Source organism: Symsagittifera roscoffensis, chromosome 8, assembly GCF_963678635.1.
Source record: "Symsagittifera roscoffensis chromosome 8, txSymRosc1.1, whole genome shotgun sequence".
Classification (NCBI taxonomy): domain Eukaryota; kingdom Metazoa; phylum Xenacoelomorpha; order Acoela; family Convolutidae; genus Symsagittifera; species Symsagittifera roscoffensis.
The window spans coordinates 6,272,072-6,416,250 of record NC_087069.1 but is presented as its reverse complement, the minus strand read 5'-3'; the positions used below and the strand labels follow the sequence as shown (position 1 = coordinate 6,416,250).

At 38.6% G+C, this 144,179-nt stretch overlaps 3 protein-coding genes across 3 annotated transcripts in view; all 3 read left to right on the top strand.

Moving 5' to 3' along the window:
- Positions 1 to 30,890, top strand: part of LOC134853438 (low-density lipoprotein receptor-related protein 1B-like) — a gene marked incomplete in the record, with an annotated part of 44,763 nt that extends 13,873 nt beyond the window's left edge. Inside the window, 13 exon segments of the mRNA XM_063869437.1 lie at positions 370 to 493; positions 1,305 to 1,433; positions 2,149 to 2,278; positions 4,403 to 4,554; positions 5,103 to 5,222; positions 6,498 to 6,626; positions 7,467 to 7,661; positions 9,211 to 9,314; positions 13,952 to 14,129; positions 21,844 to 21,967; positions 24,905 to 25,035; positions 25,483 to 25,687; positions 30,710 to 30,890. Coding sequence (XP_063725507.1) covers positions 370 to 493; positions 1,305 to 1,433; positions 2,149 to 2,278; positions 4,403 to 4,554; positions 5,103 to 5,222; positions 6,498 to 6,626; positions 7,467 to 7,661; positions 9,211 to 9,314; positions 13,952 to 14,129; positions 21,844 to 21,967; positions 24,905 to 25,035; positions 25,483 to 25,687; positions 30,710 to 30,890 — 1,902 coding nt within the window.
- Positions 30,891 to 33,993: 3,103 nt separating this feature from the next.
- Positions 33,994 to 80,587, top strand: LOC134853437 (protocadherin Fat 4-like). Its single transcript, XM_063869434.1, has 12 exons — positions 33,994 to 34,328; positions 37,210 to 37,382; positions 40,515 to 40,765; positions 43,932 to 44,082; positions 45,930 to 46,110; positions 46,854 to 46,993; positions 47,738 to 47,830; positions 51,842 to 52,002; positions 55,312 to 55,396; positions 55,788 to 55,914; positions 79,747 to 79,864; positions 80,576 to 80,587. Exons 1-12 carry the CDS (start codon positions 33,994 to 33,996, stop codon positions 80,585 to 80,587), a joined length of 1,827 nt encoding a protein of 608 aa, XP_063725504.1.
- Positions 80,588 to 81,751: 1,164 nt separating this feature from the next.
- LOC134853042 (protocadherin Fat 4-like) lies at positions 81,752 to 128,061 on the top strand. Its single transcript, XM_063868969.1, has 21 exons — positions 81,752 to 81,865; positions 92,646 to 92,816; positions 93,764 to 93,898; positions 96,533 to 98,054; positions 98,402 to 98,499; positions 99,129 to 99,315; positions 102,251 to 102,496; positions 102,955 to 103,064; positions 103,749 to 103,884; positions 104,256 to 104,439; positions 109,135 to 109,343; positions 109,965 to 115,011; positions 116,161 to 116,329; positions 116,606 to 117,731; positions 118,207 to 118,318; positions 119,866 to 120,075; positions 122,196 to 122,344; positions 124,007 to 124,214; positions 124,836 to 124,853; positions 126,847 to 126,968; positions 127,512 to 128,061. The coding sequence occupies exons 1-21, from the start codon at positions 81,752 to 81,754 to the stop codon at positions 127,658 to 127,660; spliced, it is 10,422 nt and encodes a 3,473-aa protein (XP_063725039.1). The 3' UTR covers positions 127,661 to 128,061.
- The last annotated feature ends 16,118 nt before the right edge of the window (positions 128,062 to 144,179 follow it).

The following is a 144,179-nucleotide window of genomic DNA, read 5'->3' as shown; positions in this document are numbered from 1 at the left end:
AAACATTCAATCAATCAGCACCCTTCAAACATTTGAAAACTGGCAATTTTTTTTGCTTTATCAACAAAGTTTTCGAACACTGAATTCTGATTGGCTAACTTAGTTTTCGGACGTTGGTATTTAAGCCAGCCAGCCGAATTAACAACCAGCCGAAAATACGTAAGTGTTATATAAAGGTTATGTAACAATAATATAACAATTATGAAAGTTAAGCAACTTCATTCATATGATGTAACTTTTCGGCTGGCTCATATACTCCGCGCATTTTCTGTTGGTTTATACTTCGGCTAGTTTATTTGTTTTCTTTTTGGACATTTGATTTTCCTGGCATGAAGGGTTCCGCCAAACTTGATATGTGATGAATTTCAGACGGCAGGTACGTTCAATTTCGACAAGTGTATCGATTCTTTTCACTCTGGTGCCAATACAGAGACGTGTGACGGAGTGAACAACTGCGGCAGTACTGGATTCGAGGACGAATTGGGATGTAAAGGTAAGTGAAAAGCAGAACCAGTGTTTGCAGGAATTTTTTTCGGAGCTGAAGTTTTGGTCTTTTTCTCGTTTTGTGAGGGTACTGAAAAATAAAAAAACTGAATAATTCGCCTAAAATGTATCTAAGTTGCTCTTAACGTAAGAGCCACTCAGGGTTCAACTATTTTTAAGGTTTTTAGACTAAGTCAGTTTTTGATTTTTATAGCTTTCTTATAAAAAAAGAAAAAACCATTATTTGAAGTTGGCACAAAATGGCACAAAATTTGAAGTTAATTTCTATAAAATTCCGATTTTTTTTGTAAAATACGATTTTTGCAGTCATTTTTGGCGCGCGCTTGCTTTGAAAACTTAGTTTACAAATGCATCTAAGTATGTTTTTTTTCTTTCGTCAATAATCTTTGCGCGTTGCCCGCAAACGAGGAAAAATCTCAGCACAAAAAATAGCATGTAGCTCTTAATCATAGGTGCAAAACAGCGCTGCACCTTAAAAGCTGAGCAGCTTGTATGTTTGACATTTCAATAGCGGTTAAATTGTGCTTATCTTGAATTTATATAGATAGGGCCGAATTGCTGCCATTATCTGCGACCTATAGCAAATTATTCGCAATCAAAAAATGTCGTTTTTAGATTAATTAGAATTTTTGACACGGTTTTTTACGCACTTAAATGAGTAAAAAAAGCTGCTGACGTCAAAAAGATCAACTTTGTGTTAATTGACTTCGTTAAGATTTGTTAATTGAATAGAAAATTGCTAACAATTTGGCAAGAACGATTAAAACACAGTTAATTTCTCTCAGCTGATATTTATTTAGATGCGACTATTAACTGTGACGTCGATGAGTGGCTGTGTCGAAAGGACTCTACATGTGTGGACATCACAACTCCGAATTACTTCTGCGACGGACTCAACAACTGCGGCGACTTCAGTGACGAAGACCATTGTAAGCACTCCTTTTCCATCTATATGCCAAGAATTGCGTGTAGCGTCGTCTCAAAGTCCCATCAAAACACTTGTCGTCTTAACGGCTGTCGCCTTATTTGCCGGTCACTGTTTTCAAGATGCATGTAAGGTATCTTGAAAACGATGACCGGCAAAAAGACGACAGCCGTTAATACGACAACTGTTTTTGATGGGACTTTGAGACGACGCTAGATTCTGCACATTGTATTTCTGATAAATTTGAACAGCTTAAATTCGAAATGATAAATTTACATGTAATAACGCTTATTTGTCGTCTTAATGTCCTGTCGTCTTAATGGCTGGTCGTCTTATTCACCTAGAACTCACTTATGTGCCTAGTTCTTCTCTCACTTAATTTATCTGAAAAAATTACAAACGCCTATTTTTAGTGATTTTTGACGTTCTTAAACTGAAACAAAACTAAAATGTATCGAAAGTTATTTACGCCACAGGCCAATTTTCGAGAAAAAAAAACAACTCTTTAGCAGTAATCCGCTTGATTTTTTTTTCTAAAATTGGGCTAACGAAAACCTTTTTAGAATGACTTCACCGAATTTATGTTATTTTAAACATAGCAATAAAACATAAGAGTGTGAACAAGTGAACAGATTTAACCGCCTTTCGTAGTGATCAAGTGAGCAAATTTGAAGCACGTTTTTGTAAATTGTAGTTCCCTATTGTATGAACACTTTCAGGCGACGATGGGTGTGGCGAGGGTGAATACAAGTGTCCGAATCGCAACAGGTGTGTCAAAATGATTGGAGGAGGTGGGAGAGAGGTGTGCGACGGGGACAACGACTGCGGAGACTTCGCCGACGAAATTGGGTGGGTGCAAGTGGCATTTAACGTCCTTGGATAGATTAGAACCGGGGTGTAGCGACTTGCATGTGAGATGTGTGCTGCTTAGCTTGTGTAATTAGTCCCTTTGGTGCGGCACGCCAAGTTTACTTTAATAACCGGTGTTCAAATTTCTCTAACAAAATAAATTTGCCTTCAGAATGTATTCAAACTCCATTTAAAGCTTTTTGTTCGCAAATCAGAAGCCCGACATATTTTTACTAAGTGTTTTTTTCATAAAAATTTCGCAGTTTCAGTGAACAGCAATGGATTTTTGGGTTGATGCTTTTTATACCATCTGAAAAATATATATATCCATAACCTAAGCTCAAAAAAAGTTTCACTTGTAATTGTTAGTCGTTTGGCTTTGCTTGGAGGTTTAAAAATTGCCAATTTGCTCAATTTGGTATAAATAAAACGCAATAATTTTCCTATTAAAGCGTAAACCCAGACTTAATCCTTCCCTTAAACCAAGACAAAATGAATTGAGGTCAACTACCGTGCTGATTTAAAATATTCGGACGAAACCAATAAAATTTAAAACGCATTTAATCAAATTGGGTTGACATTAGACAAAAAAATGATGACGACAAGACTTGCTTAAAATTTCAGCAAAATTAGTATAGTTCAATTTAGTTTGCAAAATTTGGGCTTAAAATTTAACCACAAAAACGTCCATTTTCGGTTTTTTAGTCGAATAAAATTTATCTCAAAACTATTGGTTCAATTGCTGACAACAAAGTATCAAAGCAGTAGTGGATTTAGGGGGGCGGGGGAGGCGAACGCTTTCTTTTCAGGGATTCGACCCTCTGCCGACCCATAGGGTCCCCCCTTTGGTACTTTTTAAGAAATCCATTTTTGGCCGACCGACCATTTTTGGCCGGGCGCCAATATATACTAATTTTAAAGGGGGAGCGCGCGCCGAAACAACGCGATTTTTTGGTCGAAATTTTCAAAAAATGCCTAAAAATGCTTTTTTTTTCAAAAATTTGCCTGCACAAAAAACAGGTCAAAAAAGCCGTTTTTAGGCACTTTTTGGAAAATTTTGCCAAAAAAGTCGCGTTTTTTGACGCGAGCTCCCTCTCAAAATAAGTATCTATGCGCGCCGAAGGCGCCTTTAGAAAAACTTTAGAGTCGGTCGGCCAAAAAAGGATTTCTTAAAAACTTAAAAAGTATCAAAGGGGGGACCCTCTGGGACAGCAGGGGGTCGAATCCCTGGAGGGCGGGGGGGGGGGCGGAGCGTCCGTTTGCTTGCCCCCCTCCCCTAAATCTGCCCCTGATAAGAAGGATATACATAATTGTCTCAGTTTGGCTTTATTGATTTTATTTTTGTTTGATAGCCAAAAATGGTCAACTTTACTGGATAAAATACCACTTTTTTTAAATTTAAAAGCAAATCTTATGTTTTGCGCCAATTTTTAGAAATTATACCTTCTTAAATTTTGCTGGGCTATATAAAAGGCTCACTTTTATTTACTTTTGTCACCAACTGAACCAAAAGTTTTGGCGTGTTTTTGATTGACAAAAAACTCAAAAATGGACATTTTTGGGGTTAGTTTTAAAAACCTAATAATCGCAAAATAAATTGCATCATATTAATTCTGTTGAAAATCCAACCACATTTTTATCATTTTTTTATTTAAAGTCAACCTAATTTGAGAAAAACGCGTTTTAAACTTCAGCTTTTATTCGATTCATTCGGATAACGAACAACACTGTATTTGTCTTGAAAAAAGTTTATTTTAAACGCCGTTTTGGTTCCAAAAAACTTGAATTATTTATTGGTAATTTTATGTCTAAGAATTCAATCTGAATCATTATACGTTATGTTCTACAAGTATATTACAATTCTACTTGTATATTAAATCTGCGAAATGTTTTACCTACCCGGGTTGACTTCCATAAATAAAAAGTTCTTTTTGTACAATTCGATAAAAAAAATTTCTTTGGAAAAATATGTAACATTCGGTTTCATTCGAATACAATGTGTTTCTGTTTCACAATAAAATTACAAATATCAATTTTTGGGGCCAAATTCAAATCTGGACTCAAAGAAAAAACTCAAAAATTTTGATTCTCATTTTTATAAGTTGATGGATGGAACTTGTTCAGATGTACCAATGGGCCGAATGGTTGTGCCCCGAATCAGTTCGACTGTGGGGCAATAGGAGGTGCCGACGATCAGAAATGCATCGCATCTGGAGACACGTGCAATGGCGACAACGACTGCTTCTATACAAACTCCTACGTTGACGAAATAGGCTGTAAGCACAAAATATAGATTTGAACTTAAAAAATTCCAACACCGACAATCATGGTTAAAAAAAATTTTACTCACTTTTACCGGTTTTTTGGTAGCAACATTGGCGACTAGAGAAAACCCTAAAAAGGGATTTAATAGCTTAAGCAAACTATCAATGCAATATGAAATCGAGAACGATCCAAATTGGTGGTTACTGATTTAACTGAAAAACAAAAAATATTCTGACCAATTTTCTCGACTCTGTGGAAAACTTTTTGAAATATACACTTTTACTACATTCAGTAAAAGTGTATATGAATTCAGTGTATACTACATTCAGTTAAGCAAAGTGTATACTACATTCAGTTAAGCAAATTTAACCTCACACCCCCCACCCCCCCCCCCCCCCCCCCCCAAAGATTCGACCGCCTGATTACCCAAAGGGTATCCTGTTTGGTACGGTTTTAAGAAGATACCCATTTTGCATGACCGATGATTTAACTTTTTTAAAGGTACCTTCGGAATTTTCAGTACCAATATATACCCCTAGAATTTAATTTATAATTGTAGGCGGTACTTGTAATGATGACGAGTTCAGATGCAAGATCTCCACCCCTCAGCAGTGTGTGAAAAACACTACTTTGTGTGATGGAATCAACGACTGCCACGACTTCTCAGACGAACAACACTGTTAGTACCTTTACTGTTCACGCCTTAAATTCGTGTGAGAATAAACCAGCCAAAATATAAGCCAACCGAAAATGCGCAGAGTATATAAGCCAGTCAAGAAGTTTTCTCTTTAACCATTGATTTATCGACTACCATTTTACGAACTATTGTCGATCATTACAGATAGAATTGATTTTTTTCACCAAAATGTATGAAGGATTATATACAGTCCCCTGTATATAATCTGTATATGATACCTAGATTATCTGTATAAAAAACAGCCTGTATATAATCTGCAGATAATCTGTTGAAAATCGATTTTGAAGGACAAAAAAATCTATTATATTGCCTAAAAAATAAGTTTTGCTCTTCTAAAAAATCGTACATTTTGAAAACAAGAAAAAAAATTTGAATTCAAATTGAGCAAAATATATCTTTGAGTGAACACAAAATTATAAAAATAAAAAAATGAACAACGGAGTCTCTTGAACTACGAGCCCAAACCCCTCTATGATACCTAGTAAAAAATCGTCACCCTATTGAGAAATGGAGCAATGTTAAGACGTATGCAGATATTGAGCTGATTAACAAATTTCCCCCTTTTGCAATGGAGTGAAATAGTTAAGGAGATCCAAAAACAATTTAAAAAATTGTACTCTGAATATTTTTCTGAACAATTTTTTTTCACGCTGAAACTTCTTCGGCTGAAGTGAAGAAGCAGTCCGACAAACCAGCAGCTGCGCATCAAGGAAGACTCCAACTGCGACAGTGACCAAAACAGCATAACAAATTTTAATTGAATTTCATCAATAAATCAAACAACACAAGACAAGACAAACTATGCGCGACTAAATGCACAGTTTGCCCACGCGCTCAGCTAAAATTATGCCTAATGAGCGCAGTAAAAGGATCTTATTTAACCTTAGTGATTATATATCGAAGATGTACTGTATAAATTCTTTACAAAACAAAATGAATGCTATTCGATTATCTAACGGTCATAATCGAAGTATTACTGTAAAAAAAACTTGAATTACAATTTCTAAAATCTGTATATTTTTCATTGGATAATCAATTTTTTTTTCTATTTTTGTCACTTCGCAATCATATGAATGAAATTGCATAATTTTTGTGGCTGTCACATACTTATTACACAACTACTACATAATACCTAAGTGTTTTTGACTGGTTGATGCAGCGTCTGGTGTATACTTCGGCTGGTTTATACTTCGGCTGATCTATACTTTCTGTGGGTTTACGTACCACCAGTTGTAAATACAACACTTTCTCTTGCAGGTGCTTTCGGTACATGTGGGGCTAACAAGGACCATTTCCACTGCAACAATGGCTCTAATGTATGTGTCCCGGAGGGTGCAGAGTGCGACGGGTACAAAGACTGCGACCTCGGAGAGGACGAACACGGATGTAAGTGTCAGAGAACTTAGTACTCGCATTTGAAGTCATTTGACGTCAGGTAATAGACATAAAAAAGTATAAGGAATATATTGTTATGAGATCACTTTCCATTTTTCTCGAGAACAGTTAAATTTTTGGTCAAAAATTGTTTTTTTTTTCTCAAAATTGTTCTAAGTTTTCACAAAAACTGTTTTTTGAACATTCGCCATTTCAGAAACATACGTAGGCACTGAAAACTCTTTTTAAATTTAATGCAAAACAAATTGAGTATTATAAAATACTGAATCAGTAAAGCAAAAAGTTTTAGTGCTTGATAGTTCTGCTGCACGAAAAATTTTTGATCAATTTTTTTTATTGGCAGTATATCATTACGAGCTCGAATTGCGCTCAGACTTGTGTATCTGTCCACGGTGTTCATTTTTAAATCGATCATGATCGAACTTTCTTGCGCTTTGTTGCACAGCAGCCGGCTGTCCTTGTGTATGTTGCCCGGGTCGAGGTGCTCGACTTATGTTTCGACTTTGAAAGTCGAGCAAGTGCAGTTTTGCGACTGAAATTCCGCTGTCGAGAAGCTATTTAAGTCGAGCACTAAGTCAACATTCTTGATTTCGGTCGAGAGAGTCGAAACACAAGTCGAGCTCCTCGACCTGGCTATTGTCAATTTTCAAGCACTATAACTTTTAGCTTTCCGGATTCAGTATTTTATAAAACTGAATTTATTTAACATTAAATTTACGAAGAGCTTTCAGTAACTACATATGTTTCTGCGAACTCAAAAAAAAGTGGAGAATGAAAAAAAAAACCGTTTTTTTTTGTGAAAAGTTAGAACAATTTGGGTCACTTTTTCAGGCTTCATTGGTACGTCGACCACGCAGTCCTGTGACTCGTCCTCATTCTACTGTGGACTGGGTGCGACTAATGTCCTTCCAGCAGACAACACAGCTGGATGTGTGGCCACTAGCAAACTGTGCGATGGCTACAACGACTGCGACAACTTCGGAGACGAGATCAACTGCGATGACAAACTGGCAAACACCTGCGGAGGTAGGACACGTTGCGTAATATATATGACAGCCGCAAAAAAGATAACTCGGAAAATTTAAGAAGCTCACAGCAATCATTCAGAAATACCTTGTACCATAATTGATGAACCAATCGGCATGAGAAAAATAAGTTGAAAAGTATAATTAAAATGTTTGTTTGATTCATGGGAAAAAAGTGAGTTTTAAGCCTAAAAACTCCTGAAATTTTTAAAAAAATTTTAAAAAGCGCGAGAAAAAAAAAACATTTTCGTCTCATAACCACATAGTCCAACATTTTTGCTAAAAATTTTTGAACGGCATTTATAATGTAAGATTGCAATCTGTGTGGTGTTGTGGCGCATCGGTAGTGATGCTGCCCAGCAACCATATTTTTGCGGGTTCAAATCGCACGCTCGCCGCAATTTACAAGGTGACATCTTGTAAGGTTGCCATAGCTTAGTTAACCTTAAATAGTTAACCTTCGGCTTAGGCCTCTGGCTGGTTAATTAAAAAAAAAGCGAAAACATAAAAAATTCATGCTCTTCAAAAATAGGGCCCTAGGGCAGGGCACACGACAGCCCTTTTTCAGCCCCTTTTTAAGTTTTTTCTAAAAACAAAAATGAAAAACTATTTAAAATTACTTTTTCATTTTTACACTAGCCAAGCGAGTATATTAGTACGAAATTTCTTTTTTTTCTTCACCTATTCCAATTTTTGCTAACACTTATGGGGCACCTCTACAGTATTTTCATAGCATGTGCTCTGATATTCAAACAGTAATAAGTAAACACTGTTGATGCATTTTTAATTCATCAAATGAACCGAAAAAAATGATTTGTTTCAAACAACATAACAATAATGAAAACTCGATTTCAAAAATTTTCTAACTTATTATGTCTGGCAATTTTTTGAAATGCATGATTTATACATATTGTGGTTTTATGCTTTGCGACTTGTTACATGCAAAGTTAGCGTGGATGCCTTCAGTTTGTTCTATTCCAAATTATTACTGGCGAAATTGAGTCTAATTGTATTTGGTGCCAATTTTGCTGAATGGCATTGGAAATTGATTAGCATATGTAGCTGTTTTATTCATGACTAGTATTTTTCGGTTGTTAAGCTTGCGTCGCTGAGTGGCTATTGCGTGAGACTCAAAGTATCTTGATTGCAGTAGGTCGCAGATTCGACTCTTACACATAGCCAAGTTTTTCCTAATTCGAGGCTTATTTCTACTTTTCTTATTTTACTTGATAGAGCTGCTTTTTGCTCGTGTTCTCGTAAGTTTTTGCGCAGTGAAGCTTCGCCTCAATGTATAAATTGCTTTAAAACATGCCAGCGTGAACAAGTGAACAAGTTTTCACAACATTTCTTATATGCAAAAAACCGCGTGAACAATTCTTGAACGCCTTATTTCGTAGTTTTACAAGGGGATGGAAAACTGGAAAAGAGCCCATATGTCTTCTGTGGAACCATTTATGATTCCATGACAACGATAAATTATTGCCAACCGTTGTGTAAAAACAGCGCTTTTCCCTAAATAGATTTTTTACTTATGTTTTTGTTTGTTTCAGAGAAGCAATACGAGTGTTTCGAGACAGCCAACAGGTGTGTGGATGCTGACCCAGGGGGGACGAACCTGGTCTGCAACGGGGAGAACGACTGCGGATCATTTGAGGTAAACATTTCTCAATTTACAACTTGAGGGTGGATTCAAAAAGTTTGGCTCAACAAATCAAGCCTTTCTATCATCAAGAAAAGTCAGAAATATCAAGTTTTTTTTTTGAAAAAATAGGTCCTATCTGATGAAGTTTAAATGACAAAAGACAGTCACGTGAAATTAAAGAAATTCGTGCTTGAATCAAAAACAGTCATTTTATGACAACCGTTAGAAAAACAGCCAATTTAGTCAAATCAAATTATGAGTTTCCTTGTATTTACAAAACAACTAACAAGTATCTACGCAAGATGCGCTGACTATCTGAAAAAAAAACGTTGAAAAAGACTAAATGTTGTTGCAATTGCATTTCTCGCTTTTTAAGGCCATTTTTTGTTCATTCAGAAAAAATTGCTTCACGATTTTGCAAGCTCTAATTTTTCAAATTTCATAGAACGAACAATCAAATTGGTTGACAGCGCTGGGAGCCAATTCAGTTCCGATGCTGTTAAGAATCGATAATCATAGTGAACACTTTTATATAGGTCGTTTGACATAATAAAGAAGAAGTTTCTTCTTTTTTACGTGAAAACTCTAAAATTTATTCAGGCTCAAATTTTTCGCGGTTTGAATTTTGATTTCTTTTTCATTTACATTGTTTTTTTTTGTTGAATGGAAATCAGACTCCACTTTTAATCAGCAAAATTGTGAATTTCACGAAGAACGTGATTGAACTCTAGTATCAAAATAGGATTTAATTTTCAGATTTGCCAGCTCAAAAAAATACCAATCAATCAAGTCATCTCAAATAGAGTTAATTTTACTTTGAAAAAATCGCTAATAAACTGTTCCAGTAATTTATTAGAGTTTCAAGGAATGATATATTCTTGTTGAAGTCAAAAATTTGAGACTTTTTTAAAATAAAACACTTTTCCAGTTAGTTTGCATTAATTGATTCTTTTCCAACTCCCATGTATACTATGGTCTAATTGAAAATTACGAAATTTGAATAAAGCTCCAAAAATATTGAAATAAATTATTTATCAAAAAGCTGCTAACAAAAATCATTCACTAAGATCGAAAGTTCATTGTTGAGTCAACTAAACAACAAAGAAAAGCAAAAGTTCTAAATTAAAATTTCAAAAGCATCCTTTCAGTGGAATCTCGTAGGTGCTCATAATATCTTGTTTTTTTCTTTTAATTAAAGAAAACTTGATGTACCAAAACGCAGTAATAGTGTCAAATTGTTAGGAATTGACTTTAAATGCTCGAGTAATTGTCGTGGGACTAGGTACTGTACCAGACCGACCTTTTACCAGACCGACCTTTTACCAAACCAACGTTTCACCAGACCACAATGCAAAAATTCAATTAAGATAAGTTTAAGTTAGAGGAAGATTAGAATGGAAGCGGTTTAGAACAAACAAAAATTCGCTGAGAAACCGTGAAATCATTGTCTTTAACCAGACTAAACGGCGACATTATTTCTATCAATCAACTTTGTTTATCGAGTCAGGTAAAAAGTCTATGTAATAACTATTTTGGTAAAAGGTCGGTCTGGTAAAAGGTCGGTTCCCGATTGTCGTGTTGATCATTAATATGAAAATAGTTGTGCTATGCCACTCAAAACTGTTTCTTTAGGTAGTCAAATTTGGTGGAATCCCTCACACGCGAAGGACCGAATGCGCAAAACTAAAAATCAGCCATTCAGATTTCAGTAATCTAAAACTTGGAAAGAAAGTTAACCTTTCCAGGGACTGAATATTGATATTGGCTGAATAAAAAAACGGCAGAAATTTTTCAATTTGTCACTGACTGCCACCGAATTGAACAAATTTTATATTTCAAGGGCCATTTCTTTATGAAAGAAGCAAAATATTGTTTCTTTTAATTCATTTTAATTGAAAGGCAATTGCTTCTTTTTAAAAATTGACATTCGACTACTTTTGTTTTCTGTCCTTCGCTCACGAGTTTTTTTCGCCCATTCGTTCCTTTGCGCATGAGAATAGCCCCTGTCAGATTTCTATAACGGACGCAAAATCGATTGGGGTTTTGACTGGAAAATTGAAATAATTCTTCTTCCAGTAAATTACTTTTTCGGCGCTAAATTGAACAAATCTGCATATTGCTGCGCTTAAACCAAGACTACGACAAAATCATAAGTCTTGAAATTTTGTTTTTTTTTCACAAAAACCGTCATTATCATAATCACATTTTCTTGCTATATAAAAAAATCATTAAATTGTCGAGCTACAGGGTTGGAAAAAATCAAATTTTTATTCATGAATTGGCTTAGTTGTATTTATGAATGCATTTATGAATGCACTTAGTTTTATCTGCACTTTCAGAGGTCAGTTGGAATTAATTCGCTAAAAATCGATTTGTATTCTCAAATTAAGAATTCGGAAATGGTGCAAAAACTTGATCAATTTCCGCAAAAACTTGATGAGTTTTCTCAAAAACTTGACAAATTTCCACTTTAACCTGATACATTTCTCTCTCGAAAGCTCAATTTTTTTCAGTTATTTTTTTTTGTTGGCTAGCTTTAATTTGAGTCAATTCAAGTCTAATGTAATTTTAATGTGCAGGTCAGTATTTTGGGCAGACTTTCCGTTATATTCAAATTAGTGAAATTCATAATAAACCTATTTTTGTGTGTGTTTAAATATCTGATTAAATTAACTGACATGAAAACTGGGAAAAATAAATTGGGTTTTTTGGAATTAGATTTTTTGGTTGTAAATAGGAATCATCTTTCATCCCTCTAAAACGATATGCTGTTCTCAAAACCCGGTTTTATTATAAGAATACTAAGAGGAGTTGCTTACAGATTCTGTTTAACTGATCCAATCGGCATCAAAAAAAAATAGTAACACCAAATTGACATGGTACCAATAGGCTTATTTCAGCCTGTCTACTAGCAATGCCTCAGAAAAAAGAAAAATTAACAACTTGTTGCTCCGACTTGAAAAATGGGAAGGAATTTTGTATTCGGCTGTCTTTTATTTTTGTCTTTTTTTGTTTTTCTGTGCAAAGTCAGGCATGACGAATAATCATCGGAATGAATTGAATTGCATATCATGTTGAAGCCCATTCAGCTGTGATTCAAGAGACAATGAAAATTTTCGAAAAAGTGTCACAGTATTGAGAACAACACTTAACATTTTTGATTTTTAGGTCCTAATTCGAGCAACCAAAGCGAGCGCGCTGGCTTACAAAAGTTGATTTTAATAGCTAAACAGCTCAAAATGATTTAATTTAAACCTTAAAAGTTTAGTTTTACTGGAGCAAAACGAATTTTTGCTGCCAAGTTCAAAAAACTGCCAACAAAATTGAATATATATTTGATTTTTTTTACAAAAATTTTGTTCAACTTTGCTTATTTCACTATGAATGTCGAATATGTCAAGTCCTTACTTTTTGTTCAGATTTTTTTATCACATTATCTAGGGAAACTTAGAAAAAAAATTGAAAAAAAAAATATTTTTGTTGTATTTTCTAAGATATTGGTCGGAACACTATTTGCTATTTGCATAGAAACCGACTATCCTTATTTTATTTGTTTTGGCAGTTTATTAATATATTTCAGAATGCATCACTCTTAGGGTTGCTAAAACTGTTTGATGTTCTTGCAATTTGGTGCTACTTTTATGGCAGTCGGTCACAATTATGACTTGTGTCTACAGTGCTGATTTAAATTAACCGGACAAAACGCGTTAAACTTGAAATTTAAAACGCATTTTTCTCAAATTCAGTTGAGTTAGGTGAAAACTTATGAAGACAAAAATTGCTTAAAATTTTGCTTAGAATTAATATGGTGTAATTTGTTTTGCGAAATTCCATTCCGAAATTTTACCCCACAAATGGGTCATTTTGGCTTTTCTTAGTAAATCAAAAATTACGCCGAAAATACCCAATCGATCACAGACATATTTATATCAAAGTGAGCCCCTTACGTAGTCCGTCCAACAAACTTTAAACAGGGTATAATCTCCAAATAATTGTATAAAATAATTTATTTTTGTTTGATAGACAAAAAAGGTCATTTTTACTATATAAAATACCAATTTTTAAACAATTTGCAATTTTTTTTTGGAAAAAATACCCTTCATGAAGTTTGTTGGAATACGTAAGGGGCTCACTTTGAAATAATTATGTCTGTGATCGATTGGGTATTTTCGGCGTAATTTTTGATTAACTAAGAAAAGCCAAAATGACCCATTTTTGAGGTAAAATTTTGGACCCGAATTTCGCAAAACAAATTATTATATTAATTCTGCTAAAATTTTAAGCAAGTTTTGTCTTCATAAGTTTTCACCTAAACTCAACCCATTTTGAGAAAAACGGATTTTAAATTTCAAGTTTAGCGCGTTTTGTCCGGTTAATTTAAATCTGCACTTTATATGTATCAAAATGAAAATTATCAAAATGAAAATTTATCATAACATTTTAATTTCCCCCTCTAATCCCAGGAAGAATTGTCTGTGTATCAAATTTAAAATTAATTTAATATTTTTATTTTATTTTATAAAAAATTAACATTTTATTTTTCCCCTCTCATCCCAGGAAGAATTGTCTGTGTATCTAATTTAAAATTAATTTACTATGTTTTTTATCTTATAAAAAATTAACATTTTATTTTTCCCCTCTCCTCCCAGGATGAGTTGGGGTGTGGCACTACATGTGGGATCTATGAGATGACGTGTGCCAATGGCAACTGCATCACCACTGCCCTGGATGGCTCAGCTGAGCAGAGGTGTGACACATTCAACGACTGCGGAGACTACAGCGACGAGTTCCTCTGTGACGACATGATTAACCTCACACCCGATACTTGTACGTTTACGTAATAATCTTTTTTTTTCTTGTTGTATAAAAAAATATTATAAGGCGTATAATTGAACCTCGCAAGCGATATTTGTACGTTTACGTAATAATCTTTTTTTTCTTGTTGTATAAAAAAGTATTATAAGGCGTATAATTGAACCTCGCAAGCGATATTTGTACGTTTACGTACTAATCTTTTTTTTCTTGTTGTATAAAAAAGTATTATAAGGCGTATAATTGAACCTCGCAAGCGATATTTGTACGTTTACGTAATAATCTTTTTTTTTCTTGTTGTATAAAAAATTATTATAAGGCGTATAATTGAACACCTCGCAAGCGATACTTGTACGTTTACGATGTGATCATTGATTTTTATTATCATAATTATATTAAAAAATAAGTTATAAGGCTTATAATATAATTGACCCTCGCATCACATAGTTGTACGATAATAATCAAAATTTTTCATTCGAATGTCGGAACAAAAAGGTCAACAGAATCGTGGATCTGTGCCTTCATACGTACGTCAAAACCAGGATATAAATGTGAAAAAAATATACTTATATTTACTTGCGAGCAAATCATTTTATGCTCCGCAAGTAAATTAAACTATATTTTAAACTCCCCTTTCAACGCTGCTTGCACGTTGAAAAATTGTTTTTTCGAGTAATATACACATAAAATCATTCTTATCATTGCAATTGAAATAACAATGCAACCAAGGTGGCCATTGATCATGACTCATAGTCCTTCAATTTGACCTGTGAGTTCTTGGCAACATCTTCGAGCTTAAATGCTTTAATGGGTCAATAAACAGTGCAATTGGATATTTTGTCCCATATTTTTACATTAAGAAATGAGTGAAAAATTGATTTCCGACTTTAAAATGAGAAGTCATAGGGTTTAATGGTTGAGATTTCCCTCAGTTTGAGTAGGGAAAAAGATGTTATAAAATTCAGATATTGAATTAGATAAGATAGATATATAGATAGAATAAAGTAACGAATAAATGATTATCGAATCCAGAATTGAATGTATAGTTTTAAGGTATAATGTTTATGACTTGAATTCACACTTAAGGCTTTCGCAAATGACCGCTTCCGAATCTCAAGTGACAAACGAATTGGCTGGTGAGATTTGTCCTTGAATCCATTTACTGCACTATAAGTAAATAAATAAGATATAGTTAGATAAGACAATACATAAGTAAATAGAATATAATGAGGTACCGAAGGTCGCCTCATGACACTTCCCCCTCTAGAAAAAAATTTTATCTTAGTATAAATTTTGAATCAGGCCGGATAATGAGAGAGAAAATAAGCACCGGAATGGGTAAGTGATAACCTAATCAATAGGCTAGTATGGCAGAGTTTACAAAGTTTTAAAGTTTATCATGCTCTTCGGTTCTCGTTTTCTTAAACGGAGTAGTTTGCTCCTTAGTCCTAGGAAACGGCACTTTCCGAACAATGGGGGTGAATGGCGTAGTAACTTGGTTGGCGAGTGGCGTAGTAGTTTGATCAGCGTTGTGTCGAAGGCTCCGCAGGGTCAGATTCAGTTACACTCTTAACTGAATGGCGAAGAGGATCTCCGTAAAACCTCGTTGGTTTCTTAGACCGATTAGATGACCGAAACTCGCTTGAAGATTGAGAGGTAGGATTGTCAACCTCCATATTGCCAGTATTTGCTGAATCCTCTGTCGCAGTCTGAGGGACCTTGTCTGAAGTCTGTGGCAGATCCTGGGGTGGTGTTACCGCCCCTGAAGTAGATGTTAAGTCAGGGTGAGTTGAAGGATCGACAATCGGAGTGGTTGAAGTAGCGATCACAGGAGCCAATCCTTGAGGCGTTGAAACCGGTGCCTCCACTAATTCGAGCTGGGGGCCAGTGATCAATGAGTCCTCGCTCAATGAGTCTCCCACTGTGCCAGGCGTAGCTGAAATCTTAGGGAGATTAAAATTATGTCTTAGGCTTATGTGATTTTTCCGATAAACTTTTCCTTTGTCGGTAATGTAAGTATGATCCGTAACACGAGTAATCTTGATTTTTGCTAATTTGAACAGAGGCTTTCCCGAATTTTGATCAAGGACTTTCCGAAAGATTTTGACTCTTAGAGGATCTTGTAAAACTAATTTTTCTATACGGTTGACTATCCGCGATACGCTCACCCACGCCAAAGAGTGGCTTGAACTTAAAGGGGATTTCTGGGCTGTGTGACGAGCCTCTGGGTACCACTTTAGCCCTATCGCGGCTGTAATCCTGGCTTGACCGTTGCTCCGGAGTTAGGAGGTTCCTTTCAAGTCCTTGCGCTGAAGTAGGAGAATGAACAACATTATCACGTGCTAATGAAAACTCAGTATTAGGTTTCCTCCCAAAGTGTAACTGAAACGGAGATACTTTTAACGTAGAATGCTTAGTTTTTCGAATATCGTCGATAATTTGTTGTAAAGTTGACTTCAGATTAGTAAAATTAGGATCTCAATTTTCTGTTCCTAACTTCCGTTTTATGGTCTGGATCGATCTCTCCACCAGCCCACAACTCCGATGATCCCCCACCGCTGTGAGGATGTGTTTAATACCTCTCATTTTGCAAAATTCTTTAACGACGTCAGAATGAAAACCAGATCCGTGATCCGTCCTAATGCTTTCTGGTATGCCATGATTACGAATATATGATCGCAAAAATTTGACTATTTTTTTCGCACTGGTTGATTTAGTTAACATCACCGAGGGAAATTTAGAAAAACGATCTATAGCGACTAAAATGTAGATTTTCCCCTTCTTATCATCTACTAACGGACCCGCGAAATCAAGTTGCAATTCTTGATTTGGAGCTGACAAAGTTGGTAACGGCTTAGCTGAGTTATAGGTCGCAGAAGTTTTGATGTTCTTACCAAATAGAGTTTACTCCGGGCATTTTTCGCAAACGTTGACAGTTTGGCGGTTAAGAAATGGCCACCAAATATACTCCGAGGCGTCCATCATGGCTGATTGGCCTGGGTGCGAGCGATGAAGTCGGATTAGGATAGCACTTCGTAACTGTTCGGGTATGGCTAGTTTGTTGTCTATCAGTACACAGTTGTTTACTACCGCCGCTTTTGTCCAGAATTGGGCCATGTAGGTCCCCAGTTTGTTAAAGGATTGTACATCCTTATTACTGATTGCAGTCCTCATCGGTCCGAGGAACGGGTCTTCTACTGTCAGCTCTCCCAGCAGATCCACATCAAATAGTCCTGGCAGTCCGACCACCTTCTTCTTGTCCTGAGTAACTAGCGGTTTGTGGTTGTTGATAGCATTAACCCCCATTCGAAGTACATCTCCTCTTCTGGCCCGTCTTGTCAACCGCTGCCTCCGGCACTTATCAAGAAAATGAGTGAGGGCCTTTTGCGTAGTCTGTCCTCTAGTGACCACGAAACGTTCTCGAGAATGTCTCTGTCGGGCAATGTTTCGGGAACGTATTTGATCAATACGGCTCGGGCGATCCAGAGGGCGAATTGTAGACATCTTGGGTCTTATTTGACTGGAGGTGCGAAAATTAGGGGAACTTGTAGAAAAGTTTTCGACAAAATTAAGGAGATTTGTTTGTTCGATCGTAGTATTTGCAAAGTCAATAGTATTAGTAGAGTTAGTTAGAGTAGAGTTAAGAGTAGTATTTTGAGAGAGATTATTTGAAGTATCCATATCGTAACTGATTTCTAAGTTGTAAGGTCGGGGACAATGAGTTTGAGCCAAAACTTTTGGTTTAGCGTATCTCATTTGCATACTGTGCTGTGATTGGTCGAGAGTACCAGAGCATGAAACGTCGACCTCTCGCGGCGATGATAAATACTCACGTTTTTGCATACGAGCATATGATTGGCTGGTTGACTGAGAGCATGAACTGACGCCCTCTAGTGGCGAGAAGTAACGATGATTAATTTGCATATCCTTTTGGGATTGGTTAACAGATTGAGTACTGTTTGCGACGCCCTCGTGCGGCGACGAACTGAACTGTTTGCAACAGTATGATTGGTCAGATGATTCGAACGTTGATTGGTCTGTTGTATGAGTTAAGAGGTAGCTAATGTTGCCTCCAATTTCACCAAGCGATCTGATTGGTCGGAACTCGTTATACTGTGAAATATGCCCCACCGGCACTATTTGAGGTTTAGACTGAGTACTAATCGAATTTAAAGCATTATGAAAAGCTTGAATAGATTTAATGACAAATAATTTGTCATGCGACGATGGCAACGGTGCATCAAAAGTCGGATATCTAGACAAATAATCGACGATGCCTAGAGAGGAACCGGGTATATGTTCAATTTGATAATCGAACGGAATGAGGCGGTCCGCCCAGCGAGAGAGTCGTGACTGATAAGATTTTTTACCATACGTTTCATTAAGGGCGGAAATGATGGCCTTATGATCGGTTAGAATAACAAATCGTGTACCAAGTAAATAGGTACGGAAATGTTCGCACGACCATACAATAGCCAGAAGCTCTAACTCATTCGTACTATACTTGATTTCCGCGGAGTTTAGAAATCTAGAAGCAAACGCAATCGGAGCCCAAACATTTGGCTCGACTTCTTGTTCCAAACAGGCCCCCAGCCCGCTATGACTGGCATCGCATTTAACACGCGAAGCTTTCGAAGCATCGTAGTGAAACAAATTAGGGATGTTTGCGATGAGGTTTAAGATCTTTTGAAACGCAATAGTTTGCTCTTCCCCCCACAGAAAGGATTTCTTATTCTCCGCTTTTAGCGAAGCTCTAAATGCGACTGTGTATATGTGCAAATCCGGTATGAAGCGTTGGAGATGATTGAGTGTACCCATAAACGATCTTAACTGTTTAAGAGTTTTGAGTGGCAACAGGGATTTGATTGCCTCTATTTTTGATAATTTCGGAGCGTAACCGTTTTCATCGATTTCGTACCCTAACCAGACTAGTTTATTAACTGAAAACTCACATTTACTAAGTTTCAACGCCCATCCTTCTTCATCCAATCGACTCATGACTCTTTCGACTAGTACATTATGGTCTTCAACTCTTCCTTTAGTGACAACCAGTATATCATCGAGGTAACATATGACACCCTCCAATCCTTGTAACGTACAGTCCATCGCTTTCTGAAATTCCGTAGGCATGTCCGTCAGTCCGTAGAAACCAGTCTTGAATCGATATGTGCCTGTTGCCTCTCCGCACAAAATACTAAAGTTACAATGACTACTGGTTAGTTCCGATAAAGGTAATTGACTGAAAGCGTATTTAAGGTCAAGAGAAGTAAACCACACCTCCCCAGGTGTGTCTTTAGTTATAATTTGAGCCACCGAGTCAATCAATTCATGCATATTAGGCATTTGATATTTGTTTTGCCAGATTTGGGCATTCATAGGTTTAGCATTCAGTGCGAGTTTTATAGACCCATCTTTCTTTGCTGTTAGGACTATGGGTGCAATGAAATGATCCGTTGTACACTTTTCTATCTTTTCAATGTGCTTGTCTTTAATCAACTTTTTGATCTCAGCCGTGACCCGATCTTGCAAATGTATAGGGACTTTTCGGCCTTTAACTTGTCTGGGCACCAACGGGTCTTTAAAAATTTGTGAATACTTTATGGTTTTTGGACCTCCCCAGTCTGCTGAATACATTAAGGTACCTGTTGACAAAGTGGTTCCTCCAGAATTTTGAGGTCGGATCCGATTCCTCATCTTCCTCGGCGTAGCTAACTTCTGCCGGTCTGCGTTGCACCGTTTCAATTCCTAACTTCTCATGGAGGTTCAAACCAAGTAAGTTTCGAGTACGATTTTCGGAAACCAAGAAACACGCCTTATCGATTTTCCATCCCTTCGATGTAATAGGGATTTCCAGAGAACCAAACAGTTTAATTGGTTTCTTGTTATAATCGACATAAGTAACGTCTAAAGGATGTCTCGCGATGTCCTTAAATTTAATGTTGGGAATCCGCTTCATGAGTATATCCGCCGTTTTCTTGTTTAAAAAGGATACGGGACTTCCAGTGTCCACCGTGGAATAGAAAAAAGAGTTACCGGATCGTAACTGAATGCTGAGGCTCCTTGGTTGTCCTCCCGCTGTCTTTAGAAGCTCCACATTGTTAATCTGCACAACATCTATTGCCATGACCCCATATTCCGCCTCGCTGTCACCGTTTACGTCAATTAGATTACATTCTTGATCTGCAGACATCTCGTCATTTTGTATCATGTTAACGCGTCGTCTCGTAGTGTTACACACCTTAGCAAAATGACCCTTCTTTTTGCAAGCATTACAAGTAGCTTCTCGAGCCGGGCATGACCGGCGATGTTCCAAAGAGAACGGGTTGCCACAAAAATAGCATGGTTTATTTTGATTTTGTCGTTGGTTAGGACGAGATACACCACCTCCCCGGCTGCTATTTCCTTGATTCTTAAATTGTTGTACTGACGAAGTTGGTTCCTGTTTGACTCGAATAGAGTTTGTAGAATTGAAAGTAGCGTTGTTATGCGGGAGCAATTTCTGAAATTGTTCTGATGTTTTAGCCCCTTTCTCGTTTTCCAAAGCCAGTTGTAGAGTATCATCAAGATTAGCTTTTGCTCTGATTAGTTGCCTCTGAACTTCCACATCGCGAATGCGGCCAATGAACAAATCTTTCAGTGTTGCTCTTTCCTGATCGATCGGCCAGTTACATAACGCAGTTTGAGCGCTAAGTCGGGCGTAGAATGACGAGTATGAGTCATTATCCTGCATGAATATAGTATTGTATAGCTTAATCCTTTCGACTGTGTAATCACGCTCTGCCTTGAAGACATCCTCATAACACTTATGAAAATCTATGAACGAGCTAGTATTGAGTTCCAAATGAGGGTAGGAATCCAAAAACCGTTTTTTTCCCTCGTTTCCCAGAGCGAAGAAAAGTCGCGATTTCAACCGCGCCTCTGCCTCATGGTAACACCAGTTATTTCCAATGCGAGGTCCTTTTCGTCTCCTCTCTTGATTGTACTCATCCATTCTTCTACTAGCTGCTGCAATTCGGAGGTTCCTATTGGCCAACTCTGCGGCATTTTCATCAGCACTCGGTGCTTCGGGCTTTGGGTAAGGTTCATCCACTAACTCTGCTGGGGCAAACTAGTAACTCCCCCGGTGAGATGTTGTCTTTGAGACTCACCGCCAAAAAAATTGTCCCACCCACGTCTCCCAAGTGAAAGGTGGGTTAACCGATGTTCTTGCCCAAAATGGTGGTATTCCGAGTAGGTCAGTCCTGTCTTCATTCACAGGAACTGCTGGCTGCGCCATGAGATTTCCCTCAGTTTGAGTAGGGAAAAAGATGTTATAAAATTCAGATATTGAATTAGATAAGATAGATATATAGATAGAATAAAGTAACGAATAAATGATTATCGAATCCAGAATTGAATGTATAGTTTTAAGGTATAATGTTTATGACTTGAATTCACACTTAAGGTTTTCGCAAATGACCGCTTCCGAATCTCAAGTGACAAACGAATTGGCTGGTGAGATTTGTCCTTGAATCCATTTACTGCACTATAAGTAAATAAATAAGATATAGTTAGATAAGACAATACATAAGTAAATAGAATATAATGAGGTACCGAAGGTCGCCTCCTGACAATGGTTTCGTTCGGATTCGTTGGCTGAAAATGATTTCCAAACATTTGACTTTTTTCAATTTTATGCACAATCTTATAATATAAGTTAAAATTTCATAAATTGAATCTTTGTATTTAGATACTTGCACTGGGAATGACAATGAGTTCCAATGTTGGGACGGTTCTTGCATCAAAGACAGCGAGACTTGCGATGGGAAAACGGACTGTCCCTCCTATGACGACGAGCTCAACTGTCTCGGCAGGTAAGGGCATGTATGATGTACATTTGATTGACACATTTGACGGACAGATATGATCATATAATATGATGGACAATGAATACTATAATACTATAAATGAATACTATAATACATTTGATGGGTGGGACAGGGTTGAATCATGTGTTGAAAGATGTCGAATCATGGGGAGCGGTGGTGAAGTGGTTACGTCTCCACTTTTCAATCGAAAGGTCGGATGTTCGAGGCCCACCATGATCCGTACTAGTTGCTTGAGGGCTCAGAAATACCCAGCCCAGAAAAATAACCAAAAAAAATACATGTAGTTATTAAGAAGGGGGACAACAGCGGTTCTCCGTGATGAGCTGTACAGCTCAGCTCGTATATTGGTCCTTTCCCTCGCGCATAAAGGGTCTTAACTCAACTTAATGGGTCGAACCGAATTGAATCATGGGTCGAACGGAGTTGAATCATGGGCAAATTGAACTTTTGTCGTACTTTTTTTGCTCGTAATACAGATGCAAGTAGCATAATAATCCAGTATATGTGTTTTTAATGTGCAACTTGCTAAACCAACAAACATTCCGATCATCTACAGGACCTCCACAAAATTACCAACGCAGATCGAATATCACGGATTATTGTCGAACAAAGTCGAATGTTTTCTTCTTTAGTCCAAAAAAGTCAAAAAAGTCCGGCGAACTCGAAAAAATTAGCTCAAAGAAAGTCAATCAAGGTCGACACCAAAACCTCAAAAAAGTCGAACAAGATCAAAAAATCTCTGGTAAAGTCTAACTAAGTCAAACAAAATCAAACATCGCCCGGTAAAATCAAACAAAGTCGAATAAAGTCTTCAGTAAAATTAAGCAAAGTCGAAAACGAACACAGTTTGACTCAAAAAGTCAAAAACGAACGTCGTTCGATCTCTCCGTCGAATCATGAGTCAAGATCATTTCTTTAACGCCTGGTAGAGTCTTCTTTTCGAGTGGCTTCTACACTCTGTATATGTTTTCATTCTTTTCGTTAATATCAAATAACGGATCTTTCTCAATATCAAAATGTTGGTATCAAAAAAAATCAAAATTAAGCTATGTTTCATGATCTAATTTTTGCAATTTGGTGTTTAAACTGAACGTGCTAACCTGTTCACCAAAATTATTTGAAAAAAAAATTTGTGCATGCGCCATAATAACAAATCTGACGAGTAATTAACAAAAATCAAGGAAAATTTTTTGGATTAAAAAAGTGTCTACAAATTTAACACATTCTAAAGAAGTTTGAAGTGATGCTGCAAAAATTGGACTGAAAAAAAGGCGAAGTTATCTTTTTAAATCATGTCTTCGAATTTATTCTTTCTGATCTTTTGTTTTTTTCCAATCTTTTCATTCTAAATCTACCATTCGACCTTTATTTTTATTTTGCAACAGCAAATATTTTTGATGTATCAAAAGAAATGAGAAAAAATGATCGAAAACGTATTGTTTTGATTTTTTTGGTTAACATAACAAGTCTGTTCACAAGTTAACAAGTTAACACAACAACATATGTTCTTTTGAGAAAGTTTCCAATCTTAACCTTTGATAAGAAATACAAGCTACTCACAGTGATTTCTACTGTGCTTTTAATGGCCATTGGTTTTATGATATATTCAGTTTCTTCACTCAATTGTCATTTTAAAGGATGATTCTGACCTGTATGATAAATTAGGAACAAATGACTCATGAAAAAATCCTTAAAATTGTTAGAACACAGCGCCGTGCATTTTTTAATCTCAAGAAAGACCGCATGAATGAATCGTAAAATGAAATGAACTTTTTGCTCTTTCAAGTAGACTCTCAACTGAACGCAATTTAGTTTGGACACAAAAAAACGTGTTAAAGTAATACAGACTAGACTACATGTTGCATTAGTCACTTGTCGAAGAATGAAGTTAAGTTGGTGCAGTGCTGATTTAAATTAAACGGACAAAACGAACAAAAGATGAAATTTCAAACGCGTTTGTCTAAGTTGGGTTACGATCAAACAAAAAGTGAAGAGAACAAAAGTTGCTTAGAGTTTCACCCGAATTAATATGGTTCATTTTTTCTCCGAAATTATCAACCAAAGTTTCAACCCAAAAAGGGGTCATTTTGGCTTTTTTAACTAATAGAGAGTTACGCTGAAACCACTATGCTAATGGAAAACTTTATCACAAGAAGCCTTTTACACATCCCAACAAAATTCCAGAAATTTTTTAAATCTACAAAATTTTCGCAAATTTTTTAGAGTTTGTTTTTCAGCAAAGATTTTGGGTTTTGTATGGTAAAGTCACATTTCTTGACTATCAAGCAGAAATATTTTGGCTTATACAGATTTTTGTGCTTTAACCCTTCTAAAGAATTGTTGGACTGTATAAGATGCTTCTTGAGAAGTAATTTTCTGATTTATTAACAAAGTAGTTTCAGCGTAACTCTTGATTATTTAAAAAAAGCCAAAATGACCCATTTTAGGGTGACATTTTGGTTGAGAGTTTTGGAGGAAAAATTGCGCCATGAAAATTCTGATGAAATTCTAAGGAAATTTTTTCTGTTCATTTTTGTCTAATCTTAACCCAATTTGAGAAAAACGCGTTTGAAAATTTAAGTTTTGTTCGTTTCTTCCGGATCATTTAAATCAGCACTGTATATGCGTACAGCTCCTCTGGAATGTTTGTAAAAAGGGCATTTTTTAAAAAACCACCATTTTTGGACACGCGTGGCATTATTTTTGCCAGGGTTTTCAAATGATAACAAAGAAAATTATCAAAACCAATGGTTCTTTTGACAATGTATGTCATCAAAATCCGGTAAAACTTTTTTTCTGGGGGCTCTGACGCTCAGTAAACTTTTCCCTTTTTTATTCGATTTTAAATGTCGGTAATTATTCAATTATTATTATGATTTTTTTTATGGTTTACAAATTATCGTTTTTAATTTTCCCTCACAGGGTAGCCGGGTGTGGATCCAAGACTGACTTCGCCTGCTATGATGACTCAAAATGTGTCACTTATGATAAATTGTGTGATGGAACTGATGATTGTGGCGACAATTCTGATGAAGCTGACTGCAATAACCCAGGTAAATGGAGATGACAGCTTGATAATTTGCTAGTTCTATTTTTTCAGTACAGGGTAAAACTAATTTTCACAAATTTTGCATTTAAAAAAATCGCAGGGGTGAGGAAAAACTTGAAATGTTTGTAAATTTTGATTTTTTAGCTACCCGTTTTGATGTTGTTTTAGTTATCGGACGTCTTTCTCATAATGTGAACTTGAAATTTTGGTTTTTTTTTTGCATTTTTTAGACCTTTTTAGTTGTTGTTTTCCATAATCGAGACATTTTATTACTTTTCATTTTCTTTTTGAGAAAGTTGGTATTTTTTTTGCTTCATGTTTAAGACATTGTGTTATTATTTGGTCTAACTTTTGAAACATTTTTTTATTTTATGCTTCAATTGCGAACATTTTTCAATTTTGCTCAATTATTGCGACACTTTCAGTACTTTTGTACTTTTCTTTCGTGCAGCTGGTCTGGCAGACTGTCCAGTGAAGACTCTCTACGACGGAGCAGCCGAGTCAACCTTCAAATACACAGTGAACATTGGCCCAACAGACCCTGGATACGGGGCGTGGCTTAATTGCGATCTCACTTTTTCATTCACAAACAACGTCTGCATCTCCTTCACAACTTTCGACCTCCAAATCAACGACACTAAAACGGGATTGTGCAGGTGGGGGAAAAAATAAAGTATGTAAACTAAAATCCCCATGTAGACAACAAACGGTGTAGATTGGTCACTCTATTGGTTTCTATATTAGACGATAATTTTTACTCTTTCTAGAATTTGAAAGTTCAAATTTTGGCTCTTTCCAGTTCCCCCTATGATATTTTCTGAAATTCAATAGATCAAAGTCTATTTGAAATGACTTTTCATATTATAATCTGCAATATAACGTGGCAGCGTGAACTGGTGAACAATTTTTGACAACATTTCTGACATGCAAAATGCCGTGTGAACAATTTTTCATCAGCTTTTTTGGTAATTTTACGAGGAAGGAGGGAAGCTGGAAAAGAGCCCAAACTATTTGGCTGCACGTGGATTTCAATGCTTTGTTAGTTTTCTTTTTTGAGTTTGTCGGATTTCAAGTAATTAGGCGGATTTTCCGATTTTTTCATGTAAACAGCTTATGGTTCGAAGTCAATTGTTGCTGGAGTCAATTGTTGAAGTCAATTGTTGCGATTGATGGATCAAGATACGCTGTAGGTATGCTTTGGGCAGAAGAATCTATCATGTTACCAGACAATTACTATTCCTCTTTGGTTCAGTTAAAATCGTTTGAAAAACGTTTAGCGAAAGATCCTCACTTAAGGAATCAATACTCAAAAACTATCGAAGATGATTTGAGTAAAGGATACGTGATTCAAATTCCTCCCCATAATTTTTCGAACCGCAGCATACGCGAGTGGTATCTTCCTCACCATTCCGTGGTGAACCCAAACAAACCTGGTAAAGTGAGGCGTGTCCTTAACGAAGCGTCTAAATTCCACGGTACGTCATTGAACAAATCGTTGCTAGTAGGACCCGACCTACTGAAAAACCTTGTGTTCGTTCTCCTCCGTTTTCGTCAACATCATTTTGCCGTATCGGCTGACATTGAAGGGATGTTCCTACAAGTCGGCGTCCTTCCAGAGGACCAACCATCTCTTCGTTTTCTGTGGCGGGAAGACCCCACAGCCGATGTGGTTGTACACCAGTACACGAGACATATCTTTGGAGCGAGAGATTCGCCAACGTGTGCAACTTATGCATTGCAACGGACTGCAATGGATAATCAGGCAATGTTCCCTGACGCAGCGTCCGCAGTTCTAGAGAAATTTTATATGGACGACTACCTAGACTCCTTTGAGGACCCTGATGTTGCATTTAAAACGAGTCAAGAGTTGATTACTCTGTTAGCTCTAGGTGGTTTTAAATTAACTAATTTCATAAGTAACGTAACTAAAATTAATAAAGAGTTAAACCCACCCCAAAGCGCGCCGCAACAGGAAAGTAAAAATATTGTAACTTGTGGGGATAATTCTTCTCATGTTCTTGGTCTGAAGTGGGACCATATCGACGACACTTTGGTCGTAAGCCGTGGTGTCAACCGTGAACTTAAAAATTCGATAACACAGCGAACAGTGTTAAGTTCTGTTTCTTCCGTTTTCGACCCCATAGGTCTCGTAGCGCCCTATACCGTAAGAGCGCGATTATTGTGGAAAGAAATCTGGCGCATTCATGGCCAACAATGGGATGATGAGCTACCCTTTGATATCAAGACAAAATTTCTTGCCTGGCACTCTGGTTTGCCATCTCTAGGGAAAATGAGTATAAAGCGCAGCTACTTCTCCGCACCAGTCGATTGGGTTGAGTTACACATGTTCGGTGACAGCTCAGAAGAAGTTTTTTTGTGCTGTAGCTTTTCTTCGCGCCCGTGTGAAAACTTCACTCGAAACACAAGTTGCCTTCGTCTTTGGAAAAGCAAGAGTCGCGCCCATGAAAGCGCTTTCCATCCCAAAGCTTGAACTGCAGGCCGCATTACTCGCTACCCGCTTGAAGGAAGATGTCCTCAAAGTTCTAACCATTCCTGTGTCAAACACGTTCATGTGGACTGACAGCACCACTGTGCTCCAGTGGTTAAACTCAGGTAGTAAGCAACCCACGTTCGTGGCAAACCGGATTGGAGAGATTCTGGAAAGTACGACCGTAGACCAGTGGTTTCACGTCTTAAGTGGAGACAACCCTGCTGATACGGGAACCAGAGGAATCTCAGCGGAGTCCTTAAAAACAAGCAGATGGGTGAACGGGCCAAGTCTGCTAAAAAGTGGCGAGTGGCCTTTGAAGCCGAGCGTAGAAATACTTCAGAAAATCCGCCTGGCTGGTCCCGCTTGTGACCCTAATGAAGGTTTACAGCAGGCCTCTAATTTTTTAAACGTTACACAAAAACAAAAACAACCCTGTTTATTTGCATGGGAAGAATTCAGCTCGTTTCGTAAACTCCAGCGAGTGGTTGCCTTCATGCTCAGACTTAGTCCGAAACACCGGCACTACCGCACTAAAGTCAAGGAAGTAACCGATCCGGTTGAATTAGAAACCGCCAAACAACGACTTTTGTTGATTTCCCAAAAAGAATCTTTTGAAGCGGAATATTTACTCCTGTCCTGCGACAAAACCGTCAAAAAGTCTAGTCGTATCGCACAATATGCACCGTTTATGGGTCCTGCATTCCTAATTCGTTCAACTGGGCAAATTCGCCGCCTAGTTGAAACTGATTATGACACAAAACACCCCATAATACTTGATGGAAGGCATTCTCTGGTGAAATTGTTCGTAAGTGATATTCATTATCGCTATCAGCACCAGTTCTTAGACTACCTGCGAGCTGTAATTCACTTAGAGTTCGCAATCTTGAACCTTAGCTCTTTATTAAAGTCCATTGAAGTCCACTGCCTCATATGTAGGAAGCGCAAAGCCAAAACTGTCACACCTATGATGGCAGAGCTTCCAGTTGAAAGGCTTGGTTACCGCCAGCCTCCCTTCACAAACTGTGGTGTTGATTATTTTGGACCCTTTTACTTCTCAATCAGGAGGAGTTCTGAAAAGCGATGGTGCTTCCTTTTTACATGTATGACCACCAGAGCTGTACATATTGAGATTGTCTCATCCATGGACACGAGTTCGTGTGTACTGGGAATCGAAAGATTCATTGCCCGTCGCGGCACTCCATCAGTCATTTGGTCTGATAACGGCACCAATTTTGTGGAAGCCGAGAAAGAACTCTTAAATTGTATTCAGTCGTGGAACGGACAAGCACCCCCAGAGCTGGCGAAAAAGGGTATTAAGTGGAAATTTAACCCCCGGCAGCCCCGCATCACGGTGTTTCTTGGGAACGTCTCGTTCGGTGTTGTAAAAGGGTATTCTACGCAATAATAGGAAGTAGAAAGCTCACTCCCGAAGTCCTTGAAACAACTTTCTGTCTTGTAGCACAATCACTGAACGCTCGACCTATAACATCAGTAAGTGCAAGTCCGGATGGTTTCGAGGTGTTAACTCCTAATCATTTTTTGTTAGGCCGAAATGGTACTAGCTTCCCTTCTCTCTCTTTCTAGGAGCACTTCGACCATCGAAAGCAATATATCCGAGCGCAAAGCTACGCCAACGCAATTTGGAGTCGTTGGCTGCGAGATTATGTGCCAGCGCTGATTAAACGCAGTAAGTGGCACTCCGATAGTGACGTTATTTTAAAAAAAAGGGGATTTAGTGTGGATTGTTGACGAACGCAGCCCAAAGGGACACTACCCTCTGGCTCGTATAAAAACCCTTAATAACGGAAAAGACAACATAGCCCAATCCGCCGTAGTTACCACCCGCTCCGGGGAGCTAACTCGACCGGCCGTAAAACTCGCACCCGTTTTCCTTCCTTTGGGCGCGGAAGATGTTCGCGCTTAAATCAATCTTAAATTAATGACGTCATTATAGCGCGAAAATGAAAAAGCTAAAATTAGATTTGCTTAGACAAAAGGCTTTGAAAATTACTAGTTTGTCCGATTAAGGTCAGTTTGCCATCAAAATGTTTATAGATTTTTGAGATTGTTGAAAACCGTATTGCAAAAAATGTTAACCGAAAAATGTTTAACCGATATTACTTATTCTTTATATTATCTGTTGAATTGCCGATAATTTACAGATATTGAAGCAGGTTTATGTAGGTCTTACAGGATACACGAGAGTGCGGCACAATAGGCAGCAAATGGCTGAACAGCTTTTTGTATGCCCTTGGTGTCATTGAAATGTAAATTAAGTTGTATATTTTTTTAAACAAATTTTCATATATCCACCTAAATGAATTCAAGTTCAAGTTCACGTTGCACCCCACCCTGATTGTATCTATTTGGGAGGCGAAGGTGAAATTGCTTTAGTTCAGTTTGATACATCCACGCTCCATCCCTTTCGAAGCCCATTTTACAAATAAAATAATTGATTTTTTTAATAATTAATGGACAAAAGCTGTTCGACAACCTGAGCTGAACTGCCCATATGTTGGTACCTTAACTTTTGGTACATGTTGGTACCAACTCAGTTAATGTATGATTATTTTTTATGGATCCACATTTGGATGAAGTGAATCCATAATGAAAATAGGGCGAAGATTTTTGTAGCCAGAACACAAAAACTATATTACACAATGGTCTTGATATTTAATGTGTAATCGCCTATCAACTTATCTCTTCACACAAAAAGACATAAAATACGACGATGCAAGGTTTTCAGAAACTTTTTGAAATTGAGTTTGAAACGAAAGGTTAGAATCAGTTTGCACAACCAAATACCAAGCCAAGCCCATTAATTGTAGAACCAGTGTATACTTCTTAGTACTATCAAGTCAAGTCAACTTAAAAATTTATATATATATGTTTTTTGCGAGATGATTTTAAAATATATGATTCGCTGAATAAGCAAAAAAAAATTAATATTGATTTAAATCGATTTTATTGTTACTTAAATCCGTAGGGAAAAAAAACCAAAAAAAATCGCAAAAAAAGGATTTAAATCGATTTTAGCATGGGTTTAAACTGATATTTAGGCCACATTTTTGTATGAAGCTAAATCAATTTTAAATAAATTCAAATCAATTTTTTAGTTCTCTGTCACATTATCTGTATAAAATTGACTGTCCATTTCTTGTCAGTACGGGTGTCCATTTGTGTGTAGAGATTACGTGGAAATAGAGGTTGGAGGAGTTACCAATGGGCCTTACTGTGGCGCTACCAACCCCTTCCCCGCCGGAGCCGGATTCAATGGGGGGCCGGGAGCAGCCGTGGTCAGGTTCAGATCAGACCTCAATGCCTACGCCGATGGTATCACTATAGTTGCCGAAGATTGCGGTAAGTAGCTCTGGATCTACGTAACAATCACCCCCATTTTGGTATCTACTAAGGAATTGCTCACCCTGTGAAAAAAAGCAGTTAATTAGCACTTCAGCGTTCTAAGCAACTTTTTTTTGTTCATTTTTTGTCTAATCCCAACCCAATTTGAGAAAAACGCTTTTGAAAATTCAAGTTTTGTTCGTTTCTTCCGGATCATTTAAATAAGCACTGTATATGCGTACAGCTCCTCTGGAATGCTTGTAAAAAGGACATTTTTAAAAAAAACCATCCTTTTTCATTTTTGGACACGCGTGGCATCATTTTTGCCAGGGTTTTCAAATGATACCAAAGAAAATTATCAAAACCAATGGTTCTTTTGACAATGTATGTCATCAAAATCCGGTAAAACTTTTTTTCTGGGGGCTCTGACGCTCTGTAAATTTTTCCCTTTTTTTATTCGATTTTAAATGCCGGTAATTATTACAATTATTTTTATGATTTTTGTCATGGTTTACAAATTATTGTTTTTAATTTTCCCTCACAGGGTAGCCGGGTGTGGATCCAAGACTGACTTCGCCTGCTATGATGACTCAAAATGTGTCACTTATGATAAATTGTGTGATGAAACTGATGATTGTGGCGACAATTCTGATGAAGCTGACTGCAATAACCCAGGTAAATGGAGATGACAGTTTGACCATTTGCTACTTCTATTTTTTCAGTACAGGGCAAAACTAATTTTCACAATTTTTGCATTTAAAAAATCGCAGGGGTGAGGAAAAATTTGAACTGTTTGTAAATTTTGATTTTTTAGCTACCCGTTTTGATGTTGTTTTAGTTATCGGACGTCTTTCTCATAATGTGAACTAGAAATTTTGTTATTTTTTTTGCATTTTTTAGACATTTTTACTTGTTGTTTTCCATAAATGAGACATTTTATTACTTTTCCTTTTCTTTTTGAGAAAGTTGGCATTTTTTTTGCTTCATGTTCAAGACATTGTGTTATTATTTGGCCAAACTTTTGAGACATTTCGTTATTTTATGCTTCATTTCTGAGAGGTTTTTTAAAAATTTTTGCTGCTTTATTGAGACACTTTCAGAACTTTTCTTTCGTTTAGCTGGTCTGGCAGACTGTCCAGTGAAGACTCTCTACGACGGAGCAGCCGAGTCAACCTTCAAATACACAGTGAACATTGGCCCAACAGACCCTGGATACGGGGCGTGGCTTAATTGCGATCTCACTTTTTCATTCACAAACAACGTCTGCATCTCCTTCACAACTTTCGACCTCCAAATCAACGACACTAAAACGGGATTGTGCAGTTGGGGGAAAAAATAAAGTATGTAAACTAAAATCCCCATGTAGACAACATACGGTGTAGATTGGTCACTCTATTGGTTTCTATATTAGACGATAATTTTTACTCTTTCTAGAATTTGAAAGTTCAAATTTTGGCTCTTTCCGGTTCCCCCTATGATATTTTCTGAAATTCAATAGATCAAAGTCTATTTGAAATGACTTTTCATATTATAATCTGCAATATAACGTGTCAGCGTGAACTGGTGAACAATTTTTGACAACATTTCTGACATGCAAAATGCCGTGTGAACAATTTTTCATCAGCTTTTTTGGTAATTTTACGAGGGAGGAGGGAAGCTGGAAAAAAGCCCAAAATATTTGGCTGCACGTGGATTTCAATGCTTTGTTAGTTTTCGTTTTTGAATTTGTCGGATTTCAAGCAATTAGGCGGATTTTCCGATTTTTTCATGTAAACAGCTTATGGTTCGAAGTCAATTGTTGCTGGAGTCAATTGTTGAAGTCAATTGTTGCGATTGATGGATCAAGATACGCTGTAGGTATGCTTTGGGCAGAAGAATCTATCATGTTACCAGACAATTACTATTCCTCTTTGGTTCAGTTAAAATCGTTCGAAAAACGTTTAGCGAAAGATCCTCACTTAAGGAATCAATACTCAAAAACTATCGAAGATGATTTGAGTAAAGGATACGTGATTCAAATTCCTCCCCATAATTTTTCGAACCGCAGCATACGCGAGTGGTATCTTCCTCACCATTCCGTGGTGAACCCAAACAAACCTGGTAAAGTGAGGCGTGTCCTTAACGAAGCGTCTAAATTCCACGGTACGTCATTGAACAAATCGTTGCTAGTAGGACCCGACCTACTGAAAAACCTTGTGTTCGTTCTCCTCCGTTTTCGTCAACATCATTTTGCCGTATCGGCTGACATTGAAGGGATGTTCCTACAAGTCGGCGTCCTTCCAGAGGACCAACCATCTCTTCGTTTTCTGTGGCGGGAAGACCCCACAGCCGATGTGGTTGTACACCAGTACACGAGACATATCTTTGGAGCGAGAGATTCGCCAACGTGTGCAACTTATGCATTGCAACGGACTGCAATGGATAATCAGGCAATGTTCCCTGACGCAGCGTCCGCAGTTCTAGAGAAATTTTATATGGACGACTACCTAGACTCCTTTGAGGACCCTGATGTTGCATTTAAAACGAGTCAAGAGTTGATTACTCTGTTAGCTCTAGGTGGTTTTAAATTAACTAATTTCATAAGTAACGTAACTAAAATTAATAAAGAGTTAAACCCACCCCAAAGCGCGCCGCAACAGGAAAGTAAAAATATTGTAACTTGTGGGGATAATTCTTCTCATGTTCTTGGTCTGAAGTGGGACCATATCGACGACACTTTGGTCGTAAGCCGTGGTGTCAACCGTGAACTTAAAAATTCGATAACACAGCGAACAGTGTTAAGTTCTGTTTCTTCCGTTTTCGACCCCATAGGTCTCGTAGCGCCCTATACCGTAAGAGCGCGATTATTGTTGAAAGAAATCTGGCGCATTCATGGCCAACAATGGGATGATGAGCTACCCTTTGATATCAAGACAAAATTTCTTGCCTGGCACTCTGGTTTGCCATCTCTAGGGAAAATGAGTATAAAGCGCAGCTACTTCTCCGCACCAGTCGATTGGGTTGAGTTACACATGTTCGGTGACAGCTCAGAAGAAGTTTTTTTGTGCTGTAGCTTTTCTTCGCGCCCGTGTGAAAACTTCACTCGAAACACAAGTTGCCTTCGTCTTTGGAAAAGCAAGAGTCGCGCCCATGAAAGCGCTTTCCATCCCAAAGCTTGAACTGCAGGCCGCATTACTCGCTACCCGCTTGAAGGAAGATGTCCTCAAAGTTCTAACCATTCCTGTGTCAAGCACGTTCATGTGGACTGACAGCACCACTGTGCTCCAGTGGTTAAACTCAGGTAGTAAGCAACCCACGTTCGTGGCAAACCGGATTGGAGAGATTCTGGAAAAAACTACCGTAGACCAGTGGTTTCACGTCTTAAGTGGAGACAACCCTGCTGATACGGGAACCAGAGGAATCTCAGCGGAGTCCTTAAAAACAAGCAGCTGGGTGAACGGGCCAAGTCTGCTAAAAAGTGGCGAGTGGCCTTTCAAGCCGAGCGTAGAAATACTTCAGAAAGTCCGCCTGGCTGGTCCCGCTTGTGACCCTAATGAAGGTTTACAGCAGGCCTCTAATTTTTTAAACGTTACACAAAAACAAAAACAACCCTGTTTATTTGCATGGGAAGAATTCAGCTCGTTTCGTAAACTCCAGCGAGTGGTTGCCTTCATGCTCAGACTTAGTCCGAAACACCGGCACTACCGCACTAAAGTCAAGGAAGTAACCGATTCGGTTGAATTAGAAACCGCCAAACAACGACTTTTGTTGATTTCCCAAAAAGAATCTTTTGAAGCGGAATATTTACTCCTGTCCTGCGACAAAACCGTCAAAAAGTCTAGTCGTATCGCACAATATGCACCGTTTATAGGTCCTGCATTCCTAATTCGTTCAACTGGGCAAATTCGCCGCCTAGTTGAAACTGAATATGACACAAAACACCCCATAATACTTGATGGAAGGCATTCTCTGGTGAAATTGTTCGTAAGTGATATTCATTATCGCTATCAGCACCAGTTCTTAGACTACCTGCGAGCTGTAATTCACTTAGAGTTTGCAATCTTGAACCTTAGCTCTTTATTAAAGTCCATTGAAGTCCACTGCCTCATATGTAGGAAGCGCAAAGCCAAAACTGTCACACCTATGATGGCAGAGCTTCCAGTTGAAAAGCTTGGTTACCGCCAGCCTCCCTTCACAAACTGAGGTGTTGATTATTTTGGACCCTTTTACTTCTCAATCAGGAGGAGTTCTGAAAAGCGATGGTGCTTCCTTTTTACATGTATGACCACCAGAGCTGTACATATTGAGATTGTCTCATCCATGGACACGAGTTCGTGTGTACTGGGAATCGAAAGATTCATTGCCCGTCGCGGCACTCCATCAGTCATTTGGTCTGATAACGGCACCAATTTTGTGGAAGCCGAGAAAGAACTCTTAAATTGTATTCAGTCGTGGAACGGACAAGCACCCCCAGAGCTGGCGAAAAAGGGTATTAAGTGGAAATTTAACCCCCGGCAGCCCCGCATCACGGTGTTTCTTGGGAACGTCCCGTTCGGTGTTGTAAAAGGGTATTCTACGCAATAATAGGAAGTAGAAAGCTCACTCCCGAAGTCCTTGAAACAACTTTCTGTCTTGTAGCACAATCACTGAACGCTCGACCTATAACATCAGTAAGTGCAAGTCCGGATGGTTTCGAGGTGTTAACTCCTAATCATTTTTTGTTAGGCCGAAATGGTACTAGCTTCCCTTCTCTCTCTTTCTAGGAGCACTTCGACCATCGAAAGCAATATATCCGAGCGCAAAGCTACGCCAACGCAATTTGGAGTCGTTGGCTGCGAGATTATGTGCCAGCGCTGAATAAACGCAGTAAGTGGCACTCCGATAGTGACGTTATTTTAAAAAAAGGGGATTTAGTGTGGATTGTTGACGAACGCAGCCCAAAGGGACATTACCCTCTGGCTCGTATAAAAACCCTTAATTACGGAAAAGACAACATAGCCCGATCCGCCGTAGTTACCACCCGCTCCGGGGAGCTAACTCGACCGGCCGTAAAACTCGCACCCGTTTTCGCTCCTTTGGGCGCGGAAGATGTTCGCGCTTAAATCAATCTTAAATTAATGACGTCATTATAGCGCGAAAGTGAAAAAGCTAAAATTAGATTTGCTTAGACAAAAGGCTTTGAAAATTACTAGTTTGTCTGATTAAGGTCAGTTTGCCATCAAAATGTTTTTAGATTTTTGAGATTGTTGAAAACCGTATTGCAAAAAATGTTAACCGAAAAATGTTTAACCGATATTACTTATTCTTTATATTATCTGTTGAATTGCCGATAATTTACAGATATTGAAGCAGGTTTTTGTAGGTCTTACAGGATACACGAGAGTGCGGCACAATAGGCAGCAAATGGCTGAACAGCTTTTTGTATGCCCTTGGTGTCATTGAAATGTAAATTAAGTTGTATATTTTTTTAAACAAATTTTCATATATCCACCTAAATGAATTCAAGTTCAAGTTCACGTTGCACCCCACCCTGATTGTATCTATTTGGGAGGCGAAGGTGAAATTGCTTTAGTTCAGTTTGATACATCCACGCTCCATCCCTTTCGAAGCCCATTTTACAAATAAAATAATTGATTTTTTTTATAATTAATGGACAAAAGCTGTTCGACAACCTGAGCTGAACTGCCCATATGTTGGTACCTTAACTTTTGGTACATGTTGGTACCAACTCAGTTAATGTATGATTATTTTTTATGGATCCACATTTGGATGAAGTGAATCCATAATGAAAATAGGGCGAAGATTTTTGTAGCCAGAACACAAAAACTATATTACACAATGGTCTTGATATTTAATGTGTAATCGCCTATCAACTTATCTCTTCACACAAAAAGACATAAAATACGACGATGCAAGGTTTTCAGAAACTTTTTGAAATTGAGTTTGAAACGAAAGGTTAGAATCAGTTTGCACAACCAAATACCAAGCCAAGCCCATTAATTGTAGAACCAGTGTATACTTCTTAGTACTATCAAGTCAAGTCAACTTAAAAATTTATATATATATGTTTTTTGCGAGATGATTTTAAAAATATATGATTCGCTGAATAAGCAAAAAAAAATTAATATTGATTTAAATCGATTTTATTGTTACTTAAATCCGTAGGGAAAAAAAACCAAAAAAAATCGCAAAAAAAGGATTTAAATCGATTTTAGCATGGGTTTAAACTGATATTTAGGCCACATTTTTGTATGAAGCTAAATCAATTTTAAATAAATTCAAATCAATTTTTTAGTTCTCTGTCACATTATCTGTATAAAATTGACTGTCCATTTCTTGTCAGTACGGGTGTCCATTTGTGTGTAGAGATTACGTGGAAATAGAGGTTGGAGGCGTTACCAATGGGCCTTACTGTGGCGCTACCAACCCCTTCCCCGCCGGAGCCGGATTCAATGGGGGGCCAGGAGCAGCCGTGGTCAGGTTCAGATCAGACCTCAATGCCTACGCCGATGGTATCACTATAGTTGCCGAAGATTGCGGTTAGTAGTTCTGGATCTACTTAACAATCACCCCCCTTTTGGTATCTACTAAGGAATTGCTACCCCTGTGAATAAAAGCAGTAAATTAGCACTTCAGCGTTCTATTTATTTGGCACATTCTGATCGGTCAAAAATTTGCAATTTTTATGCAGAAAAAAATTTTAAAACGATTTATGAGATTTGGAAAAAATAAAACCATCAAAACTATAAGACATTGAGTCTCGCATTTGAATTTTGAAGTCTTGAGAAAACTTAATTTACTTTTTGCGAGCTTAAATGCGGGCCTCATTGGTTTATACATTTTTTGATGGTTTTTAATTTTTCTTTCAAATGTTAAGTGTTTATTTTTTTTCTGCATTTAATTTGCGATCCTATTTATGCATGGACAAAGACTCAAAGAGCCCGGGTTGACGTCCATAGAAGAAAAATGCTTATCATACTGTTTCATATATGAAGTCTATGGAAAAAATGCTTGTCATAGGAAATTCATACAAAATTTAAAATGTGTTTTAAAGTTTTTAATGAACACTTTTGGTCTAATTGCCTCTTTTGAAGCTTTCCGATCATTAAAAAAATGATTAAAATTTTTAATAAAAAATGCTTATCACACAATTTTCATGTATGAAAATTTAAAAACAGTCATTTTGTCTTAGAAAAAAAAACATTTTCAAAAATCACCAAAAAACGTGTCTGGGTAACTTTAAATAGATTTTAAAAAGTATATCTATGATAGAGGGCATTTTCACAATCAAAAACATAATTTTAACTTCGGTCAGAAAAGTGCTTATTATAAAGTTTTCATGATAATTCAAAGTTTTGTATGATATGCCTTTTTTTCATAAACAAAAAAAATTTTAGGTAAAAAATTTTTAATCCTTTTTTTGGCTGCAAACTTGCTTTTGAGCTAAAATATAAATTTTACGAAAAAAAAATTTTTCCTGCAAAATTTGACTTTTTTGTGTTTATAACGTAATCCAGGATGAGTTTCTCACCCAAAAAATCCAAAAATCACAAGAAAATTTTGCAAACATGATTATTATCTTTTGTTCCATTTGCTAAAATAAAAATAAATTTATAAAAAAACAGGCCTTATTTCTCAACCATCAAAATTTTCAAACTGAAAAATATTTAGCCATATTCGAAAAGTTACTTTATTGGTATATATTTCCATGTGAAATTGTTAAAATTAACTTTTATGACTAAAAGCACCAAATGCAGTTTAGCTGCGTGATAACTGTCAGTTACAATCTGGGTTTTCTTATGACAAAAAACCTTAGTTAGTGTTTTGGTTGAAAGACAAAATTTCGAAACAAAAATGTTTTGTATTTTCGTTTATGGAAAAAATGCTTGTCATACAGTTTCACAGTATGAAAAAAACGCTTGTCATACATTTTTATTTATAGAAAAAGTGCTTATTTTGCTATTTTTATACATATACTTTTCCCCTATGAAATTGTATGAAAGAGTATGAAAAGCATTTTTTTCATATATGAAAAATGTATGATAAGCATTTTTAGTCAACCCGGGACTTCAGTGACTAGGTCAATGGGTCTAGGACAACAAGCCGACGGGACTTCAAGCCGACGGGACTTCAAGCCGAAGGGACTTCAGGGCGAATTTTAAACTTTGCATACACCTCAAATCACTATTTTTTATCTGTAAAACGTTGCTTTTCAAAATTTTTTGGGCAAGCTCAGACCAGAAGAAGCGCTATTCATGTCAATAAATTACTTAGGATTGGCATCCATTAATAATATCAGCCGGTTTTTGAAATGCATAAATTATAAAAAAGATAATTGCCTTCAACCGTGTTTTATTTTTCAACATTCGTTAACATCATTTGGAGGCTTAAATTTCATGAAAACGTCAATAACTACTGAAGAAAGATCATGAAATTGAATAATTTTTCAAAAATTTTTTCAAATTAATCATATTTCATGACTTGATGAGAAAAATTTTGGCTTGAAATCCCTAATTTTACAATTCGGCCTGAAGTCCCGTCGGCTTGATGTCCGGCACCCTACGTCAATACCTTACCTTGTTCTTTTGATGAAGTTTTTTTTTGAAAAGCAGATAAATGCCAAAAAAGTCTTGTTGCTGTATTTTATCTCTGTTCATATTTGTACGATTCCAACAGAGAATGTGATAGATATGAATGATATCGGTCAACTAATATCATAAAACTACTTTTTTACACTCTTACATTCAAACTTGATTAGCCTTAACATCTTTTCCGACGCATATAATTGTCTCAGTTTCATGTTTTTGATTTTTTTATTGTTTTGAACGTCAGCAAGATATTGATGAAAGTGTTTTTGAAAACTTGATGTGAAAACGTGTTGTTTTAAATTCCATTTTCTCGATTGGTACAACTAACAAACACAAACATAAGTAACGTTGTGAAAATTTGATTTGACTTTGGCTAAAAATATATTAACATGTTATCACAATTATTTACAGTCAGTAGATCTACACACGTTTTTTCTGTTTCATAATTTATTAAGTATTATTTAAATTTTTGAAACTACAATAGAGATTTTAATTGTATTTCATAATTGATAAAGTATTAATTTATAATTTTGAAGCTCCAATGGAGATTTTACTACTATTATTTATAACTATTTATTCTTTGCTACGGATTCCTTTTGCGTCAAGTAAGCGAACACTTTTATTTTTGTCTAAAACATCCCAAGATTTAGGCAAGGAAGGCAATTTTTGCATTAATCGGTTCTTGATAGTTATTTACGAATTTCTGAAGAAAAAAAATCACTGCGGGAAAATGAAATTGATCTGAAAGTGGCTTCGGGCTAATATAAATCTTATTTGAGGGTAAAGAGCGTTGTCGAAAACAAATGTTAAAATGATTTTGAAAATGTTTTTATTTTGCGTTTTTTTTTCAAACATTTGTCCCAGCGAAGCAGAAAAGTAGTGTCTTATGGGAACTAATGGTAAATGAAATTGGCTGAGCTAAAGAAAAAATATCGGCCGCAAATTTTACCTATGATTTATTATTGTAAAAATTTTCCTCATGGTATAATCTTGGCAATACTAAATGTTGATGCTGAATTCAGTCTGTTGTTGGTTTTCTGAGCTGGATTTAATTTCAAAGTTTGACTTATGATTTTTTTTCAGCAATTGCCGAAGTGCAGCTGTCAGGCGGCTCGTACCGAGTGCCCGAGAACTCAGTCGCTGGCACAGACTTAACAACTACCCAGGGTCTGACAATCCTCAACACTGGCGCCTCTTTCGCCTCCCCCAAGTGGGCAATAGTATCCCCTACGGGGGGACACCCGTTCGCCATGGACAATGTGGACGCTGCGATTGGCACTCTGGAAGTGGCGGCTCCGGCTGCGTCCATTGCACTTTTGGACTACGAATTGCAGGTTGGAAATCATAAATGTTATAAAAAAAAATTTTAATTGAGAAAAATTAAATTAATTGTTTGAAAAACATAATTTATTGAATACGCAGAAATCATGTTTCGGATCTAACCGCAAAAATTTGTCTTTTTAGTTAAAGTTCTTAGCATTTTTTTAAAGTCTTAGGTGCAATTAGTTTTAAAAATTGACTTTAAGTGGGCGTCGTTGCTACTGTCAAAACTTCAAAAAGTTGAGACTTCAAAAATGATTAGTTTCGAAAGCTTTTAGTCATACTATGAACAAGTTATCAGTCGAATTTCTGACGTTCAGTGTAATTGAGACAATCAACAATTTTTTCGTTTTAGTGTAGTAAGAGGCATAAAAAAAGTTTTCCGTTTTTTTGCCCAAACTTCTTGTCTTCAACAGTCTCGAGCAGTTATGATACTGAAATTTTTTCAATAGTTTTTTTTCTTTCATTTCGAACAAAAAAATCCAACATCTAGCTTTGCTTTGCGTATATTTGATAATCGCTGATTAGTCTTTTCATACACTTTTCTATAATACTGTTTTGAAGTTTAGCAATTTATGATCATCACATTTTGGGTGGAAGGCTTTGATAATTTTTAAAAATAATAATATTCTAATCTCTATGAAGTATAATTCTCTCATTTGTTTGAGTTGTTGTGAGTGTGTCTGTTGGTGAACGTGCAAATATGTTGATTTATGAGTTTATAAGACAAAAATTGAAGCTCTCTGTACTTAGTGTTTTTTGCTCGGTGATGAGTTTTCCAGAAAATCGATATTTAAATGATTGGTTTTTGATTCTTTATAAAGTAGAACCCTCGGGTGATACTGTTGCCTGTAGAATATTATTTCACATGGCATAAAACTTTGAAGAATACGGGGCAAAAGTTGAGATACATCGAGAAACCTATCATACATCTGCGAATTGCAGAAACCACAACTTTTTTTCTTTGTAGAAATTAACTTTATTATTAACAAGTATTTATTGACGGAATTTTGAAAATATTATTCGAAATGTATCGTTGTCTCGAGCTCGAAATTAAAATTATATTTCACCTGTGATCATTTTTGTTAAAATTATGAGGTTACAAAAAATTACGCATGTGACCAATTTATATCGTGCTAATATCACGTCAGCGGAGATTTAGCCCGTTTAAGAAATCGTTCTAAATAAAACTGAAACACCTTACCTGGTCAGTTTCAAAATTTGCTATTTGCGCATTATATTACTTTGTACTCAACATAGCGTGTGCGGGGATGATTTTTTAAAGAAATCTCAAAGTTTATTTAACACTTTTTCAATCGTTTTTTGATAATTTTATCTAGTTTTTCTACTATACTCCATGGACCATAAAACTTATTCGGAACGTTCAAAACTTTGGCTTGATACGCCCGGGTTGACAAAAAAATCTTATCATACTTCTTCAAATTCTGAAAAAAATGCTTATCATATTATTTCATACATCAAAAAATACTAAAAAAATAGCAAGACAAGCATTTTTTCCATACGATGAAATTTTTTTCCACATTCTGAAAATAAACAACAAGCGTTTTGCCATACTTTTTAAGACAAAAGTTTATGAAATTAGCAAAAGCAATTTTTTTCTTTGAAATTGTATGACAATCATTTTTCCCTTTTATGAAATTGTATGATTAGCATTTTTTCATTCAAAATTTTTTATGATTTATTTCATGACCAGAAAGCTTCAAATGAGCCAAATAGAATACAAAAATATTAAAAATCTACAAAACTTTTTGAAATTTTTATGAAATTTGCATGATAAGCATTTTTTGCTTAGACGCCATATATGAAATTGTATGATAAGCGTTTTCCTTCTATAGACGTCAACCCGGGCGGTCAATATTAGTGAAATTGCGGCGATTATTGAATTCCGTTTTGGTTGTAAATTTTTTTAAGCACTGAAACTGCCTACGCAGTTTTTTTTATTTAGCTAATTGAATATAGACGAATAATAATTAAAAAAAAACAGTAATTGTTTATGTGTTCTGTACAATTGTCACAGCAGGGAATGCTTCTTTTCTGTTTTTTTTTTCAGTAATATGTCTTAGAAGTTGTTTATGTTTGATGTCATAAATGGAAATCAAAAAGTTCAGCGCGATATATTTTTTCGAATTTTGAAACTTTCAGTTTTTTATCAATTTTTTTCTTCATTTTCCCTTATTTGTTGGCCATATTTGATTATATGTCGATGTTTGATTCGACTGGTTCCAGCGAAAATTCTACTCTTTTCGCACTAAATAATTCAATTTAATGCAATGAGTATGGTTTTAACTGGTTACTATTGAAAGTACCACTGACACTTACTTTTGATTTATGTTTTGATGCTCAAGATAATTTTTGTGTTTTGTTTTTAAGTGTCATTGAACATAGTGAATGGTTTTTTTTGTTTTATTAAAATCTTATAATGCTTTAATTAATACAGACCATTATTACATACCTTTTAATGCGATTATGAATGAATTTATGTTTATATACACTTTTTTAGTTCAAATTAAGTTAACATACTAAGAGTTGTGTAAATTGCGTTCACAAGCTCTGTGGCGCAAAAAAACGTGAATCAATTATGATTTCATTAGTGGTTTTGAATTTTTAGGTCCCAGCGGAATAAAAAATACCTATTGATCCAGTTGTCTCAATTCGGGCCAGTTTCAAGTTTTTATCATAGACCAACCCTAAAATTTTTCTGAAGGCGCCTTTGGCGCCAATATATACTAATTTTGAGGGGGAGCGCGCGCCGAAAAAACGCGATTTTTTGGTCAAAAATTTTCAAAAATTGCCTAAAAATGCCTTTTAGGACTGTTTTTTCAAAATTTTGCCTGCGGCGCAGAAAATTTTGGCCAAAGCAAGGTTTAAACCGAGCTTAGGGAGAGCTCCAAAAATCAATTCGGTCGACCTAAAAAAAATGGTCGACGAAATTAAACCCCCCCCCCCCCCTCTCGAGAAAATCCTAGATCCGCCCCTGATAGAATATTCTTCAATTTTTGAGAGCTGCAACATGATATTTCTATTTTTTCTTTTTTGATAGCTCCGCCATGCAACATTTTTTTTTCTGTTGTATTTGAGTTCATTGGCGCAATTCCAACTGCTTGTTGGCTATGTTTCTAAAAATATAACTTCAATGGTAATGATAATTGAATATTTCAGAGTGTGTGGTACTTGACAGTGGGAGTGTTCACCACCTACACCCCCTACAATGCATATGCTCTGGTGACAGTGTATGTGGCAGATGTGGATGAGCCCCCCTCATTCTTTCCCATGCCCACCGCCATCACAATCGACGAAAACTTACCCATTGGTAAAAAGATGACCCATAATAACCGCCCATAACTTTATAAAAGCTCTCCATAACTCTCCCCGTAATTAAATTTAAGCCTTCCACCCCCCTCCCCCAAAGTCAAGTACAAGTTACTTTTCTAGCTTAAACAATTTGCCTCAAATCCTTGTGGGTTGTTTCTGAGTTGGATAATTCACCGCTATGTGCTACGCGAGAATTGAACGCGACTTCTCGTAGTAGTGTAAGCGACTGCCCAAAATATTGGTCTCAAATAGTTTTTGGTTAATGGTATATCGACAAACGACGAACTTTAGGCTGATAATATCAATTTTGTTCCGACTTTCGATACGAAAGTAACGGAATATTTGTGCTCGGGTGGGTTTTTTTTCTTCAGACAAATTTCGACTTTTTTTATATCATTCAAAAGGTATTGTTGTCCTGAGCTTAAATTTTATAAGATATTTCACCTGTGATCATTTTTTGTAAAGTTATGAAGGTTTAAAGATTGCCATTTTTGCCATTTTGACCGATTTGGGACAATTAATGCGCGATATAATTCGCGCTACTAACGCGTAAGCGGAGATTTAATCCGTCTTATAAATCGTTCCAAATTGGTTTAACGAAGCTTATTTGCCATAATTGATATGTTACAAGGAACGAAATCTATCTTTTTGTGTTTTATATGGCTTTCATAAAAAAATGTGGGGTGATGGTTTTCATAAAAAAAAATTCAAAAAAAAATTTACGTTTTTATTTTATTTCATTGAATTTTTTAAAGTTTTTACTGCTGCTCCATAAACCTTAAAAGGCAGTCGGAACATTCAGGGCTTCGGCCTGATACGAGCAGTCTTGTAAAGGGTTAAAATTTGAGTCGTATATGGATTTTAAAAGACCAATTAGCTTGCCTCAATTCAATTTGGAACGATTATGAGTACGGATAATTTTGACTGAAACTTTCAAATTCAACATAGATCGCGAGATTTTTGAAATGGATAATTAATACACAAACAAGATTGCTCGTACCAGGCTAAAACACTGAATGTTCTGTCTGCCTTTAAAGGTCAACTAAGTAAGGTTTGCTTTCAAAAGGTGGATAAAGTTTTCTGAAACAAATTTTCTTAAAATCATCGCTGCACACGCTATATAATTACAAAGTGGTAGCTTTCGCTCCCATTAACGCAGCAATCATGGCAATTAGCCTGCTTCAACCAGTTTGGAAGAAATTTGGAGACGGATTAAACCTCCGCTTACACGTTATTAGCGCCACACATATCGCGCCTTAAGTGTCCCAAATTGGCCAGATTGGCAATCTTTAAACCCATATAACTTTACGAAAAATGATCACTGGTATAACATCTTTTTGAAAGTGAGTTCAGGACAGCAGTAAGTTTCGGGTTATATAAGAAGATTTCGTCAAAAATGGCTAGTTAGAAAATCGAAATTTGTCTGGAGAAAACACCACCCGGAGCACAATTATTCTGTCTCTTTCTTCGATAGTTGGAGCACAAACTCGAATTAAGCGTGGGTTAAAAAAAACTTAGGCAAGTTTGAATTTTCAAACTGTTTTTGAATTGAAACCACCTCCAGCAGGAAAAATTTCGAAAATGTTAATTAAAGTTCAAATAGGGATGGATTACTCTTGGGTTACGACAGCGTCCCAGATTGAAGTTGCAGAGCTTATCATTACTGTACCAGTATTAGAGTGTGAATAAACCAGCTGACGTATAAACCGGCCGAAAATGCGCAGAGTGTATAATCCATCATCTACCGGAACCAAAATTAGGCTAAAATGAAGAGCTTCAGCGGTAGGGGTTGTTTCAAAGCCGGCCCATCGAGTGGTGTGATAATAACTTTTTGCACATCCCTAGGCTCAACCATCTTCGCCCTGCGAGCCAGTGACCCGGATGTGGCAGACCAAGGCCAGACAAACCTGCAGTTCTCATTCACAGCTGCCAACGCCAACTTCGGAGTCACAGAGGACGGATATGTCTACACTAAGACCGCACTGGACTACGAAACAACCACTGCTTATCCAGCTATCACTTGCAAGTAAGTATATCCCCCCCGTCCTAAGTGAAGAGACCTACCGTAGAATGCCCTCCCCAAGCATGTATTAATTATGAAAAAAATCAGTTCTCATACAAACGGGGGGGGGGGGGGGGTTGTACGGTTTGTCCTACCTTTCTATCGAAAATTAAATGGCTTGGACTATAAAATTCATTCTCCTGGTCGCCCAAAGGTGCACTTAATTTATTCATGGCATCCATTGTGTGCGAATAACTAAATTGAACACTAATCGGCTCGGATGAGAAAAGTTGATATCCTGGCTACTCAAAGAGTCCCCGTTTGCTACTACTTTCTGACATCCGTTTTTGGCACAGCACCCATAAAATTTTTCAGAAAATAGCAGAAAATTGTGTCAAATTAGGTAATTTTTCAGTGGTCTGTGAATTCAGATTATCACTTTAGTCAACCTAGAGAAAGCATTTGGAAAAATATTTTATTGACAGAATCCTAAATCTTCGGTTCCTTTTACAACTCAACGCGCAACAAAAGACATTTCGCAGTGAGAAAATTCTGGTCACATTTGTTTTTTGTGACAAAAAAAATTATTTTTCCCTAATTTTTTTTCAATTTGACTGGCATTTTGCGCGTGGATTAAACAGGGGAAGTTCAAGCTTCCTAAAGTCTCCCCCTATTGCACGAGTCTAGTAACGAATCCCCCCCTCCTTTTGCACAAGGGGGGGGGGGGTAGTCAATGAGATCCATTATGTCTGTTGTTTCTGTTTCAGAGTGTGCGACTTAGATGACACTACTAATCTGTGTGACGCATCCTTCTCGCTGACTATCAATGTGGCCAATGTTAATGACAACCCCCCTGTGCTGGGGGCCACAGCCTACACCTCGACAGTCGGGATCAACGCAAATCCAGGTACGCATACAAACAGATACATGGGTCTGTTAAGTCCCCCCCCCCTCCCCAAACTTAGAGTACCCCATTTAAGTCTTCCTCCCAAAGCCTAGTGACAAAAACAAATCATAGCACCATTAATCTGTGATTTAATTATAATGGGGGGCTGTATAAAAATTAGGGAAGGGGTGGCAACAAGCAAGTATCTTTTCAGCAATTTTCAGTCGGATGTTTCAAGAAAACGGATAAAGCAGCAATATAACTTCAGGGGGAGCTGAGCGGGATCTACTTAACAATCTCCCCCCCCCCCCCCCCCCCTATGGTACCTACTTAAGAATCTCCACCCCTATAAATAAATACAGTAAATTAGCACTGAGCTTTCTATTGAGAATTTTTGTTTTGCTGCATTCTGATTGGTTGAAAAATCGACCATTTGACCTACTTAACAATCTCCCCCCTTTCTTGAAAGGGGTGGAGATTGTTAAGTAGATCCGCTGAGCGCATAAGTTCATTGTAGGGTTTCGGCAGCTAAAAAAAAGCTGACCCAACCCCCCCCCCCCCCCCCCCCGCCCTCCTGCCAAAAAAATACCCGCTGATGCCACTAAAGAAAACAATTCAATTTTATTGATCTTAACCTTCAATTCTATTTCTCAGCCTCACTTTAGATGTTTAAGTGAAGTTTGAAAAAAAGTGAAGTTTGAAAAAAAGTTTAAGTGAAGTTCACTGGTTTAATTAAGTTTGAAATATTAATTGATTCGTTTGTAGGCGCCATGTTGACTCTGACGCCGGCGCTGGTTGCCACAGACCAGGACACGGACGGCACAATCACAGACACTACTCTCTTCCGAATTGTTGGAGGTACGTCTGATCTGGTTTATACCCTACATGGGCATACTCGCATACTACTGAATTTGGATCTCCTTAACTAGCTAATAATTTTGGGCCGTATAACTGTATAGCAGAAAAAATAAGGAGCATTTGTATATATGAACTTTTAATCTCAATTAACTGAAAGTATGTCCTAGTATCAACGAACTCCTCCGCGACTGGCATATTAGCAAGTTGAAATGTTTTATTCAATTTGTCGGCTCAACGCATGTCGTCTTAATGGTCTGTGCAAGTATTCAATCTTATTTTGCGCATTGGTCTAAATTTCGGATTAAGACCTGCTATGAACAATATAAAATATTCTTTTCAAGCTTGAGACAATTTTCCCTCTTCAAGTAAACAACTACTCTTTTGAACTAACATTCAGTTTACTGACAACAATTGAGGAAAGCAAACTTGTAGCTTATTTTTTTTGAATAATGAAAAAATGAATTTAGTATAAGAACCTTGATGTTATTTGTCTGTACAAGGTTTTCAAGTGAACAGACATGAAATAGAAGATTCGTACTATAACACTACGCTTTTTTAAAGCAACTTTTGGAAGGCTGTTCATTTTTCGAACAGTCCAAAATTCAGACTGAAGTAATAGAATGATCTAATTAACCCCCAATGCATTAATTAATAGAGGGGGTTTCCTGCGTCTCAGTCGAACTAGAACAGATTGTATGTTTCGCAAGGGTTTCGTTATAAAAGAAGCTAAATATAGCTTCATTTAATTCCTTTTTATTGAACCGCAATTGATTCATTTTAATAAGTGACTCACGACTGTTTTTGATTTCGGCCCACCGCCCGTGTGTCCTTCGCCCATGAGAAAAGCCCGATCGTTGATTTACGTGCACTTTACATCAACTTAAAATAAACTCAATCTGCGTAAATTTTATTCATTTCATTTGTAGTATTGACGATTCTAGTAGTTATTTTACCTATTTGCCCAAAAGAATCAATATGTTTGTGTTTTCCTGCTCTAGACCCTCTCTGCATTCAGACTATTCTGCTCATTGCTCCGCCTCGTTTGGACTCAGTTATATTTGAATGAAATATAACATATGCTTTTCAAATTTGCTTCGTTCTTATTAAATGAATACACAAACGGTAAATTCCCGTCGTATAAATTTGACCGACTACGTTTATTGAAGAGTTTAATAATGAAAGCAAACAGCGGGGAAAATGTCATGTGTAGAATTATTCAAAAGGGGCAATGTATTTGAATTCGGGCTCGTAATGAAAAAACCCTTTTAAAGGGTAAAGGGTAACTTTTGGAAGATTGTTCTAATTCGAGCGGTCTTTTCTGAATCTAAGACAAGAAGTAATTGGGAATCTTACACTTGACATCCGGGATCTCTGTAACTAGTTCTTCCATTTTGCTGCGATTTGTTACTAAGTACTATATTCACATATGCAATTGGAAATTGGACGAAGACTTCGGAAGGACTAACTACGGATGTCGGATCTATTTAACTAACCCCCAACTTTTTGTTCCTATAACGAATTCCCACCCGTATAATGAGCTAATTCAACAGTTAAGCATATGATATGCTTAACCGTTGAATTAGTTCATAGGGGTGGGAATTCGTTACTCGGTACCATCAAAAGGGGGATAGTTAAGAGGGTACTACTATGATAGAGTGTTCCCCCGGAAAAGCAACTATGATAGACAGGCCCCGCATACTTTTCGCATGTTATAATTTTGACTTTTTTTTGCATTTTCCACCGTAAAATGGTGAGGGGGAGGTTTTGAGTAGTAAAACATAGAAAACATTTGTTTCAAAATATACTGCGACATCTTTCTGAATGGCGAAATCATAAATTGTAAACAATTTAAGAGCTCTAGGTGTCTGATTATCAGGAACACCCTATCATAGAAGTACCGTTAAGAGATCCTACATCCGTTAGTTGTCCTTCCAAAGTTTCTGTCCAAATGGGCATAAGACCTACCGAACAACACAGAAAGACCATTGCCTCTCATGTATCGATACTGCTCTGATAGAGCTCTCAGATCGTTTAAAAATTATAAGTCAATCATTCAGAATGATGCCGCGGTATATTTTCAAACAATTTTTTTTTTCGTGAAACTCCCCCCTCACTTTTTTGGAAAAGTCGAAAAAATTGCCAAAATTTAACTTAGTTTCAAATAAGTTAACCAAATTATGGGTTTCTTTTTGTTCCGAATTTCAAAAAATAAAGGAATATTTGTAATCGGGATGTTTTTGTTTTTTTTTCCAGACACGCTTCGACTTTGTAGCAAGCAGTTTTTGAAGAAATTTGTAAAATAATTTGAAAGGTTGTTCTGAGCTCAATTTAAACAGATATCTCTTCTGTGATCATTTTTCGTAAAGCTAGGGGGTTAATTCCGTCTTAGAAATCGCTCCTATTTGAATTGAAGCATGCTATTTGGTCTATTTAATTTTTCGGTAGATGCGAAATGAATCACTTTGTACTTAACATAGCGCGTAAGGGCTGATTTAAAAAAAATTAAAATAGATATTTTTTCAATTTTTTTTAAAATTATCTTCAATTTATTTTTAATGTGAACACTACTTCATAGACCTTAAAAGGCAGTCGGAGCATGCCGTGCTTCATCCTGATGAGAATAGTCTTATTTCAAATAAATTTGAAACATTTACCCAACATTTAATATTTATGTCCAGTTCGGATTATTTTTTAAGCCGACATGAAATTGCGAAAAAAAAAATTGAAATGGTGCTGATACTTGATTGACTAATTGTTGTTAATCAGATTGAAGCAAAATAGTTTCTGTTCAAGATGTTGAAATATTGACTTTTGGTTGGAATTAGTAAAAACACATGTATGTTTGTTTGTCATAAGGTTGCAGCTATACTTGAAGATAGAGATAGTGGTCGAGTGCCATCACTCTTGCAATTAGCAAGCATATTGCAACCAGGTACTAAATTTTTCACGTAAACAATTTTTTGTCAGAACTTATCTTGACTCATCATCTTGGTTCCAAATCAATTCAAATGTTTAGCCTCTCCCGCGCAGTTAGCCTGGAGTTAACGAAAACGCCTGGGACGGCAAGGTCCTGGGTTTGAGTCTTACCAGAACTTTTTTCTCTCAAACGGAAATGATCGTGTTTCAAATAAAATTGTCAGCTTCAAATTTGTCTGCATATGTTTTGTAACAATTTTAGAATAGTTTTTCTTCTACTCCAAGCAGTTTTCCTTGTAGTGCCGTTTATTGTTTTGATTTACTCCTGTATTTTGTAATTTTTACTTAGACTGACTTTGCATTATTTTGTTTCTTTTAAAATCCTATTTGTCCAAGTTTTTTGGTTCATTTTTCATTGTTTAGTGACCTTATTTTGGGTCGTTTCAAAGGAAACAAATTTTAAATGCTCCCCTGTATTGCACAAAATACTAAGTCTTAGAATAGAATTTATACTTCAAAGTTTTTTATGACAACAGTTTTTTTTTGTTTCCGGATCTACTGAAACTTACCGTAGTTTTGTTGGCTCAGTTGCCACTCGATAATTATTTTTGAGTTTTCATTAAACACTATCAATTGTGTTTCTGAACGTGTTTTCCGCAAAAAGAAAATCATTCCAGACAACATTTTGAATTTCTTAATTGTTATTTTTTGAAACTTTTGGATGGATCAAGTTAACATCCTCCCCCCCCCCCCCCCCAAATAGACCAAGGTAAGATCCTCCACCCCAGCGCTTAATTTAAATTAAATTTGCTAAGCGCTGCAAATTTGTAAAATGCTCGATTCTGATTGGCTGAAAATTCCCAACTTAGAACCAAGTTAATATCCTCCCCCCTAAACGTGTTTAGGGGGGAGGATGTTAAAAAGGTCCAAACTTTTTCATTGTTTGGACGTAGTGGCTTTCGTTTTCTGGTCAAAATTACGTTAAAACTTCATAACAACAGTTAAAATCTGCTGCCATGTTGCATAACAATTTTAACTTTTGGCTTTTTGGCCCTTCGGCTTGTTGACCCACCCATTTTGTTTTGTATACTGCAGGGTCGGACCTGTTCGCCATTGACCCGGACGGCACTGTGCGGACGACACGGAAGATCAAAGATGTAGAGGAATCGACGACAGTTGTGGTGGAGATCATAGCCAGTGATTCCTGGCTCAATTTCCCAGACACGGCTGACGATTTCGCAACACTAACAATATCCGTAAGCATAGCTTTATTTGTTCGGCTAGCCGAGTATTCGGCTTTGATACACGCAAACGCTTTTATTTGAACTTGATCGAATATTATGAAGCAAAAGCAAAATTCAATTTTGTCCACTTTGACGAAAAAAACAATACTCAAATAGATTATTAATTTGAACGTGAATATAATATTTAGATTTTCGACAGCTAGTGTCTTGTAATCGGGAACTAGACTTTTTTCCTTCCCATAAACAACTTTTACACATTTCTGCTTCTGCTGACATGCTCAATTTCTTTAAAACTTAAAAAAACTACTTTTCGATGCATTATTTTTTTCAATTATATGAGTTGAAAATATGTTAATTTTTTTTTTCGGATTTGTTGGTTTCGTCCTTACTTTTGTCGGATGATTTTCGTTTTTTGTCAAATGAAATTTATTCTATCTGATACGCTTTTCCAGCAATTTTTTTTGAAAGCTGGGTTTTTTTAATTTTTGATTCGAACAGTTCATGATTGATAAAACAGGTAGTATGAAAATGCATGGGATTTGCTTTTTTAGCTTTTTTTGAATCTATTTGGAAATTTTACGCGTTTTTCTCAAAAATTTCAGTTTTACTCGAAAATTGGTGCCAATGAAAAGTGCGCCCATTCCTCCGTCTTACTGCATTATCCCTTAGTTTTTTCTACCTTATAAAACTTTCTACAGCCTTCCAAAAATTGTTCTGGAGGAATTTTTGACGCATTTTTTTTGGAATTTTTCATTTTCTTGATAACTACCAACCAAAATTACAGAAAGTGACCCAATCGAAATGACAGAAAGTGGGAAATTCACATGCATACGCGGTTACGTCCAAAATTTTGTCTCTAAAAGCTATGGAACTCAGAAAAATCAATTTGTTGATTTTTTGACCGTCCTAATTTCTGTCGGCTGATTTTCAGTTTTTTTTTTCATATAAAATTTATTTTATCTGGTCCGCTTTTCCGACAATTTCTTTCAAAGACTGGGTGGTTTCAATTTTAGATTCGAAAAGTTGCTGCTTGATAAACACACAGGTATTATGAAAACATGGGATTTTTTTGGAATTTTTCGTTTTCGTTTTTCTCAAAAAAGTTTAGTTTTTCCTAAATACTTCTGAAACGAATTTCAAAAAGTTGGTTTCAACAAAAACTCCTCCCTCTCTTCTGTTTGCTTGCATAATTTTTAAAAGTTTTTCTACCTATCCAACTTTTCTACCTATCCAAGTTATGGCTTTGATAGGTCATTTTTTGATTGTCTGACCGTTTTTTGAAACTTTGGCTTGTCTCAAAAAGTACTCTCCAAAATCAGAGGTGGGGGCTTAATCGAAAGAAAAGGTTTTAAAAAAATTTAACGCGCATAAGCGGCTACATCCAAAAAGTCACCCAAAAAGTTATGACCCTCAGAAAATTCAAGCTTTTGATGTTTTGACCTTTTTTGGAAACCTTTTGTTTTTTTAAAAATTACACTACCAATTATGTGACATCATAGTTTAAATCAAATTAAGTGTTGGCAAAAAATTGACCCTTTTATTTGTGTGAAAAAAATGAATTGATCTTATTCTGACATTTTTGTCATTTGCAAATTTTTCACATTTTTTCCACTTCTCAAAAACTATCCCCGACATATCTGAGATTGCAAGTTCGATCAAAAAGACAGTTTATTGTCATATTCCCGACAAAACTGTCTCCGCAGACACAAATTCGTTCAAATGAACAGAATGCGGGAAAAGTCCAACACCCTGCCTAATTTCATTTTGAGTTCATTTATAAGAACGGGTAATAGGTATCTCACCTACACTCGCGAAATGAACTATCATTCATTCTAGCAGAAAAACAATTATGGTTGTAGGCTTTAAAAATAATCCATTTCATCTTTTAAAACATCAAACAGATACATCCACAGTTAGCTGGGCCCATAGTTATAACTAGAATCGAAGTTCGTTTTGTAGTTTAAATTACCAACTCTAATTAAAAAAAAAATTTACTGATTTTTTTAAATCGATTTGGCTAATGTTTCATTGAGTCATTTGATGTTGCGTAGTTTCAAGGGGGATTTTTCTAAGTCGTTTGCTTTTTTGGATCTTGACCACTTTGCTTTCAAAAATTTTGTAACTTGAAACTTTTGTGACTTAAGAGGGGCCTACCTCAATTTTTGTTTTGCCTTAATTGACGCTTGTTCGTTAATTTTAAAGTTGTTTCAAGACTGTTCATGAACATCATACAAGCCAAAGCTATGAAACATGTGATAGATATAGTTTTTTGGTTAATTTTTTTGGTTAAGATTTCAAAAAAATGACTTGCAATGCATTGTTTTTCTTGTGATGCAAGTGTTGCAAAGCTCCGCTTCGCCTCTGTGTAACACTTGCGACAGCATGGGTCTTGTATTCGGGAACTAGGCTTTTCCCGTAAACAACTTTTTTATATAAACCTTACTTGCTTTTCTTGCTTACTATTTTATTGTTCCGGTTTTCGAAGAAAACGGAATATTTATGCTCGGTGTAGTTTTTTATTCAGTCAATTTTCACCAGTCGAAATAATAATTTTCACCAAAATTTTTTTATAACCCATTGAAGGTATTAACTTCTTGAGTTCAAATGTAAGATATTTCACCTCCGATTATTTTTTGTAAAGTTCTGTGGGTTCGAAAATTGCCAAACTTTCCATGTTGTGGACTAAATTATGCGCGCTTTGAAGAGTTTATTCATAATGCTGAGAGCGTAACACGAATTTTTTATGCGTGGCAAATTGTCCCCCACAACAAAATCGTTCCAAGTTGAATTGAGGCTAGCTCAGTGGTCGTATTAATTTTACACTTTGATATTGTCCAAAATGTATAGATTTTCAATATTTTCTTTTCCCAAAAACTATTCGATGTGAACTAAGGGACAGTCGTAACATTCAGGGCTTTGCCCTGATATACGAGCAGTATTGTTGATTTAGTGGTAACTTTGCACCCTAGGGTCTTCGGATCGAATCCCGGCCAGGACTTGTTTTTTTTTTCAGTATGTATGAAATTGAAAGATTTCGCTGTAAAAATTGAATTGTTGGATTTCAGTTTGTCTGCTTAAGTTTTTTCGGCTTAGTTGCTACAACACGCAATTTTCTGGTGCTGTAAGCCGTTTTCGCGATAAATGCAAGTTTTGCTCATTATAGTTTCAGAGCGGTCTTGAACTTTTTTTTTACAAAATTATTTGTATCGGCTCAACTGGGGAAAATGACATTTTGAGCAATAATATCAAAAAGAATCTCCTATTTTGAATTACTATGTCTACAAAAATGCATTGTATTATGTCTTCAATAATGTATTGTAGATCGGAGCTGGGTCGTTCTACTCGCCCGTGTGCACCCATTCTTCGCGCTCTCTCGTCTTCGAAGAGTACAGTCTGATAGCCCAAGGTAAGCACTACACCACACAAAACGCATTTCAGTCCACACACTTTTCCAAGAAGACCATATGTTCCATATCAATCAATGCGCTGCATCTAACTAGACAATTTATAATCAGTTATCCCATTTGCAAAAGGGTTGAATTCTCATTGATAATTCTGACTGTTTCAGAGAAAAATCAGTCTTATTTGGCATCAGGGGAGGGGGCTGTCTTTTTACTTAAACAGCCCATATTTTCAGATAATCAAAATATGAGAATTTATAAAATGAATAGGTTCGCACTTTCTTTTTTTCATATTTTGTGCTAACTTGTTCTAAAAAATCGCAAATTAGTTCACTATTGAGTCACAAAGTTCGCAAATTTAAAAGCCTCAATTCTCACTTCTGTTCTTTTTTGTAGGCCACATTGCAGATATCATTGCTCTGTTCGGCTGCTTCGACCTAGATGACGACGCTCTCACTGTCACGCTGACCTCATCAGACTTCGGCATGTTCGGAATACAACACGGCCAGGACCTACAGTTCAAGTAAGTGGTCGAAGAACTGGACTATAAGTGAATAATCTCCCCCCTAAATCAAATTAAGTGGGAGAGGGTTCCCTTGGTTAAAAGTAACATTTTTCTGCCGATCAGATTTGAGCATAGTACATGCAGGCCTTACTGCTTAAATTTGCCATTTAATGATTGGGGTAGATTGTTCACTTGGTCTATTCAAAGAACAGAATTAAAATAATAAACATGAATATAGAATTAAAAAATTTCAACTTTTAAAGCATTTGTAAAATTTGTCGGAAATATATTGAAATCGAGCTTTTGGTATGGTATCTTTTGTCCTGACACCGAAACTACTTATCAGACCGGAACTCACGCTATTTAGTAAGAGTCGATGAACATTTATTTTTAAAATTTCACAACGGAGTAAAAAATCACTCATTCTTCGGTTTGGGATAAATTGGGGTAATTTAATTTAAAACGTGTCAATCAAAATTGTTGTTAAAAATGAAAAGGTTTCAAGAGCATAGTTTGTTATTTGAAACTCGAAAAGTTGAATATTTTCAAAGCCAGTATTTTTTTTATGTTTCATTGCGTTCCTTGACTCTTGTCCGAAAGTGTGTTGGTTATGTTTTTACGCTACTTATTGGGTTCGAGTAGCGTGTAGGTGTAGACTTCCTAAGTTTGTAACCTTTCCAGTGCCATTGTCAACTTTTCGTAATTTAACTCCACTGAGTTCCATTTTTTCAAAGTGAGATGGAAACTGTTTTTTTTTTGAAGAAGCAAAAAAAATGATTATCAGTTATCAATTGTTTAGTAAGATGTTTGTTTCTATAATTGGGGGTCGGCTACCTCAATGCATTTCCAACGGTTTTCTTTTTATTAGTAAGACATTGATATAAATTAAGTAATGAAATTCAAATCATTTCTGTTTCAACTCCAATGAAGGACCTGTTTTGGTGCGGTGAAGGAATTTAGCTTGGATCCAAAACAAGTCACTAGTAAATTCCAGTTCAAATCATTTTCATCGACTTCTCAATAGTGTTTTTTATATAAAAAAAATTGCTACATAACCTAAATGAGATAAAACTAAACAGCAAAGCAAGGCAACCAAAAATCTTGCTGTCAGTTGTTGTTCAATTGCATCGCAAGTAATTCTCAGCAAAAAAAAGCGAGCTATGAAAAGATTTTTCTATCAATCTACGAGCTTCAGTTGAAGTTAGAGATGACGCATAAATCATGCTGTTGACTGAATATCGTTGAAAATCATTTTTTAGTCAATCAACTCTGTACTACTTAGTCATAGTTGATCCTATCACACATAGATTACAAGCAATTTGTGCTTTTTTTGCTAAGTATTGTCTGGAGGACATTCATCTTGCTTCAAAACACCAGAAAAATTTAAAATTGTAAACCTAATCAAGTGAGGTCTAGTGTGATATAAGCTATGCTGCGGATTTCAATGACTACATCGAAAACAAATAACATCAAAATTATCTTTACCGCTTTCTTCACAATCGTCAACTACCATACTTTAGTCCTCAATTCTTCCAAATGTTCAGTAACCATCTTGAGTTAGGACCGATGGGTATAACTCATAGAGTAATTTCGGATAGGGTACACCGTCTGCTCGTCACGCTATCTTATTTTCGGCCGGATAGATTCGTGCAACTTCTTAGTCTAATACCGATCCTAATCTTACTCTTATACTATCTAGTCTCAGGTTGTTTAACTAGTCTCTGCTAGGCTCAATAGATCTAGGGTATACTGGTTTATTGCGGCTGCTGAAGTACTCGGGAGAGTTCAACTAATTTCTAAGTTAAATTCAAATCTCTCTGGTGCTGAAATTACAAGTAATTTCAGCACTTACAAATAAGTGGATTGTTAGTTAGATGGATCATGATTGGTTAATATTAAATACTTTACATTGGTAAAATATCTAATTTATCCAATCATAAAATGTAGTTTAGATCAGGTTCCACCCATCCGGGTTTTACAGAGTTTTTTAGAATAGTCTTTCTGCAATTCAAAAGATGGATGATGGACGTTGGTATTTGGCGAACATCCTATTTCTTCTGCGTTTTCTTATTAGAGAAGTCCCAGATTCAATCGTTGTGTCTTCTCAAGACAACGACTGGGTTTTCGCAACAAACTCAAATCTGATTTCAGAATGGTTGGCTATGTCAGGTTTTTCTGTTTCATTGGTGAGAACTTCTTTGTGTTTGACCTTGTCTGGGAATGGCGTGGAGATTGTGCGTGGAGGGGATGCCTGGTTACTCGGATCTGTACGTATACTTGAACATCGAGGTGGTCATTGGTCTAGTTCAATGAATTCCTTTTCTGCGAAGTCAAGTCGTACTCTAAATCCTTTGAGTTGTGATTGTGGGCGGCATATTGATTGTAGTTGGCCATTCTTTCTCGAGTGTAGTAGGGTCGTTTTGTCTTTGGATGTTCGTCCTTGGTGTTGTATTCTGATCTATGTATTGCATAATGTAATTTACATTTTATAAAACTTTTATTAGTTTAATATTTTTTTAATTATGATTTTAGTTAGTTGTTTTCACAAAAGCTTTTTGTTTTAGTTCAGTTATTTTGAAGAGTTACTCACCCTTGAGTAACTCTTATTAAAAATAGGAGTGTGGTCACAAAGCGTGGATGTAGCACGGTGGGTTAGGCCGGCTATAGAGCATGCTCAGGACGTCCTTCCTGGTGGGTTAGGCCAGGAGTGGGAGTATGATTGCATGCGGTTTTTGTGAGAGCACCTATTATGTGACAACGTTTTATGTTGGGTTTGTTGTGGTTTTTCTTATGTTTTGTTGGTTGTGTCCTTTTTTCAAAAATCAAATTGTTTGTGGTATGGGTTTGTCTTTCGACTTTTTTGTGTTTTATTATTTCTTTTTTAGACTTTATAATAGTCTTCAAAAGAATAAATTATCCAGTTTTAATCTGGGTTAATCCGGTTTGGGTACCGTTGGTTTCCTTTTCTTAGTCATGCTGTTATGCTATGTGTTGTGGTGTTTAGTAAGCTGCATTGGTTAGTTTTGTTTAGTATATAATTCCTTTCCAACCGGGTTAAAGGAAAGTTTGAAACGTGTTATCTTGTGTTAGAGTTATCGAGTGTGAAAGCTTGAAACTGAAATTCATTATTTTAAACAATTCTTCGTGGGCGAGCTGTGCGAGTTTGGATAGAATTCTTGTGCGAGTGAATGAAAATAGCAAAAGGTTAGTACTGTTTTTGCTTCTTATTAATTTACTACATAGAATTTTAATTTTACTGCTAGTTGTTGGGGGAAATTAAGTTACAAATTTTCATCATTATTAGATTTACTGCTTGTGGGGGAAAAATTTATAAATTAATTTACTGCATTGGTATTATATTTATTTAATTGTTGGTGCAAAAATTTAATAGGGTTTTAAACAGTTTTGAAGAAGTTTCCTATTTTTAATTTTCTCTTGTGAATTTTTCAGATGATCTAGGATGAAGGCTAAAATTCTAAAGAAAACATGGATAAAGAATGGTGAGTTTCTAATATTTAAATTAGTTAGTAATATGTATAATTCATACTTACCTGTTAGTCGTCGGGGAAGAAACCGTGGGGGAAAATGTCGTGGATGAGATCTGAAGTTGTTAGTAATTTGGCTACGATGCGGATGATATTTTTAGTTTGAAGCAGTGGCCAAAGCAATTGAAGTGCCTTAATGGTGGTTAGTTCTTCAGTGCCAACTGCAAATTCATAAGGTGTGTTTTGGATTAGATTATATAATTTGTAGTTGAATTTAGTGTTATGGATGAATTCTAAAATGGGGATTTCTATAGGTTGTACAAACTCGTGTGGGATGAGGAAGGGTCGGGATTCTTCTGCGTTGAAGGTCTTGGTGATGGGACAAAAGATATACATTTGGGTTATGGGATCATAATTTCGAAGAATACCATGAAGGTTAATATCTTTAATGCAATATGTGAAGTTAAGAAAGAATGGTGAGGTGTATTTGGAATTGATGAATTGAAAACGATGGTGTGGTTGTCTGGAGGGAGTGTGTAGGTCAAAGTGATTTTGGATGAAACGATAATAAGTATATGTGTGTGTTTGTTTAGTGCGCAACATAATATCGTGTGAGCAGTGCAAATCTCTTTCATGTGGTGCAAGGAAATGAAAGGTTAGTGAAAATATTTGGAAGCGTTCTTTAAAACTTTCGTAGGCTTGCGTGTCTGTTAGTGCTTCTGAAATAATGTGGTCAAACTTGCGATCGAAGATATTTAGTGTAAATACATATGGTGTTTTAATGAAAAATTTCTCGGTGATTTGTGGGTTAGCGAAGCGATCGTCGTCTAAGAATTGATCTTGGTTAGTTCTGATGATGTTATGATCGTAATATTCTAGTGTATATTCATTAGCTCGGGGTGCAGTGTGTGTTTTTAGTGATTTTTTATATCCAATGTAAGTAAATTGTCTAGGTGTTAGTGGTGTAGTGAGTCGATATAGCATGTCCTTATTTCGTTCTATATCGATATGAGTGTTAGATAAAGGTAAGCAAAGGGGATTTGTAAATTGATAATATGAGGTCCAAGGAAGGGTAGGCATTAAAACGTATTCGTCTACAAAGTTACGTGTTTCGTTAGTGTCATGAGGGGTGTTTAAGGTGTATTGTGGAAATGAGGGTAAGGTGATAGCTAAAAATTCTTTTGTGTTAGTGTGTTGTGGATGGTTGATATATTCACGGGCTGTTCCTGGTTTCGCTGGGAAAGGATGGTTGGGGAACTTCCTTTTAAAAGTGCGGTAAGCTCTATTAGTGCTGAGTGAAGATTCAGTAGTTGTGGATGATGGTGCTAATGATTCAGTATAAATTGAAGAGGGTGTAGGGGTAGGAGGGTTGGATGAATCTATTGTGGGTGAGATTTGGTTTATGGTTGGGGTGTCAAGGTGATAGGGTTGTTGTTGTAGGGTAATGAAATTATCTAGTTCTGGGGAGATTCGGGGGGTGTCTGGAGAATGAGATGATTGGTCTGAGTGAAGTGAGGAGTAGGTTGGAGTGACTTGGGAAGCATAAGAGGGTGTAGAATTGGTTGGGTCAGGGTTATTTGGTAGTATGGGTTGAAAAGGGGGTTGGGAAAAATTTAAGGAATTGGTGTGAAAATTATTTGATGGAGATGGTTCAGAGTCGGCAAATTCATCGGGGGTTTCAATATTCGGGTTATTGAGTTGTGAGATGGAGTATAAAACTGAGATGTGTGAATTAGTATCGGAATTCATGCCGGATGTTATATTACTGGATGGGAAATCGGGTGGCGGAAAAGCAAAAAGTGGTATTATTGGGATTGGAGTGGTGAGGTTGGTTGGGTGGGAATTTGATCGGTGTAGGGATCCAAGTTGTCGGCTCATCGTGGGCTAAAAAAATTATTATTTTGAGACTGAAAAGCGGTGGTATGGGGTTGTTCTATAATTTGTTCATAAGTATTTTCATCTTGTGAGTGGTGTGGCATTATATGTTGGATGGGACTTTGTGATATGGTTGGTCTAAAATTATTATGTGTTATGGCTAAATTTCGAAAATTACGTGGGACTAGGGATAATGGATGGTTATGTGGTAGGGGTGGTAACTGTGGTGCTGTTGGTGTTGTGTCTGCATTGTTATGTTCTTCGTCGTATGTGTTCTGTCTTGTTGCTATTTTTGTGTTATATTCTTTTATTTGTTCGTCTAAAAGAATTTTGTTTATAGATGTAGAAAATATTCCAAAAAATCCTGCAAATAGTATGCGTGCTACACTTGCTTGTCTATTGACTTGTGTGTGTATAGCACATGTGTTATAGATTCCTTTTAAGAGTGAAAAAAGAAATCCAATAAAGTTAAACATTGCGTATAAAATAGTCAGTTTTTCTAAGATGTAGTAGGGCCATCCTATAAAATCAAGAATTTCATTCTTGAGTGTAACAAAGCTAAAAATATTGATAGGTGATATATCTTGGGGACGGTATTTTTCACCGTTTAGATATATATAATCTTTAATGTCTTTAAAATATCCGCTATAGTCTTGCGTATAGATGTCTGCAAATCCTGCGGTTTCGGCAAGTTTGCGTAAGTTTTGGTCAATTGATTGTCTTTGTATTGTGTCCATTTGTGTTAATAATTCCTGGAATTGTTGTGTTCTAATGTGATGTTGAATATCTGATTTTGAGTATATTCCTATTGATTGTAAGTCTATATTTGGGTTTCGAGCGATAGCGCGAATGCTTTCTGGTGAAAATTTTTTGAGTGATTGCATTAATGTGGGATATGGGGTGAGAAGGTAATATTTATCTTCATCAGGGTTTAGTTGTACTACGTTGTGGCTATTTTCTGATCCACATGGAACTGCGGTATCCCAGAAATAGGTTCTTCGTGAAAGTGTGTCAACGAAATGTACTTTATTCTTATAAAAGATAGGGATTCTTTTATAGCATCGTTTATCTTCAAAAACGTATAGTGGTGATACTTTTTTAGTACAAGTATAAAACCATAAGATGTTTCCTTCATAGTCTAAAAAATTTGATCTATTTCCTGATAGTAAATATCCTGCGTAGGGTATTTTTAATACTGCTAGTGCAAGTGATTGTAATATTTGTGTTCTTTCTAATTCGCATAGTTGGTGTAATGTTTCTAATTCGGAGAGTGACATTTCTTGAAAAATTCGGCTAATCGTGTAAACTAGTTTCATATCTAAGTGAATATCATAGTGGATATTACCAAAATATGTACTATTCATTAGTGATAGTTCTTGTAAACGTGTGCTTTGATCGTTTTGGGGCTTTAAATGTCCACCAGGTTGACCTGTATTCTTTTGAAAATTAACTGATATATATGATGTTCCTTCGTTTAGGGGATGACTTGTGGCGTATGGGTCGACTTTTATTTTTCCAGTGGTCATGTCGAATCCATTTTCGTATTCAACTAATATTTCAGAGTATTGTGTTTTGTGAAGTGGGATTCTGTATTTACATGCAAGTTCTGTTTCTTGATATATTTGAAAACGTGTTAATTTATTTTCTATATTATGAATGTTTCGAAAATTAGAACTTATTTTTCGTAATGGATTTACTTGTTCATATGGTATTGATTGTATAAAATATTTTTCGTGAAATTTTATCATACGAGCGTGTATTTTTGCTACTTGAAATGTTGTACATGTGTCTTCGGGGAACCAAACAATTGTTGCTTGTGTTCTGGTTGTAGGGTCGCAATAACCTTGGTCGTTTTTACAAGGTAATCTAATTCCTTGATAAATCATTGTGTTGTCTGATAAATCTCGTGTGAGTTGTATTTTTTCGAGTTGTATTTTCCAATCGAAAAACATTATTTCTTGGTATCCTTTATTTTTTGTGTCTGCTTTGCAGTTTGATGGGTCATTTATACCAATGTGTGGTATCCAGTGTTTATCGTGCATGTCATAGGTTAATCGTCCGTGTGCGCCGTTGTATGGGTATTTTTCATCTAATTTTATATGTCCTTGATATCTTTCAAGTTCTGCTTGATGTACAGAATCTGAAAAAACTTGGAAATATACTAAATTTCTATCTGTGTTTTTATTTTTTTTGATGTTTAGTCGGAGTAACTCGTTTTTACAATCTTCGGGATTGAGATGTAAAAGTCGTTCTATATTACTCTGGTAGAATGATTCATGGTCAAGTCGGTTTTTATTTCCGTTTGAGACTTGTGAACAATGTACTTTCTTTTCAGAAAATGTTGCTGTGAATTTATATCCTATAACTGTAGTTGCTCGGGCTTTTGAATAAAGTGTTGCTATTACATTTGTAGTTTCTATGGCTTGGGGTTCTGTTTCGCACTGTGATACTTGATTTATTGCATACTTGTGTAGTGTTTTTTGTTCGTTTTCTTCACAATCGTAATGTGTTACTAATAAATCTTGGGGTCCTGTGCGGGGAGAAGGGTTTATGTTTTGATTTGAGATTACTAGAAAAAGGAGTTGGAGAAAAATTAAAAATTTTAGAATATACATGTGTATGATAATCCTGAGTATGGGTTATAAAATGTGATGTAACCAATTGTCTTTTTGGTATATCTGTCGTATTTATATATTACTTCAGTGGTTATAAATGGTGGTGGTAGTGATTGAGCTGTTATGTTTGGTGGGTTTAATGGGTAGGGATGTTGAGTAATGTTGTTTAATTTAACTGTGATTTCAAACTTTAATTGTAAACTGTTTTGTTGGAGTATTTGGATATTGTGATCACGGATATCGTCGTGAATGTCTTGTCGGTATTGTAATCTATTAAGTGCCCAGTTGTGAAGGCGATTACTTTCTAGATGTTGTCCAAATAATGGTGGAGGGGCTGTAAATGTATTCCAATCTAGTCTTAAAGGGATATTTGTTGATGATTGTTCTCGATATCTGGCGTCGAGATTATTTGGAAAATTTAAGTTAAAAGGTGGTGGTGAAATCTGGCTTATTGATGGTGTTGATGGTAGTGATAATGTTTCTGGTAGTGATGAGGATGTTGTTGTATCCGTAGAAATATCTATTGGATCATTGACTAAATTTAATTCACCTTGTGTAAATGAATGTGTTGTCCAATATGGTAGTCGTGAGGCCTGGTTTGGGGGGTTAAAGGGATTTTCACGTATTTGTTCAGATGTTGGTGTTGAACCTAAGTAATCTGATGGTAGGCTTGAGGTGCTACGTTGTGAAAGAAGCGTAGGGGTTTCCGGTAATATACCAATGGGGTTTTCTGGAGTGTTTTGTGATGGGGATTGGGGTATGTCAAAATGAACTCGGGGAGTTTGAAAATTTCTGTTTCGTCGAGGATGTATAATTTGTCTATTTATTTCGACTGTATTTTGGTTTTGACTAGGATTTCTTATTCTACTTAATTCTTGTGGTAGTGTTGGGTATAAGTTATATGTTGGTTCGCTTAGAGGTGCTTGTCGTTGAACTGGTTCTAGTGGTTCTGATAAACGAGCGTGTCGTTCTTCAAAAGTGTATGGGTTATCTTGAAAGGAAATTCGTGTAGATGTTTGAGGATTATGGGTAATTGAAGGTGTTGTTGGGTTGTCTTGGGATGATGTCGGTGAAGACTGACTTTGTGACTTTTGGGTAGCAATTTTTGATAGCTTTTTGGTCTATTCTTTTAGTGAAAAAGTTAATGTTTATTATAGTATTCTTCTAAGAAAAGAATTAGGAGGATTGTTGCTAGAGCGAATGTGATGATTGCTTTCTTTATACATTTGCATATGGTCAAAATGAGGGATGATAGAAATGTTATGAAATTTACAAATAGTAGAAAAATATCAGTTCTACTGAAAATAGTTCGTATCATTTAGACAAGTTTTATAAATCGTACCTGTGGATATAATCAAGGGTTTTTGAAAGTTGGAGAAATAGTTCGAATATAGTGTAGAAAATTAAAAAAATATTACAAAAAATGATTAAGAGTATTAGAAAAGATTCAAGGATATCAAAAAGAAATATTATGAAAGTTTCAAGTATCGTAAAAAATTGTTTGAGGTTTGTGATAATTTTAGTGACTGTTTGATAGAAGAGCATTTAAGAAATGGCTTCGTGATCGAATATTTTTTGTTGTTTGGGGCAATTTTCAAGTGTGGTCGGATTATTTATTAGCGTTTTGACAAGTGGGTTGAGTTTTGTAAAAAATTGTTGGGGGCAATTTTTATGGTGATCGGGAGGTCTTCTTTGTCTTTATTTTCATTTGTCAAATGATCTGGGGTATTTTTGAGATTTTTATACTTTAGGCTAAATAAAATGGTCGTTCTTTTAGTGAAAAAGTTAATGTTTATTATAGTATTCTTCTAAGAAAAGAATTAGGAGGATTGTTGCTAGAGCGAATGTGATGATTGCTTTCTTTATACATTTGCATATGGTCAAAATGAGGGATGATAGAAATGTTATGAAATTTACAAATAGTAGAAAAATATCAGTTCTACTGAAAATAGTTCGTATCATTTAGACAAGTTTTATAAATCGTACCTGTGGATATAATCAAGGGTTTTTGAAAGTTGGAGAAATAGTTCGAATATAGTGTAGAAAATTAAAAAAATATTACAAAAAATGATTAAGAGTATTAGAAAAGATTCAAGGATATCAAAAAGAAATATTATGAAAGTTTCAAGTATCGTAAAAAATTGTTTGAGGTTTGTGATAATTTTAGTGACTGTTTGATAGAAGAGCATTTAAGAAATGGCTTCGTGATCGAATATTTTTTGTTGTTTGGGGCAATTTTCAAGTGTGGTCGGATTATTTATTAGCTTTTTGACAAGTGGGTTGAGTTTTGTAAAAAATTGTTGGGGGCAATTTTTATGGTGATCGGGAGGTCTTCTTTGTCTTTATTTTCATTTGTCAAATGATCTGGGGTATTTTTGAGATTTTTATACTTTAGGCTAAATAAAATGGTCGTTCTTTTACTTTAGGCTAATTTAACATATTTGTTTTGGGGGGTATTTGAGGGCTGAGTTGGGGAAATATTGTTGATCTTTGGTTTATTAGATAAGGGAGGGTTATGATATTATGGTGATATTTATTTTAGTTGTCAAGTTGGAGTGGTTTGCTTATTTTTGACCTGGAGGTCGTAGAGTTATAGTTATAGATATGCCTGGAGTTTAATATTTTTCGTCTAGTTGGTTTGTGTTAAAGTTATAGAAGGTGACGGATTGGATGAATCCTATTGGCTAATTTTGAACTAGAATCGCTGCGTGTTTGTCAGCATGTTATCTTGAAAAATGCAAGTGTAAAATGTCTCAGAGGTGCAAAGATTATTAAATGTAGAATTAAAGTTGTTTTTGAAATTCAACTTTCTTTAATATTTTAGATTGTGGGATGAATACTTTATAATTTTTACGTGGTTGATTTCTAAGTCGTGAAGACTCTCTATGTTCCGATTTGTCGGTTTGTTCTTGGGGTATTATTTGTTCTGTCATTTTTCTATTTTTTCTTTCTTTTTGAGATGTATTTTGATCGAGATTTTTTGTATTGTTTTTTGTGGTGTTTGATTTTGTATTTTGATTTCCGAGGTGAATATCATTTTGTTCCTTTGTTATGTTGTCCGTATGTGGGTCATTTTGAATAACTTTTAAACCTGTAAAAGAATATAATTGAGTTAGTTCGCGGAGTGCGTATTCTTTTGGATAATAAGGTAATAGGTTATTTCGGTGTTGAACGATTTCTTTTTTATCTGAGTCGGTGATTTTATATGTGACATCAGTGGGTTTTGCAATTATTTGGTATGGTCCTTTACGAAGGGGTTGTAACTTTTTTGAAATTCCTTTTTGAGTATTAAAATTGGGTATTAAAACAAATGTTCCCATTTTTAAATCGGAGGCTGGTGTAAAGCGTGAATTTATTTGTTCATTAATATTTTGCCTTTGTAACAACTTTTTTGTTACCTTTTGGTAAATTTCATTGTGTTTTTTATCTCTGTTTAAAATCCATTCGGTGTGTGTACCGGAGGCTAATTTAAGAATTTGTGGGTGATGAAAATGATCTTCATCGTGTGTATGTAATGGTAGGTTATAACAAATTGAGTCTTTATTTGGTTGACAATAACCTTGTGCGTTTTTATGAGAGTTTGCCGTAAACATTATTGGTTTGCGTGGCTTTTGGTTAAAAACCATTTCATATGGTGACATTCCTAAAGTTGTCGTGATTTGTGAATTATATGCTAAGGGAAATAGTTTTACATCTGCTGACCATTCGGTATATCTTGTATCATTTCCATTGATGATACATCTGAGATATTCTTGTAATGAACGGTTCATACCTTCGACTAAGCCGTTTGTCCAAGGTGCGTGAGATGTACGTGGTTTGTGTTTAATGTTATATAAATGACATAGTGTGATGATTTCATTATTTATGAATTCTGTACCGTTGTCTGTAACTAAAATTTCTGGTAGTCCGAATTTTGCTATCCAGTGTTCATAGAGTGTTGTGTAAGCGTAATAAGCGTTACAATGTGGTACTGGGTTAAGTGCTACATAATGTGTAAATGCGTCAACAATTACCATAATGTAGGAGTTTCCTTCGGATGAGGGTGAAATTGGTCCTTTGGTATCAAATGAGATACGATGATTAAAGTACAAACTTTGTCCTTTAAAATCTTGTTTTTGTGCTATTTATTTTTGATTTGGGTAAGGTTTATTTAGTTGACATACTATGCAGTCATTGCATAGTACTTTTATCCAAATTGGTGCGTTTGGGAAATAAAAGTTTTGTACAAAATTTGAATATGTTTTTTCTGATCCAGAGTGTCCTTTAATATTTTGTGTATGTGAAATATTAAAAGCTATAAGAATCATACTTAAAGGGAGACAGGGAACTGTAGATTCATTTAGTTTGTATTCTAGAAGGTCTGTGTTTTCGTTAATTGTTGTATTATTGAATTTTCGAAAATATCGGAGGAGTGTTTTGTTTCCTAGAATAGTTGAATCTGCTTTGATAGGTTTAGTTTTATATTTGTGCCATGATTTCAGTTGTCGAATTACTGGGTCAAGGTTTTGATATTGTTTCAGTGTTGAAATTGTAATTGTTTCTGTTGGGGGGAGAAAAATGTTTTCAATTTCTAATTTAGATAAGGGTATTGTGTCAAGTGGGTCATGGAGGTCAAAAACTTGATTTATTGTGTATTTTGAATCGTTTGTTTGTGGTCCTGATAAGTTTATTTTATCAGTTAAATTTTCTTTTTCAATTAGTGGAAAATGGTCTTTTTTAGGCGGGTGTTGTTTTATTCTTTTTTGTTGGGTGTTATTTTTTATCCATTGTGAATATGGGATTGGTTTAAAAGTTGATGTTCCAAGTAGATCAACTTCATAGTGATTATTTTGACAATCTAAATAAAGTGGGAAATGTTGTAAATTATTTATTTGTGATTGTTCAACGTCAGTTTTTACTGCATATTTGAATTCCAATCGGGGTGATGTTTCATTTTCTGCAAGGTAGAATTTTATGTTTTTGGGTATTTCAACTGTGGTTTTACGTGTAAGTAATTCAGGTGGCGTATTTCGACTTAAGGTGTCTGGTAATGCAAGATTTTTTCCTGCGGTCCAAACTATATGTAAGTTTGGGAATTTCATTAAAATGAGTTGAAATCTATAAACTCGGTGGTTTGGATTAGACTTTTGTGTAAAAAGAAAGATGATTGGTTTATGGTCTGTGAATAGAACTTTGGGATGTTTTGATCCAAGTATCAGAAATTCATATTCTGTTAGTGTATATATTATGGCTGTACATTCTCTCATTAGAGTTGAGAGTCGTAGCTCTGCTTGAGTGAATAATCGAGAATTTGCTGATATGAGGTTCATTTTATTTGTGCTATTATGTGATTGTAATAATGCTGCGCCGATGCCAAAGTTCGAAGCATCGCACATTGCATAAAATGGTTGATTTGAATCTGGAATTGTGTTTGAAATTTGTTCAGTTAGAAGTTTTTTAATTTCTTCAAATCGTGCTTGATGTTCTGTATTCCAATCAAAATTATTTGGTTGTCTAAGTATATTATAGAATGGTCGTAGATATAATTGCATTTTATAAACATATTTGCTTAAAAAGTTTAACATTCCAAGGAATTCTTGGATTTTCTTTTTATTTGTTGGTGGTTAGAGTTTTTGAATAGCGTCTATACGTGATTTCAATGGAGTGATTGTTTTTCTTTCTATATTATGTCCTAAGAATTTAACTTTTGTCAAAAAGAAGTGTGATTTATCGGGGGCGGCCTTCAGATTTTCGTTCTGAAGTATTTGGTGATATTGTTCTAAAACATTGAACATTTCCTCTTTTGTCTGTGATTGCATAAAAACATCGTCTAAATAGGTGATTGCATTTTTCTTGAGTATTAGTGGTCGAAAAATTTTGCTCATAAAAGCTGAAAATGCTGCTGGTCCTATGGATATTCCATAGAATAAGCGGTTGAATTCGTATTGTTGGTTTCCAATAACAAATTGTGTTAAGCGTCGTGATTGTTCATCTAATGGCATTTGATCATATGCACTATTCATATCGGCGGTGGTAAAGTATTTTCCGTTTATTTTTGTTAAAATAACTTGTATTGGTTCAATGGGCCAATTACACTTTGATTCATCTATGAGTGAGTTGAGGTATCTAGCATCGAGAACAATTTTTAATGATTCTCCTTTGGCTAGAATGATAACAGGGTTGATAAATGTGTTGCCTTTTGGTTGTTCCTCTTTGTTTACTGGTGATATAATGTTGTATTGTTCTAAAATGTCGAGTAATCTGTTCACTTTATCGTGTAAGTGAATTGGTACTTTACTTGCTCTTTGTTTTTTGAAAACTGCGTCTGGTTTTAATGGGAGATGTAGTGATGAGCTGATTTTGCCAACATAGAATTTGGATGTTGCATAGACTGATGAATATTTAATTAGCTGTTTTGCTAGTTTTTCAAATTCGTCTTGTGTTATTTGTGAATGTTGGAAATTAAACATTGTTAAAAATTTCTGTTGATTCTCTGTGTAGTTACTTATGTTGAATGTAGGTTTGAAATATGGGGTTTTTGTGAAATAATCCGTATTTCTGTTTTCGTTACTTATTATATTATTTATAGATAATTCTTCATTAAGGATTGTGGATTGGCAAATATCTAGTAATTGGAGTATATTATTTACACGATATGCTTTTTCGTGTATTGGTGATATTGTAGCGTTGGTTTCGCAATAGCCTAAAAGTCCTAAAGGTAATGTTACTTGGTAAGGTGTATTGTTGTATACATGTAAGGAAATAATATCTGAATTCGAGTTTTTCAAATATTTTATTGATGAGATTGTGATTTTGAAAAACTTATGAATAGGTTTGAATTCAAAATCTGACATATAAAATTTTTGTTTGTTTTGTTTTTTATCATATTGGTGAACTTGTTTGATTGAAAAATTATAGATGTTTCCTGATAGTGGTTTCAAGTGTTTTCTTTGTTGGTTATATATTGGGTAAAATTTTGAAAAAAATGGTGGTTGTTTATTTAATCTTTGAAAAAATGTTAGGGATGTGTCTTTTGTTTTTGTATATTTATCTTTGATTAATATTTTACTATTCAAGATGTTGATTGTTGGTATATATTTAGAGATAAATGGTATTCCAACGATATTGTGTTTAATATCAGTGATATGGAATATTTGTTTAAATGGTTTGGTTAAAATTTTGTTTTGCTCCATTGTTCTTGTGGGGAGAAGAAATAATTGAATTTTTCCGTAGTTTATTAATGTTGATCCTTGTGCTGTTGCTAGTTTGCTGGAGGTTTCAAGAGGTGTTAGCTTTGGGTGTAAGGTTTTTATTTCATTCCATGTGGGAATGTTTATTATATTTGATTCTGCTCCTGAATCAATTAAAAAATCAATTTCAAGATCTGGTGGTTGAAATTCTTTGCTTCTTGGACTTTCTAAAAGAAATGGTATTGTCCAAATTTTTTCTTTGGGTTGTTCTTTTTGTATGTTTTGATAGATGTGATTTGTATTCAAGCATTTTGTTTTTTCGTTCTCATTGGGTTGATTTGTAGTGTTTATTTCATTAATTTTTTGTGCCGTCGGTGTGGAATGGACGGGTTCAATATAATAATTGTGAAGGAGTTCTGATTGATTCTCATATATGTGTGATGAAAAAGGTTCTTCATATATAACAGGTTCATAGTCATTTTCGACTTTTATCATGTTGATGGAGAGAGTGTTTTCTGCATCGCTTTCTGAATCTGATGATCCACAGTTTATTTGATTGAGTTGTAACGTATCAGTTACTGTGTCATCAATACCTGGGGGGTCTGATGTTGTTTCTGGATTAGATTGTACTTGATTAATATGTCTTTGATGTTTAGGTGTACTACTTCTGTGGCGATTATTAGAATTATTATAGTTATTATTATTCCGGTGTGGTGATTGGGAATAATTTCTATAACGATTATTATAACTTGAGTGTCGATTTTGTGAATTATTTCGCGATCTGTTTTGGTAATTATTGTTTGGTCTGTTATAGTTTGATCTATTATATGAGTTATTCCTTGATTGATTGTTCGGGTAATTCTGGTTTCGGTTGTTTGAATAACTTCTATTCCGATTATTGGAGTAGTTTCTATTCCTATTGTATGATGAATTTCGTGATTGATTGTTTGGATAATAATTATTTCTTGATTGGGAATTAGATCTAGAAACAAATCGTTGTGTATTTGAATTTGATCTGGAGTAGTTATTTCGACTATTTGGTCTATTGTGGTGATTTTGTGATGAATTTTGCGTGTTTCTTCGTTCTGGTGATCTTCCTCTATAACTTGAGTTATATGGTGATTGATTTCTTGTATAATTTGTATTGTTCGGGAGTGGTTTCCCTGAACTGTTGTTGCTGTAGACTGTTTTGTTCGGTAGATTTTGGTCTTTTTTCATGTATTGATAGAATGATTTATTTGGTTCTTTATATTTTTGAGGTTTATTTTGATTGTCTTGCTGTTTTTGTCTACATTCAGAAATACTGTGTCCGTATCGTCGGCAATAATTACACCATTTTTTGAAGGATGGTTTGCCTTTAAAGTTTGGGTGTTTTTCGTAAATGTTGAGTATTTCAGTGATTTTTTCAACGAGATCTGTATCTGATTCTTGTATATTGTTTATATTTGTGGAAGCTCTTTCAATTCTGTTAACGTATTGTAATTTCAGATTTTCCGTTTCTTCGAGTTTCATTGTGATTTCTGCTTGTTCTAGTTTGTCTACTAGTTTTCGAAAATCTAAATCGGGTTCTCGAATTGACGAAGGATGGGATGCTCTCTTTTTTATTGCTATTTTCCTTAATTGTGGTGTTAAGGTCATCATTAAGATTTCTGTCATCTTTGTGTTTTTATAGTCATGTGTATTTAATGAATATGCTTTTCGAACTAGTGTTTCGATTCGTACTGCTAATTGCTTGATGGTTTCGTTTGGTAATCTGCGAATTTCATTACATAAAACTCTTTGTTGTTGTTTATTTCTTTCGGAGTCAAACATTTTTGAAAATTCTTGTGTAAACCTTTTCCAATTTGATTTTATTTCTATAGGCAATACTGAAAACCATTTTTGGGCTGCGCCATCTAGAGTTGTTTGTATTAACGCTGTGCGTCGATGTATCCAGTTTTGATGTAGTGGCGTATTAATTGGTTCAGGTCCTATATTTAAAATCAAATTTGCTGTGACTGCATTTAAATAGTCTTCTACAGAATATTCAGGGTCTTTTCCTGTGAATACCATTAAAGGTTTATTTGATGTTATTGATGATCCACCCATAAGGTATGGATTCATCGTCATTTGTAATGTTTCTGCTGCATTTGGCATTTGAGAAAAATTTGAAAGTTGATTTCTTGTTATTTCGTGTTGTTGAAGATAATATGGGAGTGGTATTTCATTTTGCATTTGTGCTGGTTGGTACGAGTTTGCAATCATTGGGTTTTGTTGCTGAATTGGTTGAAAAGATTGTGTATTAATTGGGTTTTGTTGTTGAATTTGTTGTTGGTTTTGTGTATCTATTGGTTGTGAAGAAAAAATTCTATTATATGTATGTGGTTTCTGTATTCCTTGTCCACGATATTCTTGATTATAGGGTGTAAATATATCTGGTTGTAAGAAATCATCATCTGAGGATAAGTAATCCATTTGATAAGATGTTTGTTTTTTATTTTTATTTTGTTGAAAAAATGGATAGTTTTCAGTACGATCCTGTGGAGGATGTAAATTTGTTTGGAAATTTACTGAATTAGGTGGTGCCATTGGGTTATCCCAGTTTCGAGATCTTGTATAACTACTAAAATTTTTTCGTGGTTGATAATTTGTTTTTGATGGATGTGTGTAATTATAATTATGGTCTGCAAAGTTGTTTCTAGTGAACGTTTTGCGTGTTTTTGGCGGTATTGTCATGGGTCTGTATGTTTGGTAATCCATGTGTGAATATTTTGGGGCAACCGAAGGTTTAACGGTTGATTGTAATGTTACCTGTGTTTGTGAAGGATTTGTATTTCTTGGTGTTGTTAAGTTTGGACGTATTGGTGAAATACTTTGTTGTGTAGTTGTTGTGTGTACGATTTCTTCATTTATTAAGTGTGATGGTGTCTGGATATCTTGTTGAGTAAGATTCCTAGTTCCATTGAGGTTTTCATTGTGTATAACTGTAGAGTTTAAACTATTATTTTGCATATCGGGTAAAAATGTATTATAGTTTAATGGTGTTGCATCAATGGTTAATGGTATTACTCGTACATAATCTCTTACATAAGATATCGTACGTATTGCTTGACTTGAGATTGATTGTGGGAAGTTTATGGATGCGGGATGAGACCATTCGGGGTCCCAAACATAGTCTGATTGTTCTGTGATGGCAGTATCATCGTTTGAGTTTTGGGGTCTAAAATTTTTTCTTGCTTGTGAAATTAAATCAATATTATGTGTGAAATAATCTATTATGAACCATGCCAAAATTTTTTGTAAGTCGTGTTTTGTATGTTGTGAAACTTCATCTTTCGTGAAATTTTCTTTAATTATATTTAGAAAACTAGAGAGTAGTGTGATTTCATGTCGTACTCTTATATGTTTAGATGTTTCTGTCGGTGAGACATTTGGTATCTGGATTTCGTTTTCTAATATCGAGATATAACTATATATTATCGCAAAAACTTCATTGGTGAATATGGAGTTTGCTCTTTGTGAGTTATGATATTGGATGCTTTTTATATATTCTGAGAATACTTTTGAGAATTCTAAATCAAGGTCGTCTGCTTGAATTATATATTTACTGTGATTCTGGTTTGGTGAGCTGAATTCTATGGAGTAGATTCCGTATTGTTGTGTTAGGTTACATATATCTTTTAGATAGTGATCGATAATTTGTCTTTTGATTTTTACATCTGGGAACTCTGTTTTACATGGACTGATTCCGGGTTCAAACAAATTTAAGAGTAAATTTTTGCAAAATATATGCTGTCCTCTATCAGTGGTTGCATCTACGATAAAGGGGAAGATATCATCATCATGTGGACTTTCTTCACCTGGGGTGTGCGTTGAGCTCATTTTTTCGTTCGATGACTGTTAATATGTAATTATCAATGTGTCTAATTGGTTGATTCCAATTGTATAAATGTACTGGTTTGTGTTTATACTGCTTTTTTATTCTTCTTTTTCCTCTTTTTGATGAATTTGAAGTTGTTTCTGAGTCAGAGAAATATAATTGATCGTGAATTGGGCAATTTTTATCTATTGATTCTTTTAGTTTATAAAGTTCATCTAAACTGTTGGTTTCTGATTCTGAAAATGCGTTTCGATTTTTTGCAAATCTTTTTCGTGTTATTTGTCTTTGTTTAGTTATTATTTTTCTCTTTAATGTTTGTCGTTTTGTTCTAATGTATCCAACTGTTTGTGTATGAGGTGTGATTACAAGGTCGTATTTTTTGTTATCTATTTCACAATTGTGTAAAACGATTGTTTGTTTATTTTCTAGGTTTTTAAATGACATAAGGTTTAGGATGACGGATGCAAAAGGTTGTTAAATGATTTCTATTTGCTTAAACTGTTAGTCCTTACGATTTTTTTGTTAGCCTAACCTGGGTCTATTTGTTCAGGGTTGGGGAGAAAAGTATATCGATTCCGAGGAATGATTTTATACTTTCTCGTGGATAGTATAAGCTAAGGTGTTAACTTACTTAATCTTACTTAAGGGTAGTGATTGTGTTCAGGGTTGGAGAATAGTAAATCGATCCACAAGGTTCAGGTATAATTAGAACGCGAGTAGTTCGTTAGATACTATTTTAAACTTACTAAGTTTAAGATTTATCCTGGGTCTGGTAAGAGGGGGGATCAAGTGAAGGATGAATAACCGAAGTTCTTCACTGTTTATCCTAATTTGAATGATTAGTTTTGTTCAAAAATTTCTATTAGTCCTGGGTTTTTAGAAAGGGTTGGATAGTGAATCGACGTTTGAGGTCGTTAGACACTAGTGGAGTGGGTGGGGGAGAACAAAGTTGTTCTTTTTGATCCAAGGATAGGCCTTGATGATCAAGTTTTAAATTTAATTAAATAGAAAATGATTTAAGATCCAAGGATAAGCCTTGATGATCTGATTTTAAAATTAAGTGAATTTAAGTTTAAAATGATTTAAATTTGTGTAAAGAATAGATTTAGTATTTTTATGATATTAGTGAGCTTATGAATGCTGTTATGTTTAGGTGATGAAGCTGGAACAACAGGATGATTTATAATTACTAACCGTTTATTGTCATGCTACTAATTTTTATTTTGATTTTTCAATAAATATTTTTCAAACATAATTTGTATATTACTGCAGAATTTAGGAAAACGATCTGAGATCTTTTTATCAATCGTTATTGTATATTAATAATTTTGTTTAGCGCCTGAAATGATTTTGAAGATTGACTTCAAAATTTTATGTTTGCAAATGAAAATCTAAATTCATTGCTAGTAGTATTCTAAATACAAAAGTTTGTTCTGGCTTTTGCCGAACTATCATATAATTATATGGTAAGTTTCTGCTTTGTCGTATGTCGTCTCTGGTTCGAGGTCTTCTTCCAATTCCGGGTAGTTCTGTTATCGTTCGGAATATTGGCTCTGATCTATTGAGTCGTAGAGACATTTCGATTAAATTATTGTCGTATAACATTTTGTAAATGTTTTGTCTAAATTCTAATCTATTATTGGTTAATTCTAAGCTATTAAGGTCTTGTTCGAGACTTATGGTCGCACCAGATGTGTTAGGACCGATGGGTATAACTCATAGAGTAATTTCGGATAGGGTACACCGTCTGCTCGTCACGCTATCTTATTTTCGGCCGGATAGATTCGTGCAACTTCTTAGTCTAATACCGATCCTAATCTTACTCTTATACTATCTAGTCTCAGGTTGTTTAACTAGTCTCTGCTAGGCTCAATAGATCTAGGGTATACTGGTTTATTGCGGCTGCTGAAGTACTCGGGAGAGTTCAACTAATTTCTAAGTTAAATTCAAATCTCTCTGGTGCTGAAATTACAAGTAATTTCAGCACTTACAAATAAGTGGATTGTTAGTTAGATGGATCATGATTGGTTAATATTAAATACTTTACATTGGTAAAATATCTAATTTATCCAATCATAAAATGTAGTTTAGATCAGGTTCCAATCTTCTGCGCGACGCAAAGACTACAAAATCGGTCTTAAACCACGGTTGTGAACACTCTTCAATCGTTGGAACAGAAGCTCTAGGCCTCATCTTGGAGTCATTCGTAGTGTTGCCATGCTGTTGGTACTGTTAGATTATGAAACATAAAAACAACTGTAAAGCAGCTGAATAAAGAGCGAAACTCTGTGCTGACGACTCTCGTTCTCACCAACTGAGCCAAAGGAAAGAAACGTTCGTAATTACGTCCAAAAGAGAAACTAGACTTGTTTTCCTATACTCCGTTTCATTGTGATCGAATGCTGCTAGCCTTACTACAAATTACAAATTGCCCTAAAAGTGTTCCACTACTCCACGTGTAACCCAAAATCAATTGACAAAAATAAAGCACCTGCATACCCAATGCCTTTCTGTTCATAGAAAACTGTATGAATCTACATACCAATCATTAGCCAGTTGTCACTTGACCAGTCATACCGCATCAATGATATTTGGAACATCGTTGAGGGAACCAATAGTCACCCAACTAATCTTTCGATCAGTCAAAAAGCCTTATCCAGCATCGCAGAATAAAGCTTCGGCTACATTCTTTTACCCAGAACTTATTTGAACTGACTTGGTCCAAGGGGCCTTATCCAATGTACCATATGCTTTAACAACCCAAGACACTAATCAGCTTCTTAAGTATCCTGAAATTGTATTACATTCACCACTGTCTGACTGTAGTTTAATCCAGTCAAGATTGCCCGCATTCTCATGTTTGACCGACTCTCACATCAGTTTAGACTGTTTCTGATAGCCAGTGTCGGCTTAACACTGGCTCAAAGTTCTAATTATGAACTCAAATCTGTTCATTGGGGCGGTTTAACACAGGTACCGAGAATACGCTAATCAGTCACCGTCCTCATAGCTCTGCTATGTTTTCTTTCCTTTTGGCGGATTACTAAGACCGGTTTCTATAAGCTTTTCATCTACCCGTTAAAAGTTATTCTAAATTCCCATCTAAAAGCTATTGAGTTGTCAGTTTTGCTAGGCCAAAACGATGACTTGATTGAAACTCATCATTGAAATATGTTTGTGCTGATCACGAATCGAACTTTGTGTGAAAGGTATTTTTTTTGAGAACATTTTTCTAGTAAATTCGTGTACTTAAATGATTCATCGTATGAGATTGCCTACAGTCTTGATTCAGTCGCTGTTTGAAAATTTGTCAATGGATGAAAATTTGTCAATCTAGATGATTTTGTCAATTTTGATGAAATTTGTTTGAAAAATTTGCTTATGCTTAACTAAGCTATCATTGCTGGCTGATTGCTTAGTAATTTAGCCTAAGTTATAAGTCTCACCTAAGATTGTCAAATTTCTTGATAGTAATTAAAGTATAAAAATTTAGTTATAAAAGAGTATGAATTTATATAATGGATAGTTAAATATAAATGATTTAAACAATTAATGAACAACTGTCTTTAGTACCAATAGGGATGGAGTCAATACCTAGTTTTTAACATTTAAACTAACATTTCATTTGCCTGTAGTCCGCGTTAGGTTGCTGATTGATTTGTCCACCTAATTCTTCTCAGTGTATTGGGTCATATAAAATAAACAGAAACAAAAATGAAAATAAACAAAAGAAAGAAAGAAATTCTCGCAGAAAATGTTAACTCGGCTGAGCGAGTGGAAATGAGAGGTCAGCTTGTATGGCGACACACTTTTTCTTTGATATCCGACAAAATAGTCTGAAAAAATATTGAATATTTAAAAAAAAATTCAACCTTGAAAGCATAAAAAAAATCGGACTAGTATTTAAAGGGTTGACAAGTTAAAAGTGGAAGGGAGTCCACTCTAATCTGATGTAAACAAATAAAACAATAGTCTTTTGTTTCCGTGTAGTATTTGCAATACTACATAGCCAACAATTTAAAAGTCGTAAATTTGAAACGATTTAATCCGCCGCTTACGCATGTTATAGGACTACAATATATTGCGCGTTAACTATCCCAAATAAGTGTATTTATCATTTTACAAGCCCTCACAATTATTGAAAAAATTGATCACAGCTGAAAAAAATGAATTGAAACTCCGGACAGCAAAATTTTTCTGATATATGAACATTGTGTCAAAACTTTCTGATATAAAAAGTTGAATTTTGACTTTAAAAAGTCCACCTCAAGCATAAATATTCTGTAGATACTTCCAAAGTCGTAATTTAAAAAAGGTGAAAAGTTTGACAGGTGGTTTGGAAGCGTTTTCGTTGTTCCGACTTCCAAAGAGAGGGCAGAAAATTTGTAGGTGGGTTGTATTTTCTGTCGAAAAATTTTTTGGTATTCAATTTGCCAGTTTCGACGGAAATTTTCTATCTGACACTCATCGATGAGCTCAGGTGTAAAGAAATGTTGTCTATGATCATGTTTTGAGTTGTTATGTCTATAAATTTTTCGCAAGTTATTGAGTCTAAGAATTGTCAATTTTGAGCAATAAAAATTTCCAAAACCTGGTGTTAAGTTCGCCATTTTGGCGAATTTGGTCTAATTATTTCGCTCTATATATCAGACTTCGTAATCAAATTCTAAATTGATTGGAGGCAAGTTATTGATCCTAATATCTTGTTAATAACTTACTTCAAAAATGCGTGCAGGGAAAAACGAGCAGTAAAAAAACAAAAGTTTAAAAATGTTTGTACTTTGTTTTGAACTTAATCAGGCTTGGTATTGACGAGCAGTCTTGTTGATGTTGTTAATTATGTTTAGGAACATGAGCATATTTTGGAACTTTGAGGCGACCAAGAGTGCTCTGTTGACATTCGACGTCTCAGACGGGACATGCACAGTAGGAACTGACTGTCCTCAACTGTCACTATGGGTCATCGTAAGTGGCCATTTAGTTTTCTACTTGTTTTGGCGTTTCATTTAATTAACTGTTCCGACCATTTTAAAAATGGGGAGGAACTTGGTACTCCATACAAAATCAGGTGCCACAAAAAATCATCGGATAGAGTTGAGTGCAGGGGTGGATTTAGAAGGGGGCGGAGCCCCCTCCCCCCCAGGGATTCGACTAACTGCCGACCCAAAGGGTCCCCCCTTTGTACCATTTTGAGGTATCCATTTTTGGCCGTTTTTTCAAAGTTTTGCTTGCGGCGCAGAATTTCTGACCAAAACAGGGTCTTTCAGGGTCCTTGTAGCGCTTTAGGAGAGGTCGAAAAATCAATTTGGTCTGTAGAATTGGTAATTCTAGCAAATTTTCGACTTAGCGTATTTTCTGTGCATTTTATCCTAACATGATAGTGAAAATATTAGTAAATTTGGTTCAAAATCGGGTTATGGTTAGTTTATTGGGGTCGTATGACTTTGTTGCTTGGGTCAAGATTTGACACCGAAGTCAGATGTTATTTAAGTAAGTAGCGAAGGGGGGATTTAATTGATAAGAATCATACGACATTAACAAAAACGGAGCACAAATAGAGATAAGAAGAAGTGGAGGTTAGAGAGCGGATTAAAAAGAGAACGAGTTAACGAGCGTAAGATTCAGTAGGTCCCAGTTGTGGTCGCTATCTGAACTCATCAGTTAATTGTTTCACAGCGAGTGAAGTAAGAACGCAAGTCGAAGTGCCTTGTGGAAAATTAGTTAGAGCAGAAGTTAGTATAAGTCAGAGAGCTTAGTCGACACGTGTACTGACCGAGTACGCAGAGAAGAAATTGTTAAGTGTGTACAGATCGCAAACCATTCTGTTGTATATTACTAAATTATATGCTGGCCGAACTAGTAGGCCCTTTGTATTCATTCAGACTTATATATATTGAATTCATTTGAGAGAAAGGAATTCGTTATACGCGACTTCAAGCGAGATATAGCAAGCAAGAGCATCACTGACTAAGGGGGAGCAATAGAATACAGTAGAGGACAACTCACCACTAAAAATAACCCTTTCGGGATTGTCGTTAATACCGAGCCTTAGTGCCCCCCTGCTTTAGCACGGTAAAAGGGATAGCTTCGCAAGACTGTGTGTGAAAATCCTCCTAAAGACGACATTGGCGCTCCTGGGTGGGCTTTGTCCTAGATTGAAGTTGCAAACGAACGAACAATCATCCCGTGAGCAAACACGATGATGAACAACGACGATAGAGCTGCATTGGCAGAGGCTGCTGTGGCGGCAGCGAATGCTTTGGACAGGCAGCAAGGAGTCTTTGGTTTTGGCACCATTCGCCCCAATCGGTTTCCCTCCAGTAGCTATCAAAACTGGGCCGACTGGAGGAAGCATTTCGCCTGGGTTGCGGATGCTAACAGATGGGAAGATGAACAGGCTCGGATGGTGTTGCCTACGTGTCTGACAGGATGGGCTCTGGATGAATTTACCAGCATGCCAGCCCACTTCAGAGGGGAGGAAGACGGTTTCCCAGCGCCAACACTTGCACGGATGCTGGCCGAACTAGACCAGCGTATGATGCCCTTCCAAACTCAAGCAGCGGCTAGGGCGGAGTTCAAAAGTCTGATGCAAGGAGACAAGGAGGGTTTGAGGGAATTCTCTCGGCGAATCCGATCACTTGGAGATGTTGCTAATAGAAATGTGGGAGCTCAAGCTCGAGACGATATGAACCGAGAACAGTTCATAGACGGGCTATTTGACGTGGACCTTCAAGACCTACTTCTGCGAGAAGATCTTGGAAGCCTAGCGCAAGCAGTTGCCCGTGCCCAAGCCTTGGATCTTGTGAATAAAACGTCCAGGGCCAGGAACCGGAGAAAGTTGCACCTTGGAACATGAGCATATTTTGGAACTTTGAGGCGACCAAGAGTGCTCTGTTGACATTCGACGTCTCAGACGGGACATGCACAGTAGGAACTGACTGTCCTCAACTGTCACTATGGGTCATCGTAAGTGGCCATTTAGTTTTCTACTTGTTTTGGCGTTTCATTTAATTAACTGTTCCGACCATTTTAAAAATGGGGAGGAACTTGGTACTCCATACAAAATCAGGTGCCACAAAAAATCATCGGATAGAGTTGAGTGCAGGGGTGGATTTAGAAGGGGGCGGAGCCCCCTCCCCCCCAGGGATTCGACTAACTGCCGACCCAAAGGGTCCCCCCTTTGTACCATTTTGAGGTATCCATTTTTGGCCGTTTTTTCAAAGTTTTGCTTGCGGCGCAGAATTTCTGACCAAAACAGGGTCTTGGAGATGTTGCTAATAGAAATGTGGGAGCTCAAGCTCGAGACGATATGAACCGAGAACAGTTCATAGACGGGCTATTTGACGTGGACCTTCAAGACCTACTTCTGCGAGAAGATCTTGGAAGCCTAGCGCAAGCAGTTGCCCGTGCCCAAGCCTTGGATCTTGTGAATAAAACGTCCAGGGCCAGGAACCGGAGAAACTTGCACCTTGCGAGGGTTGCCGAAAATGTCCCAGAGCCGGGTGCTGAGGCTGGTCGGAATGTAGGCGGACAGATCCCTCGAAGCCAACCAGTGGGAGCTGGTCAGGGACGTCAGCAGGCGAGCAATGACCCCCGCATCGACCAACTGGTGAGTGTCCAGAATGATCTGATAGCTCAGATGCAGAACATGACGGCCATGATGGGTAGGTTTGTTAATTCTATCATCCCCGTTCCCCACCCGGAAAACTTACCGCGGTCGGAACCTTCCCAACGACCCCGACAACTATACGAACCCCAACCCGGCGAGAATAGATCGAACTTATCTCCTGGCCTTGGAGGTCGTTACGGAATGAAAAACCAGATACCCCGTGGGAACTGTTTTGGCTGCGGCCAGCCGGGTCATTTTGCGAAGGAGTGCCCCCAGAAGAATTCGGATCATTTAAACTACCAAGGGCCGGGGCATTGAATATGCATCAGGGAGGTTTTGTCCCGGCCGAGATAAAGAATCAACAGCGAGTAAATTACCCATCCGCCACTTCCAACCGCTCTATGTACCGCTTGGACCCCACGACGAGCCCTCAGGTGCAAATGAGAGGCGAAGGCTTTCGAGGAACAGAGCAGGTTCAGACTTTATTCCACCAAACGACCCCCAGTCGACCGGAAGAACCTAAACAACTCACGAGTATCCAGTGTCAGACAGAGAGTTCCTTGGAATTCGTGAGTGTTTGCCGAGTGCCCGAAGCGCCATTCGGGCTAATAGCGGAAGCGATTTTGGGCGGGCTACCGGTAAAAGCACTAGTGGATACGGGAGCTACGATCAACCTAATACGAAGCGAGGTGTACCATAATTTGACTACAGCCCCACCGTTACGGCCCTACAAAGGGACACTAGAAACAGCGGATGGAAGGCAAGTGGGAGTCGAGGGATGGGTGACGGCTAATTTGGAGCTAGGGTCAATCGACGATGAGGTCGAGGCCCTGGTGGTGCCTGAGCTGAAAGCGGAGATGATCATAGGACTTCGGTCTTTGAAGGAGCATGAATGCTCGTTAGATTTCCAGTGTGACAACCTCTGGACGGGACGGAAGGAGGGATCTATAGTTCCCCTGCAATATGAAATATTGAAGGTGACCTCATACCCTAAACACTCGCCAGAGGACGATAATTACTGGGATGTAAACTCGTCGCATAGTAGCCCCTTAACCGAACCACACACTCCTCTTGGTGGGTCAAACGTCGAGTCATCATATGCAATGGGGGATGTTGTAGAAGGTTTGCCCCCCGTCAGTCAGGACCACGAGGTGCAGGGAATGCAAGAGGAAGGGTCGATGGACTTTCAGGTACAGGCTAAACGACATCTAGATGAAGATATAGAGAAGATTCTGGAACTGGCCGCTCCCGAAGTGACAGGAACGGAGAGGGACCGGCTGAAACAGTTGATCAGTACTTATAGAGATGTGTTCGCTTTGACAGATGCCGAACTTGGCCAAACTAAATTGGTGACACATCGGATTGATACTGGAGACTCGGCCCTTATCAAGATCTCCCCCCATCGAACATCTCCCGCAAAAATGCCGATCATCAGGGACGAAGTTAAGAGCATGCTGGAGAAAGTGGTGATTCAACCCTCAAAAAGCCCTTATAGTGCACCAATTGTCTTGCAAACGAAGAAAGACGGGAGTTGGTGGTTCTGTGTGGATTATCGGAAGCTGAATGATGTAACGGTCAAGGACGCATTTCCGATTCCGAAGATACATCAAACGTTCGATGCTCTTAACGGGCAGAAGTACTTCTCTTCCCTCGACCTGGCGAGTGGGTATTGGCAAGTGCCTGTAGCCGAGGAAGACCGACACAAGACAGCCTTTGTGACACCGGATGGAGGATTCTATGAGTACGTTATGATGCTCTTTGGGCTGTCCAATGCTCCAGGAACGTTCCAGCGACTCTTGAATGAATTTTTTCGGGACCACCTGTGGAAGGGGGCCCTAGTATTCCTCGATGATGTGCTGGTGTATAGTAAGTGCGAAGACGACCATTTTGCACACCTGAAGGCTACCTTCCAGCTACTACGGGAGGCAAATTTGAAACTGAAGCCGAAGAAATGCAGGTTGGTACAGAAGGAGGTGACTTATTTGAGCCACATAATTGGAAATGAAGGTATCCAAGTGGATCCCAAGAAAGTTGAAGTGGTTGAGAACTGGCCAGTGCCCAAAACAGTTAAGGGGGTGAGGTCTTTTCTCGGATTCTGCAATTACTACCGTCGATTTGTGAAGGACTTTGCCGGGATTGCGAGTCCCCTGTCCTCTTTGACGAAAAAGAAGGTGCCCTTTATCTGGAACGACGAATGTCAGATAGCCTTCGATAGACTACGGAAAGAACTTATTACGGCCCCAGTTCTGGAATTTCCTGACTATACGGGAACCTTCATATTGGACACGGATGCGAGCAATACCAGCTTGGGCGCTGTACTCTCGAACGTCATCAACGGGGAGGAGAGACCACTTGTGTACGCTAGCAGGGTACTATCAAAAACAGAAACGAATTACTCAACGACAAAAAGAGAAGCCTTGGCTGTGGTGCAAGCGGTGAAATGGTTCAAACCCTACATCTGGGGGATAAAATGTGTCCTTCGCACCGACCACTCCAGCCTTCAATGGCTCTTGAGGCAGAAGGAACCCGATGGAATGACCTTCCGAATGCAACAGCAACTTCAAGAGTTTGACTTCAATGTAGTCCACAGAGCTGGGGCTAAACATGGAAATGCGGATGGCCTTTCCAGGATGCTAGAAGAAGGGCCCGACTGGATGCCAGGGGAGAAGGAGAAGGCATTCGGGTCTTGCCCAGAGCCCATGTCTCTCGAATTGGCCTTACAGAAAGCAAGTGTGCAGCACCAAGTCGAAACTGTCACAATGATCAGCGAGACCCAGGAAGAGGACGAGGAAGAAACGATTACCTGGGAACGGACGCCCTCTGAAATATCGACTCTGCAAAGAGAGGATGACGCGATGTCTCAGGTGTTCTATTGGGCGGAGTCGGGAGGCGACGCGGGTGATATGCCATCTCTGGGGACAAACCTCATTCCCAAAGAGCAGGCGATACAGTACGGACCGGAGGCCCTAGCTTACTGGTCTAGATGGAACGAACTAAGTATCCGAGGGGGGGGGGGTGCTTTATAAAAAATGGTTCCCAAGGGATGACTTGCGTCCGGTATTGCAGACGATTGTTCCTGCAACCGGGCGGAAGGAGATCCTCAACCAGCTGCACTCCTCGCAGATTAGCGGCGGACACTTTGCAGTTGAAAAGACCCTCGCTCGAATTCGTCAACGGTTCTGGTGGCCCACTATGAGGACAGACGTGGAGAAGAAGATACAATGGTGCCTCACTTGTGCAGCGCGGAGCACAGGAGGAAAAAAGAGGGTCGCTGGGCTTGTCCCGTTTAAAGTGGGGATCCGATTCAATACATTGGCGGCGGACATCCTAGGGCCCGTGACGTTGGCAGCAAAGTCTCGTGCGAAGCACATCTTAGTGATGACGGACTTGTTCACGAAGTATGCAATTGCCGTCCCACTTGTATCCACGGATTCGGCAGAGGTGGCCCGGGAGATAGTCGAGAACTGGGTACTCAAGTTTGGGGCACCGAACATCCTGCATACCGATCAAGGGAAGAACTTTGGGAGTAATCTCATCCTCGAAATGTGCCGAAATAGGGTAATCGCGGATGTCATTTCAAAGTACTGCGCGGACAACCCCCGGACATGGGATACAGTATTGCCCTACTTGAATTTCGTCTATAATACTACCATCCACCGAACAACCGGTGCGACCCCTTTCAATCTAGTACATGGACAGGAATGCCAGTACCCAATCGACCTGTTCTACCCAAAACCCTACGACGAAGTTCCGACACAGTATGGGTTTGTAGAATGGCTCGACGAGCAATTCCGAGACGCCCATAGCAGCGCTCGAGAGCTACTGGGAACTAATCAGCGACGCCAGAAGGATCAATATCGGAAAAGAGTTCATGGAGAACCGTACGCGACGGGAGACAAATTGTGGGTTTGGGCGAAGGAGAAGATAAAGTCGAAGAAGTTCTTCCTACCATGGGATGGGCCCTATGCGGTCTTGGCCAAAATTTCTGAAGTGAATTACAAGGTGGCCAAACACTCCACCCCCGCAAAGACCCGGTATTTGCATTTTAACATGTTGAAGCCGTATGTAGAGGAGAACACGCAATCCAACGAGGCTTCCCACCCTAAGCGTCCGACCCCTTCACGGTCGGTCGGATTCTTTGACGACCCTGAAATTAGAGACGACGAGTTGGAAATGGCTATTGGAGAGACCCACGAGTTAAGACCATTGAGGTTACCTGCCTCACGACTACCTCCGAATGACCGGTTGAACGACAAAGCCCTAGAGAGCCCTAACCCAATAGAGGATCCGAACCAAATCGAAGCCGAAGTAGTGGAGACTTACGACGCAGCCGAACTAGAGACCAGAAGGGAAGACGACCATCCGAACGCGCCAGCGGACCAGGAACTCGCTCCGCCAGAACCTAACGAGTCCTTGGAGTTGAGGGGAGAGCACGGGGCAGAGGGCCAGGGCCGACCTAGTCGTAGACGGCGACCTCCTGTTCGCTTTGGGATTGACGAGTTCGAGCGGGGCTAACTCCAACACCAATCAGACAAACACTATTAAAACTTTCTTTCCCCGTTATACTTATTAGCTAGTTAAATTAGGTTGTAGAAAAAATTTTTTGCTATAACTTCATAAGGGGGGAGACCAAAACTTAAAACTTTAGGGACATCTTTAATCAAATTAATGGTTATACTTTAATGGTTATAGGCTTTCCAAATTCCAGGGGAAAATAGATACTTAGGGATGCGATGGTCTTATTCATTTAGTCTTTCTTTTTTTTTATTATTATTGCTGTTTAGATCGTAAATTGTAATCTACATATGAACTCATGGCTGGTCGGGCTGGCAATCCTCTTGCTACTTGGAGTATGGCCCTCATCGGCAGTGACGATCAACCATACCGCCGGAGCAGTGTTCATGGCGGAGACTCCCCTCATCATTGCGAGCGCAATGGAAACTTCTTGGGTTTCGGTACCATTCCCCGTGGTCCCTGCGATTAATCGGACACTCCTCGATATAGCCTTCCAGGAACATCAGTATATGTTGGCGGATCGCTGGAAAGAATGGGATGGCAAGATCTGCGGTGACAACATCACTACGGAAGCATTTGTTAATCTAACCTACCTGGCATTCAAAGGCATTGAGTACGAAATTAGTGAAATAGAGGCCGTGCTCTACGAGATGAAGAACCGAGCTACGACGTTCGTCGACAAGCACGAAAGGAGCTCCACGAGAGTAAAAAGGTGGATCAAGCCAGCGCTGGGAGGAGTTGCGGCGGCCATAGTGTTAGCTCCGATACTCAAGGAAGGGTTTTGTCACTACTTCTCCTTCTTTGGTCTTTGTGACGGAGACTCGAACTTGGATGAGCTGGGCAAGGAAGCTTCGTTCTTGGATGGGGCTGTCCGGACCATCGTACTCGAGACTGGGGAGAGGTTGCATCTTTTGGGCCACTCTCTTAACAAGACGCAGACCCAGCTGAAAATGATATCGCACGACTCGAATGCAAACTTCGAACTGTTCAGGGGATTATTGAGGCATGTTCTAGGTGGGACTGACGACCAACGAAAGGAGGAAAGTGCCTGTAAGATGTATAGGTGGAACTCCCTCTATGGACAAACATTGAAGTATTCCACAGTGATTGCGAACCACTCAGCGACTTTTGACACCATCAGAGCCGAACTGATAGCGTTCAAAATGGCGGTACACAATTACGGGTATATCTTGGACGATGCGTTGAGTTCCTTGACGCGAGGATATATTCCCGCTACTCTTGTTCCCCCGGAAGTACTGACGAGTATCTTAGATGGAATTCAGTTGGATAAGATGCAAGAGGCTATACCCAGGAACGAACTGATGACGTACTATGGATTCCAGTTGGTGCAGTCGACGGTGATCACGGAAACGGGGATCAACGTTTTGATTAACATTCCTGTACACCACACGATGGGCCTGCACGACGTCTATCGGACGACTCCTCTTCCCCAGCCGGCGAATGGGGGATCGACAGCGACTCAGTATAAGTTTGTAAATACGCACTTGCTGGTGTCGGAGAGACGGGACAACTTTGCAGAAGTATCTGGAGAAGTGATCTCAGCTGTCTGCAGTGGAAGCAGCCGGTTGAAGCTTTGCTTCCGACCTTTCGCGATGTCCCGAAGTAGTGAATCATCTTGTCTAGCAAGTCTCTTCTTCGACTTGCCTACAAATGCGTTGAAGTTGTGCCCTCAGGAGGTGATTGTTCTGCCAGAAATCCCCACGGCTGTGTACCTGGACGACTCAACTTATTTGGTAACCTCAAGGGACGATGATTATACGCTTTTCAACTACAGCAGAGGAGCTAAGGAGAGGGGTGAACCCATATCCGGTTGCAGAAGTTGCCTTCTACGACCTAGTTGCGATGGTAGGATCGAAACGCCAGATGGTGCTTTGGTTCTAGTGCCAGATCCACGCACCTGCCAGTACGAGACTGGATTAACGGTGACGATCAGACAACACCCGTTGATCCGGACCTTGTTTGCGACTTTGGAGGAAGCTGAAAAGAACCTCCCAGGAGTCATGATACCGGAGATCTTACGAGAGCAGGCGAGGAGCGAGATGGTCGAAGCACTCCGACTCAATCTGATCAAGTTGCCAGAGGGGTCGGTGGACGAAGAAGCCCTATCGGAGATTGCCAAGCCCTTTGCTGATGAAATTTTACGCAAACACACCCCTTTTCATTGGCAGATGATGCGCAGTGGACCTGTGCAACTAGGACTGGTGATCTGGCTGTTGGTCGCAGTCTTTTTAATATTGGGCTGCGCGTACTGGCGTTGTTTTTCAGGGAGGGCGCGTTTACTGGGAATTGATAGGCGTCGCCAACGAGGCGCGGACTTCGAGGACTCCTACTGTTGTGCGCCACCAGGACGACATCGAGGGGTGCCGCCACCTAGATACGATCCCAACTACGAGGGTGGATCACAGAGACCCAACAGTTATCCCCAGGGACCCTCCAGAGATGATTCGTTCTCTGGGCAGATATACATACCCCCCAGAGTACCCGCTAGGTCATCATTCGATGAAGTGAACCTTACCAGGACCACAGAGGGAAGTGGGGCGTCGAGCACACCGCTGATGGGACGAGGCTTTAACTATATGCGAGGCAAGTGGAAGGGGGTTTCTGGACGTGGACCCCGGATCGGTACAAGCGCGCTGATGGACACCAGTCTGTGAGGAGGGGAGGATGAGGCGACCAGGAGGGTGAGAACCAGTCCGACCGGTTGTGAGTCTAAAACATTTTATATATTCATGAACTCAATATAATGCTCATCGTATTCGGTGCTACTATACTAGGGTGTGACCCCACCTCATGGATATCATTATTTCGTTTCAAACATTCATATCTATCTAAATGGATGAGGTTGGATCACACCGTGAGGAGTAACTTGATAGCAGTCATGTCCCCGAGTCAGATCAGCTGACCCCTCATTCATGATATAATCATACGTGCTTTTATTTGACGGGGACTGACTAGAGGTTTGCGATCACACGATACAATTTAGTGAGGGTCATTAAACACTTAATCAGGTTAATTTAGCGCAAGCTCAGGCTAATTCTTAGCATACAAGACTTTCGTGACCAGGCTTGCAGGTTAACCGACGAACATGACAGATTACAATCTTAAGTAAAGGCAACCGATTGATTGACGGGCCGTCGTGTCACCTCGATACGAACATCTGAACAGGTGAAGATAAGGGAAAAAGAGAACCACGAAGGCTGAAACCGTGCATTGTTACTACCAAGATTCAGTCGTTAAGAAACCTTCGAATTTTAATAAATTCTCTAAATTACAAAAGAAAAAAAAAGTCGCTAAAATGACAATTGTGTGGAGATCCTTCATCCTCCGAGCCTTCTTCACCATCCTAGACTACCAGGAAGAAGATGAGTATATAACTCTTTCACTGAAGAGTGGTGCCTCCCTGCACCTATTGGCATACACCGCCTCCTGGCATGAGTTCCGGTTGTTTCTGCGAAGGCAGGGTGCCCCACGGCCTTTCCGACACTACCCTAGAGTCGAAGAGACGGTGCCGGATGTGAGCACAGCTCTCTGGAAGTTCAATCTGGGGGAGCCCGATCTGGAGAGTTGCTCAACTGCGGGCCAATTTCATGTATATGAGCCAGCGCGGGACACGGCAACTGACACTTGCTCGACCGAGGGTCAACCGCCTTCGGAGAAGTCTGGGCGGGAGAGATTTCTCAGTTGGGAGAGTGATGAGGACTCTGCAAGCACCCACTCAATTTCCCTCTCCGACATAGCAAGGGCTAGGAGGAGGAGGCCGAGTGATAGGCCCAAAATTAGGGACCTCTTTGACGAAATCAGACATACCATTGGCGAGGAAGAATATCGGGCGCTCCAGGCCCAATGGGGAGAGGGGAATTGGTCAGACGAATATGACGAATCCTCAACCAATTCGGGGGCCGAAAGTTAGGAGGGGACAGTTTATAAACTCTCGCTAATAACCAAGGAATTTATAAAGGAAGGAACTGATTAAACTTATATCTCAAACTTAAACTTAACTATAGCTTATACCTAAATAAAGTATAGATTGTATATAGTCAGTAATTCAGTATTTAGTGAAGAAAAAAAAGGGGAAAAGAAAAACCTAACATTATTCGGGAGAATAATAGACTAGAAGGGAAGACTGTAGAATTGGTAATTCTAGCAAATTTTCGACTTAGCGTATTTTCTGCGCATTTTATCCTAACATGATAGTGAAAATATTAGTAAATTTGGTTCAAAATCGGGTTATGGTTAGTTTATTGGGGTCATATGACTTTGTTGCTTGGGTCAAGATTTGACACCGAAGTCAGATGTTATTTAAGTAAGTAGCGAAGGGGGGATTTAATTGATAAGAATCATACGACTTCGGTACTTACCCGATTTACGATGCCAACCGCATGGGGATGTATTTACAAAAGGTGAACAAGTCGATAAAAACCCCGGACTTGGGACCCGTCAGCTTTGACAGGGGGAGTAGGTAAAAGGGAAAAACCATAGGGGGCAGTTGTGATTAAGGGGATGACAGCACCGATATGAAGTGGCGTGACATTAACAAAAACGGAGCACAAATAGAGATAAGAAGAAGTGGAGGTTAGAGAGCGGATTAAAAAGAGAACGAGTTAACGAGCGTAAGATTCAGTAGGTCCCAGTTGTGGTCGCTATCTGAACTCATCAGTTAATTGTTTCACAGCGAGTGAAGTAAGAACGCAAGTCGAAGTGCCTTGTGGAAAATTAGTTAGAGCAGAAGTTAGTATAAGTCAGAGAGCTTAGTCGACACGTGTACTGACCGAGTACGCAGAGAAGAAATTGTTAAGTGTGTACAGATCGCAAACCATTCTGTTGTATATTACTAAATTATATGCTGGCCGAACTAGTAGGCCCTTTGTATTCATTCAGACTTATATATATTGAATTCATTTGAGAGAAAGGAATTCGTTATACGCGACTTCAAGCGAGATATAGCAAGCAAGAGCATCACTGACTAAGGGAGAGCAATAGAATACAGTAGAGGACAACTCACCACTAAAAATAACCCTTTCGGGATTGTCGTTAATACCGAGCCTTAGTGCCCCCCTGCTTTAGCACGGTAAAAGGGATAGCTTCGCAAGACTGTGTGTGAAAATCCTAAAGACGACATGGTCTATCTAAAAAAAATTTGTCAAATTTTTCGAAATTTTTATGATAAACCGCCCCCCTCCCTCGAGAAAATCCTGGATCCGCCCCTGGTTGAGTGATAAATTATATTACAACCCCTTCAGTCTTGATTCGAGCATTTAAAAAAATTGAAAAAGTTCTGTTGAGAAAAATGATTTGATAGTTTTTGTGAAATTTCGGGAGAATATAGCTAGCGAGCAGGCTTATTTATGCTTAATTTGGGCCTAATTTTGTTTTTATTCCAGTAAAATTTCTTTTTTGAGTTTTCTTAATCAATTTTGGTAATCAAAAACTTCAAAAATTTTAGCAAAAAATTGTGAAAACTTTTTGAAACATTCTGTGCTACTAGCACAGTAACCGGCTATCCTTGTTTTTTTCTAATTGTTGCACCATTTCGTTTAATTAATTTTTCGAATTTTTGCATCTTTCCGTTTAATTATTTCTTGAATTGTTGCACCTGTTTAGGTGTCGCCCGTGAACGATGCACGGCTTCCATTCGACTACGCCTCGGACACCATATCAATTTCGGAGTCGGATGCCATCGGCACTGTCCTGTTCGACAACTCAGTCACCACCTGCTTAGACACTGATGAGGGGGTGGCAGACCACGCTGTTTGCTACTACGAGCTGGTCGAGGTGTGTATTAAAATGAACATATGTCATCATACGTGTTAACTTAGTTTGTTAGTACAATAATAGTAATATAATAGTTAGTAATAATAGTTAGGGGTCTTATGCACTAAACGGCCCAAATTGATTATTTCTACATCTCTCTAGCTAAAATTATTGTGGATGAATTTGATTGACTAATTAGCCAATCAAATTCCATCGACATTTTCTGCCATTTCAATTAAAATTTCAAGCAGATAAAATTATTAGCCAAAATGATAAAGAAAATTAAATTTTGTTTTGTCAAGCCATTTTACTGAATTTTTCTTGTCTGGGCAAGGTTTCACAAGTGACTCAAAATTAATTTGATAATTTGACTCAAAGTTTCACCTTTTCGGCAATTTCGGCTAATATTTTTATCTGCTTACAAAGTTGATCGGAATGCCTGACCATGTAACTTGAAATTGATTGGCTAAAATTACCCAATCAAATTTGATCGCATAATTTCCAGCTTACGATGTAGAAAAATTGTTTTTGGGCCGTTTAGTGCATAAGACCCATAGCAAGTACTAACGTAGTTTGCAGTAATACAGTGTAGTAAAGGCAAACAACTTTAAATTGTTTCTTCACACTTATCAAAAAAATTAACACTTAATATTAAAAAATGCAATAAAAATAAAATTTGGCAACAGCATGAACAAAAAAGGTGTTTGCAGGAGTTTTCTTCCAACTGTCTGCTGGCTAAGTTTTTCAACATCAAGCCGCGATGTTTTTATGCATTAAACAAAGCAAATTAAAAATTTTTTATTGCTCTAAATTTATTGCGTTGCTTAGATCTTGAGTAACCTGAAATGTAGTTTCGAATCAAAGTGTTTTCTACCTTTTTTATATAGTATTGTTACGTTTAATGAGTATTGTTTCGCTTTGTGAAAAAAAGAGCTAACAGACGGTAAATATCGTTTTTTTTTCTCTAGGTGGATCCCAGTTCTAGCTTCGACTCCTTCGCCGTGAACCCCCTCACTGGTGACGTCACCCTGGCCCAGACTCTGGACAGAGAGGGCGACTATGGCTCCGGCACTCACGAACTCATAGTGGCCGTCAGAAGCTACGTGAGTGCATTTCCTAACTCTGTATTTTAACTTTAAAAGAAGAAGAGTAATTAATTTATCAATGTTATTCAAATATTATTCTCAAACATTTCCAATAAGAATTATTGCACTTAACTTTGAAAGGATCAGCCGATGTAATGAGATCAGCTGATCTGCTTCAAACGGTATTCACACATTTCGCACCTCTTAAATCTAGTGGCACATTTTGCCCCTAAAATGTATATTAAGAAAGCGGCGTTAATTAACTGTGTAATAAGTTAGGGGCGAAACGTGCGAGGACGAAATGTGTGCATATATTAGGGGCAAAATGTGCCACTAGATTTAAGAGAGGCGAAATCTACGATGGGCGAATTGTGCCACTAGATTTAAGAGGGGCAAAATGTGTGTGGGGCGAAATACGCCACTAGATTTAAGAGGGGCGAAATGTGTGAGGGGTGAATTGTGCCACTAGATTTAAAAGGGGCAAAATGTGTGTGGGGCGAAATGTGCCACTAGATTTAAGAGGGGCGAATTGTGCCACTTGATTTAAGAGGGGCAAAATGTGTGTGGGGCGAAATGTGCCACTAGATTTAAGAGGGGCAAAATGTGTGTGGGGCGAATTGTGCCACTAGATTTAAGAGGGGCGAAATGTGTGAGGGGCGAATTGTGCCACTAGATTTAAGAGGGGCAAAATGTATGTGGGGCGAAATGTGCCAATAGATTTAAGAGGACGAAATGTGTGAGGGGCGAATTGTGCCACTAGATTTAAGAGGGGCAAAATGTATGTGGGGCGAATTGTGCCACTAGATTTAAGAGGGGCGAAATGTGTGAGGGGCGAATTGTGCCACTAATCTTAAGAGGGGCAAAATATATGTGGGGCGAAATGTGCCACTAGATTTAAGAGGGGCAAAATGTGTGTGGGGCGAATTGTGCCACTAGATTTAAGAGGGGAAAAATGTGTGTGGGGCGAATTGTGCCACTAGATTTAAGAGGGGCGAAATGTGTGAGGGGCGAATTGTGCCACTAGATTTAAGAGGGGCAAAATGTGTGTGGGGCGAATTGTGCCACTAGATTTAAGAGGGGAAAAATGTGTGTGGGGCGAATTGTGCCACTAGATTTAAGAGGGGCGAAATGTGTGTGGGGCGAAATGTGCCACTAGATTTAAGAGGGGCAAAATGTGTGTGGGGCGAATTGTGCCACTAGATTTAAGAGGGGCGAAATGTGTGAGGGGCGAATCGAATTGTGCCACTAGATTTAAGAGGGGCAAAATGTATGTGGGGCGAAATGTGCCAATAGATTTAAGAGGACGAAATGTGTGAGGGGCGAATTGTGCCACTAGATTTAAGAGGGGCAAAATGTATGTGGGGCGAATTGTGCCACTAGATTTAAGAGGGGCGAAATGTGTGAGGGGCGAATTGTGCCACTAATCTTAAGAGGGGCAAAATATATGTGGGGCGAAATGTGCCACTAGATTTAAGAGGGGCAAAATGTGTGTGGGGCGAAATGTGCCACTAGATTTAAGAGGGGCAAAATGTGTGTGGGGCGAATTGTGCCACTAGATTTAAGAGGGGCGAAATGTGTGAGGGGCGAATTGTGCCACTAGATTTAAGAGGGGCAAAATGTATGTGGGGCGAAATGTGCCAATAGATTTAAGAGGACGAAATGTGTGAGGGGCGAATTGTGCCACTAGATTTAAGAGGGGCAAAATGTATGTGGGGCGAATTGTGCCACTAGATTTAAGAGGGGCGAAATGTGTGAGGGGCGAATTGTGCCACTAATCTTAAGAGGGGCAAAATATATGTGGGGCGAATTGTGCCACTAGATTTAAGAGGGGCAAAATGTGTGTGGGGCGAATTGTGCCACTAGATTTAAGAGGGGAAAAATGTGTGTGGGGCGAATTGTGCCACTAGATTTAAGAGGGGCGAAATGTGTGAGGGGCGAATTGTGCCACTAGATTTAAGAGGGGCAAAATGTATGTGGGGCGAAATGTGCCAATAGATTTAAGAGGACGAAATGTGTGAGAGGCGAATTGTGCCACTAGATTTAAGAGGGGCAAAATGTGTGTGGGGCGAAACGTGGGACATTCGCTTCAAACCTACCCTGACCATTTAAACACAATAAAATGAATATGTTTTTTAAAAGAAACATGAAACATGAAAAAGGTTCCAAAAAGCAATCGAACGTATGAATCCGGCTTTAACTAAAGATATTTATCTTGTGAACAAGTAAAATTTTTACTTTTTATAGATCAGGTAAATCTTAACATTTGAAATGAATAAATAAGGCCTGCATTAAAAAAATATTAGTGAAATCTTAATTTCAAGTCAAACTCTTAATTTTTTATAAATGAAGAAAATCTTAGCTTTTATCATATTTAGCTGAGCAAAAAAATGATCTACTTTTATATCTGAATAGTTAGTGAACAACATTTTTTGGTCGAAAGTTTTAATGTTTCGAAAATAAACCGTGCCCAAATTTGACTCATAGTTGACAATTATCTTTAGAATTTTAGCTGCGAGGGAGCGGGTCAAAAATTAGCATGAAGCTCAAAACTATATCGATAAGAACTACGCAAAGAATGCAATTTATTCGTAGGCAAGTTGATATCTATCTTAAGTATTTTAAGATTTTTGAGTTTTTAATGAACTCTTTCAGGGTGACGATTCTAAAGTGGTCACCAACTCGTTTCACACCCTGACCTTAACACTGACCGGGGTTAACGACAACGAACCCTACAGCTTGTACCCTATACACTACACGACTGTCAAGGAATCCGACGCGAACGTTGAAGTTTACGACTTCGGAGCGCAAGATAACGACGTCGGATCTACTCCTGTATACTCGACAACATCCACCGATTACACTGTGAACGCGGGAAACGGAAAAGTGACTGTCGTTAATAAAAACGCGATGGCTAAAGACGCAGCGAACTGTCCAACCGACGATGAGGTTCCTATAGTTGGAACATCGGGAGGCACTGCACTAGCTATGACACTATATGTCCAGGCGATTCCCGAAGACATGACAGCTCCGGTGTTTAATCCGGCAGTACCAGATGTCGGACCTTTCGCTGAGGGCGCGAATGCTATAGGCAGTGTAATTAACTCGGTTACTGTGGATGACCCAGATTGCAAACTTTTCGGAGCGGAGGGAATTCGGTTTAGACTCACTCCCAGTACTGTTGACTGTTGCATAATATCGCCAGGAGTTGCAGCTTCTGGATCCATTTCGGCAGACATCGTCTTGAAGAAACTCCTCGATTACGATAAAATGGGAGCATCATTTACTTTGGAAGTTGAGGCTTACAATATCTTGGACCCGAATACCGTTATTATCACCGATACTTTCACAGTTACAATAACCGATACCACAGATGCTTATCCTGAATGTCCAAATACTGTTGTCGCATTTGTTGACGAGACACCCGCGACAGCTGCAACGTTTGTTGCGTCAGTCGCATGCTCGGCGGGTCCGACTTACACCTACGCTTTGACAGATGCGGTCTTTGAACTGGACGGAAGCGACGTTGAAATCAAAACGACAGGATCCTTGGACTATGAAACCACCACAGAGTACTCATTGATAGTTACTGCTGAAATCACAGGCGAAACAGATCCGGTCAATATTCACGTTAAGGTTTTTGTCCAGCCGACAAACGAGGACGACCCGGCTTGGACCGGCTCAGCGACCCTGACCAAGAGTGAAAATCTACCAGTCGGAACCGGCTTGGACACTTTCACAGTGGCCGATCCGGATAAAGGCGGTCACGGGATCCTAAAAGACACCATTGCTCTGGTCGACAATTTCGGAGGCACATTCCAATTGTACATCGAAGATAACGCCGGTTCTACGAGTTATGACGTGCAGTTGATTTTGGCTAAGCCCTTAAATTTCGAAGTTAAAAACTCTTACAGCCTCGTGTTGACAGCTAAGGATCCCGACACGGCGGCTACCCACGCAGTGACGCTGACAGTTTCGGACGAGGGCGAGTTCCCACCTTCGTGTGCCGAGTCGTCAGTTCGGATCGCCATTTACGAAACAGTGACACCGACAACTGTCTTGCACGAGAAGTTTACTTGCAACGCGAACGACGCGGGAGAAACCATTTCGTTCGCGAAGGCCTCGGGCGACGGGAGATTCGCAGTTGATGCGACGACAGGGAAAATTTCACTCGTCGGTGGGTGTATATTTGTATATTATTAGTGCTCATCATTTATATTACAATAACCGATAAATATAACACTTAATTAACATTATCGGTAAAATGTTAGCATTGTTATTGCAAAACGCAATGCTTTCATTTTGAGGAGTAGCTTTTGCGACGAAAGATCAAATTTTCAGTGTTAAAATTGAAAACTGTCAGAAGTTTTAAATCTAAGTGCCAGTAAACTTGCTAAATGTTTCAAATTACCGAAAAGCTGCCGACACTAAGGATAGCTGCTGCTGGAAAATTTGTTGCATAATAAACGAAAACTATTTTAATGAGCTTTCAGGGAAAATTTCATAACATTCAAATGATTTCAGCCAATGACCTTGACTTTGAAGACACAAACACGTGGGATATTGTGATAGATGTGAAAGACGGGGGAGCCACGGACCGGAAAATTTACGTAACTGTAGAGGTATGCAAATTTTTCCATACTTAAAACCTAATTCTAAAATTGTGGCGCATCGGTAGTTATGGTGCTCTGCAATAATATAATTAAATTACCTTAAATAGTTAACCTTCGCGTTAGACCTCTGGCTGGTTAGCTAAAAAAAGATGGAATTTCTTAAATTAATTATTAAATTTTAAAAAATTACGGCAGATATATTCAATGAGAATTACAGCTTTTTGTTTTGATTATCAACAAATTTTGTCCGCCTAGGATCCACGCTAAGCACAAGGCCCTGAAAATGTTTGCCCTAGAACATGTTTTCATCTGTTCAAAAAGATTACTAACCGTTCTCAGATTATGAAAGTTTTACTAGTTAATAAGTCAAAGAGTAGCAATTTGTTTAAACTAAAACCATTTTCGTTCTTGATACATTCTGGCGGTTCAACATTCAAATCTCGCATGTTTGTCTACAGAAAGCTGATATCAGTTTTTTTTCTAATAATATATCATAACATGAACATTAATACGGTTATGGACATCTTTGTCCTAGTCGACTTCAAATCATCTGCTCAAAAAACTATTAACTTTCTGTAGATTTGATGTCAAATTAGGTGATAACGGCTGTTTTTCTGATCAAGTTTTGAATTTTCTAGGTGCAACCTGTGAACGACAACTCGCCGGCGTTCGCAGTGGCCAATCTTCCCGCAATCAGCAAATCAGAGACGACTGCAGTCGGCACTCTCCTTGCGACTGTCGCGGCAACAGACGGCGACTCCGACAACACGCTAACTGATCACTCTGTGTTGATTTATCAGATCTGCAACAGCCTCGAAGCCGAAGGTATAGTTAAAAGATTCATCAAAATAAAAAAATTCATCAAAATAAAAAAATTCATCAAAAAAATTCATATTTCATTAAAAAATTCCATTTTTGATCAACGAATCTGAACGAAGTTAAATAAATCCTAAACTGTCCATTCCGACGTCAAATTTTAGTTGTTCGCCAATTCTTACACGTGAAAATGGCTTACAACAAATGCTATTGTTTTTGACCGATTAAATTGCGCAAGGGCACGAATATTGGCAACAATTTGGCATTAGCGATATAAATAGTATCCAGGGGCGGATTTAGGGGGGGCGGACGCCCCCTCTCAGGGATTCGACCCCCTGCCGACCCAACGGGTCCCCCTTTGGTACTTTTTAAGAAATCCATTTTTGGCCAACCGACCCTAAAATTTTTCTAAAGGCGCCTTTGGCGCCAATATATTCTAGTTTTAAGGGGGGAGCGCGCGCCGAAAAAACGCAATTTTTTGGTCAAAATTTTCCAAAAAGTGCCTAAACACGCCTTTTTTGGACTGTTTTTTTTTTTCAAATTTTTGCCTGCGGCGCAGAAAATGTTACCAAAAAAGGGACTAAACCATGCTTAGGGAGGGCTCAAAAATCAATTCGGTCGACCTAAAAAAAAGGTCGACCTAAAATTTTTTTTTTAAATCCGCCCCCCCTCGAGAAAATCCTAGATCCGCCCCTGTTAGTATCAAGAAGTTCGAGTCGGCAAAATTTAAAAAAAGGCGAATAATTTATTTCAGACAGCTTTTGCATGCATACAAAATTTTCAGACAGAAAGTATCTTCATGACACAAAATTCAAGTTTGCATGCAAAAATTGCTCAAAATTGAAAGATTGTTTCTCTCCGTTCAAATGTTTTGCAACTCGCTATCACAATTTTATTAAATGTAAATAAAAGCCAAGTACCTAGCTCGTCTAAACATTATAATTAAAGCACTTTCACAGATTACAATTACGGAGCTTCAGATTTTAAATTTCTATTTGCACTAACAACATTCAGTACTTTTGAAAAATTTTTGTTTTGAAGCTAAAAAGTATCTTAACGATTCGTATATAAATCATATAATGTTTTTGTTCTTGCGGATTTCAAGTGTTAATTGGAAGTACCGCTCTTTCGGTCATTTGTCTTTCAAGCTGTTACTTAACATCTTGTATTTGGATTATGCTCAAAGATTGACGATCAAGATTTTCATTAAACAGCAGCTGTGCGATTAGAACAAAAAATGACTAGTCAAAGTATTTCTGGTTTATTTTCTTTCCACTTTTATGAAGTTGGAAGAACTATGAGCACTATATATCATTTTTTTTTCAATTTGACTACCACAAAGAAAGCGTGTGTAGAGGGTCAAGTGTGATATTGAAAGAAAACTTTAGAGGGTTATTTGTGGTATCATATTAAAGCCTCATTGGTGATGATTGAGATTTAAAAAAATTATCTCAGTATCGCAAAAACTTGGTCTCAATTTCGTTGCTGTTCAGACTAATGATTTTTTTTCAGTTTGGAATTTTTAGAATGAATTTCTTACTTAATGCTGCTGTAATTTATTTACTTTTCTGTCATCCACTTGTATTTTTGGTTGATTCTACTCTCGCTGGCTGAAAAATCAACAACAACAAAAACTTTATAAAAAGAAGTAAAATTATGAAAATTTATATATATGTTTTCGTGATTGATTTTTCCCCCTTTTTATCAAGTTGTAATGAATGTAGTGTTGTTGATTTTTTTTTCGTTTTTTTTTAGGAAATAAAGCCAGATTATGCTCGCCAGTTAAAAAGGCGGGAAAATTCGAATGCTTTTTAAGTTTGAAAATAGCTTTTAATTTTTAGGTTTTCCAGAGGATTCAAAAATACGGTTTTGAGCAGTTTCTCTCATCAGATAGTTTTTATGGAAAACTTTTATTTAAAAAAGATTCTTAAAATTAAGAACTTTTCAGCTTTAATTTTTTTTTCGTAAATCAATATAACTAAATATAAATATTCTTTTAGTCTCCTTTAGTTCCATGAAACTTCTCCAACATAATGTTGGCTGTTGTTTTTTTTTATAAAATCGAATTTAGATTTAGATATATATTCTTAGTATCTTAAAAAGCGAACTGTATTGGAATCTCGAAATTTAAATTTGATTTAAAGAGGATCATTTTGTTGCAATTTCAATATTTCTTGAAATTGCGACGAAATGACCCTCTTTAAATCAACATTGAAATTACGAGATTACAAAATAGTTTGCTTTTTAAGATAGGAATACTACATATCTAAATTTAAATCGAATCTAAATGAGGTCAGTAAACCCTAAAACTTCTCATTTTGACCTCGGAAATTAATTTTTCATTCATTTCAGCATGTAAAAACCTGGTAAAATATTGTAATCAGCCTAAAAAGCACCATTTTTGTTCCGACTTTTGAAGAAAATGGATTTTTATGATCGGTGTGGTTTTTTTATTCAGTCATTGTCGTCGATCGAAATAATAGTTTTCGACAAAATTTTTTTAACCCATTGAAGATCTCGACTTCTTGAGTTCAAATATCAAAAGATTTTTTCCTCCAATCATTTTTTGTAAAGTTCTGGGGGTTTAAAAATTGCAAAATTGGCCATGTTCTGGACTAAATTCTGTTCTGGACTAAATGTGCGTTTTGAAGAATTTGTTCATAATGCTGAGAGCGTAACGCGAATTATTTATGCGTGGTCAATTATCCAGTAGAACAAAATTGTTCCAAATTGAATTCCAATTGGTCTTATTGATTTCTTTCGACTCAAAATTTTACACTTTGATATTGTCGAAAATTTATAGGTTTTCAATATTTTCTTTTCGCAAAAACTATTCGATATTCCTTAAGGGGCAGTCGGAATATTCAGAACTTTGCCCCGATATACGAGCAGTCTTGTTTTCTATTGAGGCGGTCAAGGTCACCGATTTTGCGAAATTTTTCAGACATGTTCAGCATAGTGTCCAGGGGCACAGATGCGGGTGACCTCTACCTCACAAACGAGTTAGACTACGAAGTGAAGACAGAGTACATATTCGAAGTGTGTGCGTCCAATCCTACTGACCCGACTAGTGCTAGTCCAACTGCCACCCAGACTCTAACAGTGTCTGTCACTGATGAGAATGACAACAGTCCAGATTGTGTGGTGTGTCCGTTCGCAGTGGCGGTTGATGAAAACGCAGCAGCACCTGGTAAGTCAATTATACCTTAAAAACGCTCTTGATTTCGTGTTTCGAATTTTTTTAGATTCAAAATTAATCATGTGGAAAGTCGATGAAAATCAAGAAATTCGAACTTTGTTTGCTGATCCAAAAAAACTTTGGAAGGGTCAGCCTTTTTTTGAAATCACTAAGAGGGATATTGTTTATATGGGGGAGTGTTTAGAAGTTGAGTTTAAAAAGTATTTACACTCGGGAAAGGTTTTTTTTCTACCAAACTGTGACAAAATCCATCACCAAAACCCAAGGACGAATATATATATATATAATATATATTTTTTAAAAACAGTTTGACTGACCTTTAAAAATGACAAATATAACATATTATTATCCATCGAACTCCGGCGCGGGCGAGCACAACAATTGTATTGCCAGTGTTTACGTATTGCCTGACCAGTGGCTTGCTATGATGATGTGTTGTGTGTTTGCAGTGACCTCGGTTGACCTCAAGTGTTCGGATGGAGATGGAGACACTCTAACCTTCACTCTAAGTGATGCCACCAACTTCGCTGTAACTGCTGGAAAATTCGTCATCAATCCAGTAAGTCAATTGAGTTGTTCTGAAGAGATAGTGAAACTCATTAGCTGCCCCCACCCCCCCCCCCCTCTAGCTTTCGCAAACATCTTTTTTTGTAATAGCCCAATTTTTCCGCATGCGAAATTGTTCGCAGCGTGCGATTGTTATGTAATGTCTGCATGCAAAATTACATAACAATCAGACACTGCGAACAAAGGTTCCATGAGTAAAAAAAAACGAAGGTAGAAGAAATGCGAAAAAAGCTATCTCTTTTCATGGGAAAAATGTCGGTGTAACTTTTGCTCCCGTATGTTAAACATAATAAAATGATATTTTGGAATGGCAATCTCGAAAATAAAGGCTCAAAATAATTTCCTATTCAGTTTTTTTGTCTTCATGCTTTTTGTCTTTCCACTTTGCTGAGCTAAATTCTGTTCATGTTTGTTTCAGCTGGCCTTCTTAGATCTAAATTAAAAGCTTTCCCTGGTCTTTTGGACCTTTTTGGGGATAACTTACTAAAGTTGTAGTGGTCTTACACTCGATTCAACAAATGTTTTTTTTCGTGAGGCGACTACTTTTAACAGGTCACAATTTGTAGCAAGCGACTATTTCTAACTTTTAAAAAACCCAACAGTTTGCAAAAACCGACAGTTTTTTCTCTTCGCTCACTTTTTTATATAACTTCATTGATGAATTCTGTGATTCTAGCTGGACTACGAGGCTGCCGCTCTACACAGTGTGTCCATAACAGTCTCTGACGGGGACACTACTCATGACTTCATCTGCTTCGCTACTGTCACTGTCAACCCAGTTGATGAAGCCAGTCCTACCTGCGACTCAGCGCGTAAGAATACCTGCCCCCCCCCCTCTGTCATTCAGTTTAGTTTTGACGAAATTTTAGTAGAAGATGTAACGAGTAATTTTATGCAAAGAACGATGTGAATTATCATTTTCCTTATTCGAGTGTTTTTTGTTTGTTTGTTTTTTAAAGGAAAACTGATCTTAACTAGTTTTATTGACTTCTATTCATTTTTTCTTGGACGAGTTGGCCACTATTTACCCATTACTAGCACATTCATTTAATTTAGAGAATTGTAAAAAATAAGTAAGAATATAGAAAATCAATTAAGAAGAGGAAAAGATTCAAATTCAGACAATTTTTGCATGCAAAAGTTATATTTTTAGTTATAAACTATGTTTTGCTACTGATTATAGCCTTCACCGGATCGATAGACGAGAACACTCTGGACCAGTCGACTATAGCCACAGTGTCAGCCACAGATGCAGCGGATGGCACAAATGCAGATGGAATCACAGGCCAGAATAGCTACAGTCTAGTCCAGGCAACTGATCTGTTTCATCTAGATCCAGACACTGGAGTCGTCACCAATTTAGTCAGGTTAGCCTATGTTTATATATAATCATGTTCACAACATTTTTCTGACACGAGCATTTCGATTTGTATAAATTTACAATATTAGCAACCGACGGTAGATATGTAGATTCCTTAAATACAGATAGGTCTCTGAAAAAACTCAATTGATTTTAAACTCTATTGGTCTGAGTCACTTATCATAATTGCAAACTTTCGCTTCAAGAAATAAACAAGGATAGCCGGTTACCCTGCAAGTAGCGCAGAATGTTCCGACCATAGTCTTAAAAACACGAAACAAGTTTTTTCAAGTTAGTGTCTATTTTTCTGCGTAGTGTGATAAAAGGATCTGAACAAAAAACTAAAACCTAGGCATATTCGACAGTCAGAGAAAAAAGGCAAATTGGAAAACAGTTTTTATTCAAACATAACTAGAAAAACGAAAAAACTTTAAAAATTTTTTTTTTTAATTTTCAAATAATTTTTTACAAAATTTTTCAAATTGTTTTCAGAAAGTTTGCAGTTTTTTTATTCTTAAGTATTTGATTCTTAAGATGGCACTAAAAATTTACTGAAATAAAACTAAATTTTCAAGGCTTAAAATAAGCATAAGTAAACTAAGGTAAGTTTGCTCACTTGCTCGAAATTAAACGAAAAATCAAAACTTTGAAACCAATTTTTCTCGACACCGGGAAAATTTTAAAACAAATTTTGCAAATCACACTTTTATTTGATATATCACTCGACCCAGTCCGATGCCCGTTTGGGGTACCCGATTGTGCTTGGAAAACAAAAGGTTGAAAAAAAGAAGAAAAAACTTATAAAAAATCTTGAAAAACACCCGAATACAAGTTCCTCCCCATTTTCAATGGTCGGAACAACAAAGGTAGCCAGTTGATGTGCACGTAACAAAGATAGTTCAAACCATAATTTTAAAAAATTGCAAAAAAGATCATTTTAAGAGTCGATGAACGTAGTTCAGACTCTGTTATAGGTCTCGAATTTTTTGTTTTTTTTTTCAGGAAAAAATTGTTCAGGCTCAAATTTGAAGTTCCGTGGTTCGATTTTTGATTTAATTTTGAGTTCAGTTCATTTCTTTTGTAGAAAGGAAGGCCCAAGTGTAAAAGTCACATAAAACGTGATAGACTTCTAGTTTCGAAAGTGGATTTAATTTTCAGATTTCTTAGCAAATTGAAAATTTACTTATAATCCAGTTTTCTCAAATTGAGTTAATTTCATCAAAGAAGGTCAATGATAAATTGTTATAGAATTTCAAATATCTTTAAAGCATCTTTTTTTAAAAAAAATTCATAAGTTTTTTTTTTTAAAAAGTCGGTATTTTTTTCTGTTCAATTGAGTTCCTTGACTCTTTTCCAACTGTCTGTTGGCTGTTTCTTTTACAAAGTATTGTCGTTTTTGTGATTAGAGAACTATACAAACGCCTAGATAAATTGAATTAGGCATAATCGACTGCAGTTGTTTTCAGAAAGAGAATAGCAAACAAAAAATTGGCACAAACAATTTTCTAAAATCTGTTTCTATTTTTTGCACAATCATTTTGCCATTTGAAGAAAATTCTTCCAAAGAAACTGTAGATGAAGCTTCCGAAAGTAGTTATTTTTAAAATAATTCCTAGTTTTTTCAGCCTATTGACCAATTTTCATATGTATAGCGAACGTTACACGATAACTTTACTCGCTAGAAACTAGACTAAAACTCAAATTTTCAATCCGGTTTCTCTCAAATCTGAAACAATTTTTGGAAACTTTTTAATGTGGTTCGAATCACTGCTCAAATGGCTTTAATACAATAAAACACTCGACTCATTTCGATGGCTAATTATGGTACCTGATTTTGCGTGAAAAAAAAAGAAAAAACTAAAGCACACCCGAAGAACCAAGTTTCTCTCCATTTTCAATGGTCTGAAGAACAAGTTAGCTGGCAGCTGCGCATGTTGTTCAGATTATTCCTAGAATATGCCGAGAAAAAGAGTTTAAATAAGTGCGTTTTTTGTGCATAGTATGATGAGCTAATTATACGAACGAGTGTAAATGAGGCATAATCGACAAAAATTAGAAAAACAAATGAAAAAAATTTGCAGAATGATTTCTTGAATTTTAAAAGCTTTTTATTGCCAAAAAGTCGTTATCGAAGCTTTTAAAACTAGTTTTGCTGGAGTAAATTACGTTCTTCATTACCTAAATGAATTGTTTTCTAAGGATTTTCCGCTCGATTTAAGCGCTCGAAATTAGACAGAAACTCAAAATTATTAGATCAATTTTTCTGTGAAGTTTTTCTTAGTGCTGCGAAGTTTTCAAATTTTGTTCGAAAGACGACTAAATTGGCTTTAATTTCTGATATCATTCCGGTGATTATTGACGGTGATTATTTCATGATATGTGGATAAATAGTACCTTGAAAATTTTCAAAAGATTCCCAGTTTTGTAAAAAAAAACATATGGAAACTTTTGAGATTTAGTCTTATTTTAAGAAAGTAAAGCAAGCGAAGCTTTTTTTTTGCTCAACTTCTGTCATGGATTTTTTTCGAAGACCTGCTCAATTGCTTTACTCGCGCGAAATTGGATTATCACTCAAAAATTTCGCACATTTTTTTTTCAATGAGGGGAAAAAAGTTTTTTTTTTAAATGTTGTTTGTATCACGACTTAAAGGGCTTAGTATGTTTTATAACTAAAGTGATTCCAATAATTACACTAGCGTCAGCTTTGTGTATTTTTAAGAACCTTCTTTTTTTCTAACCTATTCGCAATTATTGGTGCCACTTTTGGGGCACCTTTTCAGCTTATTGATAGCATGTGCTTTGACATTCGAATAGTAATACGTTAACACAGTTGATGCATTTTTAATTTATCAAATGAACCGAAAAAAGTTATTTGTTTCAAACAACTTAAAAATCATAAAACTCGATTTCAGAAGTTTTCTAACTCAATGTTTATCGCAATTTTTTGAAATGCATAACTTATGCATAATGTGGCTTTGCGATTTGTTACATGCAATATTAGTGTGGATGCCTTGAGTTTGTTATATTCCAAAAATTTGTGTCTATTTGTATTTGTTGCCATTTTTGCTGAATGGAATTGGCAATTTATTAGCATATGTAGCTGCTTTATTCGTGACTACTGTTTGTCGGTGGTTAAGCGTACGTGACTGAGTGGTTAGAGCGTGAGACTCTTTTTCTTTTGATTGCGGTTGGTCGCAGATCGAATCCTAGACACAGCCGAGTTTTTGCTGATTCGACGCTTATTTCTTTTTCTTATTGCTTTTTCAAGGGTTGCTTTTTGTTGTGTTCTCGTTAGTGTTTGCGAAGCGAAGCTTCACCTCTGTGTTATTTGTGACATCTGGTGTTTTCATGGAACTGAAACACACCCAAAGACAAGGTTTCTCCCCTTTTTTTGTATGGTCAGAGCAGTTATTGGATTGTGGGATAGCTCCTCTGTGAATTGCAAAACGAAACAAAATTTTCAGGAACATCAAGTTTAAATATTTTTTTTCAGTTGTTTCTTAACGTTTCACAAAATGACCGGACCCATCTTTCGTTTTTATAGGGACCCAATTATCAAATTTGTAGAGCAACATTTTGTGACAAAACTATAAATTGTAACTCCATAATTTCACTTCTTCCTGTTTACACTGATTGATATTTACTTGTTTTGGAGAAAATGTAAGGATTGACATTTCCTTGTAATTTAATTATTTCGAATAGTAAAATGGCATTTTGAGAAGAGAGAGTATGAAGATTTAGGTCTGTCAAAATTGCGTTGGAAAACTTTAGGTTCTCAATTCTAAAAAGTGTGTACCAAGTTTAAAAAAATCAATAAGTTACAAATAGATTTTCCTCAAAATAAACAAAATGGTACCGAAAAATTTTACAATAAATTACAAATAATAATTTTTTCAGAAGAAAAAACTGGTGGCAAAAAAATTTGCTTTAGTTTACAATTGTTTACAAATGTCTTTTTTTCACGAAAACAAAAAAAATTGTACCAAAAAATAAATATACATAATATACAAATGTTTTTTTCTCTCAAAACGAAAAAAAATTTTCTTAACAAATATACATTGTTTTACTTATATTTTTTTGCTCAAAACAAAAAACTTTGAACCGAAAAAATTTAAAACAGGCGAAGCTGAGCGCTTCTCACCATTTTGGATACAAAAATGAATGACTATGGTTAAATTCAAATGAAAATAATCTAGAATAGCGGCCGAAAATTTCCTGATTGCAAAAGAACAGGTCCCGACTAAAATTGAACTCCCGAGCTTTGTAGTCTCGATCATGGGTTATACAGCAACTTCCAACAAAGCTGAACTTTCAAAAATAATCGGCTACGTGAAACAATTCGACAAAATTAAACAGATGTACGATAGTCGCTTAAATTAAACGATGTTCGACAAAATTAAACGATGTACGAAAACGCACAGAAAATCTAGTTTGCACAAAAATAGGTCCCTGTCTGATTCGAAGCACTATCCTTTGCCGTCTCAAGCAATTGTGTTACCTCTACGCCAGGTGCGCCAAATGTTTGAATTACCTTGAGTTTATAATGAAACAAGTAGACGAATGAGTCCATAAATCAGGAGATGAGTCCTGTAAACAGTTATTTACGCAGGAAAAGTCTAGTACCCAATTGCAATACGCTTGCTCATCCCAATGGTAATGAATTACAAATATTACAAATTTAATAAATTACAAATGTTTTTAGATTGGACCGTGAACAGGCGGACAACTACGAAATCGAAGTGGTGGCATCAGACGGGGCAGGCAATGACGTCACGTGCACAGTGTCAATGACAGTTGATGACTTGAATGACAACTACCCCCAGTTCAGCCAGGACAGCTACACGGTTGTGGCCACAGACAGCCTGGCAGCTGCTCCTTTGATCACTATCCAGGCCTCTGATAAAGATGATGGTGAGTGCGGTTCTGCTGTTCGGAAAATAAGACGACTGCCTTTTAAGACGACACCAGTTTTGATTGACTTTAAGAGGACACTACATACATTATTCAACTGCATTTCTGAAAAACATTAACCGCTTAAATTGGAACAATTCGTTTTTAATGATTTAACGATGATACTCATCTTAATGTCAGGTCATCTAATTTACCTTGCACCTGTGAGTGACAAAAAATCAGAAGAAATTTTTGTTTTTGAAAGTGTCTGGAAGATCTTTTTTTTGAAAACTAGATTTTGAAGAAAAAAGATTTTTTCAATATTTGTTAAGATTGTGAATCCCGTGGAGTGGAATTTTTTCACTTTTTGGAGCAATTTGACCTCCGTTGAGTATCCGTATTTAAGTATCGACAGTGTTCAAAAAAACTAACAAGCTTGATAGGATCTGAGAACAGTGTAATAGTGTGGGTTATTCAATATAGATACTTAAATGAGGTCAAACTGCTCTAGAAAAAGAAAAATCCAATCACTGATTTAAAAGCTTTGAACATACATGGAAAATCTATTTTTGTTGATTTTCAAAATGCGCCTTTGACTATTTCTTTACTTCAAACAGTTTTATCTTAGCTTTTTTGATTCAGGTGTGAATGGAAACATACAATACACACTTGTAAGCGACTTCACCTCAACATTCTCGATTGACGCCACGACAGGAGCACTCGACATTGTCGCACTAGATTTCGACGACGCTACTGTCACTCGGATTTTCGACGTCCAAGTTGTCGCCACAGATCAAGGTGCAGCACCTTTGGCTACAACTGTAAATGTAGCGGTGACACTCCAGCCGATTAATGAATTCACGCCGGCGTTCACTGGGACACCTTACACCGAGACGCTTGCCGAGGACACGGCTTTGGGAACTGTTTTGACGACTGTGGTTGGGGCAACTGATGATGATTCCACGACAACTGGCGACGGAAAAATAGCATTTTACATCGACCCGCCCAGCGACAAATTTGAAATATCGTCTAACGGAGAAGTTACACTAGTCGGCGAACTTAATTACGAAGAACTTGTTTCGCCTTATGAGATCACTCTAACTGTATATGCATACGACTTTGGCGAGAATCCCGCTCGCAAGTCAGCTTCCACCAGTTACGTAATAACTGTGACGAATGTAAATGATGTGTACTCGGTGTGTGATTTCACGACTAAAATTGTGAAAGTTCTAGAAGATCCGAGCTTGAATTCAGGAAACTTGGCGACGCTGACTTGTTCGGATACCGAGGATGATACGACAATGGGCTACGCAGTTGCAGCTGTCAATGACGATCCGAGCTACGCAGGAACTCCGGCATTCACAATGAGTTCAAACGTCCTCCAATACTCGGGCGGTGCTTTCGACTATGACACTACAAATTTCTTCAAAGTGACAATCGATGTAACAGACCACGCGACGACGCCTTTAACAACGACAGTCGAAGTGGATGTTTTTGTGGTGCAATCAATCACAGCGGATCCCACGTTCAGTCCTGCGTCGTACTCGCTAAGTGTGGACGAAAACCAAAACGCTGGAACCCTAGTCGGTAACATTGACACGACTACTGAAGGAAATGACATCGTTTACTCTCTCAGCGGTACCAGTTTGTTTTCGATCGACCCGATGACTGGTGAGATTTATACGGCTAAGGAACTGGACACAGAAGCGGCTACATCCCACACATTTACAGTTCAAGCAACATCAACTGAATCCGACCTTTTGTCATCTGGTCTGACAGGTTATACAGACTTATCAATCACAGTTACAATCGACGATGTGAACGACAACGCTCCCGCATTCGCCAACGATGTCTACATTGTAACGGTCACCGAAGGGTCGACAGCGACTATAGCTTTAACGACTTCGGACGGTGATGACGCGGCTCCAAATAACGTCATCGCAAGTGTGGCGATTGACCCGAGCTACAACGGTGGAACCGAGTCGGCAAGCTTTGTCTACGGTGCTGGAACTTTGACTATAAATGGAGACAGTGGACTTGACTTTGATAGTGGAACTGTTGACTATGAGATACGACTTGAAGTAATTGACACCGGCGCGACACCTCTCACAGGAACCTGTACTGTCTTCGTGAAAGTTTTGAACGACAACGAGGCGACACCAGCTTGGGCATCTGCGACAACTTTCAATGTCGACGAAGCGCAACCAGTTGGAACTGTTGTGACGACAGTCGCGGGAACCGATGGTGATTCGACTGCAACAGGAGACGGTGTTCTACGCTACGAATTCACAGCTGCGAATAACGAGTTCTCAATTGGATACACGACAGGGGAGATTAAAACGAAAAAAGTCTTCGATTACGAGGCAACTACGACTTACTCGATGACCGTCCGAGTTTCGGATCTCGGAGGCACACCTCTAAGCGTCGACCAGTTGATAGCTATCGACATAAATGACATTAATGATGAGCAACTTGAATGCGGAACACCAAATGAAGCTTTCAACTACCGAGTAACAGAAACTACGACAACTACCGCTCCTATTGGAACCATAACGTGTAATGGAAACGACGCGACAGCTGGGCTGAACACTCTAAGTCTGGGAACCATAGTCATTTCTCCGAACGTCGCATGGCTAACGGCCACAGCTGCAGGCACTACAGTTACAATTTCCCATTCGGCTGCAATTGATTACGAGAGCTTGACAGAGCACCATTACACTATGACTATTCCAGTTATGGACAACGCTGGAACGGCGCCATCATCAACTGTAATTTTGGAAATCGACATTGAGATTGAAAATGATAACGAAGATACACCAGCCTTCGCTGTTCTCCCGGCAACTGTAAGTATCGACGAGACGGTACCCGTCGGGTTCTCGGTTTTCAATGCGAGTGGAATCGACGGCGACTCGGGAGACTTTGGAAGTCTCCGGTTCGAAATCACAAGTGGAAACGTCAAAGGAGTGTTTAGAATCGAAGAATTCACTGGGAAAATAACGACTACAACTTTACTCGACCGTGAAACTTTGGCCGGCTATAGCCTTGGAGTTTCTGTTTACGACGGAGGAGCTTTGACGTCTACTGCAATATTGACAGTAAATCTGAATGACATAAATGACAACCCTCCAAACTGTCCTCCCGCAATCGAAGCTGTGAATGTTCAGGAGAATCTCACAAATGCAGATGGAAGTTTCCTAACGATAACATGCACTGACGATGATGTAATAGTCGACACGGCGGCTGTACTTACGTATACTATTGCGTCATCGCTCCCTTCGGCCCCATTCAAGTTTGACGCGACGAATAAAGATGAACTTCTACTAAAACCATCTGACAATCTTGATTACGAAACAGCTCAAAATTTCACACTGATAGTTGAAGTAAAAGACTCAGCAAGTACTCACACTGCAACAACAACGGTCTTCATAACAATTGACCCTGTAAACGAATTCGACCCAACTTTCACTGCACCAAGCTACGAGTGCAACATTACCGAAAGTTATGTAATAGGCGATTTTGCGTGCGCAGTATCTGCTTCGGATCTCGACGATGGAGATGACGGAAGAATCCTGTTCGACATTGAAGCTGCAGGCAACGAGCTAGGAAAGTTCAAGATCGACTCGGAAAATGGAGAAATCACGCTTCTAAACACTATAGATGTTGACAGTTTTCCAGGGCTCAACAACCCAGTTGTATTCACGTTGTCGATAAGTGCGGAGGATCAGTCTCTAACTTCACACAGAAGCGCAACTCCAGCTACTGTCGTGATCAATGTCTATGACGTAATCGACGCAAGTCCTGTCTGTGATTCATTTGAGGAACTTTCCATTCCTGAAGATCGAGCCACACCTTCGATTCTTTTTGACATTGATACTCTCTGTACTGACACGGACCAAGGAGAACCTCCTTTCACTGTTTACCAAATTCTATCCGGAAACTCTGAGGGCAAATTTGACATATCTGGATCTGATTTCAGACTAGTCCAAAGCCTGGACCACGAAGCCTCTGAGTATTACAACATAACAATCCGGGTATGCGACGCTGCATTCCCCACACAGTTTTGCGTGACAACTGAGGTTTTGATCAAAGTCGACCCGGTGAACGAGTGCGACCCGGTGTTTACTCCCCCCGCGTCGGGAGTCTTCGATGTCGCGATTTCAGAAGACATTCCGATCGGTACGACAATTATGACAATAACCGCGTCTGATTGTGACAATCCGACAACCGACTTCGGGCAGTTTTTCTTTAAAATGGTCAACGCTACAGCTGATAATTCTGATGTATTCACAATTGATAAAAGCTCAGGGGAACTGATAACAGGAAAGCGACTCGATTACGACACTGCTCCTAATTCCTACATCTTTGAAGTGTCAGTCTGCGATTCTCTGACAAATGCGACTCTTGCAAGATCATCGGTCATTAACGTGACTGTCAACCTCTTGGACATCAACGACAACCGACCTCTGTTTAATCCTGCCACTTACACTTCAAGTGTGATTGATGACATCGCTGCTGGAACTCCGATCAAGGTTCTGATAGCGACTGACGCTGATTCCGGGAACAACGCGGTAATTACAATGAAAGTCACAGGAGGCGACCCGGGTGAGCAGTTTTACATGGACGGAAACATCTTGACTCTCGACGGAGCTCTTGACGCTGAGGTAGTTGACACTTACAAACTAGTTGTCGAAGCGAAAGACAACGCCGAAAGTGGTCAAGAAATGTCATCAACAGCTTTGGTCAATGTTTTTGTGTCGAAGCGCAACAACGAGCCACCGACTATTGTCCAACTAAACGACACGCAATTGAGCTTCCCTGAAAATACCCCAATTGGAACCTTGCTCTTTAAAGTCGAAGCGACTGATGATGATACAGCTTCAGCAGTGTTGAGTTACACAATTGCAAGTGTGACGACGGATCGAACCTCGCTCCCTGCGCCCCAGTACCAAATTGATTCGACAAACGGCAACGTATATCTAGGAGTGGAGTACGATTATGAGGATGGAAAACATGACGTCATAATTGTGTCGGTATCCGACGGAACCAACGTGCGAAGTGTCAAGATTGAGGTTAACATTACAAACGTGAACGAACATGCGCCCACTTGTGATTCGGCTTTGTTGACTATCGGCTATGATGAAAACTCGCCTAAATCTGTCGTGTCGTTGCTCGAAACAGACGGACTTGTTTATGATATGGACTACCAAGCTGCAGGAATTACCAACGCAATGAAATTCAAACTGCTCTACGCTTCAGCAGCGGATGTTTTTGCGATTGACCCGTTCACAGATGCTACAGGAAACACGGCGCTGAACGGACGTCTCGAACTCATGACGCCGATTCTTGACTTCGAAAGCGACACTAACCAGTACAGTATAATATTCGAAGTCTCCGACGAGGATTACAACCCGACATCCTTGACATCCACATGTAACTTGAAAGTTCTAGTCCAGGATATAAATGACAACGCGCCTCATTTCACTCCGAAGTCGCTTTTCCTGGAAGCAACTGAGCTGATCGCATTTTCCCAGAAACTGGACGTCGCAGACAACGATGCAGGGTCAACTATTACAGCATGCACGACGAATGCTTCGGATTTTTCGGTAGCATTGGCACCAAAGACGCTGAATTTTGACCTCGTGGCGACAACTTTCACGAGAGAGTATTTGGGAGTGCTTTCTAATTCGCTGTAAGTGTGTTTTGTTACAGATACTTAAATATACTGCGATACTCACTTGAAAAAAAAATGGAAAAAAAGCAGAAAAAGACTGCTCCTATCAGGGCGAAGCCCTGAATGTTCCGACTGCCTTTTTAGGTCTATGGAGCTGCAATAGCATGAAAAAATTAAATGTAATAAAATTTGAGATTTTTTGTGAAATTCATCCCCCCACACGCCATATTTAGCACAAAGTGATAGATTTTGCTCCTAGTAACAAATAAATTATGGCAAATACGCTTCCTTGAACCAATTTGAAACGATTTCTAAGACGGATTAAATCTCCGCTTACGCGCTAATAGCGCAAAATATATCGCACGTTAATTCTCCCTAAATGGCAATATTTAAACCCCCATAACTTTACGAAAAACGATCACAGCTAAAATATCTTTTTCAAATTTAAGCTCAAGACAACAATAGCTTTCGAATGATATAAAAAATTCCGTCAAAATGGCTAGTTAAAAAGTCGAAGTTTGTCTGAAGAAAAAAACCACCCGAGCACAAATTTCCATTACTTTTGTTACAAAAGTCGGAACCGGAACAATAATTAGGCTAAGAAATTGGATTGACACAAATTTTTTTCATAGAATAGATAGTTAAATTGAAAAATTTGCTCTCAGCTTATTTCTGAAGTCACTGAATTAAAAATATCGGGAACGTCGAGAATAAATTATGCCGTAATAAGATCAAAATCAGAAAGACAAAATTTGTTGATGGACGAAATCTTCTAGCTACAAAATTTTGTGCAAATTAAGAAAAACTTCCAATTACTTCTTTATTGTCAGGTACGTTTTGCAGATCTTTTGCGAGAAAAAAGAGTACTTTTTCTGAAATATGAGCAGCATTGCCGTTGGAAATGCCAAAAAATACGCTTAAAACTTTAGATTATCAGAAAGATTTGCCATAGCTATACTCACACTTCTGCCAAATTTTTGTCAGTAGTGTAAGACCATTTATGCACGAGGGAAAGAACCAACATACTAGCTGTACAGCTCATCACGGCGAACCGCTGCTGTGCCCCTGCTTAAGAACTACATGCAATTTTTTTTGGTTATTCATTCTTTCCGCTGCTAGCGTCATCTTTTTAATTAGTGTATTAATAAATTTTTCCCCCAATTCCAGGTACGTTCTGGAAGTTTACTGTTCGGACAATGGAGTTCCGGTGCTGAATGGGACACAGACTGTGTTTATCCACATGCAGGACGTGGACAACAACCCCCCTCTCTTCTCCGCCGCCGCCATCAATGTATCCACGCCAGAGTGCTCCCCACTTGCAATGTCCGCATTCCAGGTCAGTCTAACAATACTTTGTCAATCAAATAAACGCCTCCTTTTCCGCCTCCTCCCCTCCCCACCTGCAAAATTTTGCTAGTTTCCAAAGTTTTAACCAAACAATCACATAAAAAAACGTTAAAAATACTGTTTTTTTTTGCGAATTTTAACGAAGATTAGTGAGTATGCTTATAACGCTTTTTGATGTTATGAAAAACGGAAGCAACATTCTGTGAAACATAACAAATAATTAACTAATCCGGAAGCTCCAAATTTTGAATATTTGTTTTTTCAGGTCATTGCTTCCGATCTTGATTTGGGTGACAACGCTGAAGTGTCCTACACCATTCTTCCAGCAAGTACCGACTACGCAAGGCGATCTGATTGGTCAATCAGCTCCAGTGGAGATTGGTCGCCTGTTGTCCAATTAGATTACGACAACCTCGCTACACGAACTTACAGCTTCGAAGTGCTGGCCGAGGGTGTTTTGAATTCGACTAAAAACGACAGAACCAATCTTTTGATCAATCTTGAGAATTGCAACGATGAGACACCTTACTTCACGACTGGAAACATCCTATATTTCTCTATTGCAGAAGAAGAATATAACGTGGCAACACGTGTAACCCCGGTGATGCCTACAGGCGGACTTGCAAACGTAACTGATCTCGACAGTTCGGCCTTCAAATACGAGGTAATCGCGGGCGAAAACGCGAACTACTTCACAGTTGACCTTGACACTGGTGAAATTCTAACCGCAGTTGCTGAAATTGACGCCGAAACAGTCAGTCAATTTAACTTGACTGTTCGAGTCAATGACACGGATTCACCCTCACTTTACGTGGATGTTCAATGCATCATAGATGTCGTTGACCTCAATGAGTTTTCCCCAGTTTGTGGGTCTAATCAGTACGTCGAAACAGTTTCGGAGGATGCTAACATCAATACTGAAGTCATTACTGTCACAGCTACGGACGCAGATCAGGGTCAAACAGTCGCGTACTCAATTAAGAAGCAAGTTTACTTAGACGAAACGGACAATTCGGAGACTAATACCAGTTCGTTCACGATCGACGCGACGTCGGGATCTATCAAGGTCGGCACGTCCCTGGACTACGAACTGGGAACCAAGATACTCCTGGACGTTTGTGTCACTGATTCAGGATCCCCGACTCAGAAGTCTTCGACATGTTCTGTGACCTTAGTAGTCATTGACGTGAATGATAACTCGCCTATTTGGGTAAATACAAGGAATACTGATTTTTACACTGCCGGATACCCTTGCGACGGAAGTGCTTCGACAATCAACTCGATTCTGACCATCGAAGCGATTGACAACGATGCAAGTGGAACTGACTTCGGAACCATAAGTTACGATTTCGTCGAGGAGTACGATCAGTTTGAACTCGACCAAGTCACTGGTTAGAAATATTATCTACTTTACCAAGTCAGATTTATTGTATTAACAGAAAATTTTCAACAATTATTTTCAATTAATTTTAATCATAAGAAAGAGAAAGATTAGATATAATGATGCATTGCAACGTGTTTATACTAGTTCTTGGGTGTGTAAATGGTGGTTATTTGATGGTTAAATTTATCCCTGAAGTTTAAATTTAACTTTCACTTTAATCGAGATGCAATTTTGAACAAAAATACCCATTGAATTGATGTTTTTCTTTATGCTGGTTTCATTCTTATGTTCTCTGAACTAAGTTTATAAATAATCGTGAAGTATGTTCGATCATACAAGCAGTCCAGCTAATTAAGGCATATTGCTGTTGAATGTGCCGAGATTAATTTTTAAAGCGTCAATCATAAAATGTTGAAATTTAAAGAGTTCTAGGCGTAAAAATTTTTTATTTGAAACTCAAAGCCAAGGCCAAGTTTTTCTAGGCGACATCTACCTGAAATTGGGTCAAACTGTGGAGTGTTACCGCACTTATGTTTTGGACGTGAGAGCCTACGACGCTGGAACCCCTGTAAACGAGGCCTTTGCGAAAGTCAGGTCAGTTGTCAGAGCCACCTCAACCCAATCCTGAAATTTAAGTCAGTTTTTTTTGTTGACCAATAACCAAAAAAAAATTGCACGTAGTTTTTAAGCAGGGGCACAACAGCGGTTCGTCGTGATGAGATGTACAGCTCTTGTGTTGGTCCTTTCCCTCGTGGATAAATGGTCTTAATTTCAAATGTTGAAAGTATAAGATATATTAGGTTTACTTAGCCTTATCATCCTATTACCATAAGTTACATGGTACATTATCCGTTTCGTAGTATCCATCCTAATACTGTTCGGACTTTTGAAGAAAGTGACGGAATATTTGTACTCGGTTTGGTTTTTTTCTCCAGACAAATTTCAACTTTTCAACTAGCAATTTTTGATGGATTTTTTTTATATCATTCAAAAATATTGTTGTTCTGAGCTTAAATTTGAAAAAATATTTCACCTGTTACCATTTGTTGTAACATTATGGGGGTTTAAATATTGCCAATTTGGGACAATTTACGCGCAATGTATTTCGCGCTACTAAAGCGTGAGCGGAGATTTAATCCGTCTTAGAAATCGTTCCAAATTGGTTGAAGAAAGCTTATTTGCCATAATTGATTTGTTACTAGGAGCGAACTCTATCACTTTGTACTTTGTGGCGTGTGGGGATGATTTTCACAAAAATTCTGAAATAGAAAACAAAGAATTTTTCTTTTTTTTCTATTACATTTAATTTTTTCACGTTTTTACTGCTCCATAGACCTTAAACGGCAGTCGGAACGCTCAGGGCTTCGCCCTGATACGAGCAGTCTTGTTAGTTTTAGTACCAGAAGGGAAATGCTCACAGAGTTTGGTTCATTGTTTTCAACTGGAAAATATGGGCTGAAAGCGTTTGTGTGGCGAAGTTATGTTTTTTTTCTTGTAAAGAAATTTATTTTTTGTTACAGCGAACAAACATACTTATGCATTTTTCTAGTAATATTTAAAAATCGACATCCAAATGTATTTCCAGCCATGAAAGATTGAAAAAGAGTAGTAATTGTGGCTCTCTAAATTTGAGGGTAAAACTGTGCCTTTTAACACACTCATCATTACATCATTACTTCGAAATTATGCAATAAGTGAGCAATTTTTTTGCTATACTTTTCGAACCATGTCAACAATTGCTCAACCACGATGAACCTCAATGAATAAAAAATAATTGAGTCAATCAAGGAAAGGATCTATTTTAGTTTCCCACCCCCCTTGTAAAATTACAAAATAAGGCCGTTCAAAAATTGTTCACGCGACATTTTGCATAAAAGAAACGTTGTAAAATTTGTTCATTTGTTCGCGCTGACACGTTTTAAAGCAATTTATGAAATAAAAAATAAATAGATTTTTGTCATTTTATGTTATTTTAAATAGATTTTCATTATTGAATTCAGGAAAAATAATAGGGAGGGACTGGAAAAGAGTCAATCAAGGAAAGGATATTCAACCCAATTTGATTTTGGGGAGATTTTTGGGGAAAAGAAGTTACGAGGGAGATTTTTTGCTTAGTCTAACTTCTTTTTTCGTCTGTCTAGGATCGACACTTTCCCCCCGTGGCAACACACAGTGCGGGTTGGACTGAACATGGCCTTCGAGAGATTCGATGCTGACTCTGTTGGATTCTTGGCCAGCTGCACTGCCTATATCCAGAGCAAGGGATACCCAGATGCATACTGTGGATATCATGACCCCACCCGGTTCAACTCACCAACTCCGGCTGCGAGACAGAAGCGATCTTTAATAAGGTAACAAAACACACAAAAAATATTATCCTGTTTTTTTTTTAAATTACACGATCTATAATTAGAGATACGTTTATTATGGCTCTTCTTCTTTTATTCTTTCAAATTGTTTAAATTCAGTTTTTAATTAGGAGTATAAACATGTGCGCGAGCTGAAAGTCATTTTGCTTACAGTTTTGCGTGGGAAACTCAAATTCACAAATCAGAGTTACAAACCAAATTAAGTAGCACAGAATAATTCGACCATAGTCTTAAAAAATACAACAATCGAATTATTGTCGTTTTTTCGTCTTTGTGTGATAACGGAAGCTTAACGAAAAACTGTAAATTAGTTATTTTCGACAGCCATAGAAAAGTAGGCAAATTGAAAAATTTTTTTGAAGATATATTACTTAAAAAACGAAAAAAAAATTCGAAATTTTTTTCAAGTTTTGCGGTTTTTTGTATTTTTGAAAATTTTTATGCCAAAAAAGCGCTCAAATGCTTAAAGCAAAGTTACGTTGCGGAGGTAAAATTAAGTTTTTACACTACACTTGCGAAGCGAAGTGTATATGTACGAACTTTTTTTGTCCAACCTAAGTCGCAAATATAAGTGCTACTTTTGGTGGCACTTTTGAATCGGTAGGCTGCGGTAGCAGTATTTTATCATATGGGCTTTGACATCTCATTAGTAAAAAATTAACATTGCTGATGCATTTTTAATTCATCAAATGAACCGCATGAAGAAGTTATTTGTTTCAAACAGCAGTACAATGATAAAAAGCTCGTTTTCAGAAATTTTCCAATTCAATGTATCTCGCACTTTTTTTTGAAATGTATATGGTTTAATCTTTACATTTTATTACATGCAAAAATTTTTTTCTATTTGGTGCTAATGATGTTGCTGCATCAAATTGGCAATTTATTAGCATATTTAGCTGTGTTATTGGAGGCTAGTTTTTGGGGTTCTTAAGCATTCGTGGCAAAACAATTATTGCGTGAGTCTCGAATTTGGTAGGTCGCAGATTCAAATCCGAAACGATTCGGCGCTGTGTAAATTTTGCTATTGTAGGCCTTAAAGCAATTAAAAAACTGCTCGCTAGCTTTATTCGCTCAAAATAAAAAAAAATCACAAATTTCAAACCGATTTTCTCGACACTGGGAATTTTTTTTTGAAAATTTTAAATGTGATTCGACTAACAACTGCAACGGCTTTAATATGATATATCACTCAACTCAGTCCGATGATTATTTGTGGTTCGTGATTTTGCGTGGAAAAAATTTAAACACATCATACTAATTTCATCCTCATTTTCCATGGTCGGAAAAATAAGTTCATCAGAAAGTAATCAAAATTAAAATTCATGAGAAGTCAAGAACAACGTTATGGTCACCATGAAAATTTACCATCAAAACGATTTGAATCAACAGAAAAAAATGAGATCTAACGTAGTCTCACAAAGTTTCGTATTTTGGATATCTTCATCTTTTTCGAATTTTGGAATGATTGTTATTGTTGAGATGGGGATATTTAGCATTGCAACTATATGTTTAAGAGTCGATGAAGGTAGTTCAAACTCTTCTATAGGTTGCGATGATTTTTCTGTTTTATTTTAGGGAACAGTCTTCAAACTAAGTTCAGAGTCAATTTTGATTTTTTTTCGCGGTTTGACTTGTGATTTTTATAAGTTGAGTTCATTTTTGTTAAAATGAAGGCAAACTCCACTATGGCACAGCAAAAGTTAAAAGGTCACAAAAAACGTGATTGACGTCTAGTTTCGAAACTGGAATTTAATTTTCAGATTTCCTAGCGAATTTTAATTATAATCCAGTTTTCTCAAAATGGGGTGATTTTATCAAAAAGAGATTATCATAATTTTTTATAGAATTTCAAAGAGCTTTAAGGGCATTTTTTTTTTGTTGAAACTCGAAAGTTGAAATTTTTTCAAAATACGATCAGCCTTTAATTGCGTTCATTGACTCTTTTCCAACTGTCTGTTTACTCAAGTGTCAGTTTTTGTGAACTTTTGTATATTTTCTGCCTGAAAACATATTGTTTGTTTATTATTCATTGGTTATTTTGTACTGAATTGATATCTAGAAAAAAAATCAGATTAATGAAGAATCAAATTGTGTTGTTCCAGTGACACTGAAGTGGGTTTGTACGTGGTGATGGGCGACGGCGCCAGTTCAGCCCAGAATCTGGACAGTGTCATGGAATTCATGCCACAAGACCAGCTGTTTGACCTTCTGGCGGTAAACGAGAACGGAGATCCCGAACCCGACTACATCAGTAAGTTAATTGATTTCCGTCAAAAAATCCACACACTTATTGAGTAAAATCCAAAATATTCCTGCAAAGATTTCGCAAACTCATCGAACTCCATTCAAGTTTATACACGTAAAAGAAGTCTGCGGATCCCGCGAGTTCAGCTATTAATTAAAATGTTACTCTCTGGAATTTACTCCAAGAAAGTTAGAAGGAAAGAAGGCTCGGTTTGGGAATCCGCAACAAAGCGTTCCATTTTCTGTTCTGGATATCACTTACTAAGTTTTGCAAAACAAAACACCAGTTTTTCACGTTCTAATTTTTCGAGTTATATTAGTTAGTATCACAAACTCGGTTATTTGAGTTAATTATATCTAAAAGGCCATTTTAAACTCATACCTTCACGAAAAATAATCACAGGTAAATTATTTGATGAATTTGAGCTCATGACATCAGCATCCTTGAAGGATATAAAAAAGTTTTTCTAAGCTGTTATTTAAAAAAGTCCAAATAAAAATTAATTCAAGCATGAATTTCGTCAGGGGCGGATTAAGGGGGGGGGGGGGGGGGGTTGCGGACGTTCCCTCCCCTCAGGGATTCGACCCCCTGCCGACCCAAAGGGTCCCCCCTTTGATACTTTTCAGAAATCCATTTTTGGCCGACCGACCCTAAAATTTTTCTAAAGGCGTCTTCGGCGCCAATATATACTAACTTTGAGGGGGAGCGCGCGCCAAAAAAATGCGATTTTTTTGTCAAAATTTTTCAAAAAGTGCCCAAAAACGGCTTTTTTGACAGTTTTTTTCAAAAATTTGCCTGCGGCGCAGAAAATTTAGCCAAAATAGGGGCAAAACAGTGCTTTGGGAGAGCTCGAAAAATCAATTTGGTCGACCTAAAAAAAAAAAAGGTCGTTTAAGTTTTGGAAATTTTTTTTTTGAAAATCCGCCCCCCTCGAGAAAATCCTAGATCCGCCCCCTGAATTGCGTGTCTCTTTCCGCGAAAGTTGCAATAAAACAGTGTGTACAATAAATGATTTAATTTGTCTAATTTAGATATCCAAAAAAATAAACAAAGTGTTTACTAACTCACTTTCTAATAAGATCGCAAAAACAACTCCAGAAAACGCAACAACAAGACTGCTCGTATAACACTGTTGCACCTTAAGGCCAATTTATAAGTTTTTTGATTGAATAGTTGACGAAATAATTGAAAAGAAAAAAGGTTTTTGTGATGAGTTTTTTTTTTTCAAGTTCTGTCAAAAACTCATACTTAAAAATCCGAAAATTGACTGAATAAAAAAAGCACCCCAAGCATAAATATTCCACCATTTTCTTCAGAAGCCGGAACAAAAAGGTGAATTTTAACCGGTAGAGACTTTGATTGTACATTGAGACTGACTTGTGACTGAAGTTCACTTAGATTCTTAACCAATCAAATGAGGGCCCAAGTCCATCAATCTTTGATATATTTAAAAAATCTTGAAGAATCTTGGTTAAATCTTAAAGAAAGTTTTGGCTGTCTTGGCAAGTTCTTACCAAAGAATCTCGGAAGAGATCAAAGATTCTTCAAGAAAATGCAAAGAATCTTGAAGAAAAAACAATGATAACAACGATTTTTTAAAAAAAGATTTTTTGCCGATTTGCGAACTAACGAGACTAACGAAAAAATGTATATGAAAAATGTATTTAGATTCGTACACCTACACGAACCCCTTGGGTGAGACCAGCAACCCAGTGTACTACATAGCAAGGGATGACTCCATCCCCTCCACCGGTGGTGGTCCGTGGGCGGAGACAGCGGGGGGCATAGCAGTCATTGTTCTCTGCTCTATTCTCGCACTCTGCCTTCTTGCTGCTCTATTCGCAGTCGGATTCTACGCCATAAGGAAGCTATTCATGTGAGTAATTGGTGTACATAATTAGAAGCAAAAAATTCCATCAGACAAAATTGAAAAAAAAGAGCAAGTCTGAAAAAAAAATTGAAAAAAAAAAAAAGAACTGAAATTTCTGACAGAAATTTATGCCTCAAGCTCACCTAAAAATTTAATTTTTGCATGCAGAAATAGCTCAAAAACTGGAAGATTGCTCATTTAAATTAATTTTGTCTTTCCAACTTTAAGCTACTTTTTATAATAACAAATTTTTGATATCAATTTAGGCCAACGAATTTAAAAGTAGTTAATTCGCCCTAAAACTGCTCATTTTGACGCGTGAAACCAATTTTTCACTCATTTCAAGACGTAAACATTGTGTCAAATAATCTAATCATCCGACAAAGCATTGTTTTTTGACCGATTAAGACGCTCAAAATCGTAAATATTGCCAGCAGTTTGGCATTAACTGTATAAAAAGGTCATTTTGAAATACATTAAGACATATTCATCAATTTTAAGTTAGTTTTTTCAATGTTGCTATAACTAAATAATTTTTAAACTGATTTCAAGGATCGATGTGATATTTCCAGAAATTAAATGTCAATCAGTTGATAAAATTGTAAATTAGTTTTACTCTAAACTTAGACCGAAAACCTACAATTGGTAAATATAACACCGTTTCACCGCACAAATTATCACTGCTTTTCACGGGGTGCTTTTAAGGCTGCTCCTGCCAATCCATTCACCTTTCACACTAACCCTTGTATTTGAGGAGAACTTTTGAATAAATGGTTTTTGACCCACGCAGTGCCCAACGAGTCTGCTTGAGCCCACACAGCCGAAAATTTGGATAGCCGAAAATTATCCATAACCGGATAGCCGAAATATTAGCTTAATTATAGCGCCGAGTATAAGCGCAGCGAGGCAAGTGGCTGCAATTTATCAACAGTGGCGTGCTACAAATCTGAGTTTCCGGAGAAACGGAAATTTATCGAAAAGCAGCTAAAACACTACAAGTTTATCGAGTACATTGGGCATGGACAAGTAGCGAATGCTTCCCACGCTGCGCTTAAATTCGGCAGGAAAGCCATGTGCACGCGTGAATTAATTTTTGCCAGTTTTTCTCTCACAATTATCAAAGTTTTTGTACTAAATTACGATATTGATTTTGGTCATCCAACCTCACACCTTACCAAAACACTTTTTTGCTCAGAGCAAAAGGTGCACAAAATATATTTTTTGCTCTTTTCCTTCCCACCTCACATAAGTTTTACAAGGTTAAGTATGAAGACCGACTATGTATGCCATAGCCTAATTAGTCCGCATTCCAACTTTTTTTAAAAACAAAATAGCATGTGAAACTGAAAAATTACTTGTGAAAACTCGCAGGATTAGCAAAAGGAAAGAGTCCAATTTTTCATATGCATATGTTTTGATAATTTCTTTGAAATTTTCACAGCAGTTTCAAAAATTTGATATATAATCACCAGTCTAGTACAAATTCAGAATATACCCCGCTGTTTTTTTTTATTTTCATTTTTTTGTTGTTCACCTTGGTTAAAATAAGCGGACTCCTTTCTTTTTCCCCATCTTTCAAAGTTTTGATTTCTATAGTTATGGCTAAGCGCATAAAGTTACATAGTAGGGTATAAAGAAAAATTAGCCCACAATTAGTAATTTGTTCACCATGCCAAGTTTCATTGCATTATGACAATGTTACAGTAGTTTTTCAAAAATCAAGTTCAAAGGCGGGGGAGTGGTAAAGATTCAATAAGCGGAGTATTCAATATTTATACTTGGATCAAGCATGTTCTATTAGTAACTATCTGTTAATGACTAACCCAACGGTAAAACAAGCTTATTCGTTTATTGTTCTGACTATTGAAAATGGGGAGCAACTTTGTATTCGGGTGTGTTTCAGTTGTTTCTTTTTTTCCCACGCAAAATCAGCTACCACAAATTATCATCGGCCTAAGCTGAGTGATTAATCATATTAAAGCCCTTTCAGTCGTGATTCGAACGTCATTAAAAAATTTCAAACAATTTTTACCCAGTGTCGAGAAAAACCGGTTGAAATTTTTGATTTTTCGTCTGATTTCGAGCGAGTAAGAAGGCTAACATTAGCTTTTTATGCTTAGTTTGAGCCTTGGAAATTTAATTTCATTCAAGTGAAGTTAGTTTTTGGAGTTTTTGGCTTCATTTTAGCAATCAAAAATTTCATTAATTTGAGAAAAAAACATTTGAAAAATTAAAAAAAAATTTTTTTTTTGATTTTTGTTTTTCTTGTTATTTTTCTTCAAAAATTGTTTCCAATTTGCAATTTTTACAGTGACAGACGAAAATGCCTAAGCTCACTTTTTCGATCAGATTCCTTTATCACACCACGCCGAAAAAACTACTCTAATTTGAAAAAAAAAATTGTTGTAATTTCTTAAGACTGGTCGGAAGATTCTGCCCTACTTGCACAGTAACCTTCCCCTTTTGCATTTTGATTTGCTTAGAATTTTTCCTTTGCAGTTTGAAGAGCTTTGAATTACCCCTATGCATTTTGAATTCCTCTCTTTGCATTCAAAATAAAAATTCCTCCCTTACATTTTGAATTGCATTGTTTTCCCCTATTTGTAGTTTGAATTCCCCCTGTGCGTTTCGTGTGTAGGAGACCGAAGGAGGTGACCAGTGTGAGTGGACCTGACATGGAGGCGAGGAGAAACTGGAAGAAGGCCATAAGGAAGGCCATACTCATGAGCAAACTGGCCACTGCCAAGGCCATAGACCCAGGTATGTATATACACGACACAAACACTCCTCCATTTTAGATGTTTCAATCAGTTATTCAAAATATTCAAATTATTATTTTTTCCCGGAAGTTAAACCAGCCAGAGGCCTGACCACGAGGTTAATTACTTAAGGTTGAACTATAGTTCAAATTTTTTGAACAACCGCCCCCTTCCCCTAGCAAAATTTCTGCCCAAGCCACTGAAATTTACATATCAAAGTTTCATTTTCTTGAATTGCCAATGCAAAAATAGTCTTAAATAAAACGTACAAGAAAGTATGCGATCCGGGAAACCTTTCAAAAGATAAGTTCAACAAAAATAAGTTGCTGTAAACTATGCTGCCTTGCTGGTGAGCGAATTGCAACCTTTGTTGATGCATATTTAGATTCGTTATGCAATCAAAATGATCAGCACTTTTCCTATAAAAACTAATTAAGAATTCACATAAAATATTCAGATTTGCACTTTTCCACTTTTCCCCACAATTGATTTTCAAGTTTGAAACATTAAATTAAGTCATATTAAGTTTTGTTTTTATTTTCAGCGACTGGCCGCGTGTATGTGTACAACAAACTGACCAAATCGACCCGATGGCTGAAAACTACCAAGGGGGGAACAGTGAAGTCATCCACAGGGTACAATCCGCAGGAGATAGACGACCCAAATCCCCACAAGGCAGACGACGCCCAATGAGGAAGGAAGCAAGTTGCTATTATGACGTCATTACTACGTCATCAAGGACGTGAACACAAAGTGAACGAAAAGTATTATTGAATGAATCTGAATGTGATAAATCGACCTAACTAAATTCTCTCAAAAGACCAAAAAAAAACGATCAATTGGGAAAAAATCTGGTCTAAACTGCTTGAAAAATAACTGACACTAACATACTTTAAGATGATCCAGACCTCTTGACAAAAAACTAGAAAAAATAATCTTAAATTGAATAAAAATAATGCTCTTATGGTTGTTAATTAATTGACATATCAAACATCAGCGTTTGATTAAACGAAATTTATTTTCTAATTTAGATTTATTTTAGATGCTATCGACTTTATGGCTAATTACTTAAATTTAATTGACTTGAACTTGAACTATACTGCAAAAAAGTTTTCCTAAAGTTGATGCATTTCTGCATAAAAGTGTTTAAGAGTCGATGAACGTAAATCAGACTCTAACAGAAGGTCGCGATGATTTTTTTTTCATTTTTTTCTCAAATTTACTTTTTTTTAGCCTCAAATTTATTTTTTTGCGGTTTGAATTTTGATTTTTTTTCTAAGTTTAATGCATTTCCTTTCTTTAAAGGAAGGCAAGCTCCTCTATGGAACAGCAAAAAGGTAAAGGTAACAAAAAACGTTATTTTCTAGCTTCTAAAGTGGAATTTATTTTCTGATTTCCCAGCGAAACATAAAATTTACTACTGGGATAAGTTTATCGAAAAAAGTTCATTCATAAATGTCTAGAAAATTCCAAGAGCTTTAGGGCTGCCTTTTTTTCTTTGAAAATTGAAGAAAAATTCGCTTTTCAAAAAAAAACAAGTCAGTAGTTTTACTTAAGTTCATCGACTTTTTTTCAAATGTCTGTTGGCTATGTTTTTAAATTTTTGCCGAAAGTTAATTCATTGGCCGCTAGATTTTTTCCGAACAAAAAGTTATCATTCTTTGCATCACACTTTGAGATTTGATTTTAATAGCTCGTTTTTTAGGCAGGCAACCACACGTGCTATAATATGAGTTCATTTTTCCAAGTTGACTTGTATAATTTTTGGTCCAGTTTGGTCGGTGGCACTTAGATGCATAGAACTTTACTATTGAAAACTTAATGTCATGCGTTTTACCGTTTTTATGGCTATTTTGAAAATGCATAAAATGGTAGTACCGTTAATGTTTTGAAATTGGGCTCTCAAATGGGATGTTGGGTATTCGATACTCCTAGAGTGCTTTTTTCAATTTTTTTTTACAGTTTCTACTTATGATTGTATATATTTTTGGGCTTTTTAAAGCTCAGTTTGTCGTTTTGTCCGTGGTGTTTGCAAAGCGCAGCTTCCCTGCTATGTTAACCGACATTTTCCGTACAGGGGCAAAGAGTGTTCAAAACATTATGGTTTTACTAGATAGACGAATGACAATAGATGTATGCACTGGGCTATGAACAATAAGTTGACATTCGATTTGAACGAGCCAAGAACGATTTTTTCACGTTTTTGTCGTTTTCTCTATAGAAACTAATTAATCGTAACTTTTTAAGATATGGGGTTGAAATTCTAAACATGCTAGATGAAACTAATCAAAAGGAGCTAGCTAGGTCTGTAACAGTCGCCTACTTCGGTCACATATGAGGCTTAAGAAAAATAGGCCCTATAACCATTGGCTCAAGAGTCAGGGACACTATCTCTTGTGTTTTTCTACCTCAAGAACGGTCGGAGCCAATTCGGTTCGCTTGCAACATGAGAATGGAACCTGTTACAGCTTGAAGGCCACTACCAAAATACCCCCCCACTCTAGAAAATAAGAACGTCCCCATACTTAGGTCTCAAAATACCCAAAATACACGAACGCCGTTAAAAACAGGGTCGGAACAATCCGTTAAGTTACTTTTTATTGGACAGTGGAACTTTGATCCATTTCAGATGGATCAACCTAAAACTCGCCTTACCTCTACATGCTTATCATAAAATGCACTCGGGAAAACTAAATTTGGTACTAACATAGCACCACACTTGAGAAACAGAGTAGTTAAGCTAATTAATAACTCTAGCATAAATATAATCGAATATAACTCAAGAAGTTTTCTGATAATGAGTTCCAATCAAAGGAAATAAGTTTTAAATCAAGAATGTAGTTTTGGATGTGAACCATTGGAAACTTTAGTTGTCTGCCTTTCCGTTGAAGGTTCACTCTGGTCCAGTTGATTCTTGCTCTGCTATTGTGTTTGTTCGGTCTCCTATATCAAATAGGACAACTCTACTCTCGTTTTCTACGACGGAAATTGCGAATAGCAATTTCCCACTGTGTTTATTTGACATTTTTCCCGCAATTGTAATTCGGTTGTTCTGATTTTATTATTTTCTCATTTTTTAGTTGTCGCGAGAAACTCTAGCATGACTTGTCCAATTCGAATTTTTGAAAAATAAAACTTCATTCCAAAACCACGTATTTTTGTGTTCCTCAAGGTCAAACTTCCAGATATGACCGACTGGCACATACTCCCCGGAATCAAGATCGATGTCCTCATTGCGTGCTGCTGTCTGTCAGTGAATCCCCAGAAACTCGAGTGTTACTCAAGATACAGTGCCAGTGGTCATTTAAAGAAGTTTGCAGCAAACTTAAGTTTATCTACACCCCAAAATTCACAACCATGTAAAAATTTCACACTATCGCTAAACAGCAATCAAAATCTGCACACACCTGCACCTTTGAATTTTCACTTTTTAAGCTAGCAATTTAAAATTTCTTTTGTCCTATTCAATCAGGAAATTGTCATGCAGCATTTTGATTTATATAATAGATATAACATGTTAATAACAATATCTCATTTGTTAAAATTTCTTTTTCGTGAATCTAGATTTCATCCAAGTTCACCCTCGAGCCCTTTTCCTTCCCTCTCAAGACTCAAGACTCTAGAATTCCCCATTGAGCCACCTGCTCACCTCGCGTTCTTCGCCTTCGAGGTACCAGACCCAGATGTATTTGACACCGTGATCTGCTTCAACAGTGCCTCTTCGTCATCGGAGCTAATCACGATCTCTTCCCAGGCTTTCAGCTGTTCATAGGACCGCATCCATTCCCTTTGCTCCTGCAATCTCTTCGCTTGATTGGGCAAACTCTTCACCCTCGACTCTCGGTTCAAACAGAAGGAATTGTGAAGACTCAGGCTCACCTTCTTCGCCAAGTCTTCCTCTAGTTTCGACTCTCTCGCCTTGGTGTTGTTTCTGGACACTCTACCAACTCTTTTCCTCCCCGTCGTGATCGCATTTCGATGGGTCAGCAGAGGTCTCTTGAAAGCCTCCGGTCCTATCTCGGCCTGGAACTGTCGATATTCCTTTTGATATTTCCTCATATGATCCTTCGTTACCATGTATGACCAGGACGTCAACGTCGCTCGAAACCAAGGAAAGAACCTTAACCGGCTCCATACGTGTCTGACTTCCATTGGTATGGCGAATACCTTGCATGCAGTCTTAAACAACTCAAGTCTCCTGCTGTAATCTATCGCGTAAATCGACTCTGCCGTTGGCGTCTTCGATTTCCGATATTTTGTTACATTTTCTTCAATCCATCGTAGAGCCAGCATCGTGCTCACCACCAAGATGGTCACCTTCTGCTGATGATCGGGCCGTCCTAACGACTTGATTTCTTCCACATCCCAGATCAGGCAGAGATTCGCGTGATCCGGGTACCACACTGTTTGTGCCAGACAGTGGCATGGACATTCCCCATGTGTGAGGTCAATGCTCCTAAGATTGCGCTCTCCCGAGGCTTCTAGGAGAGGCTCAAGTTCCATCATTTTCTCGTGTATCGCGTCGTTCTCTTCCAGGTTTGGAGCACCACCCATAGGTTTTCCGATCACGTTTTGTCTCTCGTGGTCACTTGTGTTTTCACTTTCCAAACCCAAAAGTTCTTCCTCCCAGATTTCACTCAAGTCGTCCCTCTGTTCTTTCGGCACTGTCCCTCGGATTTTCCTCAACAACCGGTGTGAATGATGCGACATCCGAGCCAGTATTACGCACTTGGGCGCTGAGAAGGCCTTGTTTATCAATACCCTTTGGCTGGATACCTCCACCATCGCCATTTTCAATGGATAGTGGCTGCCACATAGGTTGGCCATCACTGACCCCACCAAGGACTTCGCATTTAGAGGTAGACCATAGGCTTCGCTCATGGGAAATCCCATTTCCGCTTCAAGTCCAACCTTCCAGCTCTTGATGTGTTTCTGGGTTACCCGCAACACCCCGGGCCATGACTCCACACTCAACGCGGTCACCAAGTGGTGTTCTGACTGTAGCCTCTCCAGTGACTGGAGACTGCACATTCTCGAGAAGAATCCCAGAGCTGTTGCTAGGTTTACCGTGGTACTCGCGTAACACTCAGCCACTATCTGTATTTCACTCTTCTCCCTCTCGGTAATGTCTTCAAACCAGGTGACTAGATCTTCTTTCTGGAAGGACTGTATCCTGACACATGACCGTCCATCACAGGTGTGCTCGCCATTTCCACACGTCGAGTCAAGACAACTGCCCGGCTCCGTTTTCTTCACCGACCCTAGTTTACTCGTCGCTTCACTTGACTCCTTCGCCTGAGGCAGGATCAGTCTGTGCACTATGCTCAATGTCGCCAGATCTTCGTCCTCCGCTGGTGCTAATCTCACTCGCTCCGTGACTTCCTCAATCAGACACCAGGAGGGCCTCAGCATTTTCCACACCACTTCCAGATTCGTGACCAACATGCCATTCCCGTTACCCGTCTTCAGTTCGACTCTTTTACTTGAGCGCGGCACACTTATCATCTCTGGTGTCTTCTCGAGAATCAAACCCAAGCTAGGTCTCTCTCTCTACAGTGTCTATTTCCACTATCTTCTCTGTCCAGAACTTTAGTAGCTCCGCCACCTCGTAGTTTCCGTGAGCGCCTCCGGCTTCCGAGTCCAGGAAAGGGTTGTACGCCATCCCCATCACTCCAGACACATACTGGTATTCTCCCTTCTTATTGGGTTTCAAGAACTCTCCTGACGAGGCCAAGTTACGGTGCACGTCGTGTTTCTCCTCGAACTTCCTGTTGTAGAATCTCCGTATCTCATCTAACTTCCTGTGGCTCTCTAGAGACTGCCTGGAACCATCCTCCTTTTCTATCCCAGTACTCTGGTATACATTCAAGATGACTGCTGAGACTCTCCTTTCCATTGCTTTGCTCCCAATTGCTCTTTGTTGACATGCTAGGATGGTGCTATCAGTCATCACCGACATTATCCACCTCAAGAAACAAGTAGCGTCTCTCCTCCTTGCCAGGCTTAAGCCTGAGTTATCCCTAGCAACGTGTTGCATCAATGTCTGATATATTTCTAGACTTTTTCCACCCAACTTCAACTTGTCGTGCGAGGTCAGCGTTTCCAATTCTATTCCCACCAGGTTCCACGCGAACATCAATTGTCCTGCTGTTCTAACAAATGGATTTGCCATCAATGGCGACGCCGATGAGGATGTCCTCATCGCTTCTTCAAAATGATCCCTCAACAAGTTCTGCCAAGTTCTCCTCAGATGGCTCCCCAATTCCAATTTGTTAAACTCAGCCTTCTGCTGGGTAGCCCAGTTGCGTCGTTTGCGTGACACTCCACTGTCGAGCTTCTTTAGTCAGTCTTACCATTCCTTCAATGTTTCCAGGGCCACCCACCATGGTCGGGAGGTGTTCCTCGTTTTATTCTTCTCGAGAGGATCGCTAGTTACTTGCTTCCCAGTGGCCTGGTATTCATTTGAGACCCATTCTTTGCCGACGTCTACTTCCCATGTCTGCACGCTCGTCGAACCTCGTTTCATCTTCGTCCTCTGAGGCTTGAAGTCTTCTTCCGTTGTCGAGTTGGTGGGAACCTCCATCTCTCTTTCTACCTCGAGCGACTTCCTTGGTTCGTAGCTACTCTTGTAGGCTGCTGTCTTCCATCGTGCCAGAATCATGGGGGCCGTCTCTTTCAAGTTTTTCTCCGAGACTGCATCCGCCGAAGGACTAACCCACCCTTCTACCTCTCTCTTCCTCTTGCGAGACTTCACGTCTTTACTTGGGGGCGTTGCCGTTATCATCACTGATTCGACCTCTTTGTCTCCATCCAACCCTCCAACTCTTGCCTCCCCCCTGCTCGAGCCTTAAGGATATTAATACTTTTAATTATATTACTAGTTTCGACTTTATCCCCCCTTACACTTTCAATTATTTTATTGACAATTTTTTGTTTCAGAGTATCTTGCTCAGCAGTTCTCCTCTTGCCTTTTCCTCCAGACCTGTCCCCATCAAGACAGGTTCTCCGAACTTCACCACTGTGTCCCAGAGTTCTTCCTTGAAATCATCTAGTGTGATCTCGCTATCCACTTCTCGATTGAACTCGCTCAAGAATTCTCGCCAAGCGTCCTCATCCAGAGTCCCTAGGAACATGGTCTTGTTTCCCTCAAAGGTATTCTTCTCCCTTTCTTCTGCGCTCAAGAGTATCATTCCCATATTGGAAGTCTCACTCATCAGTGGCAACTCTAGATTTTTACGGGGAGATGAGGTCAGAGGTGGTGTGGCAGTGTCTGCCCAATTTTCTCCACTCAGATCCTTCAAAAGCTCTTGAGTGGTGAATTCCTCCTCTAATGGTTTTGATTTGGGCGTGTTTCCCCACTTCTGTATCCTCCCCTGCCTCGCTGAGAGTCTCATCCATGCTTTCTTCTCCTGATTCGACTCTTCTTCTCTCAAGGATCCTCCTGAACCGATCTTCTACAGGGCCGCTTCTTTTATCTCCAGGGGTGCCCACCGACAGGTGTGATGGTGTCGTTGGATCCGGTTTCTTGTATTCCGTCAGAGCCACATACAACGGGCCTGCTGCACCCAGCTCCTTCCCCTCCTGTCTCATCTCCACCTGTTCCAGTCCGTAAGGTGCTCGGTATCTTCTCGTGGCAAACTTCATCTCGTCTTTTAGTGCAATGTGTCCTTCTTCCACAATCATCCTGCCATCGTCCCACACCGGCAACATGTTCTCCAAACTCGCCCGCTCAAGCTTTCTCAAGACCACTCGTATCTCGAATTTTGGGGGCAATGAGCCTCTCATTTTCTTCGCTTGGGTCGTCCAGGAGTTAATTTTTATGTCACAGGTGTGAAAATAGACCGCTGCAGTGTAGCCGATGAATAGGGGATCCCAGCCATCGGTGAATTCCTTTTGCTGCCCTTCCGCCGCTGCTCTCGCGAACAGGGATGGGACCACCAGGGAACTGTTCATTCCCAGGGTCATTCTCCTTACCGTTAAGAACTCTGGAATGGTTGTTGGCAAGAATTCCTTCTCCAGTATTGCCTCTAGCTCCCTTTTCACCAACTCGAAGCTCTTCTTCCACGCGGGAATCCTCAAGACCTCTTGTCCACTCGCCGTCAGGGGATTCAGGTTCCAGAACTTGCGATAAGTTTCGATGGGACCTTCGCGTTTACCTCCCATCCTACACTGCAGTTGCCCTCGGAAATTGTACACCATCAACTCTTGATCTTTCACTTTTCCGAAGAGTACCGTGTTACTCATTTGTGCCCTCAGCACCTCTTGCTGACACCAGTTGAGCGTCGTCCCATCCAGTACACTTATGAGGCTCAAGTGTGTCACGGAGTTGCGATAAGCCGTCACTAGATGATCTGGAAAGGCGTATGTCAAGGCCGGTCCATAAATGCAGGTTACGACCTCCTCCAGCCCCCGGATTATCTCCATTGGGTCCGATCTCATCGCCAGGCACAGGTCTGTCAACAGAGGCATGCCCCCATTCACTTTCCTCCATTCATCTCTCGTCTTCGGATTCTTTTCCTCACCAGTCATGTGTCGGTTCTGCATCAAAAGGTACTCTACTAGCAGCGTCTTTAGCCCTGCAGCACACTTATATGAGTAGGTGTCAATGCTCGAGTGGGTTTTTCCCCATCGACAGGGGCTCCCCATATTTCGTCAGTCGATGAAATGACACCAGTTCACCATGGGTCAGGAGCACCAGTGCCAGATACCCGTCAATCCGGAGTGTTTCCACACCCCGACTGAACATATACGCTGGACCCATATTGAATAGGTACCTCGGGTAAACTAGGTACAGTGCCAATAACAGGCTGATGGGCATGCTCAGTATTTCTTGTACAAAGGCTCCAAAGATGGTCTCCTTTGCACCAAACACTCCAGCCATGAACTCCTTTCCCCAACAAGGACTCAAGAACTTAAGATTCTCGTGATCCCTTCCCGTATTCAACTCGCCCTTTGCGTGCTCCCTCCAGAATCCTCCAATTGTGACCTCATTTGCAGCTGTGACGAACCTGGTCACCGTCATCTCCCTACTCTCGGCCACTTCCAACTGCTCCTCAAGAAAACTCCAGATTTGCTTCACAAGAGGTGGGGCATTCTCCTTTGTCTTCTCCGTAGTATTTTCCAGCCTTGATGCCAGGAACGGCCACCTGCCTCTTTCTTGCGTCAGTCGATACACCATAGACTCCAGCTGCTTCTCTGTTGCAGCCACATTCTTTCTTTCATTACTCGGTCCCCTGGACTTACTGGTGGAGCTCGTGATAGTCAAGTCCATGCTTCGAAACCACAAGCTGGCCGTCAAGTGACTTATTATTGGATGGTCGTCCCCTATAGCCGGACTGAACTTGAGTTGTCTGGCGAAGTTCGATATCTCTAGCAAGAGGACCTCGTCCAACACAATGAGGATATCTGCCAACTCATACATCCGCCCACGCCGCCGCCAGTTCTGACTTGCGAAGCCTCAAGTTCGTCGGTTCCAGCTCTCGATTGGGAGCTCCCATCAGGATCCGCCATGCATTCCCCTCGGCTATTAAGATCAAAACCGCATACACAAACTGCAGAGCGGGAGGCATGCTCGCGTACCCGGGGGACGTCGTGAACACCACTCTTGTCTTAGATCCAAATCGTGAGATGACGTTCTCCTGTACCTCATTCATCGCCGCAAATAACGTCTGGATCGCTTCCCAGATTCACTTCGGCGCCGGTTCATCGCCCTTGAGCTGCTCAAGAAACCCAGTCGCATGCAGCTGGTCATTCATTCCCGCAAACAGTAATAGCTCGGGCTCGCAAGGCATCTCCGATTTTATTGCTACCACCAGGGTTAACATTTGATTCAGCTCGGCTCCTGGCAGTGAGTATACCAAAGTCTCCGGCCAGAACAACTTGGGAGACGTTCCCTCGAAGTCCGATCCCGCTACGATGATCACCCTCGCAGCAGCTGGATCTTCTCTGTCGTAAACTGCCAAGGTCTTGGCCAATTGGGTGTTCCCGCAGGGTTTCCCGTATCTAGGGTCGTCCGCCAACCTCGTGCCTTCATAAACGGCATCTGGCAATTCCATTTCTCTTGGGTCCAATAGTTTGTCTACCACCCTCAACTGCGCTGGAGTTGCCAACCTGATTCTTGCAAGGCTCGTTCGATGCTTGGGGGGCTCCACTATGAGTCCCGGACTCCCCAGCAACTTGAGAGGCCTGTAATTGATAGGTCCCATGACTGATTTTGTGGGAATCCCAGTCAGATCCGCCGTGTCCATTATTCTCGCTCTTGAGAAATGCGTCTCGTGAGCCTTCAACCAGTCCACGCACTGGTGTCTTCTCAAGTCCTCATGTGACACTCTCTCGAGACCCAGAGCTTCCGCCAACTCTTGTCTGCATTCCAGGTCTTCCAAGTCTAGCTCCTTTACCTTCTCCAAATATCTCGACCGACTGGTCTCCGCCGGTCTCTCCACCCTCTTGCTCTCCACCACTACCACCGAGGACACTACCGAACTCTGGGGTGTTGATGACGTTGCCTCCTCGGCCTCCATCGGTGCGGCACCTGGTAACCTGGTCCGGCTGCTTCTCGAGCTGTCTCTAGAATCGGCCGTCGCACCCAGGCGACTGGATAAAGTTCTTGAGGTAAGGAAAGGTGGATTTGGAGGTGGTCCGAATGTGAATTGGGCCGTCTCCATCAATTCTGCCTCCAACGCGCTTATGTGCCCTTGGAAGACATCATTCAACCATTCCACTCCCCTAGGCCTGTAAAAGTGGATCCCATCTGAGGATGCATCGTCGGGGAAAACAGCTCGCTCCATTTGTTCGTCTACGTCCAGCAATCCAACGGGAAGGACACTCCTTTGATGTATTTGCCTGATTACTTCGTTCAGGTTTTGTACCTTCGTATTCATTTCCATCGCGTGTTGGTCCGCCTTCATGTTGTAGGGAACGGTACACACCGTGAGTATGGCAGGATCCATTTGAATCCGCAATTCCTCAAGGATGCAGCTCATCTTGTCATGTAGCCTCATCACCTTCCTTGACTCCCCCCTGGACACGTCATTCGTCCCGATCATTAGAGTCACCGTATATACTCTTGCCATCCCTAGCATCTCAAGTGATGCCAATATCTGTGGCATCGCAGCTCCAGCGAAACTCAAGATCCCCGTTTGCCAATGTGATTGAATCCGGGTCAGCACCCGCAGCAGGCTGTCCCCTATGATTAGATGGACCGCACCCTCTGGTACACGTGGCTGCGTGAGGTATTCCACCCAAGCCGCGTCATGGAAGCAATCCCTCCTGACTCTTTGTGCCGTGCTCCAATCCATGCGATTGTGCCTGTGGTACCTGCCCTCCGTGTTCTTCTTGTAGCTTGAGATTACCACACTCCTGATCGGTTGCTCCCTCCACGTCGGGGGTAGCTCCACTCTTGCTGGACTCTCACGATTTCTTAGTTGTAGTCTCTCGTTCAATTCTTTCAGACGTGACGAGCTGCCACTCACCTGACTGCTGCTCGGGGTTGAACTCGGAGTATACCCAGTGCGACGTCCATCAATGGACGTATCGGTTGTGTCTCTAGGCCACGCAGGGAGGACGTTGACTCAGTCGGTATCCATACCTCCAACCCATCATTCATATGTTCCTGAGCCGCGCGGTCAAGGTTAAACCGTCCCTTCGATCTGGGAGCTTCGTCCACCTCCATACGTGACTCTGGTCTTGAGCCGGGAACCATTCGCTCCTTGGGCCTGGCTCCCTTTTGCATATCGAGCTCGCGCTGTCGTTGCTGGATTCTCTTAAGATCCGACTTCAGCTGTTCACAATTCGCGGCATTCTCTCGCACCCTTTGTTCTTGCTGATGCTCGGCCTTCAGCATATCAAGTTCCCTCCGCGCTTGGTCCTTTTCGATGACCGCCTGGTCTCTCTCCAGATTCGCCTGATCTCTCTCGAGCTTCGCTTGATCCCGGTCGAGGTTCGCCTTGTTCCTCTCCCTCTGTGTCCTCTCAAGTTCTCTCTTCAGAGTACTGAGGTCCGGATACGCTTCTTCCGTTTGTTGCGCTTGCGTCATCGATGGTGTCTTACTCGTGCTCTGGCCCGCTGATCTTGCTGATGGTCTGATCGGTAGTGGGAACTCTCCTGCGCCATACTCGGTGTTGTTGCTCAAGCCAGGGTTACTCGCCAAGTCGAATCCCCTCACTCCTCCATCCACATTCCAGGACAGCCATCTGGTTTGCTCTTGGTTGGATATTACCTCAGTGGTGTAGCCGACCATTAGAACCGCTTCGGTTGCAGACTCCCGGCATTCGCCCTGCTCTTCCAATTGGAGGATGGCGTTCAGCATCACCGCCATTCTCTCATCCACTTGGGTGTAATCCAGATCCCTCAGGCGTCTGTATAGCTCATCAAGCGTGGGCCTCCTTAGAGCCGCGGGCATGGACTTCCAAAATCTATCTGCCATTATTTCTGGATGATCTTGCTCACGTACCAACTTGAGAATTACCTTACCACTTGAGAATTAACTTACCACTTGAGAATTACCTTACCACTCGAGAATTACCGTACCACTTGAGAATTAGCGTACCAACTTGAGTACTTGAGAATTAACTTCTTCAAGCGTTGTTCAACTGTGTGTTCGTTCAAGAACTTCTTTTTCTTTCAATTGAGTACAGTTGGGTAGTCAATTTGACTTTACCAAATCAATCTGGAAATAACACTTGATTTTTAGACTAAAATTCTATGTTCCTAACCTAAAACACCCTCTGCCATTATAGTTAAAACCTTATCCTTTTCTTTCTACTAAAATAATTCAATTGAAAGTTTTCTAAAAGCATGCAGATTCATTTTATGTTTTAGCACCATCAATCATTTAAAATGTAATTGTCATGCCAATCACTTTTAAGATCCTTTTACCTGTTCTGTACCCCAACACCTAACTTGAGATCCCTTTATGCCCAACTCAAGACCCCCATGTACCTGACTTAGGCGATACTCAGGTAGTATTTCTTGTGCAGATGTACCATTATCTCCGTTTCCGCGAAGACCACGTGCAGGATAGAATATAGTTCCCTTGGGCTCAGTTTGCCCCTGTTCGGGTCGTAGACCGGCATTGAGACCTCTGTTATTCTTCTTTCGATCATGAAGTCCCGCAGTTTCGTTAGTGCCAACATCACGTGTTCAGGATCGATCGTGTTCCTTTCACTGACCCTCGTCACCAAGAAGCACAGGTATTTGCCTGGGACTTGTGCTACTGATGGTGGAAGCGCAGCCATTCCTCCCAGCCCCGGTCTCTGTCTAAACAGAAACTCCACGTTCTGGTACTCTCTCTTGAAGTCGGCCTCCAGTCTTGATTTGAAACTCATGTCCGCCGTGATACAGACTGCGCTAGTCCTGTCTGACAGAATGAAGTCACTATCCGTTATCAGGATGTTTTCCGAGTATTCGTTTGGTATTTCAAACTTCGTTTTGAAATTCCGTCCTATGGTAGGCTCAGCCTCCTCCCCATCTAGTTCCAGTCCGCTCGTTTCTCTCACTTCCCTGAGTTTCTTTATCATCAAATTTTCGGTGTGGGTAAGTCCTACCCCCACTCCCCGGACAAAAATATTTATCGAAGTCCCCGTCGATGGTGCTGGGTCCAAACTGTCTGGTGGAATCTCGAGCGGCCTGTCTGTTGCTGTCCAGCCGAAGAGGGGATTTTCCGTTTTCATGTGCTTTCCCGCTGATACGTCAACTTGTTGTATGCTTTGTCCTTCGTCGCTTCCGTTCTTGACATCGCGCATCCATTCTAATATCCTCAAGTTCATATTCTCCCTCCTCTCTATCTCGCTCTGTTCCCAATCCGCCTCACATTCTGGTGCCGAGTAGTCTTCCTGTGGGTAGTGTTCATTATCATTGATAATCTGCCATTCATCATCGGCAGCCAGTTCGCCCACACTTAGTAGCTCTTTGCTTAGGTCATCGGGCTGTATCTTACCAATCAGGAAATCGTCTCCGTACCTGTTGTACCTCATGCCTGTGCGATCATGATTGCCACTCCTTGTCCCTGCTGGTATTGATAAGTCTGGTTCTGTCCACTTCGGCACCTCACCTTGCCCCGGATCGTTCCAGTCTTCTTCCACAAAGGATTCCGCCTCAGAGTCCGCTTCTATCTTTTCATTGTCATCCAAACTCATGTTCTCGTTGCCATCATTTTTCTCTCTGGTGCCTCTTTCGTTCACTTCACACGCTGGCTCTACCACCAGGTACTCGAGACCCTCCATGTCGTTCGGTATGCACCAGTCTTCCGGGGACGGAACGTGAGGCTTCAGATTTTCATAATGTGCTGCTCGCCCAGTACTCAAGCGGTAGAACCGTCCTTGTTGATGAACTTCCGTTATCATGAATGGTCCCCTCCACTTCTTGAGGAGTTTCTTCGTTCCCTTGGGCGGTATGACATTTTGAAAGACCCACACGTATTGGCCCACCTCATATGGCCTTGCTTGTAATATTTTTTCGTCAGATTTTCTGCGTTGCCTCATTTGCGCTTGCGCCGTGTTCCTCCTGCATAGCTCGTTTAGCTCCTGTTGTCTTTTGATCGCTTCTTTCACGTATGCCTGAGGCGATGTCCTTTTCTCCTCGTATTCCGGGTAAAAGAATGTCAGAGGCATTGCTCTCTCCCTGCCCGTCAACATCATGAAGGGACTGATGCCCGTCGTTGAGTGCTGTGTACTGTTGTAGGCCCCTACTACCTGTGGCAGGTATTTATCCCAGTCCGTCATGTATCTTGAGCAGTACACCCTTAACATGTTGACCAGTGTCCTGTTCTGTCTCTCTACCAACCCGTTGGTCTCTGGATGGTAGGTTGTCGAGTGTGCTTGAGCAATGTGCGATCTCCTCATCAATTCTTTTGTCAAGTCCCCCACAAAAGCTTTGCCGTTGTCCGACTGGAAAGTCATTGGACAACCATACCGCGATATCCAATGTGTTATCAGATGATCACATGTCTCCTCGGCCGAGGCTGTCTGGCACGGAACCGCTTCCGCCAACTTTGTGAAGTGATCTATTATAACCAGTATCTGGTTATATCCCGACTCCGTCATGCAGATTTTTTGATGGTCTATCTGCACCCCTTCATTGAACTCTGAGCTCTCGACGGACTTGAGGGGAAACTTCATCTTCCTTGGGTCTTTTACCTGGAGGCATGCCAAGCAGGCATTCACCCATCTCTCGCAAGCTTTTCTCATTCCTGGCCAATCAAACCTGTGAAGTATCCTTTGTTGTACTTTATCTATCCCCTGGTGCCCCATCTGGTCGTGCGATCTGAAAAGCACCTCCGTTTGATACAATTGTGGCAGTATGATGAGGTTGTGTTTGTGTAATATCTTCTCCTCATCTTTCCTCTTGCATGCTACCACCCCATCAGCTGTGTGGTAGAGTAAGTCTTTCTTCTCTTTGTAGAACTGGCTCAAGATCTTGTAGCTGTCTTCCTCGAGTTCCCCCTTCTCCTTGACCCCCGACTGGATCCATTTGGAGAGGTTACTTGTCATTTTGTCATTCTTTTGGGCTCTTATTAGGTCTGACAGCCTATATCTTGCCTTGACATGCTCCTTTAGCGCCATGATCTGTCCATTCATCTCACCAGGGTTGTGGATGTCATCACTCAGCTTCACGCATATCATCCTTTTCACGATTTTTATATCATCTTCTGGCACCACATTCATTCTGACGTTTGAGTTGCATGATAATTTCCTGAATGGCTTCCTTGAAACAGCAATTTTCTCAAGTTCTTCACCACCTCGTATCTCCTGTACGTCCAGATTGTACGTTCCTGAAGAAGGATCCGTCTGTAACTCCCTGTCGTGGTGCCTTGTCTTCTCTTCCGCCAATATCATGCACAGACTGTCTTGGTTATCGCTGCTCTCATCCGAGCCTTCATCCCATTCTTCACGCTCCCCGGACAATTTTCCTTCTCCGGTTTCTTCTTCCGTGAACATGGAACACTCCCCAGACTCTTGACCTAGTCCCAGGTGTTCAGTATCTTCTTTGAACGTCACTTTCTTTTTCCTAACCTTGGTCTGCTCCAGAATGTTTTCGGGGATTTTGTCAACTAGTGACGGCACGACATCTTTGCTGTCAGTGACGCTTCCTCTTGAGGAGTCAGTATTGTTCACTGTTTCTTTTCTCCGAAGTATAGTGACTTCCGGTTCCTCTTGACCCTTCCCTTGGATCACGGGCTTCTCACCTGATAGTTTCTCGAGCAACCTCATTAAGTCATCATCTATCTGTGCAGTTCCTGCTTCTACCTGGTTAAGATCATAGCCTTTTGCCTTGAGCGTCTCCCTCACGATCTTCGACTTTAGTATTATTTCTATCGGAATCCTTCTGCTCTTCTTCAAGATGGTCTTTTCTGGAGGTTCTTTAGGTATTTCAGGATGATCTTCAATCGGTTTGCCTGATTTGTCCAGCCATCTCGTGAGTGGAAGACTGTCGTACGTTTCCTTGTCCATGAAGGAGAAGCCATCTTTGATTTCAGGTCTGTCTGCCTCTCTTTGCTCTTGTCTCTCATAGAACTCCGTCTTCTTACTCAAGCTGTCGGCATTCTGATGTTTATCTCGTGTTCTATGCTCAATTATCATGTTGTATCCGTCCAGGCGATCTATCCACCTCCCAATGTAACTTTGTTCCATTGAGTACGTTTTCAGCCAGCTCAGTGCTCGATTGTCGACTCGCAACTTGAATGGCTCACTGCCCAGGTATGCCCTGTATTTCTCGACAAAGGTAACCACCGCGAACATCTCTGCTTTCGGTGCTCCGTACTTCATTTCCGTGTCACTCAGGACTTTGCTCCCGTACGCTATTGGTCTCAAGACTGTCTTCCCATTCCATTCTTGTTCTTGATGGAGAATTCCAGAAATCGCGACTACCGACGCATCCGTGTCCAGCACGTACATCTCTTTCTCAGTCGGCATACCCAGTACTAGTGCCTCACATAGCTCTTTCTTTATTCTCTGGAATGACTCTTCCGCTGCGTTGTTCCACGTGAACTTCTTGCCCTTGTGTCCCATTAATTGTTGCATCGGGTATACCTTGTCCGCATAGCCTTTGATGAACTCTCTATAATAGTTAGAGAAACCCAGGAAGCTCATCAACTGGTGTTCTGTCTTCGGTGATTTCCAGGTTAGGACTGCTTCCACGGCGTCCGGATCAGGTCTAATGCCGTGCTTGTCTACCATCCTGCCCAAGTATTTTATTGAGTCCTTGAGTATCTCGC

Bases quoted from the DNA above. Each gene is read 5' to 3' on its own strand.
- LOC134853437 (XM_063869434.1), top strand. From the start codon at position 33,994: ATGAAAGCGCTTTCCATCCCAAAGCTTGAACTGCAGGCCGCATTACTC. The intron at 46,994-47,737 runs GTACGCATACAA...ATTCGTTTGTAG, and splicing joins CGGGATCAACGCAAATCCAG to GCGCCATGTTGACTCTGACG. The intron at 55,397-55,787 runs GTAAGCACTACA...TCTTTTTTGTAG, and splicing joins GTACAGTCTGATAGCCCAAG to GCCACATTGCAGATATCATT.
- LOC134853042 (XM_063868969.1), top strand. From the start codon at position 81,752: ATGAGCATATTTTGGAACTTTGAGGCGACCAAGAGTGCTCTGTTGACA. The intron at 81,866-92,645 runs GTAAGTGGCCAT...GCACCTGTTTAG, and splicing joins AACTGTCACTATGGGTCATC to GTGTCGCCCGTGAACGATGC. The intron at 99,316-102,250 runs GTATAGTTAAAA...GAAATTTTTCAG, and splicing joins CAACAGCCTCGAAGCCGAAG to ACATGTTCAGCATAGTGTCC.